The sequence below is a fragment of the Mustela erminea genome, chromosome 16, assembly GCF_009829155.1.
Source record: "Mustela erminea isolate mMusErm1 chromosome 16, mMusErm1.Pri, whole genome shotgun sequence".
Taxonomy (NCBI): Eukaryota; Metazoa; Chordata; class Mammalia; order Carnivora; family Mustelidae; genus Mustela; species Mustela erminea.
The window spans coordinates 39439654-39547656 of NC_045629.1; the positions used below are offsets into that span (position 1 = coordinate 39439654).

General features: G+C 37.7%; 1 protein-coding gene and 1 long non-coding RNA gene across 10 annotated transcripts; both read left to right on the top strand.

Moving 5' to 3' along the window:
• Positions 1–3590: 3590 nt before the first annotated feature.
• On the top strand, positions 3591–55723 carry RIPK2 (receptor interacting serine/threonine kinase 2). Of its 7 annotated transcripts, none has more exons than XR_004279505.1 (15): positions 3591–4057; positions 7786–7939; positions 10172–10327; positions 17420–17577; positions 18471–18520; positions 19354–19515; positions 24802–24887; positions 29743–29826; positions 30694–30787; positions 32410–32565; positions 33140–33602; positions 42074–42180; positions 43248–43464; positions 54227–54327; positions 55637–55723. XR_004279505.1 is itself a non-coding variant. In XM_032315646.1 (11 exons), exons 1-11 carry the CDS (start codon positions 3885–3887, stop codon positions 33475–33477), a joined length of 1611 nt encoding a protein of 536 aa, XP_032171537.1. In that variant the 5' UTR covers positions 3591–3884; the 3' UTR covers positions 33478–36280. The 7 variants fall into 7 exon arrangements, 1 of the variants encoding a protein (XP_032171537.1); XR_004279504.1 differs by having other exon boundaries at positions 43368–43464; XR_004279508.1 differs by lacking the exon at positions 3591–4057 and adding an exon at positions 8568–8641 and having other exon boundaries at positions 7853–7939; positions 43368–43464.
• A 344-nt stretch (positions 55724–56067) lies between these two features.
• On the top strand, positions 56068–94147 carry LOC116574824. Of its 3 annotated transcripts, XR_004279511.1 has the most exons (6): positions 56068–56214; positions 56889–57023; positions 57485–57621; positions 58709–58762; positions 84861–84968; positions 93794–94147. It is a non-coding gene; the product is annotated as an uncharacterized LOC116574824 (long non-coding RNA). The 3 variants fall into 3 exon arrangements; XR_004279512.1 differs by lacking the exons at positions 84861–84968; positions 93794–94147 and adding an exon at positions 65862–65945; XR_004279510.1 differs by lacking the exons at positions 84861–84968; positions 93794–94147 and adding an exon at positions 60387–60421.
• The last annotated feature ends 13856 nt before the right edge of the window (positions 94148–108003 follow it).

Here is a 108003-nt window from a genome sequence, read left to right on the forward strand (position 1 = left end):
GAAATTCCCTCTTGCTACTAAATTTCTCTCCTGAAACATTATATAAACTGAAACTGAAAATGGAATACTCTACTAAACAGTCAGTTCCCGGAAAGACTGCAGACTCTGACTCAGATTTGCTCAGGAAATCCTGTCACAGTAATTCACAAAGTCAGTGACTCTGGGCAATTCATCTAACATCTTTTTCATTAAGTTACCATGCATTCTTCTCTCCTCTATTACCTGAGAATACCTTGGATATTCTACCTCGTGGAACAAGATAGCAAGGGACTGAGGCATGATATATCTACTCCTCAGTCCCTTGTCCAAATGCTATGAAATAGCACCAAAATCCCTAACTCCACCCACTAGCAATTTGCGCTTTTTGGCAGACAAGTTTCCCTGCATGGAATACTTCCAAAGATTTTGGTTGCTGATCAACTTACTCTGAATGATCACAATAAATCCTTCAGTCTTTCTAAAGGACTTCTGTTTCTTTAGCCACATAACTCAGATCATGCTGATATGGAAAAATCTGAGTCAGATTTAACATACTAACTGAATGTTTTCTGCCAAATTATGCTTTATTTGCACTTTTAATTTTTTTTAAGATTTTATTTATTTATTTGACAAATAGAGAGTACAAGTAGGCAGAGCGAGAGGGAGAACCAGACTCCCAGCTGAGCAGGGAGTCCAATGGGGTCTCGATCCCAGGACACTGGGATCATGGCCCAAGCCGAAGGCAGCAGTTTAACACACTGAGCCACCCAGGCGCCCCTATTTGCACTTTTAAAAACTTAACAAAAAGGGGCACTTGAGTGGCTCAGTCAGTTAAGCATCTGCCTTGGGCTCAGGTCATGCTCTCAAGGTCCTGGGATGGAGCCCTGCCTTAGTCTCGCTGCTCAGCGGGGAGTCTGCTTCTTTCTCTGCTCCTACCCACTGCCCCCCACTTCATATTGCCTCTCTCAAATAAATAAAATATTTTAAAAATAAATAAAATAAATAACTTAACAAAAAATAAAATAAATCTTACTAATATGATTTGTTTCAATGAGCAAATAAAAAAAGCTATAATCGAGGCTATAATCTAAAATGTAAAAATAAATAAATAAATAAAAATTCCTAAAGCTTTACAATCTAAGTGAAAAACATTTTCTATGTAGTAATTTATTTGGTTAATGAATGAAGAGGGGCTTCTAGTAGTTACCTCTAGATTCTGAACTTGATTTGTTCTGGTCCACATTTTGTTGAATTGAAAAGACAGAGGGGAATGAAAATAGCATTTGTTGAGGGTATGCCACATACTAACCAGTTTATATTCATTATATTATTTCATATTTATAAAATTTGTTAAAGCAATAATTGCACAAAGGGAGAGAAGAAGCCTTAAATAATTTAAACGTAACTGCCCAAAGTTATGCAGTTCATAAACAAAGAAGCAGAAAACTGAAGTTGGATATGTGTAATTCCAAACATCTCACATAGATAGTTAGAGAAAAAAAAGCAAGGTGAACAGAGTATAGTGTGAAATTAATTACATAAAGTGAGAAACATAATACACATCCACATATATATTTTATATTTAAACCTATTAGCTTTTTACTGAAGTATACCAATATACAGAAAAGTGCATGTTAAGTGTAACCTCAAAGACTATATATGAAGTGAACATACCCATGTAACTGGCACCTAGAGTCTAGGTTCTAGATCAAGAAACAGAACATTACTATCACCCCAAGTCTCCTCATGCCACTTCCTCATCACTACCCTTCTCCCTACAATAGAAGACAGTATCCTGATTTCTAAAAGCATAGATTAGTTTTATTTTTGTACTTAATAGAAATAGACTCATAAAAATATATACTGTTTTGTCTGATTTTTCCATCCAACATTATATTTGTGTGATTCATCAATATTGTTGTACATTGTCTAATCTCATGGCTGTGTGGTGTTACTTTGTATAAATGTGCCACAATTTATTTACCCAATTCTAGAGTTGATGGGTATTTGGATAATTTCCAGTTTGCAGCTATTATAGATAGCATGGCTATGAACACTCTAACATTTGCATATACATGTTCACATGCCTAGAGGAGGAACTGATGTGTTACAGAATCTGCCTAGCCACAATTTTAATAGAAACTGCTTTACAGTTTGCAAAATTGGTTCTACCAACTGACACTCCCACCAGCAGTGTAGGAGAGTTCCAATTGCTACAAATCCTCACCCACACTTGGTATAATCTGTCTTTTTAATTTTAAGTTAATATTTGTATAGTGGTTTCACACTGTGGTTTTAACTTGTAGTTCCCTGATAACTAACAGTGTTGAGCACTTTAACTCCTTCATTTGCTATTTTCTATTTAGATAGCCCCTTTTGTGAGGTATCTAGGTCTTCTGCCTAGTTCCCCATGGGATCATCTGTTTTATAGTTTTAAATGTTGAACCATGTGCATATACTACTTATTTTTTAAGCACTGTAATTAAAATATGACTTTTATAGAGTTCTATGCTTCATCCTCTTTCCTTCTTGGAAATTTATAATATACTAATATTACAAGAGCTCTGAAAAGTCACCTTTTTCACCGTCACCAGTTTGTAGAAATGTTGTTTCTGGTTTTGTATAATTTTTATTTCTGAAGAATTAATAATTGTTCTTCACTTAGATTTTTATAAGTTCTCTCTATAATTTTATCACGTATTTCATTAGATCTATCAAACATCAATATAATTTGCCCAAAAACTCAAAATTAGATAATCTATAAAATCAATTACTTTAACTAGTCTTTCCCTTGGAATCTGGCATCTCCCTGCTCCAATGAAAAAAGGTTGCTCTCCAATTCTGCCACTTCCTGGGGTTTACCTTCCCACACTCTGGTCCTGTTTTCTGGATCCCATGTATTTCTCTTTCTTGATTTATTCCCATGTTTTGTTGGAGCACATCCAACACAAAAGGGAAGAGCAGAGGAGCACGAACAGAAGCTAAACACCAACACTTCTTAACAGAGTCAGACTCTGACAGGGTTCATCACCCACCTCTCACTCCTACTCACCTGGCAGTGAGGGATGACTGAAGTCCAGGTAAGCAGGTTAATTTACACCCTACCTGACTCCCTAGGCACCTGGGTGCTGGGCTCTCAAAGTCACCACCACGCCCACCCCTCACAGGGCACCTCGCGCAGGCGCGGAGTCGGGAATCCCGAGCCCCCACCCACACCCCATACCCCCCCACCCCCCCACCCACAGCCCTCCATCTCCCGCTCTGGAGACTCCCCCACGGCTAGCGGCTCAGAGGAGATTCCTCTGTGGTGCGGGAACACGTTGACCAAAATCGGACAGCAGGCTGCTGACAGGATTTTTTTTTTCCCCCTCAGAGAAAACTTTTCCAAACCTGGAAGTTGGGGGGAAAGAAGAGAAAACAAGCGTCCCTGACTCCCTTCCCCATCCCTAAATCCCGCCTCAGCCCCGCGGGTGTCGCCCAGAGCGTGGGTGGTGCGCCGAGAGCCAGTGAGGAGGGCTGCCGGCCGGGGCCCCTCTCCCCGCCCCAGCGTCCGCCGCTTTCGTCGCCTGAGAAGTTTCGGGAGGGAGGAGCCCGGACCGTCCGGCTCGGGTGGGAGGGCCGGGTCTGGGGAGGAAGCTCCTCCTCTGCGCGTAGCCCGGGTAGAGTAAACTCCGGTCCCCAGAAAAGAAAAGTCCGCTCCGGCTCCAGAAAAGCAGCGGCTGGCGCGTGGCATGGGCTGCCTCGTGACCTAGTGTCCCGCCGCGAGAAGTGCCTGGCCGCTCCAGCTCCCGCACAGGGGGGCGGGTGCGGGCGCCCGAGCGCAGCCGACGAGCCCCGGAAACCGCCGAAGCGCCGGGCACACCCAGAGCGGGCCCGCGGCCTGAGCGCCCGCGCGGTTCGCGACCATGAACCGGGAGGGTATCTGCAGCGCCCTGCCTACCATTCCCTGCCACAAGCTCGCCGACCTGCGCTACCTGAGCCGCGGCGCCTCAGGCACCGTGTCGTCCGCCCGCCACGCAGACTGGCGCGTTCAGGTGGCCGTGAAGCAGCTGCACATCCACACCCCGCTGCTCGACAGGTAGGACACCCCCGCGAAGTCCCGAACATCAGCCCCGGGCCAGCGGGCTCTGGATCCCAAACGGCGGCCCCGCTCGGGGGTCGGCCCCGCCTCTCGTCACCTCTGGGCAGCCCTTCAAGCCTGGGGGCTTGCATGGTGGGGAGAACTGGCTTCTCTCAAGATGTACCTTTCGCATTCCTCTGCTCATCTCTTCTCTCCACTGCCCTCCCCTTCTTCGTCCCTCTTACTCCTGGGCTTCCTCTCTCCCGACACAGAAGTCAGGGTGTTTCGGTGTGGGCCTTTGGTTGTTTTTGTTTTGTTTGTGGTTTATTACGTATGGTCATGAAAGTGTAGATACCAGACTCCATTTGGTCCAGTTTCTCCTGCCTCTCTCCCAGCGAAGCCTGTCCCCAGAGAAGTGTATTATTTTGCGAACAATACACTGAATCAGAAGACAATTAAAAAATAAGACCAGAAATTTTTTAATGTCTCTCACATCCTGCACAATTTCCGTGCACTGTCTGGATTTTAAGGGAAAGTTAGTATTAGTTTCTGTTTCCAGAAAAACATTTCAATCCTGTACCATTGATTGACCTGTGATCGAATGTATCAGTCGGTGGGGCTAGTCATTAGTCTTGTGTATTTGCCTTCCAGTAGAGGTTTAACTAGGCCCTGCATTCAGTCCTTGGTGAGTTAACATCCATGATTGCAACACTCTCCTCTCCTCCCCCTATATCTAATGTCAGAATTCATCATGCTGGGTGCCTGATTGGTCAGAGGCTGTTAGTATCCAGTGTCAGATAAATCCCTCAGCTTCAGCCCTGCCAATGCTACTGGACTTTCATCTGCCTGTAGCTTTCCTTTACTGTCTTGCTATCAGGCTTGGGGGGGCCAGATCTCACAGTAAATTTGGGACACCCCTGGAGAGTGTTCCCATTTTTTGTATATCATAATCCAGATCTACTGATAGAGAAGATGTGGTGTCTGTTTCACATGGGCCTTGAGTTCTGTGGAGCAAGTGCTGGGCGAATGTGCACATGTATATGTAGTCAAGTTTGAAGGGTGGTGGTGAGTTAGAAAGGCTGAAAATATTTTAGCATCAGCTATGTAAATTTATGGATATCTAACCCTACTGGACCCTTTAGGTATTCTAAAGCAAGTTGATCTTCCCATTTTGGATGCTGCTCCTCTAACCCTTTCTGTTCTCATTAACAATATTCATAACCTAAAATTCTTAAGGAAATTGGTGGAAATTCTGTTGTCAGAGATGTCATAAGGACAAGCTAAACCCTCTGGCGTTACTGCATCAGGTTCTTTCTCCCACCTGTTACCTAAGATGTTAACATTAGCAGTATTCATGGAATCTGAACATAGAACTAGGCTATGCAGTTGACTCACAGGGTGTCCGTTTCCTCACTTATAAAGTGGGAATAATAAATGCATGCACATGGGCTCTGGTGTGGAAAAGGTTTGCATTGTTCTTTGACACCATCTGGATGAAAATAAGTTTATGTGCAGTTACACGTTCTTATTTTAGTGATCAGTGAGTCATTCCCTGTAATCTGACTTCTGCCCAATGAGTGGCCCTTCCCCAGCAGTCTCCACTTTACGTGTAGATGTGTCTGATTGGTTTTTCAAACACGGTGTGGATGACATAACTGTTTTGTGACTGAAATTTTGATTTGGGTATTTTGGTGTTATATCTGTGAAAGCTGTATTTAACTTCTTTGTTTTTAAAAATATAAAATACATTTTAGACCTATTTATTTTTGGCTTTTTCTGTTTTGCCACTCACTAAGTCCTCCTGAAATCTGAATTCAAGAAGTTTCCTTGATCCTTTCCTTTCTTTGATCAAGCAGTGGAAGGAAAAAACACAGGCTTTGGAGTGTCACAACTGCAATTCAAGTCTGACTCCAACCCAGCCGCTTAATGTTGGCCTATTAGAAATTTATCTGAGCCTCAGTGCCCTCATATAGAGTGCGTTAAGGTAACCAACTTTAGAGTGTTGGTCTTCGGATGATAGTACATATAAAATGGCTGACACATAATGGGATCACAGTAGAAGGAAGAATGCCTGATATTCTTAATGAGAGATAGCACAAGTATATTAAATATCACTGAGACTTCACCAGCATGCTCTCTCTATGGTTTTTGTTTTTTTTTCTTTCCAGTGTATCCAGAAATCTTTAAGTCCATTCTCTGTCTCCCTGTAAGTGCTAACAATAAGATGTAGTTCTTATTGACCTCCATCTCTTACTGTTTCAATTTAGGGAAGGTAAATTTAATTAAAACAGGTCTCATAAACTGAATAATAGGTGGCCTCACAGTTGAAGTATTAAGCGGCTGAAGAACAGGGAGAAGGAAAAAGGTGTTTACTTTATGTCCGCTTGTAACTCTTGAATTTCAGAAAAAATATATGATCTATTTAGAACATAAGTAAGATTTTTGCTTTATGTTGCCTTTCGTTTGCTTTTAGAGCAAACCTCATAGTCTGGTGTGGAATGTCTGTTGTTTTCCTATTTCAACAGACATTCATCCAGAGCTTGAGTGGTTTAAGCACCAACTAATCATCATTGTTTGCCCAATAAATATCATTGCTTACCAAATAAACTTTCTGTTCTGTTATTGCTGCTACCAACACATCTGTCCATGGTAAAAACCAGTGATATCTCCAATTCCGTTTCTTTTTTTTTTTTTTTTTTTTTTTTAATATGTCTATCTTAGTTACCACCACCTGGGCATTCTATTCAGCTAGTGTTTTTCTTTCCATTTTCACTGTGACCTTTATAGATTTAGACTCTCATTGCTTCACATCTTTAATTAGTATTGTAATATTCTAATTCCTGACTTTCAAACTCTGCCCATTTCTGCTGATCCAACATCCTTCTGCTAAGTTAATAATCCTAAAAGTTTGTTCTGCTCATATCATTACCCTTCTCAAAAACATACAATCACAATTTGGTAACTACCAAATAGAGTATAAATATCCTTAACTGACTTTAGGGCTCTGAGATGAGGCTCTAGCCTACCCTATTCACCTTCATTCCTTTCACATGCTCTGTTAGGTATCCTGACTCATATTAAACAATCTGCCGTTTTCCAAACACAACCTTCACTAGTAACTTCCTAGAATACATTTGATACATATCTATTAGATGTCTACCAGGTACTGGGTACTGTTTCAGGTCCTAAGGACATGCAGATGAGAGAGAAAGGTGAAGTCTTTTCCTGAGTTCCATTGTATAATTTCTAAGCATTTTTGACTCTTATGCAACTATTATCATATAGTCATTTAAATCTATAACATTTAAGTTTATTATTTAAATGTCTGGAAAAAATGCACAAGGTATGCAACCATGAAATTTAGTATAATACTCTAATCAAATATAATCTAGTACAACATAAACTGTAATTAATTCAAACAGCAATAATTCTATTATCAATGTACTTTATAAACTTACTCAAATATTGTGTTCTTTCTTATTCCCAGGAAAGTATAATAATAACCTGTGTATACAGCACTTTTTTCTGTCAGTGGCTCAGAGAAGTTATTATAGTCTCTAAACAGGCCTGTGGAATGTATATAGGGTGGATATTATCTACTTTAAATATGAAGATACTAAGGGACAGAGAAGTTGCATAATTTACATGAGGTCAATTAATGGGAAACAATCTAATCTTAATGTTATAGGCATGATCATTGTATATTTTTCATTACTTTGAAATAATTATACATTTTCTTTCTTTAGTGAAAGAAATGATGTTTTAAGAGAAGCTGAAATTTTACACAAAGCTAGATTTAGTTACATTCTTCCAATTTTGGGAATTTGCAATGAGCCTGAATTTTTGGGAATAGTTACGGAATATATGCCAAATGGATCATTGAATGAACTCCTCCATAGGGTAAGTATTGTGCATTTTTAGTAGCTATAATTCTGTTATTCAAGCTGTCTGGTGTTTTGGTTTTACATATGATCAGATTATTTGGAGAGATGTAGTTGAGTCAAAAGAAGAATAATGGAAAACAATTACAGTGATAAAGTTGGACCATAAATTGTCCAACTTTATCACTGTAATTGCCAAATGGATCATTAAATGAACTCCTCCATAGGGTAAGTATTGTGTATTGTAAGTATTGTAAGTATGGCTTCTTTTTTGTTGTTAGAAATACCAGGGATTCAGGCCCTGCATTCTGTAGGACTGGGGTTCTTTTGCTTAGGTTATTGATCCTGAGGTTTAAACTGAATTCCAGTAACTACATGTATATATACAGAGGTAGGGGAGGCAGAGAGAATAGACAAACTCTGTACACTACAGAGATAAACTCTGTACACTACAGAGATAAACTCTGTACACTGTCCTGTTAGTTAAGCTAGATTTTATGTTAAAAACAATTTAGGATTCAAATTAAATGTTTATAATACCAGTTCATAAAGTTCTGAATAGGTCAATTAAGTCTGTCTCTGAATACCAAATATATTGGTTTTTCCAATGATGGACAATGGAATGAGCCATTTACCTTTTTATCCAGGTACTAGTTATTCTGGCTTTGACTGTGAATCTCATCAGTGAGCAAACTGGAGGGATGGGCCCTCATTCTTATCAGTAAGCAAATTTGTGGATCCTTAGTCTCAAATTGTGTGTATTCATCATCTATTGTTGTTTGCTTGAGCTTATATTATTAATACTGTATGCAACCTGCAGTTTCTCCAGAAATCTTTTTTAAATCACTTGGTCTGTTTTGTGAGTGTTAGTTTAGTTAAAACCTGGTAACGTGATCTGTATAATCCAGTTAGTGGATGCTCCTAAATTCTGATACATCACAGTGTTCTGTAAGCAATAAGAGAGAATGGGTGCCACTGTCAGCCACTCATGTAGTGACTTCCTCTTTATTTCAAAGTATATCACTATTTATGATAGACCACCTGAGACAAGGAGAGATTATAGTAACTGATGTCTGTGTATAAGATTTGTATAACTAACACAACAATCAAGATACAAATATTCCTTAAGCAAAATTTCATTTTTTAAAAAATGAATATAAATAAAAATTCTGATATTTTCTTCTCACACCCCAGTACCTATTAGATACTCTGATGCCCAAAATTGGAGCCCATTAGAAATTAAAGAGCCTCCTTCAAGGGACTCCCAACCCCTAGAAGGAATCATAATATAGAGTGAGTGTTCTTCTACCTCTGTCTCCACAATCAAAAGCCTCCATGTGATACTATACTGCACAGAGGTCTTATGACTCTTTTGAACTACATAGTTTTCAGAAGAAATTGTTCTAAGTATGTTCATTCTCCTGGGAAGGTGCACTAACTTTTATGTTCAGATAGTTCAGATGAATATCACTTGTAAGTACCAGGATATGTAACACATTATATTTTAAATATATCTGTATTGTACACACTTAAAAATGAAGATGATCTTTTTCTCTTTCACAAAGGCAAAAGTCCCAAGGACTAATTTTTCAAACTAGAATATAAAAGTTATATGATAAGAAGTATAGGATATTCATGCTTAATAAATGAATGTAATATCATAATTTTAATTGATGTAATGATTATTATAGTAAGGTATGATTTTATATCAATAGGAAGCTTAAATTATGAATTTTTAATTGGTGGTTTGGTATGTACTAGAAAGAAATTTTCTGTGTGTGTGTGTGGGTGGGTGGGTGGGTGCAGGTAAGTTACTTCATATGAACCATAGAATAAGAGATAGGTGTGAATATAGACAAGTGTTTGGGTATTACACAGAAGAAGAAAAAAATTGAAAACTATGTTAAATGAAGAAAGAAGAGCCAATACCATGTAGTTGTATTACTAACATAAACTAAAAGAAAGTATCAGTACTGTAAAGTCATTATTATCTTTTCTAAAATTGAGCCATCTTCAGAGGCTTATTTATTCCTAGGTTCCAGAGATAGATAGAATTATGGTACAAAATACAAGATATACATGGATGTTAAATAATGTCAAATTGATACCATGATACTATGTAATAAAAATGAACATATGTCCTGACCTTTATTTATACTGTATTTCCACATGGAATATTTAATTTTCTAAGTGGAAATTTAGTGAATATGGTCACTTAATTTTCATTTTGTTTGTTTTCATGTATATGAAGAAAACGGAATATCCTGATGTTGCTTGGCCACTGAGATTTCGCATCCTGCATGAAATTGCACTGGGTGTAAACTACTTGCACAATATGAATCCTCCTCTACTTCATCATGACTTAAAGACTCAAAATATCTTATTGGATAATGAATTTCATGTTAAGGTAATTACTTAATGGTTTTAAAGACTTTTTGGTATTTTTTTTCTCTAACTAACCATTTAATATCCTGTTTTCCATAGCCTATAATTCTTTTCTTCATTGTCCTTTCGTCCATCTTCAGAGGCTTATTTATTCCTAGGTTCCAGAGATAGATAGAATTATGGTACAAAATACAAAGTCATTATGTCCTTAACTGAAATTATCAAATAAGCCTTTTTTTTCTTTTGATTTTGCAGTTACTATAGATTCACAGGAAGTTGTAGAGATAATACACAAGAAGGTTCATGAGCCTGTCGCTCAGTTTCTACCAGTAATTATATCACATGTACAATTTCAATTACACATACAATTACAATTCAATTACATGTATAATTACAATAACACAGTACAATTTCAAGTCCAGGAATTTGACATTGGTACAATGCATGTATATAGTTTCTGTGTTGCTTTAGCACATATGTGACCATCACAGCAAGCAAGATACAGCACTACTCTATCATCATAAATATATCACTTATACTACCCCTTTATATTCACACTCATCTCCTCCCTTTCCACTGTCCCTAACCAAAGACAACCACTGATATGTTCTCCATCTCTTTGATTCTGTCATTTGGAAAATGCTGTATAAGTGGAATCATACCATGTATGTGGTATTTTGAGATTAGCATTATCTACTTAGCATAATACCTTTGAGATCCATCCAAGTTGTTGCTTATATCAATAGTGGTTCTTTTCTATTGATAAATGGTATTTCATGGTATGTGTATACCAAAATTGTTTAATCATTGACCAACTGAAAGGTATTTGTATTTTTTTCCAGTCTTTGGCAGTTACAATAAAACTCCTACAGACAGTCCCATGCAGCTTCTTGAACGAACATAAGTTTTTGTTCCATTAGCTAAATGTCCAAGAGTGCAACTGCTGGATGAGGGTTTGTTTAGTTTTTTAGGAAACTGCCAAACTATTTTTGAGGGGCTATACCTTAGTACATCTTATCAGCAATGTATGATTGCCCTGTCTTTTCCATATCCTGACCAGCATTTGGTATTGTCACATTTTTTTATTTTAGCACTGTAATAGGTATATAGTGATAGCTCATAAAGTCTTAATTCCATTTCCTAATGGCTAATGATGTTGAACACTTTCTCATTTGCTACCTATATATCCTTTTCAGTGAAATGTCTCTTCATGTCTTAAAGCCCATTTCCTAATTGGACCCTTTGGATTTTTATTATTGGGTTTTTAAAGTTCTTTAAAATTTTTACATACGAGTTCTTCATCAGATATGTAGTTCACAAATATTTTTTCCCCCTTTGGTGGCTTGTTCTTTTCATCCTTTTAAAGGGATCTTTCACAAAGAAAAGTTTTAATTTTGATGAAGTGCAATTTATCAGGTTTTTTTTTCCTTTATGGTGATTCTTTGCTGTCATATCTAAGTAGCCTTCATCAAGCCATAGGCATTGAAGATTTTCTTGTGTTATCTTCTAAAAGTTTTAGATTTTTATGTTTTACATTTAAATCTAGGGTCCACTTTGAATTAACTTTTGTAGAAAGCATAAGATTTAGGTGCCTAAAGGCACCAGAGGTAGTAGTGATTTCATAGTTTACCCTGTATCTGATGACAGCAAATAAAAAGTAGTTGCTAAGTAACTAATACTAAATGTAACTCACTTTATTTTTATGTTATTTTGCTATACTTCTTATAATAATATGTGTAATTAGAGATTACTGTAAATGTCAAAAAATGTTCAAAGAAAAAATAACAGGGAAGTTAGAACAATAGAAAAATTAAACAAAAAATGTGAGAAAAGTTAAATAAAAAAAAAAACCTCTGTTAAAGGCACTTCATCTCCCTAGAATAAAATGGGAGGGGAAAGGGAAAAAAGCAAGCTGCCATCTCAATAATACTAAAAAAAGAAACTGATCAATGTATTATATCACCTATAACCACATAGGTGGAAGTGCCTTAATGGTCAGTAAGTCCCTGGATGCTCACTATAATAGTCCCTTGTCTCCCAAGGCAGTTAGTCTATGACAGGGGAGTCTTAATATCCATACTTAAATTATTGTGACATTTTCTTATATGATCAGTTGAAACGCCTTCCCTTTGTTTTCATCCATGGGTCCTAGTTCTATTCTTTGTGATAAACTGAATAAGTCCAATTCTACTTTCCATATGACGGTCCTGTCAGTGTTTGCAGATGGCTGTAATCTCCCTGTCCCTCACATACACTTGTGTTTTATCCTTCTCTCTCTTTTGAATATCCTTAGTTCTTCAGCCAGTTTCCTTATTACATTGGTTTTAATTGCAGGTGCTATCCAGATGCTTTAGTGTTAAACCTCTGTTCAATTTTTATCCTCACAATGAAAAAAAATACTCCTAATATGACCTTATGAATATAGACTTGAATGTAAGTGTCATTTCCCTGGTCCCTAAGCACTTTAATACTCAATGATTCATTGGCTTGCCGGGGGGTGGTGATCATACCACAACATTTAAATTCGGCTTAGCATCAACAAGCCCTGAGAGGTTCTTTTATTCAGGTATTATTACTTAAGCCACATCTCCTTATCATGTACTTTGCAGAATACTTTTTGAACATGATCAGATATTATTTTGTTAGATTTGAGTGATCACTTCAGCCTCTTAAAGATCTTTTTCAGAATTATTTCTGTAGATCAAGGTTTTAACTTGTCTCCCAGCTTTGTGTCATCCTTAGATTTAATTAGCTAGTTTTTGTATCTTTAAGTCATGATTAAATATTAACCAGTACTCGGATCAGAGCCACATAACATGGTGCTTAGAACCTCCCTCCAGGTCAATATCAATCCTTAATTAGCACTTTTAGAGAATAATCACTAATTTTGTGTGGAATACTTATGAAAGAACGGTTATACTGCCCGTATTTCTCCATTTTGTTCTTAAGAATATCATCAGAAAAAAGAAAAAAATGTAATCAGGAGACCTTGCTTGACTACTTTTCCAGTTCTCCTCCTGGCTTATTCCCTCATCTTCAGAGTGGATTTCTCTGATGATCTACCCAGTTCCTCTGTGTCTTTGTACCTTGATTTATGCTTCTTCATATTATTTTTCACCATCCATCATAATATTTTTATTAATGTGTTTATTGACTCTCTCCCCCATTAGAATATAAACTCCATGAAGACTGAAATTTAGTCTATTTTATTAACTGACACCTGCTCAGCACATGCCATACTGAAGCATTAACCAAGTATTTGTTGAATAAACAAATGAGTGAATTCCATATCTTCTATATATACCAGATAGGCCTGGTAATGTTATAGTCAAGCATGTTATTATAAAATAACAAAGTGTTTTATAACATGCAAACTGTTTTAATATTTAATTTTTGACAGTATTACTACTGTCAAAAAAGGAAATAAAATTGGTCACAATTTTAGTCAGTAAATATTGACTGACATTGTGCCAAGCTCTTGAGATATAGCACATGAGACCTGAAATTGACCACTGGTCTGGTATTATTTGTTTTTCATGAATTCTTGCTGGCATCCCTTATATTAAATTTTCTAAATTTTTTAAGCAGGGATTAAAGTGTCTACCAATAGTGTTTACCAATAAGTAGATATGCAAAATCAACATTTTTTTTCCTTTTTGAAAGTCAAAATGGCATTTACTCTTCTCATACCCTATAGTGCCCCTCCATTCTGTCCCACAAAGAACACTAATAGCACCATGGAGGTATTTCCAAGCATTCTCAATAACCTGAAATATATATAAAATAACCTGAGATTTGCACTTTTTAAACCTTTCAGTGTCCTTGGACTTGACTTTCTTCATCTCAGTCTGGAAACTATAGTTAACAGAGTAAACAGAGGCAAAGTAATAGGTAATGATTCCTACTTTCTTCTTTGCACTGACCAACAAGGTATCCTTGGTCTTTGATATGAACAGATTTTAGAATAGTTTGACTTTGTTTAGTTTTTGTAATTTTTATTAATTTTCATATATACAAAGCTGTGACCTTTCTAATACTATTCTTATAAATTAGCAACATTCTTCTACATGCATCTTATGTGTCTCTACTTTTTACTATAATTTATAAATGTCCCTTTAAAGTCAAAGTTTATCACCAACCATGAAAAAGTAATCGTTATTTAATCTACCTATCCTCTTGGAAAGCCCTTTAAATGAAGTGCAAAATATCTTTAAAAATACTTAACGTGGGGCTCCTGGGTTAAAGCCTCTGCCTTAGGCTCAGGTCAGGATCCTGGGTTCCTGGGATCGAGCCCCACATCGGGCTCCCTGCTCAGCGAGGAGCCTGCTTCCCCTCTCTCTCTACCTGCCTCTCTGCCTACGTGTGATCTCTGTCTGTCAAATAAATAAATAAAATCTTTAAATAAATAAAAATACTTAACAAAATTAAATGGAAGTTTATATCTTGCTACCATTTTCTGAAATAAGTTTTCTCACTGGAATGCTGAAGCATAGTATGCAGAAGCATAGTATCTGAAAGAAAAATATTTACTCTGATTAAGGTCAACTGAGATTTTTCTACTTTAAAAAGAATACATTCAGTTTGGTTATCTATCAAGTGTCCTTTAGTGCACCTTAGATACCAATGAACTAGTGATAGGCTTTTTTGGAATGAAAATATTTATATGTGCCATATTCACTTTCTCTGCTATTCTCAGGCCAGTGTGGGAACCAGAATACTTCAGGTTTATTCTTCATAACTTCTTACGTGATAACTTTATAGTTTTGTAGATAAGGATAGTATATGTAAATGATAATAGCTATTCTAATAGGGTGAGAGGATCATGGATGATTTTTATGAGTAGTGTGTTTTAATTTCCTCTGATTTTATAAAATCATCTTTTTAGTTAAAAAGAAAACCCTTAGCTTCAAAATGCATGTTAAGATCTTGTGTAGAATGGGAAAAATTCTTATTCTCTGTCTTCATGGCTGAATGATAAATTTATCAAGACCTTCAAGAAATCATGGAATTCTTTTTCCTTCCCTCACTTTATCCACTTTTATCCTTCTGTTGAAGATCCAGATTTAATAAGTCATGCCTTTTATAATGGTATTATTTATAACAGAGAAAGGGGAGAAATAGGGGTACCTGGGTGGCTCAGTGGCTTAAAGCCTCTGCCTTCAGCTCAGGCCATGATCCTCTGGGTCCTGGTATCAAGCCCCACATCTGGCTCTCTGCTCAGCGGAGAGCCTGCTTCCCCCTCTCTCTTTGCCTGCCTCTCTGCCTACTTGTGATCTCTGTCAGATAAATAAATAAAATCTTCAAAAAAAAGAAAAAGAAGAAGAAAGGGGAGAAATAAAGTACCATGTGAAAACCAAACAAAATCAACCCATAGATTTCTGATAAAGGTTTTTAAGTCAGGTTTGAAAATAAAGATGGAGTTGTTGGTGAAGGAGCACATAAGGAAATAAGCTCAGGAGCACTTTTTCTACAATACTGTATTTAAACCAACATTTAGCCCAGGAATTTGCAAATTATGGTTCAGGTATAAGGTGAGACCACATCTCAGTTTTTTGGTTTTTTTTTTTAAGCATTTTTCACTTGTGGCATAAAAATAAACTCTACTTATCATAATAATGCTTACTATTCTAGTAAATGTGCAGTTGGAGTTCTGGTTTTTGTTTTTAGAGGGTAGGTGGGAAGAACAGATAGTATTGAATAAGAGCAACTTGTATACAAAACATTAATAATATTAACACATATAGATCACTTATGTGATAATGTTCTGAATGTTTGCTTAGAATCAGTCATTTAATTTTCTCACTGCAACCCTGCAATATCGACAGTGTTATGATCCCCAGTTTGCAGGTGGGTGATCACACAGAGACACAGAAAAATTTAAAACTTCCTCAAGTTCACACACAGTTAATTAAGTGGTAGAATTGGAATATAAATAAAATACAACTTTAGGCTCTACAACCTGTGTTCTTAGCCATGTGGTGTATTGCCTTTGAGAATTCAGCTTAGCTTTTCATGTATTGGCACCATGTTTTCTCTTGGTCTTTTCTATTTTTTTCTTAGACTTACCCTTTTATTTTAATAATGTATGGAAAAACGTATATAGTCTGTCCCCTCCCTTAGAGTAATATTTTTAAATATCAAATTCATCTAAACACTAAACAAATTTTCTCCTATTAAAACTAGTAAAAATATGAGTTAAATAATTGAAACACAAATGGTGTGCTAAATAGAGTTTATTTCCCTCTGTTGACTCTAACTTATGCAGTGTGAAGATCGAAGTAATTTAAATTAAATCTTTTTAATTTAAAGATTTACTACACCCTTTTGTCCATTAAATACTATTTCTGTTCTTATATGTTGTCTTCCATTTTTTTAAAAATAAGGAACCTTTTAAATAGGGAGTTATAAGATGTTGTGTAACATCTACACAAAATTTACAAGTGAAGCAAAACTGTAAGCAATATATCAAAACTATGGAATGTCACCAATAATTCTTAGGCATTCCTTATCATGGACTTAAATATGCTTTATATGCTAAATAAACAATAGATATGATTCTTTTAGTAGTAGGCATAAATCATATAATAATGGCCTATACTATATTGGAATTTTACTTGCTTCAGAATTTAAGGTTGCTATTTTTAGGGCATTGTAAATAAGAACATATAAACCTGAATTTGCAAGCAATGCCCAGTTGCAATCATATTGGATACCAGTAGTTTCACACTTCTGTGGGGTGTAGGAGAATTTTGAAAGCACATGCTGTAAAACTACTTAGCTTAAAAAGTAATGTTTGACATATATGCTCATTCAGAATTTAAGACAAAAAATACTCCGGTTTAATTTTTCAAAACTCGGTCTCCATTTTAAAATTTGTGACATTATGCTGAACTTCAAGACAGTATGTGTTGCTTCAAGAGTTATTGGGTTCAGTACTCTAGAGTTTAATGTATTAAGAAACTGATAGAATATGTAGAAATTAAATATTTATATAGAACATTTCCTCTGGTCTCATACCTAAATATAATGAATATAAACAAAGACAGTTCTTGGTTGGTTTTGTTTTTTTAAGAAAAAATTTTAAAATTCAATTATTTACTCTTTTCCCTTACAGATTGCAGATTTTGGTTTATCAAAATGGCGTATGATGTCCCTCTCACAATCACGGACTAGTAAATCTTCACCAGAAGGAGGGACAATTATCTATATGCCACCTGAGAACTATGAACCTGGACAAAAATCAAGAGCCAGCGTCAAGCATGATATCTATAGGTATGATGTGTCACTTTTGCTCAGAGTTAACCTTGCCTAAAAACAAGATTAATTAGAATTTTGAAGCTTCATTTTATTTTCTTTTAAATTTTATTTATTTGAGATAGAGCACAAGTGCGAGGAGAGGCAGAGGGAGAAGGATAAGCAGAGCCCCTACTGAACAGGGTGTTGGATGTGGGGTTCCATCCCAGGACCCTGGGATCATGACCTGAGCTGCAAGCAGATGCTTAACTGACTAAGCCACACAGGTGCCCCAGAGCTACATTTTAATGTATAATTTTTAGTCTTCTCTCATAAGTGTAGTAAAATAAAGTAGAGACCACAGTGGTAAATATTTTTCAAATTAAAGATGCCTTGCTTTAAGCCACTCCTACATCCTTGTAAAAATTTGAAGCATATCTTACTGTCCTGTCAATTTATAATATAGGACTAAAAGGTTTTTATCTTATGTGACATTGATGGAGGAGGAAGGAAAATAGTGTGGTTAACATTTAACAATACCAAAGGAGACAATACTTAGACCAAAAAAAAAGTTAACAGAATAGGGGCTACATGAGACCATCTTTTTTATTGCTCTTTGTTTTGTATGAATCATAGAATCAAGGAATTAGAGGTCATTAAGAATCATCCACAGCAAGTTATCCTTGCCTATAACTTCAAATTTTTATTACAGTAATTTGCTAATTTTTCAAATTGAATTAGTTCCCTTTCAGAACAAAATTGTATATATACATTCATCACTTTGTCTATGGTGATTCTTTATATAGCATTTTGCTGCCTTATTACTTGCAAAAATGGTATCTCCACAGTCAGCTTTTAAAATCAGTGCTCGTTTAGTTTATTATGTATAGTTAGTTTATACTGTCCTGTATGTATATTTTTATCTTAAACAGCTTTGCAGTGATCATGTGGGAAGTCTTATCCAGAAAACAGCCTTTTGAAGGTAAATTTACTTTCACTTCCTTATTCTAGATGATACCATGTTGGTAGGCCATATCCAGAACTACCTAAATAAAGCCCATCTTGTTTTAAAAATGCCTACCGTGCATTTTGTGGAAAACACACTATAAAAACATAACAATTTATCAATTCTGAATCCACTGTATATTGGAAACTGTACTAGAATAAGGGTTAGAAAAATATAGATTCTAATTCTTGTTCTGACAGTAATTAGCACTGTGATCAAGCCACTAAATCTCTTGAGTCTTCATTTCTTTTTTATTTGCAAAATGAAAATTTTAAATTTTTCTTAGATTCATTCCAGCTATAAAACTCTTTATTTGAAAATTTAATGTTTCTTCTATAACAAACAATGAAGAATAATTTTTAAGTTCTCTGATAACACTGTCCATTTCTTTATTTTGAGGATTATATAAGTCACTTGCTGTGTAATAACCTCAGAAGCTCAGTAGCTTACAAAATAAACATATGTTTCTCATTCACATTAGATGTGAGTGGCCATTCTTGACTGTGCTGGGTTCCACTCAGTTCTGGTGAGCTGTGCTCTATTCATGTTTCACTGGCCAAATCAGATACATGACCAAGCTTAAAATTAATGAGGTGAGGTGAGGCTATAAACTCCACCACAGGAGGCATACAAGTCTGCTGGGTTATATATGTGTATATATATGTCTTTAACAAAAAGGGGGGTGGGTAATGCATTATTCCTAAGATTTTAAGTTTCCCTCATTTTCATTTGGTTGACTTTAGAATGTATTTAAGTAATGTATTACATCGTAATTATTTCTAATGAATGAAATATATTTGTTTTGACAGAAGTCACCAATCCTTTGCAGATCATGTATAGTGTATCACAAGGACATCGACCTAACACTAATGAAGAAAGTTTGCCACTTGATATACCTCATCGAACACTTATGATCTCTCTAATAGAAAGTGGATGGGCACAAAATCCAGATGAAAGACCATCTTTCTTAAGTGAGTGTACAGTTTTAGTCTGGACCTTTAGAATGACACAAAAAAGTGAATATACTGTGAATAAAATAGTCCTTGAAAAATTACACAAGTTAGATGGCAAGCTTAAAGTTTTTTTTTTTAATTAAGTTCCTGTTTTTATTTTATGAGATGAGATTGGAGAGATAAGGAGGGGCTGTTGGCTATCATAAGAAGGTTAGAAATTTATTCCAAGTATAGTGGAACATCATTAAAGTGTATTTCTATGGAAATGACATCTAATTTGTTTTGGAGAAATCACTCTTGTTGCTGTGTGGAAAATTGACTGGAGAAGGATAGGAGTGGAAGCAAAGAGACCACCTAGGAGACTCTAGCAAATGTTTACTAATTAAGGTATTAATCTGAGATAGAAAAATTAGATAGAATTAAGATCTCTTTCAGAGGTAGAACAGATCATCATCTAAATGTAAACACAGGAGAAAGTTTTTAAGACCTTGTGTTAATCAAAAACAAGATCCATGAAAAAAATGGCAATTGAGCTCTGAAAAAACTGAAAATTTTTGCACTTCAAAAGATTCTATGAAGAAAAAAATGAAAAGATAAGCCACAAACTGGGGAATTATCTTTCTAACTAAAAAAGCAATGAAATGTACATTTTATTCAAAATTTGTCCAATCCTCATTAGTTCTATATTTAAAAAAATCAAAAGGTGCTTATAATGGATTCACATTTTATTTCTTCTTTCTCAGAGCTATGTGGGAGGTTATCTATCTCCTTTGTACCTAGTGCCACTTCCAAATATTCATTTCTTTTCCATTCTCTAAAAATTCTAGCTTCCCTAAGATCATATTATTGGGCCATACTTACTTTTCTACAGACTTCCAGGTTTTTCCCTATTGTTTTTTTTTTCTTTTCTCTTTTTAATTGACATTTAATATATTATTTGTTTCAGGGGTACAGGCCTGTGATTCATCAGTCCTACACAATTCACAGCGCTCACCATAGCACATACCCTCCCCAATTCCATCCCCCAGCCACCCTATCCCTCCCACACCCCTCCCCTCCAGCAACCCTCAGTTTGTTTCCTGAGATTAAGAATCTCTCATGGTTTGTCTCACTCTTTTGTCTTGTTTCATTTTTCCCTTCCTTCCCCTATGATCTTCTGTCATGTTTTTCAAATTGCTCATATCAGTGAGATCATATGATAATTGTCTTTCTCTAATTGACTTATTTCACTTAGCATAATACCCTCTACTTCCATCCACATCATTGCAAGATTTCGGGGGTTTTGATGGCTGCATAGTATTCCATTGTATATATATACCACATTTTCTTTATCCATTCATCTGTTGATGGACATCTAGGTTCTTTCCTTAGTTTGGCTATTGTGGAAATTGCTGCTATAACCATTCAGGTGCACAAGACCCTTGGGATAATTACATTTGTATTTTTAGGGTGAATACCCAGTAGTACAATTGCTGGGTTGTAGGGTAACTCCATTTTCAACTTTTTGAGGAGTCTCCATAGTGTTTTCCAGAGTGGCTGCACCATGCACCAGTGGCTGCATTCTCACCAACAATGAGGAGGGTTCCCCTTTCTCTACATCCTCGCCAACACCTGTCATTTCTTGACTGGTTAATTTTAGCCATTCTGACTGGTGTGAGGTGGTATCTCACTGTGGTTTTGATTAAGACTTTGACTTTTGGCTTTCTGACTTTACACTGCCTTGACCACTAAATACTTAAAAGAGGCCTTCTGCAGATCACAGAGCTCTCTGTCTGTATACGACTCCCCTCTCTGATACTGCCCTATGAACTCTGTCTGCCTTGGTCTACCAAGCCCCATCTCTTCAGTCAAGTTTCCACTCACTTGAGAAGTGAGGCTCCACCTCACTTCCCTCTTAAGCTGCAGCTAGAAACTCTCAACACAGTAAGTGTGGGCAGTCATAGGGCTCACCTGATTTGTTTCCCATCTCTCAGTGATCATTGTCCTTTGTTGCCTGGTATCTTGTATTTCGAAGACCACTGTTTCATGTATTTTGTCTGACTTTTTTGGTTGTTTTAGGCAGAGTGGCAAATCAAACCCTGTTGCTACATCTTGGCCAGAAGTGGGAGTTATTTATTGGTTTCTCTTTAAACTAATGGCCATGGTGCCTAGGTGGCTCAGTGGGTTAAGCATTAAGTATCTGCCTTTGGCTCAGGTCATGATCCAGAGTCCTGGGATCAAGCCTGGTGCACACAGACTCCCAGATCAGTGGCGAGTCTGCTTCTCCCTCTGGCCCTCCCTGTACTCCTGCATGTTCTCTTTATCAAATAAATAAAAACTTTAAAATAAATAAATAAATAAATAATGGCCAGAACTGGACACTAAACACTACTTAGCAATTCTGTTATGCTTCTCAAATGCCTACTATTCCATTTTTATATATCAGCTGTTCTGAAGGTATGGTTTAAGGACCTCTGGGGTGATTGATCCCTGTGACTTCAGAAGAATTCACAAAATCAAAAACTCTTCAAAATAATAAATAGTAAGATTATTTTTTTAAATTCTCATTCTCTCATGAGTCCGTAGTGGATTTTTCCAAAGACTAAATGAGGTATAATGGTTTCATCGCTTCAACAAATAATGGAATGTGTTCTCATGTTCTCATTCTGATGTTTTAAATTTTTCTCAGTTTTAATTTGTAATATAGTAAGTGTCAGTAGATATGACATACACATACCAAAGCTATTTGGGATAGTCAGTAATTTCAGAAAATCCTGAGACCTAAAAGTTTGAGAATTGCTTCCTTGTGTCAGTGATCATTTTGTACTATTGTAGGAGATACCTAAGGCCCATTCTTTATGGTCCCAAAGTAAAGATGAAATTCCATTTCAGTCCCCAAGAAGGAAACTATAGGAAGAACATTTCCAGCTTCTATGTGCCCTTCAGCACTCTTCCTCAGACCTACCACATTTGTTAATTTTGGAGAAAAACTGAGCATGCTTATCTGGTCCCCCTTCTCAGTTTTTTCCTTCTTTTAGAAATCAGCCTGTCTAAAAGGATGCATATTTTCTGCTCCCCCATGTGGAAGTAGATGAGGCCTGTGGCTGAGTAAAGCTGTGAACTCTTTCCAAGCCAATTGGCTACAGATCTAATGGTAAATTAACATTATCATTATCAGTAATAAATGTTGGTACTTTGATCATTATTTATCATTATGGCTTTTGATAGATTCTAAGCTTAGGAAAAGAAGACAGGGGTAATAACTTACCCTCCCTTCTTAAACCTGCTGCACCTTACGCTTAATCTTTCCTTTGAGCTGATCACTGTTTTCACACTACATTAAGAAAATAGAAAACGTGAGAGAGTACTGCTATCTCATAGATCCACCACCAGATCTATAATCTTAGTTGTACTTGTAACCATCTTTCCTGCCTTATCTCATTTACAGAGGAAAAAAGTGTCCATATATTTACATAAATGTAAACATACTACTTGTGCTCTGAATCCCATTCCCAAACCCTCTCCAGCTTCTGTTCCTTTGTATTTCTCTACTCTTATAGTACCAGTCTCAGCCTGTCTACTGGATTATTCAGCTATCATACAGATGTATTTCATTATTATTCCCTATCTTTATATGGGGCAGTGGGGAGAGACATGACTTCATATGTTGACTTTAGGTTCCACCTCATTTTTAAGCTCCCATTCAAATCTAAACACCCTATAGGAATTGTCCATACTTCTTGTCTCTGCTGCTTTCCCTCTAATTCAGGTTTTAACAGACTTTTATCAGTCTTCTGTTCTCATATCTCCACTAAAGCTACATTGTTGGGATTACCAAGGATGACAATATTCCTATACTCCCCTTCTTGAGGACTGAAATGGAATTTCATCTTTACTTTGGGACCATAAAGAATGAGCCTCCTTATCTTACTTGGCTTCTCAAAAGATTAGACATGACTAATGATTCCTTCCTTGAAATTTTCTTTCTGGTGGCTTCAAGATACAAGAGGCTACACGATTTAGTATTCTCTCTTCCTCAATCTCTTTCTCTTCCTCTACTCAATTTTGAACTGTTGGAGTGCATTAGAGCCCTAACATGGACCTTTTACTCTCTGTATCCTATCTTTATTCACCCCCTAGATAATCCAGTCCAGACCATAGCTTTATATACCATCCATATGTTAGTCATGCTCATTTTTATATACGGAACCCTAACCTCTCCTTTCAGCAGTAAGTTCATAGATTATTATAGTAGTTGTAGTAGTAATTATGATTATTTTTATTTGTTGACTATAATGAATAATGCTGCTCTGGCTATTCATATGCAAGTCTTTGTGTGAACATGTTTTTATTTCTCTCAGATTGCTACCAATGAGTTGAATTGCTGGGTTGTATGGTAAATTTATCTTTTTTTTTTTAATTATACCTATTTTTTTTTAAGATTTTATTTATTTACTTGACAGAGAGAGAGCGAGATCACAAGTAGGCAGAGAGGCAGGCAGCGAGAGGGGGGAAGCAGGCTCCCTGCTGAGCAGAGAGCCCTATGCAGGGCTCGATCCCAGGACCCTGATATCATGACCTGAGCTGAAGGCAGAGGCTTAACCCACTAAGCCACCCAGGCGCCCTTATCTTTCATTTTTGAGAAACTCTCAAATGTTTTCCAAAATGGCTACATCATATTACATTCCCATTCTTAAATTTGGTTGTCTAATTATTCTTTATATATTGTAGATACAAGTCCTTTAGCAGATACATGATATGAAAAGTGTCCTCACAGTCTGGGGCTTGTCTTTTCATTTTTCTTGGTAGCAGCTTTTTGAAGTGTAAGAGTTTTCAGTTTTTTTGAAGTGCATTTTCAGACTTCTTTGTGGATCCTGTTTTTCATGTCATATCTAAAAATTCTTTACCTAACCCAAGGCCATGAATATTTTCTCCTATATTTACATTTCATTGATGATCCATTTCAAGGTAATTCAATGGATGGTATTAGGTAAGAGTCTAAGTTTGTCTTTTTTTTATTGGATACCTAGCTGTCCTAGCACAATTTGTTGAAAAGATGATCCTTTTCCTATTGAATTGCCTCAGCAACTTCTTTCAAAAAGTAATTGACCATAACTATAAGGGTTTATTTTTAGACTCTCAAGTATATTCCATGATGTATATTTCTATTTTTATTCATATAATAAAGGCTCCTAAGAGGGTTGAATGTTATCAGTTTGGGGGACAATTGACCAAGGGCCTTATCAGGGAACTCTTAGCACTTATATTTTGCAATTTAATGATTAGAGTGATCCAAACTCAAAGAACTATTTTTTTCTTATTTAGAATGTTTAATAGAACTTGAACCAGTTCTGAGGACATTTGAAGAGATAACTTTTCTTGAAGCTGTTATTCATCTAAAGAAAACAAAGGTAAATTGCTAACTGAAATAGTAGAAATTGAATTTAAAACGATCGTTTTTATTCATGGAGATTTTCGGCATAGTTTAATTTAGTTTTTATCTAAATATTTTTATATATTTATCTAAATATTTTTCACACATACAGAGTGATAGAATTTAACAGAGTCTATGAATACTATTTTCTCTGTCACCAAAGAGCTTTTCCATTTCATTCCGATGGCCACTTCTAGATTTCAGAGGCATTTCCAGAACTGCCGTATGTTAAATATAAGTTTAAAATGTGTAATGAATGCCCATTATGTACGATGAATGCCCTAAATCACTAGGGTTTTTTAACCTATATTTCTTAACCTAAAGTTTTCATATATACAGAGTAATAGAAGTCTGGGTTCTTACACTTCTTTTTATTCAGTGTTCTTGGGGTTTTTTAAGATTTATTACCAAGTTAAGCTGTCGAATTGTATTAACAATTGAGGCCAAGATGTATAGTTCTAATGCTTTATTTTATCTTGTTTTATTTTCCCACTCAAAAACTCTCTATGTTACAATTAAATCAAAGTTAACAGTTTATGTGAATTACTTAGAACAATTGTCTTATTTACTCGTTCTGGCTTTTGTAGATTAGAACAATTGAAGGGACCTATTACTGCAAGGTTTTTCTTAATATTATCAAAAATTTGTTTAAAAAGCAACTACTGTCCCTTAGGGACAAAGTAAGCATAGTTGAACACTTGCTGAGTTTCATTAAATTACATCTGAGATATAATAATAAAAATAACCACTGATTAACCAAAGTCTTAAGTTGTGAACAAGCATAGTCTACAATTTATGTATCATTAAATGGCTTTGATTGCATCTTGCAGTGTAATAGATCTTTTGACATGACCATAGTTTAAAAGGGAAATGCATGAAGAAACAACCACACATAGCCAAACTAAAAATTGATGGTGTCAGTATTAGTGCCTATTTTTTAAGAACTAGAGAAGTGTTTTAATTCTTTTGATAACTTTTCACTGCCCTCCCTGCTTCTGAGTAGGTAGTCTTTTCTAGAACATCAAGCTCTCCAATTCTTAGTAGCTACAAACTTCGGTTATATATATATATACACACACACATATATATATATGTATACATATAGATATGGTTGTTTTTGTTTTTGTTTTGCTTTACCTTTCAGTTCTCTCTTCTCTCCTTAACAACTATCTCTTCTTCTGCCAAGACAAAGGTGGATAGAAGAATTTGTTTTCTTGGTTATAAATAGAAGAGAACCATTCCAGTTCCTTATTTTTTTTTTTTGTCCCCCAAAAACTTTTAACACTAGGATCTATTTTTTTTTTATTGTTTTAAAAGATTTTATTTATTTATTTGACAGAGAGAGACAGTGAGAGAGGGAACACAAGCAGGAGGAGTGGCAGAGAGAAAAGCCGGCTTCCCACTGAGCCGGGAGCCTGACGTGGGTCTGGATCCCAGGACCCTGGGATCATGACCTGAGCCGAAGGCAGATGCTTAAGGACTGAGTCACCCAGCTGCCCCAGTTTTTTAAATTTTAATTCAATTAATTAACATATAGTTTATTATTGGTTTCAGAGGGGCAGGTCTGTGATTCATCAGTCTTATATAATACCCAGTGCTCATTATATCACATGTCTTCCTTGATGTCCATCATCCAGTTACCCCATTCCCTCACCCCTCTCCCTTCCAGCAACCCTCAGTTGGTTTCCTATAACTAAGAGTCTCTTGTAGTTTATCTCCCTCCCTGGTTTCATCTTGTTTTATTTTTATCTCTCTTCTGCTATGGTCTTCTGCCTTGTTTCTCAAATTCCCCCATCAGTAAAATCATATGATAATTGTCTTTCTCTAATTGACTTATTTTGCTTAACATAATACCTTCTTGTTCTATCCACATCATTGCAAAAAACTAGGATCTATATTTAAAATTGTTAATTTGGGGGGCGCCTGGGTGGCTCAGTGGGTTAAAGCCTCTGCCTTCAGCTCGGGTCGTGATCCCAGGGTCCTGGTATCGAGCCCCGCATTGGGCTCTCTGCTCAGTGGGGAGCCTGATTCCTTTTCTCTCTGACTGCCTCTCTGCCTACTTGTAATCTCTGTCTGTCAAATAAATAAATAAAAATTTTTTAAAAAAATTGTTAATTTGGGGGCGCCTGGGTGGCTCAGTGGGTTAAGCCTCTGCCTTCAGCTCAGGTCATGATCTCAGGGTCCTCAGATGGAGCCCCGCATAGGGCTCTCTGCTCAGCAGGGAGCCTGCTTCCCCCTCTCTCTCTGCCTGCCTCTCTGCCTACTTGTAATCTCTCTCTCTATCAAATAAACAAAATCTTTTAATAAATAAATAAATAAAACTTGTTTTTTTTAGGAGAAATTTAGGCTGCTTCTTTTATCTTTTTTTTTGTGGTAGAATTTTATTTTTTTAATTTTATTTTATTATGTTATGTTTGTCACCATACAGTACATCATTAGTTTTCGATGTAGAGTTCCATGATTTATTGATTGCATATAACACCCAGTGCTTTTTAAATAAAATAGTTTAAAGTACATATTTTCAAATTCCTGAATACCATTTAATAATAGCATTGCTAAATTACTAAAAAAAAAAATTACTTTCTTTGTTGTTCTTAAGTAGCTGCATTGTTTTTACTCAGAATTTTAATCTTTTTTCTATTAAAAAAATTCCTTATCAATTCTGTGAAACTGGTAGGGAAGAATATCATCTCTATTTATAAACAAGACAGCTGAGGTATAGGAAAGTTACATAACACTCTACACAGCTAGCTAATGGCAGGGCCAAGAGTAGAATACAAATATAATAAGATTTTTCATCAAGAAGGCTCTGGGGGCACCTAACTCTTAATTTTGGCTCAGGTCATGATCTCAGGGTCATGAGATCAAGCCCCACATTGGGCTCTGCACTCATTGCAGAGTCTGCTCCAGGTTCTCTCTCTTTCTCTCTCTTTCAAATAAATAAATAAAATCTTTAAAAAAAAAAAAAAGGAGGGGGAAAGAAATGTCCAAAAACCCAGGGCTCCTGGGTGGTTCAGCCAGTTAACCGAAGTGCCTTCAGTTAAGCGTCATCTTCAGCTCAGATCATGATCCCAGGGTCCTGAGATGGAGATGGCCTCAGGCCCTCTGCCTAGTAGGGAGCTTGCTTCTCCTCCCTTTACTGTTACTGCCCCTCACCCCTGCTCCTGCTCTCTGTCAAATAAATAGATAAAAGCTTTTAAAAAAAGAAAGGGAGGGAGGATAGAGGGAGGGAGGGAAGAAAGAAGGAATTTCTGAAAACAGATCACCGGTTAGGGTGACTTGTTTTGTTTGAGGTTCCTACATTTTTTTCAGTTCTTTGAACCAGGTCCCATAATTCATGTTCTCACAGATAGCGTTTCCTGTATCTTAAAAAGTAAAACCTGAAGCAAAAGTTTTTCCTTAATCTTCTTTCTAGGGGCTGATTTACTAGTTCATAAATAATTTCAGTTATCATAACTTCAGTTATAAAAACGATGTTACTTATTCAAGGATATCGCATTATCAGAAATGTTTCAATAAATTTAAAAGCACAGAAAAACTGTATCTAACAGATCTGAAGAATAATTCTAAAGATTCACATAAAAATGTATTTAACAAATGCTTATTGGACAGCTTTGTGCAAAGTACTGTGCTAGGTGGATTATATATACAGATGAATAGTGGTTTTTTTCTTCTAAAATTCCTTACCCATGTAATGGAGTATGAGTATGAATAATGGAGGGCTGGGTGTAGCACCTACCAGTTTCTAAAGTTCTGTAAACTGGATGACATGTTGGTTTGGAGACAAAAAGCATACTGACAGGTTTGTTTTTTAAATCACTCACTAGTGATGGCAACTTAATCTGACTGGTTTATAGAGATGGGAGTGTATCACTAAATGATTTTAATAGAGGTATAGCATATAAATAAATTATCTGCTTTAATAGCTAGCATTTATTGAATGCTTACTAAGTGATCTTACGACTTTTTTGTTTATAATTCTCCTTACAGTGATCCTGAAAAATAGGTATTCTTATCTCCAGTTTACAAATTAGTAAACTGAGAGTAAGTCTTATGCCTAAAATCCAATAGTTAGGTATCCTGGGATTCTAAACCAGACCTGATTGGCTACATGATCCCCATCATTCCATAAAGGCACTCTGTATCCTTTATTTTAGCTTTATTTTATTTTATTTTATTTTAGTTTCTTATCTATAAAATGAAATAATACCTCTACTTACCAGCTCAGTGCCCAAAATATAGTAAATACTTAAAAATTAGGAGAGACACATATACTTACACAAATTGAAATTTATTAAGTACTTAGTTTGTACCAGACACAGTATATTTATTATCTCACTTAATCCCTAAAACAGTCCTGCATGTCCATCTTTTTTTTTTTTTTTTAACTTTATTTATTTATTTGAGAGCAAGAGAGAGAACAGGAGCTGGGGGCAGGGGGTGCCAGAGGAAGAAAGAGGAATAGACTGCCAGCTGGGCAGGGAGCTCAACGAAGGACTCGATCCCAGAACTCTGGGATTGTGACCTGTGCCGAAGGCAGATGCTTAACCAGCTGAGCCACCAGGCATCCCAGTATTAGTCCATCTTTAAAGATAAATTTGTTCAAGGTAACCAATTAAGAGGAGGCAGGATTCAAAGTTGATTTCTCTAAAGTTATTACCCCTGTTGTATACTGTTTCTACCTTTAGGTTATATATTATATTCTCAAATGATTTAACTTTTCATTGATTTTATATAAACATGTAAAGTATGTTAAGCAGGTTGTATTTTACTCACATAATTTCCTAATCACCCCCAACTAAAGGACTTAAATGTATTAATTCCAGTTACAGAGTACTTTGAGCACTATTCACTTATGTGACAAGAAGAAAATGGACTCATCTCTGAACACACCTATAACTCATGGACCACAGGAGGTAAAAAAATTATGTTGACAAACTCAAAATGTGAGAAGAAAATGAAAAATAATTTAGTCTTAATTCCTTCCTTTACATGTGGAAGCTAAAGCCCCAGGAGATTTTAGGATTTATTAGGTGGCCAATAGCAATCTGCATTTCAAAATACAACACTCCTCTAATTTTCACACCACTGTTCATCTCATTGAATCATACATAGTCCGTGCTCTTTTGTTTGTCATTAACTTTAGTCCCTGTCAATATTTCATATAATGAGTGGTGTTCCAGTGTGGTTCTTAGGCAAATCACTGATTACATTTTTACCATTATATGTATGTCTTCTTACCCAAATGAGAACTAGTTATAGTACTGCTTTGTCCTTCCTCTGAATAATGATTAATGAAAGGAAAATGCCATTTCCATGGCTATCTAAAAAGAAAGATTTCTTTAGTAGCATTCTTTCATATTTAAATTAATAATTTCTTCTAAGAATATATAAGACTTGCTATGTTATATATGTTTCTTTAATTTTGTAAGGTATAAGTTATAACCATTTTTATTCTTTTTTATAGTAAACCAAAATCAAGAAGCATTTAGAAATTGGGGTGCCTGGGTGGCTCAGTGGGTTAAAGCCTCTGTCTCGGCTCAAGTCATGATCTCAGGGTCCCGGGATTGAGCCCCACATCAGGCCCTCTGCTCAGCAAGGAGCCTGATTCCCGCCCCCCTCGTCTGCCTCTCTGCCTACTTGTGATCTCTGTCAAATAAATAACTAAAATATTTAAAAAAAAATACAGAGGAAAAAAAAAAGAGCTATTTAGAAATTAATGCTATATAACTTTGTGAATGATTTTCTGTTAACCTAAATCATTTATCTTCTATTTACTTTAGGAATCATGTGGATCCTCTCAGCTCCATGAAAGTAGTGATTCTACTATAGCCTCAAAGTCCCTGACAGCTCCTCAAGAAAATGATTTTTTATCTAGTATGTAAATTTTTCAGTCAGTATTGCTTGCAAGTTTTCCCCTTTTTGAAGACTGTATTATGGATAAGCAGTCATGGTTTGTTTGGAACATGTCGTTGATCTGCAGCCATAATTCATTTTTTAAAAGTGTTAGAATCTTAACTTGTGAAAATAGTAGTGGGATGTTCTACAAATACATTAAAATATTGAAGGCATTGTGTTAGACTCTGTGAAAAGATATTTAAAAAAATACCTAAGAGAAGAGAAATGTTTCTAAGTATCCGTAGTATAAGATAGAAGTGATATATTATAGAAGAGATGGATGTAGAGCTATGGTAATACACTTGGAAAAGTAACATTTTTTACAAAGCATTTCACAACAACCTTGTGAGGGAGATATTCCTCATTTTACAGATTTTTAAGATCAAGACTTCCTGGATCACATAGTTAGTAGCTGTCAAACCCAAGACTCGAAGCCAGGTCTTTTGATAAATATTTTCATGTCACTCCACTACACCATGTTGTCATCATGAAGAAATTGTTTCTGACTGAAGGTTGGACCTATAGTTATAAAGATGGGCATTCCAGGCAAAAGGAACAACATAGAGGCACAGAAGCAAGAAAACACAGAGAACAGTGAGTAGTTGGGTTTAGCTGGTAAAGAGGATGAATGAAAGGAGATAAAAGGTCAATACCATCACAAATTCTAACACTTGGCTGAACTATTCGGGCTGCTCACTTGTGTAGGGAGCAACTGTTGCAAATTATTTGAGCAAGGGTGTGACATGATAAAAATTTTTTGCTTTAGGAAGATTCGTCCTGGCTAGAATATGTAGACTATTTTGGAAGGAAAAGGAGAATGGAGGTGGGAAAACCAATGAGTAGACTCTTAGTCTGTTCCTATAATATACATGAGAGGTTATGAGACCTGATCCTGAGTGCCAGAAGGGAGAAATGATGAGAGAGATGTAATGGAGGACACGCTGAAGGAATGTATAGCATTCTACCTGGAGGAAGAAAGAGGGAAAAAAGGAGCTAAACAAATTGTCAAGCTTGGTGATTGGGAGAACATTGGTGCTGTTAACAGAAATAGTTGAAATAGGTTTTAGAGTTAGGTGAATAATTGAGTTTTTAATTTTTTTTTTCAAATTTGAGGTGCTTAGCAGCACATATGAGGTTGATGTCTAGTGGACTGTTGAAAATGTAAGACGAAAGCTCAATGAAGACAGGAAGTTTAATTACATAGATTTGGGAAGAGAGGTGACAGTTGAGGCCCTGAGATTGAATAGGATTACCAATGAAGAGTGTGGAAAGACACATCATAAATAGATTTAGAAGACACATTTAAAGTACAGAAGGAGGAAGAAGACACAGAAGAAATACAGGATTATGTGAAGAAGTAAAATTTCACAATTTATAATATACATAAAACAGACAAGCACAGACAGAAGTATGGTAAAAACGTTCATTATAATGCATTTTTATTCTAAAATATATTGTGGAATTAGATTTATGAACCAGCTTTAATAACAATGAAAATTTAAAGACAATACTGTCCTCTGTGTGGTCCAGATATTGATATTTTAGCTAATAGGAATAGCTAAGGACTGTTCTACCCCTAATGAAGATACTGTGTTTTATAGGAAAAACTCAAGACTTTTCTACACTGTGTCACTATCCAGTAAATCACAGTTGCACTAGTAACATTTCTGCAGTTCAGAAGAGGACATTTTGTGATCACAAGACCACCCCAGGCTCTTCAGCAGTGATAACTCCACTCTCAGCTGAGGGAAATTCAGGTAAATACTTAACACTTTGTAAATGATGCTGTTTATCTCGCAACTATATGTTCAGTAGATTTGCCATGCAATAAGTTTTGTTTTTATTTCTTCAACATGATAAATATATACCTTCTTAAGAAGGAAAGCACTTCCAGTCCTAGGAGAGTTGAGGGCTGACATGCGATAGAAGGTCCACATGGTATTCCATCAACATCTATCTAGGGAGGGAATGTTAAAAGGAGGTATGACTTAATATTTTACTAAAGGTGAAGTTATGTTTATTTAAAAATTATGCAGGTATCCTTTATATTAAAAAATATATATTTATAACATAGATTGGGTTTTGCCCCTGTGGATTTATAGCATATAAAAGGGATTTTTCTGGGAAGGAAACTGAAGGGAAAAGAAGAGATAACCCAAATATCTGAATGTTTCCTGAATATTAACAGCATCCCCCAAAATACTTGCATTCCATATTGCACAATCATAGAAAATTAAGGGTTTTATTCCTTATTATTTCTTTGTTCATCCAATTTTACTCATAGCTATATATCTGTCCTCAACTGATTTGTCATGCCTTGCTCTTCTGCAGAGCGATTACAGCCTGGCATAGCCCAACAGTGGATCCAGAGTAAAAGGGAAGACATTGTGAGCCAAATGACAGAAGCCTGCCTTAACCAGACACTAGACGCTCTTCTGTCCAGGGACTTGCTCATGAAGGAGGACTATGAACTCATTAGTACCAAACCTACAAGGACTTCAAAAGTCAGACAGTTACTGGACACCACTGACATCCAAGGAGAAGAATTTGCCAAAGTTATAGTACAAAAGTTGAAAGATAACAAGCAAATGGGTCTTCAACCTTACCCGGAAATACTTGTGGTTTCTCGATCACAATCTTTATATTTATTTCAAAATAAAAGCTCATAAGTGACTCTTTTTCAAGAAGAAAAATCATTCTATAAAAGGGTATTTTTTATTTCTGTTGCCTTTATCATGTTGTTTTTATAAAATCCACATGAGTATTAGAAGTTTTAATGAAGTTTCTTCTTCAGGTAAATATTACTCTTCTTCCATGACATTGTAGTATTTTTTTTAATTAATATATTGGAAAGTCTGCATTTTGCTACAAGAGTTCAATTGTTTATCTCTGGTTAATTGATATTATTTTTTAACTGTAATAATTATATTCTTGTATATAACAATGTCTTAAGGTGTCATGCATTTCTCATGGAAGCCATTTTCATATTCACTTTCTTATGAGTTATTTATTACTTGTCTAAGATGCAGTTGGGCTTTTGGAATGTAGCCTTTATATTTAAATTAGAGCTAGTACAGCATTTCTAACCAATACTGCTAGTTCAGATCCTCTCCAAAAGGTTGTTCATTAAACTTTGTTATCTAGATTACATTTTTAAATCTTATTCACTGAATTCTTCTTTAAAAAAAATGTTTTGAGAGTAAAATGATGCAAAGTATATGAAGAAAAAATTAATCTTTCAATATATGTTTCTACCTCATTTCTTACCTCAACTAGCAACCACAGTAACCAAAAGTTAACAGCACAGTGTTTATCTTTCTATATCCTTCTTCCTGCTCATATGTATACACTCATGTGGGAGAAGGTCTTTCATTAATATTACTATAATACATCATACTACAACCTAATTTTTGCACTGAGTATTACATCATGTGCAGCCTTCCAGATCATGTATAAATCTAATTCACTCTTTTTAATTGCCGCATAATATCAAGGCTGTTTTTTTTAATTTTTTTAATTTGTTCACCAAGTTTAGCCAAAGCAAAATAGCATGAGTTATTTTTTGCTTAACAGCTTGTCACTAAATGAAAACTTACAAGGCATAATTCCTCTTCTGAAAATGTTTATTAGTAATGTCAGCAGTAAGTGTGATGCAGGATAAATTCTAAACAGACTTTCAAGAAGCACCAGATTCATAGTATGAAAAAAGGAGATTGGAGCAATTAAATATTTTATTAAAATTATAAAATAAGTATTTTAATCTTCACTTGGAGCTTGACAGTAACCTTTGGAACCTCATTACCATGTCTCTGAGAAATAATGGAAATTAGTAGGGAAAAATGGAAACCAATTAAATATATGAGTTATCTATTATATCTCTTATTTTTAAAGTGTTAGAATAAAGATTTAATTTGGGAAATAAGTTGAGAAGTTGGGTTTGTTTTTAGGTAGTGCATAGACACAGCACTAAGTAACATTTAAGTCAAATACTCAGGAAGTTCTTTTCAGTTCTTCCTTGAACCTTCTAATTAAGTAAAGGAGAATGTCACAGTTGTGCTGTCATCTTTTAATCCCTCTTATTAAGAAAAAGAATAGGCTTCAGAACTTCAGAGACAATATTTAGCAAGAATTTTATTGTTTTTTAAATTGCATTTTATTTGAAAATAGCCTACATATGACAAGTGGCACTAATTTTGTATTTATAATGTTTTATATTATAATATTCAAATAAAAAGACAATCAGAAATACTAAATTGTAATATAGGTAGTACATGAGTGTGACAGCAATCATAGAAGTAGTAGAAGGATGACATTAAGATTGTCACTCAAGGAAGAAACCTAATAACCTATAGTTATTGGGGTTTTTTTAACTAGATAGTACTGGATAATCTGAAAATGGCATTCTTTGCAGTGTTGTTTTTTTTTTTTTAATTCAACAAAGTTTAATTCATAGGAATTTACAGGGTTCAAAATAAACACAAAAAAAATCAGTCATGTTTCTGTATCCCAGCAGTGGACAATCTGAAAAGGAAATTAACACAATGGTTTAATTTACAGTAGGATCCAAAAGAATGAAATACATAGAATCTTACCCATAAGTGTAGGCCAGAGAGCAGCTGCATTAGCATCACCTGGAGCTTGTGAGAAATGCAGATTCATGGCCCCTATCTCAAACCTGAATCAAAGGGAGTAAGGTTCAGAAATCTGTTTTAACAAACCATCCAGGCCATTATATATGCTAAAGTTTGAGACTCTTTGTTTTAAAAAATGCAATAGAATTATGCATAAAATAATTTCCCTCTAGGTTCACACTGTTTTCCTTATGTCCATTTGCTACATTTGTCTTCAGGATGTATAGTTCAGAATTGAGGTTTGATTAGGAAATTTAACTTTTCTTTCTTTTGTACTTACTTGAGTTTCCAAAACAATTATGGACATGTTTTACAATTTGGAAAGATTATTTAGGCATGATAATCAGATCAGTAGATTGAATCTACCACTCAGCATTTTAAAGAAGTACTTAAGAAAGGGACAAACACTCGAATTATGACAGCAGAAGAGCAGAGCTGATGTGGGACAAGACAAAAAATAAGACTGAATTTGCTGAAAGTTACACTGAAGAAATAGGCATCACTATGAAAGACTGGGGAGTTGACAGTGGCAGTATCCAGCAGTAGGAGCTGGTTTTTATCTTTTTCATCTGTCATTAATCCTCCGCTCACCCTCCCCCACCCTAAATACTTAATTTCCTAATTTGTGAAGAAAAATTATGATCAATTAGAATAACAGGAGAATCAGTAATCTTTCGCGTTAAGCCATCCTCACAAACATGTCATTGGTTTTAGAAATGTTTCTTCTCTATAGTCTCAATTCCATTTCTCAGAGCCCAGTTACCAATCTCCTCTTTTCTACTCCTTCCCTAGACCCTTTTTATTTTTCCCCAATTGCAAACACCCAGATTTCTTTTAAAAACGAAATTCCTTTGCTTGACTTGTCTGTCCCTTCTTATCCTTTTCCTCTAAAATTGTGCTGCCTTTACTCTTGTTACCAATTTCATTCTTAATCTTTTAAAATTTTTAAAGGGACAGTTGGGTGACTCAGTCAGTTAAGCATCCGACTCTTGATTTCTTCTCAGGTCATGACCTCGTGATCTTGGAATTGAATTGAGCTCTTCATCAAGCTTGGTGGGGTGTCTACTTGAGGAATCTCTCTTTCCCTCTCCCTCTGCCTCCACCCTCCCTAAAATAAATAAGTAAATTTTTAGATACAGAAAGCACAATCAGGGGAGAAGCAGAGGGAGAAAGTGCCCAAGCAGACTCTCTGCCAAGCTCAGAGTCTAATGCAGGGCTCGATTCCAGGACCCTGAGATCATCACCTGGGCCAAAATCAAGATTTGGTTGCTTAACCAACTGAACCACCCAGGTGTCCCTAATCTTTAAAATGTTTTTTAAGGTTTTATTTTTATTTTTGCAAGAGAGAAAGAGAGCATGTGTGCACGTGAGCTGGGGAGAGGGACAGACTGCCCACGGAGCAGGGAGCCGCATGCAAGACTCCATCCCAGGACTCTGGGATCACGACCTGAGCCGAAGGCAGACACTCAACCAACGGAACCACCCAGGCAACCCCCCCTTTTAAAATTTGATGTCACAGAATTAATGAATCTCTGATCTCTAAGTTGCAAGGAGTAATTATGCATGGTTATGCCTCAAACTCCTTAAAGACATTAGATAGACAAGTATCTCATGATCAAAAACTTCTCTTGATATTAGAGGAGCCTATTACCTATTCAGGCAGTGTTCTTCATGTCTAGACAATTCTGCCAGGTTTTCCTACGTTGCTTTAAAAATCTATTTCCCTATTGTATGTATCTATTGGTCCTTGATCCAAACATTGGGATAGTCTGTAAAGTACATCTATTCCCTCCCTCACAAGACAACTCTTCTATTCCTGATGGCATTTTTTTTTCTTTTTTTTTACTTTGAAATAATCCCTTCTTCCCTCAATTGCTATTTATAGGTATGGTCTGTATTTCTTTCAAAGTATGGTACCCATAACTGCATGTTATACTTCTAATCCATTTAGGTCTTATCAGCACACTTGGGATACTTCCTCCCTTGTAAGTAATATATTAAAGGCCTATTTTTTAACAATTACATGACATTACGTAGTTGTTATTTAACTAAAGTGAGCTAAAAATCCTCTCTCTTGTTAACTCTGCTGTTTTGCCTTATCTCTCCTTTGTTATACTTGAAGCTGAGTTGGGTTTTTGGTCCATATATAACACTACTTCTTTATCCCTCTTAATTTTTTGAAATTCATTCTAGTTCCAACCACTCAGTTTAGTTTTGATTGCTAAATCTGGAATTTCCCAGCTTGTCGTCCACAAACTTGACAAAGTTTCTTTTTGTAATTTCATCCAAGTTACTAATTAAAAATGTTGAATGGTACCAGGCCAAGGAAAAGTCTACAGAATGCAACAGGCTTCCTCCCTTCAACTTGACAAAGCTCAGCTAATCATCACTATTTATATAGAACCATGCCCCTAGTCACTGATGAATATAGTTGAAATATTTTTAAAGTGTTATACAATATTGCAAAAGACTATGTAATCTATAAGTTGCACCAAATAATTTCTATTTCCAGGTCAATTTTTAAAGCATTGACTTATTTCTTCATCTAAAATGTGTGTTTCAATGTAAGCACAGTTTTTGGGGGGGATTTGGGAGGTGAGTACATTAAAATATTAAAAAGGAACATGTCCCCTGTCCTTAAGTAGAAATAATATGGTATTGCTCAGGATCTGCTTATGAAGTCTAGATGCAAGGCACTGTGTCCACCAAAATGTTATGATTTAAGGATACCAGCTGTATAAAGAATCCCCAAATTCAACATCTGAAGACAAAAACTAAGAAAATTAAAGATTAAACAGAAAACAACTTTAAAATAAGCATAAGTAATCTCAGAGAGATTTGAGTAGATAAATCTTTAAAATTATAAGTTGCTATGAAATAGAAACAAAAATTTGGACAAAATTCAAACTATGATCCTCAAAAATAGTAACCCAGAAGCTGTTTATTCATTTTATTTCCAATATTTATTTATTTATTTATTTGAGAGAAAGAGCATGTATACATAAGCTAGGCAGGGGGTGGAGGGGTGAGGGGGAGAGGGAGAAGCAGATTTCCCACTGAGCAGAGAGCTGGGTACAGGGCTCTATTCCAGGACCCTAGGTCATGACCTGAGCTGAAGGCAGATGCTTAACTGACAGGACCACGCAAGCGCCCCCAAAAACTGCCCATTCTTAAAAATGGCCGTATTTCTCACTCTACTACTGACCTAGGGAGTTTGTTATGGTAGATAGTCCAAAGCTTCAACATCCAGACTCTATGCTTAATAGCTTTATGAGGATATTTGGAGACCCTGAACAAATGGAGAAGTACCAACAAAATAGTGCAAGTGCTTTTCATTTCCAGTTTGAAGTCTCTTCCCTTCATTAAGAATACAAAGAAGAAAAAAGTAATTGGTTCTTTATTGATTTATGTAGTTAAGTGAGATTGTGACTTAAATGACCAGATACTGTGCTTGTTCAAAAAGGACATAAAGAGACTGGATGGAATGTGATTTACTTTCTGAGCTTTTACCAATGAGAAATTAAGTTTCACCCTGGGGACCTTACATTCTTATATAATTTATTAAGATAAAATCATGCTCTGGATTGTTCTGTTGTACCACAGGGAGAAACTACTTTGCATAGGCTGTCAAACTTTAATTTTTCTCTTTACTTTTTTTTTTTTTTTTGGTGAGAAAATTTAAGTTCTAGCCTCTTAGCATATTTCAGTCAAACAATACAGTCATGCCAGTTATAATCACCATGTTTAACATTAGATCCTCAGACCTTACTCATGTTATAGCTGGAAGTTTGTACCCTCTTGCCAGCATTTTCCTATTTCTCCTACTCTGCAGTCCCTGGCAACAACTTTTCTACTTTCTTTCTGTGAGTGTAACTTATTTTTTCTTTTTTTGCTTCCACACGTAAGTAATATTTTGCAGCATTTATCTTTCTCTATCTGGCTTATTTAACTTAGCATAATGCCCTCAAAATCCATCCATATTGTTGCAAATGGCAGGATTTCCTTCTTTTTCATGGCTGAGTAATACTCGTGTGTGTGTGTGTGTGTGTGTGTGTGTGACATCTTTTTTATCTACTCATCCCTTGAGGGACATTTAAGTTTTTTCTATATCTTGGCTATTGTAGATAAAATATTTCTTTTAAAAAAGAATAAAAATGATGTCATTTTCTGTACAATTTCTTTTGTGACTTGTTACTCATTACTACTGTGATTTGCTTCCCATTAACCTGATGTTTGATGAGTTCTCAGTGATTCATATGTCATGTCTGGTCTGGACAAAATCATTTTAGAGGCTAATAAATAGAGACTGTTTTCAGAGACTCAGAGAAAAACTTTTGTATGTTTCCTTCTAGGCAAACTCAGGTTTTGGCATAAGTGTTCTTCAGTTTGGTGACACGTATACAAAAAATGTTTCCTTAAATATTCTTTAAACTTCAGAAATAATTAAATATTTAGTGTGTTAGAATGGAATGGAATAATGCATTATAGAATGCATAATAGAATAGAAAATGCAATACTGATGGGTAAATTGTAGTGGACAAAGTATTTCTTAAGGAGAAATTTCCTCTTAGTAGCCACAAAAAGCCCTTTAATCTCTACTAAAAGCCCCAATCTACTTTTGAGATTATAAAAGGTTTTCACTGGAAAACATTGCAGAAATTCCCAGTGGGCTAACAGAGAAAGAAAAGATTTAAAAGTAGCAGCTAAGCTGACACCCTGGGCCATTCTGCTAAGGTAGGAAAAAAAAAAAGGCACAATTGCCTCGGACAGCATCATCCACAGTAGTGGAATTCTTGACTTCTTGCTGATATATCCTCTCCCTGACAAGGAATGTAACAATGAAATTTACTATTCATTCATTCTCAAAATCACTAGTGAATACTGATCATGTGTCAGGTAGTGGAGATGCAATGAAAAAAGTAAAAAGCCTGTCCTCAAGGGATTTTATATTCCAGTGGGAGGGGAAGACAATAAACAAACAAGAATTGGACAAATTTATGTAAGTGAATATCAAATAACAGTTAGTGTTGTAAAGAAAGCAAAAAATAGTGGGTTTCAGAAGGATTAGAGGAGAAGGACCCACCTTAGATTTAAAAAAAAAAAAAATGATTAGCATACTTTTTTAAAAAGCTAGGTCTGACGATTTCCCCCAATGAAGAGGGCGAGCCTGCCAGGTGAAGATTAGGAGGATGAGTGAGACCAATGCTACTGGTGACTAAGGACAAGGGAGCTGTGAGCTGAAGCCACAGTAGTAAGAAGAGGCCAGAATTACATAGGACTTTAGGGAAGAGTCTGAATGTCACGATAGTGTAAGGGAAGCCAGTGGATACATTCAAGCAGAGAAATGATACGATGTCCTATAGTTTATATGTTTGAAGATTACTTAGGTTGACAGCAGAGGGGCTAGAACAGCAAGAGCTGTTTAAGAGACTGTTCTATAAGATGATGCCTGGATGGCAGTGGGTAGAAATGAGATTTCAAAATTGAGTTGTTGGGACTTAATACATTTTTTAAAAAATTACTATAAAGGAATACCTAGTTAGTCAATGCCAGACTTCTTTTTAAAATAGAATGTATTATGCCACATCTGTTTAATCTTCAAAGGTCCCCAAACATCCACAAGGTAAAGGCCAATCTCCTTATACAAGAAACCCTTTAAGTTAACAGCTACATAGCTTTTCAGGCTCTGCTCCTAACATCACCTTCTACACTTCAGCTACACCAAACTACTCAGCTTTTCTTTTGTCATTGCATTGCACATGCGGTGAACACCACCTGGAATGCCACTTACTCTCTCATGCAACCCAAGAACTCTGAGTCATCATTCCCAACCCTCAGGACACTCTCATAATCCCAGAGACAAGTTAGTTGCTGCTTCTCCATGAGATCATTGCAGCCCAAGTGTCTTTTAATTTTGTTTTAAATTTCTGCAGCAGACTGAGATCCCTGAGGGCAAGGACTATGCTTTGTTATTTGTATTCCTGGAACCTATCTCTCCTGAGTTTTTTTAACTGCTTTGGAAATGAATAAATAAATGGGTGGAAACTTTCCACCCATTGAATGTTTTCCACCCCATAAATGTTACTGAAATGCTGTTGAAAATTGACAGCATTTCAGTAACATTCTTCACATTATTATTAGTTTGAAAGTTGGCAAAAGTTATTTTTGCCATTGTCTTACACCATCATGAATAGCATCTCTTTTTCTTCCTATCACCTCACAGATGTGCTTCTAGCACAAAGTGACTGGACATTTTTCTATGTGCTGTGGTAAATGTGTCACACTCAGTAAGGGAAAACCAGCAGAAGACAAGCAAGACAAGGACCAAGAAGAAAAAGTCCAAATGAAGCACAACATCCCTGTACTAAACAGCATCTGTCTCACCGTGGGGCATATGAGGCTCAGGCACACTCTTATCACCCAAGAAGTGTCTTAGAATAGAGCCTCCTTTAGGCTTTTCCTGATTGTTTGGACTACCATTGGACTTTTTTCACTGTTGGGACTTTATGTTATGCAGAGCTGGGAATGTCCATCAGGTAGTCAGGGACAAGCTGTGCATACATCTTGGAAGCATTTCATACATTTACTACTGTCTTCCCCTGATTTTAATCATCTTTACTCATTGATCCAATAGGACAGATCATAAAGCAACCACATTTATGAAGTTCGTTATCACACCTGTTTGGACAAACTATGATACCCAATATGAGGCTGGGAAATGGATCGTGACTGCCTGCATATGTGAGTATAGTACTTTGCCCTTCAGGCTCTTAGAATCTTACCCGAATCAAGGAGACTTCATAGGCTATTTTTAAAGCCCTATCAACCTAATATTTCAAATTTAGCTAAGGGCCAGTCTATTTGTGGAAAGTAGTCATTTGTATTTCTAATAATACTAAATGTTTAAACTTAGGGCCTTCATGTCCCTGAAAGTTACATTCATATATTTCATCTTGATTTTTACTTACAAATTTTATGTAAAATAACTGGAAACTTCAGGTTCATTACCGCCTAATAATTTATGAACCTGGACTAAGAGTCTAAGTCCCAAGTTTAATTCTGTTCCATTCTATTCACTTATGAATCTTCTGTATGTTAAAAATGATGGAGACATTGAAATAAGGTCTTCCACAATTAGCATATATTCTATTGAGAGTGTAAGACATATATAAAGACTAGCATAAGCAAAAATATTTCAAATGTGAAATAATTCACATTTGCACTGGGGATCAGAAGTTTCTTAGAGAAGATGACTATCAAGATAGACTTTGAAAGACTGAATTTTGATGCAGGACATATGCAGTAGAGCATTCCATGTGCAGAAAACAGGACAAGCAAAGGTATGAGGACAGGAAAATAAGAGAAGCATTCTTTGTGAATGTCCTCCCTGAAATGGTGTATGTAACAGGTGCATTCAATTTTCCCCATGTAGACGGAAGAGAAACCTGGTGAGATGCAGTGAGGTGTTGAGACAAAATTCTACTTTAGGATCATTTTTCCAAATTCATCAGCCACTTTAGTTAATTAATTAATTTATTTATTTACTTATAGTAGACTCCACAGCCAGCATGGAGCCCAATGTAGGGCTTGAACTCACAACCCTGAGATCAAGACCTGGGGCAATATCAAGAGTCAGACACTAAACTGAACCATCCAGGTGCCCTAAGCCACTTTAGTCATGGGTTGTAGAAGGGTAGGAAAAACAAAAGTAGATAAAATCTTAAAACTACTATGTAAAACTATTTCTTTATCAAATGGGAAGTGTAGGATTTTTGTTTTCTTAAACAATGGGCTTTTCTGCTATTCAGAGCCCTTCCTGAGTATTGATTCTTATGAGAAGCTGTGCCTGTGACATAAGCAGCATAAGGCTGTGTTTCACTTACTGCACTCCTTCTTTCTATTGGAACCATAATATTTATGCACTGCAGGAATGTGAACTAGGAAAGCAAAGTGCAGGATACCTTCATGGATGCAAAGATCTTGATGCTCATCCTATATCTAGGAATGACTACTTTGTTTTTAAAGGTAAGTCTAAAAACTAGGCTTATGCTAAGTAAATAAATAAACAAAAAAATACCCATGAAGTAGTTAAGTAAATATGAACGACTCTATTACATGAATATCGATATAGTTCTCAGAGACTAAGATAGACTGTTTAGTAGGTTCCAATTTGCGTCACCAAGCCTCAAATGCAGCCAGTATTAAGTGCTCTGACCATAAAAAAGTAAATCTGTCCAGCTTTTACATTTTCAATAGCTTTTCAGCATATCTCATTTAATCATCAAAACCAACCTATGTTACCTAATGACCATTTAAGGAAATCCAAATATTGTTTATTCATAAAAGGCATCTTAACAGGTTTTTTTGGTTTTGTTGTTTTTTGTTTTTAATTTTGACACTAGGATGTGAATTTCGGAGAGGCAAAAACAAGAATATTTTTTAAGAAGACAAAATATAAGTCATAAGTGCCTAAAGATAAGAAATATTTATAGGCAACATTATCATAATACACAGCAATAAACAATGGTTATCAGAAATAATTGGTTTTTTAGAAATATTTTTTTAAAAAGCAAGGGATCTTTGAAAACATGATTTGAGAGAATATCAAAAAGCACTAACATTTGTTTGTGATTAAAAGGAATTTCTACTATTCCAGACATAAAATAACTCAGTCATTTTATAGAAAAGAAAAAAAGATCCAAGCTCTAATTGTAATCCTTTATCCTTTTGTTCGTTCATGTAACAATTTACAGTAAAAGATTTAACAATACACTTTTTTATGTTTGTATTTAGCTAATACAGGTTTATAAATACACAATAATCGATACATATAAAGCTTTAAAATATTAACAATATATCAAATAAAAGCACATGTATCTTTTTCCAGTTATATAGATATATCTTTTTCAAAATGGTAATTATGCATATCATAGTAAAGTTACCATTTTGGAAAACTATAAAAATTTTCTTAACAAGCAAACAAATATATACTTCATAAACATCCTATAGCATAAATAAGGTGAGTTTTATGCCCACTTTACGGATCAGGAAGTGAGACTTGGGAAGATTAAGTGATTTCCCAAGGTTACCCAGAAAGGACATTCATGAAACCTTTCATTTGACAAATGCTGGCTCTGGCCCTGCTACATGCTAAGCATTAGCTAAACAAAGACCAACTAGGCATACCCTTGTCCTTGAGGAGCCACACCCCATCTTGAATGCAAATCTTCAAAATCTTAGATAGGTATTAAAACAAACAAATAAAATAACCATAGTAATAGACTAAGGAAAAGGCACTTGAATATCAAGTTGGATTTAGGTTCCAATTCTACTGTAGCAGTGTGGAGCCATTTGAGAAAATTACTGAAATATGCCAACTTTCATTTTCTGAGGCATTAAATAAGTGGCTCTCAGGTGAAATTCATAAGGACTTATCAATACTGAAAATTCAACGAAGTGTAGAGCATTTTGAATTGGTACTTATAGGTCTAAAGTCAACATTAATGAGCTTGCTATTTTTGTAAGATATGTACTTTTTAAAAACCTTCTGGCTATAGTGTTTGTTTTACATATTACTAATGTACTTTTAAGCCATGAAAATTAGCTCTATCTGAAGAAGCACCAGTAACGCCTCAAATTAAGTCAAAACCTTCACAAAATTATCTTTCAACAAGCATGTATTTTCCTCTCAGAGAGAAAAAAAAGTGGCAGGGGGAAGCATTTTTGCCCGTAAGGAGATCTTATTAGGGATAAAGGAGAAAACCAAAACCAAAACAACTATCTAAAATATACATGTCTACCAAAAATAGTCAGGCCTTAGGAGCTGGAAAATCTGTTCCAAACATGATGTGGAAATTAGAAAGAAACAGACACAAGTTGAACTGACAGGATAGCCAGGAGAAGGCCAGTTGGCTGTTTCCCAAGATACATGGCAGATGTTCTGGCATTCCCTTACCTAAATTCAGGTTCTGCCTTCAGATATATAAAATCAGAGATGGGCCTTGGCATTAAGCTGAGAGTGGATCCCTCCATCAAAGTGATACACACAGATTCTAAGACTGATAAATAAAATCAGAATGCAGTACCATGTTATTCTCTAAGGAGGAGATATAGAACTGTTGTTGTTGGGCTTCCATGATTTTGTGAAAAATGTGTTTTCTTCCACTAGTGAGATCTGCACTGAAACATAAATGGTAAACAAAAGAAGACAGAATAAGGGGTATCTGGTTATTTCCCCAACAGAGATACCATAATCAAGGCTTTAGACCTGAATACTCTTCCACCCAAGAAATGCCTCCGTGGACCTGACAAGGACCACTTCTCTCACCTTCTGCCACTTCTTCCAGTTGGTCATTCCTTAGATATGTTAGTTCCTCCCAGAAAACTTGCCGCTTTTCAAATCCATGAAATATCTCAAATGTATAGAATATAACAAGGACTCCATATCCCACACATTCTAGGTGCTATCTTTGTTTCAGACTTCTTTTTAAAGAAATAAAACAGTATAAAATGAACTAAAGCTTCATTCTTCCATCTTACTCTCATCACCTTTTTCTTCCCAGAATAAATAACTGTCCTGATATAAACATGAATTGCCTCATGCATATTTTAAGAAAATTCTACAACATATGAATATTTCCACAGTTGTGTCATTTCATAAATAGTACTACCTTATACATATCTATTTGAAGTTCCTGGTTGTCTGTCAACATACTTTTTAAAAGATAAGACCACGTTGATATATTTGGCATAGCACACTATGGCAGAAAATAGACTTTATGATTTTATGTGTGGATATATTTTATGTTTATGTGTAAGACACCTGATACAGAGCTCACAGGGCTAAAATCTAGATGTAGGCAGGGCTGCATTCCTTTTTAGAGACTCTAGAAGCAAATCCATTTCCTTGCTCAAATAGGTTATTGCCAGAATTCTCTTCCTTGCAGTAGTATGTCTGAAGTCCCCATTTCATGCTGCTGTCCTCTGAGAGTTGTTTTCACCTTTTTCTTCTTCTTTTTCTTTCTTTTTTTTTTTTTAAGATTTTATTTATTCATCTAAGAGAGAGAGCGCGCGCAAGCAGAGGGAGGAACAGAGGGAGAGGGATAAGCAGACTCCAAGCTGAGCACAGAGCCCGATCCCAGGACCCTGAGATCAAAAGGGAGACTGACCCAGGTGGTCTGGCTTAATGAGGTGAACCCTTTAAAAAAAGGTCTAGAAGAAAGAGGCTGTCTCCTCCACCAGCCTTGAAGAAGCTTCTATGGCAACTTATTGTGGACCCACAAAAACAGGCATGGGATCTCCCTGCCAAATCTGCTTGTAGCCAAGGTAGTCACCAGAGCTGAGACAGGAATTTTCCAGCCATGGTTACGTCACCATTTTGGTGACCTGAATGGTTTCCAAGGGCCTGAGTTAAATTATCCAATTCCCTGCCCAAAGAGCTAAGACTGCATCTATATCAAATTCATGTGAGGAGGTTGGCTGCTAAGACTTGTATGCGGAATTGATTTTGTCTACAATAACTAACATACAGTCTTGTTTCACTATTTTTATTTTTTAACCTTTTATTTCTACCTTTGAAAAAACTCTAGTTTAGATACCCCTAAATCTGATTCCCAAACTGCTGCATTTTTATAGATATCCCAATTTCCTATAAAATCTAGAAAAAAATAGAGAAGAAAATTATGAGGACCCACGTGAGAGTAGAGTTTGGCCTAGTATGCCTTTATCAATTCAGCACTAGATAATTGTGGGGAGCAGAATCTAGAGAAATGTTTGTAAACATGTATGATGTGGATACTCTTTTTCTTTTAGTTTTTTTTTTTTTTTTTTTTTTCAATCTATATGCTATTTTTTTTTTATTTTATTTCCAGCATAACAGTATTCATTATTTTTGCACCACACCCCGTGCTCCATGCAATCCGTGCCCTCTATAATACCCACCACCTGGTACCCCAACCTCCCACCCCCCGTCCCTTCAAAACCCTCAGATTGTTTTTCAGAGTCCATAGTCTCTCATGGTTCACCTCCCCTTCCAATTTCCCCCAACTCCCTTCTCCACTCTAAGTCCCCATGTCCTCCATGCTATTTGTTATGCTCCACAAATAAGTGAAACCATATGATAATTGACTCTCTCTGCTTGACTTATTTCACTCAGCATAATCTCTTCCAGTCCCGTCCATGTTGCTACAAAAGTTGGGTATTCATCCTTTCTGATGGAGGCATAATACTCTATCCCCAGGGGTACAGGTCTGTGAATCACCAGGTTTACACACTTCACAGCACTCACCAAAGCACATACCCTCCCCAATGTCCATAATCCCACCCCCTTCTCCCAAACCCCCTCCCCCCAGCAACCCTCAGTTTGTTTTGTGAGATTAAAAGTCACTTATGGTTTGTCTCCCTCCCAATCCCATCTTGTTTCATTTATTCTTCTCCTACCCACTTAAGCCCCCATGTTGCATCACCACTTCCTCATATCAAGGAGATCATATGATAGTTGTCTTTCTCTGCTTGACTTATTTCGCTAAGCATGATACGCTCTAGTTCCATCCATGTTGTCGCAAATGGCAAGATTTCATTTCTTTTGATGGCTGCATAGTATTCCATTGTGTATATATACCACATCTTCTTGATCCATTCATCTGTTGATGGACATCTAGGTTCTTTCCATAGTTTGGCTATTGTGGACATTGCTGCTATAAACATTCGGGTGCATGTGCCCCTTTGGATCACTACGTTTGTATCCTTAGGGTAAATACCCAATAGTGCAATTGCTGGGTCATAGGGCAGTTCTATTTTCAACATTTTGAGGAACCTCCATGCTGTTTTCCAGAGTGGCTGCACCAGCTTGCATTCCCACCAACAGTGTAGGAGGGTTCCCCTTTCTCCGCATCCTCGCCAGCATCTGTCATTTCCTGACTTGCTGATTTTAGCCATTCTGACTGGTGTGAGGTGATATCTCATCGTGGTTTTGATTTGTATTTCCCTGATGCCGAGTGATATGGAGCACTTTTTCATGTGTCTGTTGGCCATCTGGATGTCTTCTTTGCAGAAATGTCTGTTCATGTCCTCTGCCCATTTCTTGATTGGATTATTTGTTCTTTGGGTGTTGAGTTTGCTAAGTTCTTTATAGATTCTGGACACTAGTTCTTTATCTGATATGTCATTTGCAAATATCTTCTCCCATTCTGTCAGTTGTCTTTTGATTTTGTTAACTGTTTCCTTTGCTGTGCAAAAGCTTTTGATCTTGATGAAATCCCAATAGTTCATTTTTGCCCTTGCTTCCCTTGCCTTTTGCGTTGTTCCTAGGAAGATGTTGCTGCGGTTGAGGTCAAAGAGGTTGCTGCCTGTGTTCTCCTCAAGGACTTTGATGGATTCCTTTCGCACATTGAGGTCCTTCATCCATTTTGAGTCTATTTTTGTGTGTGGTGTAAGGAAATGGTCCAATTTCATTTTTCTGCATGTGGCTGTCCAATTTTCCCAGCACCATTTATTGAAGAGGCTGTCTTTTTGCCATTGGACATTCTTTCCTGCTTTGTCGAAGATTAGTTGACCATAGAGTTGAGGGTCTATTTCTGGGCTCTCTATTCTGTTCCATTGATCTGTGTGTCTGTTTCTGTGCCAGTACCATGCTGTCTTGATGACGACAGCTTTGTAATAGAGCTTGAAGTCCGGAATTGTGATGCCACCAACGTTGGCTTTCTTTTTCAATATCCCTTTGGCTATTCGAGGTCTTTCCTGGTTCCATATAAATTTTAGCATTATTTGTTCCATTTCTTTGAAAAAGATGGATGGTACTTTGATAGGAATTGCATTAAATGTGTAGATTGCTTTAGGTAGCATAGACATTTTCACAATATTTATTCTTCCAATCCAGGAGCATGGAACATTTTTCCATTTCTTTGTGTCTTCCTCAATTTCTTTCATGAGTACTTTATAGTTTTCTGAGTATAGATTCTGTGTCTCTTTGGTTAGGTTTATTCCTAGGTATCTTATGGTTTTGGGTGCAATTGTAAATGGGATGGACTCCTTAATTTCTCTTTCTTCTGTCTTGCTGTTGGTGTAGAGAAATGCAACTGATTTCTGTGCATTGATTTTATATCCTGACACTTTACTGAATTCCTGTATAAGTTCTAGCAGTTTTGGAGTGGAGTCTTTTGGGTTTTCCACATATAGTATCATATCATCTGCGAAGAGTGATAATTTGACTTCTTCTTTGCCGATTTGGATGCCTTTAATTTCCTTTTGTTGTCTGATTGCTGAGGCTAGGACCTCTAGTACTATGTTGAATAGCAGTGGTGATAATGGACATCCCTGCCGTGTTCCTGACCTTAGCAGAAAAGCTTTCAGTTTTTCTCCATTGAGAATGATATTTGCGGTGGGTTTTGCATAGATGGCTTTGATGATATTGAGGTATGTGCCCTCTATCCCTACACTTTGAAGAGTTTTGATCAGGAAGGGATGCTGTACTTTGTCAAATGCTTTTTCAGCATCTATTGAGAGTATCATATGGTTCTTGTTCTTTCTTTTATTGATGTGTTGTATCACATTGACTGATTTGCGGATGTTGAACCAACCTTGCAGCCCTGGAATAAATCCCACTTGGTCGTGGTGAATAATCTTTTTAATGTACTGTTGAATCCTATTGGCTAGTATTTTGTTGAGTATTTTCGCGTCTGTGTTCATCAAGGATATCGGTCTATAGCTCTCTTTTTTTGGTGGGATCCTTGTCTGGTTTTAGGATCAAGGTGATGCTGGCCTCATAAAATGAGTTTGGAAGTTTTCCTTCCATTTCTATTTTTTGGAACAGTTTCAGGAGAGTAGGAATTAGTTCTTCTTTAAATGTTTGGTAGAATTCCCCCGGGAAGCCGTCTGGCCCTGGGCTTTTGTTTGTTTGGAGATTTTTAATGACTGTTTCAATCTCCTTACTGGTTATGGGTCTGTTCAGGCTTTCTATTTCTTCTTGGTTCAGTTGTGGTAGTTTATATGTTTCTAGGAATGCATCCATTTCTTCCAGATTGTCAAATTTATTGGCGTAGAGTTGCTCATAGTATGTTCTTATAATAGTTTGTATTTCTTTGGTGTTAGTTGTGATCTCTCCTCTTTCATTCATGATTTTATTTATTTGGGTCCTTTCTCTTTTCTTTTTGATAAGTCGGGCCAGGGGTTTATCAATTTTATTAATTCTTTCAAAGAACCAGCTCCTAGTTTCGTTGATTTGTTCTATTGTTTTTTTGGTTTCTATTTCATTGATTTCTGCTCTGATCTTTATGATTTCTCTTCTCCTGCTGGGCTTAGGGTTTCTTTCTTGTTCTTTCTCCAGCTCCTTTAGGTGTAGGGTTAGGTTGTGTACCTGAGACCTTTCTTGTTTCTTGAGAAAGGCTTGTACCGCTATATATTTTCCTCTCAGGACTGCCTTTGTTGTGTCCCACAGATTTTGAACCGTTGTATTTTCATTATCATTTGTTTCCATGATTTTTTTCAATTCTTCTTTAATTTCCCGGTTGACCCATTCATTCTTTAGAAGGATGCTGTTTAGTCTCCATGTATTTGGGTTCTTTCCAAACTTCCTTTTGTGGTTGAGTTCTAGCTTTAGAGCATTGTGGTCTGAAAATATGCAGGGAATGATCCCAATCTTTTGATACCGGTTGAGTCCTGATTTAGGACCGAGGATGTGATCTATTCTGGAGAATGTTCCATGTGCACTAGAGAAGAATGTGTATTCTGTTGCTTTGGGATGAAATATTCTGAATATATCTGTGATGTCCATCTGGTCCAGTGTGTCGTTTAAGGCCTTTATTTCCTTGCTGATCTTTTGCTTGGATGATCTGTCCATTTCAGTGAGGGGAGTGTTAAAGTCCCCTACTATTATTGTATTATTGTTGATGTGTTTCTTTGATTTTGTTATTAATTGGTTTATATAGTTGGCTGCTCCCACGTTGGGGGCATAGATATTTAAAATTGTTAAATCTTCTTGTTGGACAGACCCTTTGAGTATGATATAGTGTCCTTCCTCATCTCTTATTATAGTCTTTGGCTTAAAATCTAATTGATCTGATATAAGGATTGCCACTCCTGCTTTCTTCTGATGTCCATTAGCATGGTAAATTCTTTTCCACCCCCTCACTTTAAATCTGGAGGTGTCTTCGGGCTTAAAATGAGTTTCTTGGAGGCAACATATAGATGGGTTTTGTTTTTTTATCCATTCTGATACCCTGTGTCTTTTGACAGGGGCATTTAGCCCATTAACATTCAGGGTAACTATTGAGAGATATGAATTTAGTGCCATTGTATTGCCTGTAAGTTGACTGTTACTGTATATGGTCTCTGTTCCTTTCTGATCTGCCACTTGTAGGCTCTCTCTTTGCTTAGAGGACCCCTTTCAATATTTCCTGTAGAGCTGGTTGGTATTTGCAAATTCTTTCAGTTTTTGTTTGTCCTGGAAGCTTTTAATCTCTCCTTCTATTTTCAATGATAGCCTAGCTGGATATAGTATTCTTGGCTGCATGTTTTTCTCGTTTAGTGCTCTGAAAATATCATGCCAGCTCTTTCTGGCCTGCCAGGTCTCTGTGGATAAGTCAGCTGCCAATCTAATATTTTTACCATTGTATGTTACAGACTTCTTTTCCCGGGCTGCTTTCAGGATTTTCTCTTTGTCACTGAGACTTGTAAATTTTACTATTAGGTGACGGGGTGTGGGCCTATTCCTATTGATTTTGAGGGGCGTTCTCTGAACCTCCTGAATTTTGATGCTCATTCCCTTTGCCATATTGGGGAAATTCTCCCCAATAATTCTCTCCAGTATACCTTCTGCTCCCCTCTCTCTTTCTTCTTCTTCTGGAATCCCAATTATTCTAATGTTGTTTCGTCTTATGGTGTCACTTATCTCTCGAATTCTCCCCTCGTGGTCCAGTAGCTGTTTGTCCCTCTTTTGCTCAGCTTCTTTATTCTCTGTCATTTGGTCTTCTATATCACTAATTCTTTCTTCTGCCTCATTTATCCTAGCAGTGAGAGCCTCCGTTTTTGATTGCACTTCATTAATAGCTTTTTTTATTTCAACTTGGTTAGATTTTAGTTCTTTTATTTCTCCAGAAAGGGCTTTTATATCTCTCGAGAGGGTTTCTCTAATATCTTCCATGCCTTTTTCGAGCCCGGCTAGAACCTTGAGAATTGTCATTCTGAACTCTAGATCTGACATATTACCAATGTCTGTATTGATTAGGTCCCTAGCCTTCGGTACTGCCTCTTGTTCTTTTTTTTGTGTTGAATTTTTCCGTCTTGTCATTTTGTCCAGATAAGAGTATATGAAGGGGCAAGTAAAATACTAAAAGGGTGACAACAACCCCAGGAAAAAATGCTTTAACCAAATTAGAAGAGATCCAAAATCGTGAGGGGGGAGAAAGGGGATAAAAAGAGGTTCAAAAAGGAAGAAAGAAAAAAAAAGAAAAAAAAAAAAAAAAAAAGAAAAAAGAAAAGAAAAGTATTAAAAAAAAAAAAGGAAAACACCTAAGAAAAATGTAAAAAAGAAAAAATATATATATTAGATAAACTAGTAAAAAATCGTTAAAAAAGAAAAAGGTAACAGTTAAAAAAAAAAAAAATTTTACCCGAAGGCGAGAAAGAAAAAAAAAATGAAAAAGAAAAAAATTAAATTAACTGCAAGACTAAAAAAAAATCACAGGGAAAAAGCCATGAGTTCCATGCTTGGCTTTCTCCTCCTCTGGAATTCTGCTGCTCTCCTTGGTATTGAAACCGCACTCCTTGGTAGGTGAACTTGGTCTCGGCTGGATTTCTTGTTGATCTTCTGGGGGAGGGGCCTGTTGTAGTGATTCTCAAGTGTCTTTGCCCCAGGCGGAATTGCACCGCCCTTACCCGGGGCCGGGGTGAGTAATCCGCTCGGGTTTGCTTTCAGGAGCTTTTGTTCCCTGAGCGCTTTCCGTAGAGTTCCGGAGGACGGGAATACAAATGGCGGCCTCCTGGTCTCCGGCCCGGAGGAGCCCAGAGCCCAGGGCCGCACTCCTCAGTGCGCCCTCAGAGAACAGCGCCCAGTCACTCCCGTCTGCCTGACCTCCGGCCGCGCTCCGAGCTCACCGAGCCTGCGACCAGTTCAAGGTCACACCGAGCTGCGAGCTTACTGTCGGCTCTGTCTCTGTAGCCGGCTTTCCCGTTCCAATACCCGCAAGGTCTGCGACACTCAGACACCCCTGATCCTTCTGTGACCCTGCGGGACCTGAGGCCACGCTGAACCCGCGTGGGCTTCGCCCCGGTTTCGCCTCTGGAGCGATGTCCCTCAGCGGAACAGACTTTTAAAAGTCCTGATTTTGTGCTCCGTTGCTCCGCCGCTTGCCGGGAGCCGGGCCCTCCCCCCAGGGTCTATCTTCCCGTCGCTTTGGATTCACTTCTCCGCCGGTCCTACCTTTCAGAAAGTGGTTGTTTTTCTGTTTCCAGAATTGCTGTTCTTCTTCTCTTTGATCTGCCGATGGATTTTCAGGTGTTTGCAATCTTTAGATAAGCTATCTAGCTGATCTCCGGCTAGCTGAAGCAGTCTCAGCCTGCTACTTCTCCGCCATCTTGACTCCTCCCTTTCTTTTAGGTTTTAACTGGCTAACTTACAGTTCCCTGATACTTCTCTACATGAACAATAGGGATCATCAGTTTATTTAGTATCGGGTCTATTTCATTCCAAATCTCTATATCCTGAGATCAGCACTAAAAATGAACTAGATTCTCAATAATGAGTTTTCTTTTACTAATAACTTTCTTTTCTTATTCCCTCCCTGCCTCCCAGACATATTTGGTAATAAGGCCCTAAGCCACATTCAGAGACTCCTATTACAGTTGTCATGCTTGCGTCAGTGAACTGAACTCATCAATCATTATAGCATCCAGGTAAGAAAATCAAATGCACGGTGGGTTATTTGTGTTTTCAAAGCTCAGCTAAGGAAAATCAATAACTTCTTGTGTTTTGTGTCACTAATGAACAATAGCCAAGCCTTTTGATTATCTCTTAGTCTTGTTTTTACCATAAATCTATTTCAGGGATTTCAAATGTTAAAATAGAGATTCTGTTTGGTCATGTTTGTCTTTCTCTAGTTAATGCATAAATGTGGCCCATTTTAAATGGACTCTGAAAGAGTCAATCTTTTCCAGGATGTGGGAAAGCAGGGTTTGCATGAAAACTGTTTAGTAACATCACATACTGCAAATAGTTGTCAGTCAGGATAATTGCAAAACAAAGTGAAAATGTGGAAAACTGCTGAGTGAATGAATCCACAGGGAGAAGAGCCAACTGATGAACACAGCAAAACAAGCTGTGAAAAATCAATGCTAATACACACCACCTACCCAGTGTCCTTAAAATCAGATGCCTTATTTGGCCACCTTGCTTGGCCACCCCACAGCTGGCTAGAATAATGATGGGCCCTCACAAAGCTGCTCAGCAAAGTAATTGCAAAGAGAAAAGAGGAGATTAGGCCTGAGCTGTGCTGGAAGGAGATTTTGGGAAAATGTTTCTAATTTAGATGATTAGGAAGGATGGAGCAGTTCCCACCATCATTTGAGTCTTGGGTATTTTTATTAAAATGATAATAACAAATTCGTTTTCCTAATCTTACCTCATTTTCTATAACAAACTTGTGAAATTGTTGCTATCAAGGGTAACATTATCCTTATCTTCAGATTGAGTAAACCAGCACATTCAAAGTGACCTAACAGATTTATCCAAGGTCATATGAGTAAACAGTCGAGCTCAGGACTGACTATCAGACTCCAGTCTTAATGTCTTTTCCACCTTGCCATACTTCCTCTAGCTAGTAATGACTGAGCTCTGCTTCTGTCCATGCAAGATAGGATATGGCTTCCATTTTTCATTTTCTCTTGGTTGTCTTATTGAGTGGTTGCATTAAATCTCAGTAAACAGTACTTGTCCTATCTGCTCTTTTCCATCCTTTTTCTTACTCCTAATCAGCAACTTGGAAAGAAAAAAAAAAGGTAAATACAAGGGGATTTCCAGTTCTACTGTCTGGTTCCTGTGTGGTCTTTGATTTTTCAGAAGAAAAAAAAGTACCTCAATATGTGTGCCATCTGAATATCTCTCTTTTTCTTGTCTTACATATTTACATAAGAAATATCAGTTGTTGTGTTTGCAGAGCATCTGATGACAGCTAACACCTCTCATTCTTCACATCCATTTTTTCAGGCTCTTGTATGTGGGCCCAATCGAAGGGCACCTTCCCTGCCGTTTAAGCAGGATCCAGATGGAGTGTTCATACTGTTCCCTGCTCTTTTCTTCAAAGTAAGTAAATCTGATGTGCATCTTATAGAAACTGTTACTGTCAAGAATTCTTTGCTTGTCCCACTCATTTTCTATATTCATTTACATGAGAATGCTGAGATCTCCACCCAGCTTTAAGATAAGGAATGCAGGGGCGCCTGGGTGGCTCAGTGGGTTAAGCTGCTGCCTTCGGCTCAGGTCATGATCCCAGGGTCCTGGGATCAAGCCCCGCATCGGGCTCTCTGCTCAGCAGGGAGCCTGCTTCCTCCTCTCTCTCTGCCTGCCTCTCTGCCTGCTTGTGATCTCTCTCTCTGTCCAATAAATAAATAAAATCTTTAAAAAAAAAAAAAAAGATAAGGAATGCAGGGGCCCATGTTTTGCTGAGTCCCAAAGAACAACAGCACCTTAGGAAGATTCCTGTTCTTACCTAAGTAAGAGCCTGGGCCAGAGACTGAGCAGAGATAAAGATGTCGAGTCTGAAGATAGGAAGGCTCCCAGAAACAGTAAGTAATGCTTTAACTGAGTTGTCATGAATTGGAAATTTCCCTGTGGTTAGGGAAACAGGAGAAAAAGGGATAGTCAAAAAAGAGATTATATAAGAAGAAGATACTGAACATAAAATGGATAACTTGCACTTAGTTTTTCAGTGCTTACTGTGTGCTACACACTAGATGTCTTCACAAGATGGGGTAGAGATTGGCTTGAAACAAGACATTGGGCAGCCAGATGGTCTTTTAAAACAATGAAACACATCATTTGGTTCTCCTTCAAAGGCAGGTTCCCCTTGTAAACAAAATAAAATCCAAATTCCTTAGTGTGACCTACAATGCCCAATGGGATCAGCCCTGAGAATTTCTACAAGCGCATTTCCTGCCACATCCAATATATTTCAGTCCCTCTGGCTTTTTTTTTCTGTTTTACTGGGCAAATCTTTTTGCTTCTCCAGGGCATTTGTATTTATTGTTTCCTGACCTGCTTATCCCTTAACTTTCAGGTCTTACCTCAAATACTTTGAGAAGTCTTTCATTAGCATCTTGAGATAGAAGCCATCTTTCCCCAACTCATTGCCCAAGACTATCTCTGTCCCATCTCCCTGTTTTACATATAATCCCATAGTATTGAATAAACCTAAAATGTCTGTTTGCTTTATATTATCTGCTTTCTCCAACAATTATAGAATTGTTATAGAAGAAGAAATCTTATAGAAGCTCTGTGGAAAGTGAAACCTTTCTGTCTCTTAGTACTCTATCCTCAGCATCTAGAAGACTTGGCAATCATCTGTTGAATAAAGGAATGAATCACTGTCACGAGGGTGAGTAAGCTGAGGAGTACTCATGATCAAAAGAAATGATATTATTTTAAAGGGTTTTTCTGGGTAGGGTTTTCCAGAGAGAAAACTTTAAAGGCTGGGGGTGACTGGGTGGCTCACTTAGTTAAGCATTTGACTCTTGGTTTCGGGTCAGGTCATGATCTCAGGGTTGTGAGATCAAGCCCCGCATGTGGCTCTGCACTAGGCATGGAGCCTGCTTAAGATTCTCTTTCTTTCTCTTCCTCTGCCCCTCCCCTCATGCTTCCTTCTCTAAAACAAAAAAGAAAAAGAAAACTTAAAGTCCGAGTTGATAAGACATAAATAATAATCCATGAGTAACTACCTTATAAAAGTTTCTTAAGAAAGGATCTTAATATAGCAAGCATGACTATATTCATTGCGAATATATACTAATGAATTCAAATTTTATCTGTATAACACTACTCATTCTTTGTGTTGGTAAGGCATGGTAGCTATGATGTATCTTCTGGTGGAAGACATTTTCCAACTCATCATCATTCCTTCAGCTACTGGCTCTATGTCAGACTCTCAGTTATAGGATTAATGTATGTAACAGCTTGAAAGACCAAGGCCAATCAGAGTGAGTAAAATATATACTATCTAGGAATGCCTTACTAAATTTCTTGAGAATTTTTAACTAGTATATATTAATGCATTATTTATATGATTTCTTATTAAATTTTTAAAATAAACCCCAGAAAAGCAGAGAGAATCTTTGAAAAAAAAAAAAAACTTTTTTCTTAATTTTTTGAAGTAGACTCCATGCCCAACATGGGCCTCAAACTCATGACCCTGAGATCAAGAGCCACAAGCTCTATCAACTAAGCCATGCAGGCGCCCCTTGAAAAAAAATCATTCTTTACCCAATATCTATATATCTAGGAATTTATTCTAAGATTAAAATTTAACAAAAATGAAAATATATGTGTGACAATGTCAACTATATCTTTATCTGCAAGACCAAAAACATACAAGAGAAAATATCCATTAACTTGGTGGACAACTCTATGGATAACAAAAATGATATCTATATAAAACCGAGAAATATTTGTATAACAAAATATTTAAATGAAAATAACATAATAAAATATAACATTAGGGGCGCCTGGGTGGCTCAGGGGATTAAGGCCTCTGCCTCAGCTCAGGTCATGATCCCAGGGTGTTGTGATCGAGCTCCGCATCGGGCTTTCTGCTCAGCAGGGAGCCTGCTTCCCCCTCTCTCTCTGCCTGCTTCTCTGCCTACTTGTGATCTCTGTCTGTCAAATTAATTAATTAATTAATAATCTTTTTTAAAAAATAGCATTAGTAGTATGATATGTTGGACTTTGGAATATGACATCCTTATTAATATAGCCAAATCACATGTAGTTGCTTATAAACCATATGAGCTTTGGTATATCCATTAACTTTACTAAACTTCTGTTTTCTCATTTATTAACTAGAAATATCAATAGCACCATTTCTATGTCATAGGAGCAATTTTTTGTTAACTGAAATTCATTTCTAAAAATTTTATTGAAATGCCTCATTAAAAATATTCATGTGAAAGTCATTGACTCTCAAAAACTATTACCTTCTTTGCAAAACATATTACTTTTTTTTAAGATTTTATTTATTTATTACATTACATTTTAGATTTAACTTTTTGTATCTCCTCATTGAAACAGAACCTGCTGCTGTGTTATAAAGTGCTTTGCCAGGCTTACTATACAATCTTGCTGGTGAGTATTACATAAAAATTAAGAACTAAAACTAAACAATAAGAAATAAAGTACTAATCACTTAGCAAAGCTGTGGTTTTCATGAATTACATTCTTTTTTTAAGATTATTTATTTATTTATTTGACACACAGAGAGAGAGAGATCACAAGTAGGCAAAGAGGCAGGCAGAGAGAGAAAGGAAGCAGGCTCCCTGCTGAGCAGAGAGCCCAAAGTGGGGCTCGATCCCAGGACCCTGAGATCATGACCTGAGCTGAAGGCAGAGGCTTAACCCGCTGAGCCACCCAGGCACCCCTTGAATTATATTCTTATTTACCATCATAAGCCACTTTTTCTTCAGAAGAGAGGTAATGAAGTTTTATTCAGGGACAATTAAGATATGTTGAACTATTGGGGTGCCTGGGTGGGTCTGTAGGTTAAGCATCCAACTTGGTTTTAGCTTAGGTCGTAATCTCAGGGTCGTGATATTGGCTGCCAGTCACGCTTTGCTCCTGGCATGGAGTCTGCTTAAGACTCTCTCCCTCTACCCCACCCCACCTCTTCAAATAACTTACTAAGAAAGTAAGTGAATAAATAAATAAATCTTTTTAAAGAGATGTTGAACTATTGATAGAGATGAAAGAAGAAAATAATCAGAAGAAAAGAAAGCAAAAGGAGTAAAAGAACTCTGATAAAGAGAACAGACGCGATGGGTTGTTGAAATGCAGCAATAAATCTGGGTAGGCTTTTCACAGATGGCTGTGATTCCAAATGATGAGATAGGATATCTATGAGCTGCATTTTACTCGATAGTTTGATTTCAATGCAGCTATTCTAAAATTTAGAAAAGTTGAGGTATATGGCATACTGTTCCTGGCTCATGAACTTACGCTCAAGGCTGTGATACAAAATACATTACTGAGTGTACTACAATGCCCCCACGCATTAGTGATACAGGCTGTGGTGATCACATTTGGCTAAAAAACTAGCTAGCTTATTGATTCCTGTAATGTTGGCAGCACTCAATGAATATTATAAATACCAAGAGATATTTTTATCTCTTCTTTCATAAGTTTATTAGAAGATTCGTGCTTTTTTACCTAAAGATGTTTTTGTTTATGATGGTATTACCAATTTGAAATAGTGCAGTAATACATCCCGAAGCATTTTAATCCAGAAAATCAGCATTGAGAGTTAATGTGTTTCTTAAATGTAAGGCACAGATAAAATAATTTTAGTTTTCCATTCTCTTGATGCTTTTCATGACCAAATGAAGGTTGGGTTAAAATGTTAGAGATTACCATGGGCAATCAAGAGTCATGTATTCCTGTGACTCAAATTTCTTGTGTTCAGGGTCATCTCTAATGTCAAAGATGGCTCTGAATTTGTCACTATGTTAGCAAAATTAATACTATAATTCTTGACCCACTGTTTTTATTTCTAACATGAGGTGCAGCCATGGGGTAGAGTAGAATATGGGAGACAACATGGCAACAGATGTAGGCAACTTACACCAGGAAAATAGGACTGGTGAAATTAAAAGGAAGTGTTAGAGAGGATAGGCAAATTGGTAGTTCCTATATTTATATACTCATATATTTTTGTTTATATTTTATAACATATATTTTTGTTTTCTTTTATCTGTAGTTAAGAGTCTTCCTCCCTGGGTACCTGGGTGGCTCAGTTGGTTAAGCACCTGCCTTCAGCTCATGTCATGATCCCAGAGCCCTAGGATTGACTCCCATGCAGTCTCCCTGCTCAGTGAGGACCCTGCTTCTTTCCTTCTGTCCCTCCCCCAACTTGTGGGCTCTCTCTCTCTCAAAAATAAATAAATAAATAAAATTTAAAAAAAAAAAAAAAAAGACTTCTTTCCTGTAGTTTATTGCTTGTGTACACTCTTCCTGGAAATATTCCCTCTCTAGGGGATAAAATCAACTCCTTAATTGGAATTGGAATTTATCTTGAATTCCTACATATTTCTTGAGAATACATTTAATAGTAAAAAATGGTCTTCAAATTTACAAAGGCTATAGTAAAAAATACAAACTCAACACTCTTTCCATTGCATCCTGTGACTTGTAATGACACCCATGCAAATGAAATAAAAGTTTGTATGTGTAAAATGCTAGGACTTCCCTTTTTCACTTCCCTCCAAAATACACTCACATGTATGCATCTAAAAGCATTTAGCAGTGTCTAGCACAAATCAGGCACTTAATAAATATTACTTTCCCTTTCCTTTGTGTAGAACTGTGTTCATCACCAAGAATTGCCTTGGGGAATAATGGATAAGGCAAAAAGCAGGGAGTAACTCAGCTGTTAGAAATGTGAGCTTCAGGGGCACCTGGGTGGCTCAGTGGGTTAAAGCCTCTGCCTTCGGCTCAGGTCATGATCTCAGGGTCCGGGGATTGAGCCCCACATCAGGCTCTCTGTTCTGCAGGGAGCCTGCTTCCCCCTCTCTCTCTCTCTGCCTGCCTCTCTGCCTGCTTGTGATCTCTCTCTCTGTCAAGTAAATAAATAAAATCTTTAAAAATAATAATAATTTCCTTTGCTGTACAGAGCCTTAACAACAACAACAAAAAAAAGATAGAAATGTGAGCTTCAGTATCAGACCTGGTTTTGAATACTGACTTCACCATTTAGCAGTTCTCTGTCCTTAGGAAAATTAGTCAAACTCCGATTCTTAGTTCCCTCATACACAAAGTAAGGATACCACTAGGCCATAGGATGGTTGTTAAAAGTGATGAGCTATTGTATGCAAAGCATTTAACAGCATACCAAGCACATAGTATGTACTTAATTATAAAAACAAAACATTTTAAATTTAAAAAAAAGTAGTGCATACTTACATATTATTAGAGAAATGGAAAACAAATCACAATGAGCCATTAGGATAGCCACTATCAAAAAAATAAATAAATAGAAAATAGCAAGTATTGACAAAGGAGGGTCCTCAAAAAACGAAATATTAGAATTGTCATATGATCTAGCAATCCTACTTCTAGATATGTATCTAAAAGAACTTAAAACTGGATGCAAAAGTGATATTTACATACCCATATTCATTGCATTCACAATAGCCAAGAGGTGGAAGGAGCCAAATGCCCATTGATAGATGAATAAAGAAAATGTAAATATATACAATGGAATACTATAGCCTTTAGAAAGAAGGAAATTCTATCACATGCTGTGACACGGATGAACCCTGAGGTTCATCCAGTCACCAAAAAAAAAACCCTTAATTTTGTATGATCACACATATATGAGATGTCTAGAGTAGTCAAAATTATGAAAACAGAAAGTAGAAGGGTAGTTTCCAGGGACTGGGGTGGGAGGGTGAAATGGGGAGTTATTCAATGGGTCTAGGGCTTCAGGTTTGTAAGATAAAACTCTTAGAGATCCGTTACACAACAATGTGAACATAGTAAAGATACTGTATACTTAAAAATGATTAAGAAGGTGAATTTTATATCATGTGCTTTTTACGATCAATTTGTTTAAAAAAGTCATACTAAAAAAAAAAAAACAAAAAAACAAAAGAGTGTGTCTGTAAGGATATGCTCTCCAGTGTTTCTCCAATGCCAGAAGAGACCATAGGAAGTAGGAAGGAGAAACAGAAGTGAAGAAAAGAATGACCTTCAGTGCTATAAATATGTTTGTGGGCTTACTTAAGGTTAAAGGGAGAGGAAAGGCCATGTAACATAGAAAAGGTTGATCAGAAGCAACATTTTCCTTCAGCTTTGGGGATACTCAAAAGAAGACATTGAAAATGACCCATTATGGGTAAGCAAGTGTCTGTGAATGTATTTGTGTAAGTGCTTTGGCTCAGAACTGGAAGTAAGAAGTGTTGTGAGGAAGGACACAAAGCTTTGAAAAGGAGAGAAGGAAGAAAGCATTGCAGAAAAAGCCTGTAGAAAAGTGGTGTCAGGATGATGAGTTTGAATCCTCTTTCCACTGCTTGCTTATCCTCCCAGGGAATGACTTCATTCATCATTAAAATGGGGATGATCTTGCTTTTCTAACAGAAGTATTGGGAGAGTTAACCCATGACAGTGTGCCTGAAACATTCTTTTTATCACATGAAACAGAATACACATTTTAGTTGTGATTTTTTCAGGTAAGCAAACTTTGGCTATGGGGAAAAACAATAAATAATTTCCACATGCCTAACTCACAGGACTAATCACTTATTATTTTGTATGTACTATTAGTCTTGTTTACAGATGTCAATATTGATACAGGAGGGAAGTGTGGGCTGCTTCTTATAGTCAAAGTGACAGTGTAACAAGTTGCTCATGTGCTTCACAAGTTCCTGTTAAAACAAGGATGCCTACCTATATCAAGGATATAACTATTGATCTTAAGGAGTTCATTAAAAGAACGTTAATAGGGCACCTGGGTGGCTCAGTGGGTTAAGCCACTGCCTTCAGCTCAGGTCATGATCTCAGGGTCCTGAGATCGAGTCCCGTATCGGGCACTCTGCTCAGCAGGGAGCCTGCTTCCTCCTCTCTCTCTGCCTGCCTCTATGCCTACTTGTGATCTCTCTCTGTCAAATAAATAAATAAAATCTTCAAAAAAAAAAAGAACGTTAATAAGCAATTTTATAATCATAAAGTAAAGTTAACAGAAGTCCAGTGGCCACAAAAATATTGCTTATTCTGTAGCTCACAGTTTAGTCCACAGGGTCAGGTATTTTTTTTTTTTTTTGCCGATATTTCCTGAATATAAACAATAATAACACTGTTCCACTGGTTTCCACTTCAATGATCTATTCTTGATTTATATAAATTTTGAAATTTCCACTTAGGTATCTCTTTGAACTTGCTCTCAACTTTTCCTCTTTCTGTACAGACAGTAGGAAGAGAAAAACCTGCATGTATATATGAGCAGAAAGAGAAAGATGACGAAATAAAAAGGCTATGAGGAAAAGTAGAAATTTTTATGACAATTCCAGTGCATTTTAAAAAATCATTCTAAACAACCTTCATGAGTCATCCAACCTGAGGGTTAGCTGTTATACAGCAAATTCTTTAAGATGAGGAACTTGAACACTTAAACAGAAATGAATGACAGATGCTTTGTCACATTTCCTTACTTTTCTAAGTAAACCAAGAGTACGTCATGGAGATTTTTCTTCAATGTATATTACATCCCCATGATTTATTTATTTTATGACTGTAAGTTTGTATATCTTGACCCCATAATGCTATTTTATTCATCACATTAATTAACTGTAAAACAAAAACTTTTATCTATAACAAGCAAAGAATTTCAGGATTTATATTCATATAGCCTATTAAGTTATACAGTTTGAAAGTAGTTTTTCATTAGGAAGAACTCAAGTTTCTTGTATAGCTAATGTAATTAGAAAAATGTGCAAATGTTCTTGAAAAAAATGGGTTCAATGTCTTGGCACAAATATCTTCTTCTCATAAATGAAACAAGATGGGATCAGGAGGGAGACAAACCATAATTGACTCTTAATCTCACAAAACAAACTGAGGATTGCGGGGGCGGGGTGGTTGGGAGAGGCGGGTGGGGTTATGGACATGGGAGAGGCAGGTGGGGTTATGGACATTGGAGAGGGTATGTGCTATGGTGAGTGCTGTGTTGTGCGTAAACCTGGCGATTCACAGACCTGTACCCCTGGGGATAAAAATACATTATATGTTTATAAAAAAATTTTTAAAAAATCTTCTCTATGAGGCTTAACCTATCTTTTTTGTTTAATTAACATATAATATATTATTTGTTTCAGGGGTACAGGTCTGTGAATCATCAGTCTTACACAATTCATAGCACTCACGATAGCACATGCCCTCCCCAATGTCCATACCCCAGCAACCCTGTTCCTCCCCTGCCTCACCCCCCCAGCAACCCAGAGTTTGTTTCCTGAGATTAAGAGTCTCTTATGGCTTGTCTAAATCCGTATCCCCATCTTGTTTCATTTTACCCTCCCTTTCATTTTACCCTCCTTTCCCCTATGACTCCCTGCCCTCACTTTCAAATTCCTCATATCAGAGAGATCATATGATAATTGTCTTTCTCCAATTAACTTATTTTGCTTAGCATAATACCTTCCAGTTCCATCCACATTGTTGCAAATGGCAAGATTTTGGGCTTTTGATGGCTGCATAGTATTCCACTGTGTATGTGTGTATGTATGTATGTATATACATACAGATGTATACACACACACACACACACATATATATATATTCTTTATCCACTCATCTGTTGATGGACCTCTAGGTTTTTTCCATAGTTTGGCTATGTGTACATTGTGCTATAAACATTCAGGTCACATGCCCCTTCATATCACTACATTGGTATCTTTAGGGTAAATACCTAATAGTGCAATTGCTGGGTCATAGGGTAGCTCTATATTCAACTTTTTTGAGGAACTTCTATGCTGTTTTCCAGAGTGGCTACACCAGCTTGCATTCCCACCCACAGTGTGGAAGGGTTCCCCTTTCTCCACAACCTTGCCAACATCTGTTGTTTCCTGACCGGTTAATTATAGCCATTCTGACTGGTGTGAGGTAGTATCACACTGTGGTTTTAATTTGTATTTCCCTGATGCCAGGTGATATTGAACACTTTTTCATGTGTCTGGTGGCCATTTTATGTCTTCTTTGCAGAAATGTCTGTTCATGTCTTCTGTCCATTTCTTGATTAGACTATTTGTTCTTTGGGTGTTGAGTTTGATAAGTTCTTTTTTTTTTTTTTTTTTTTTTTTTTTAAAGATTTTATTTATTTATTTGACAGAGAGAGATCACCAGTAGGCAGAGAGGCAGGAAAGAGAGAGGAGGAAGCAGGGTCCCTGCTGAGCAGAGAGCCCGATGTGGGACTCGATCCCAGGACCCTGAGATCATGACCTGAGCCGAAGGCAGCGGCTTAACCCACTGAGCCACCCAGGCGCCCCGAGTTTGATAAGTTCTTATAGATTTTGGATACTAGCCCTTTATCTGGTATGTCATTTGCAAATATCTTCTCCCATTGTGTCAGTTGCCTTTTGGTTTTGTTGACTGTTTCCTTTGTTGTGCAAAAGCTTTTGATCTTGATGAAGTTCCAATAGTTCATTTTTTCCCTTGCTTCCCTTGCCTTTGGTGATATTTCTAGGAAGAAGTTGCTGAAGCTGAGGTCCAAGAGATTGCTCCCTGTGTTCTTCTCAAGGATTTTGATGGATTCCTGTCACACATTGAGGTATTTAATCCATTTTGAACACATTTTTGTATATGGTATAAGGAAGTGATCCAGTGTCATTCTTCTGTATGTGGCTGTCCAATTTTCCCAACACCACTTGTTGAACAGACTCTTTTTCCCACTGGACATCTTTCCTACTTTGTCAAAGATTACTTGACCATAGAGTTGAGGGTCTATTTTGGGGTTCTCTATTCTCTTCCATTGATCTATGTGTCTGTTTTTGTGCCAGTACCATACTGTTTTGATGATGACAGCTTTGTAATAAAGCTTCAAGTCTGGAATTGTGATGCCGCCAACTTTGGTTTTCTTTTTCAACATTCCTCTGGCTATTTGGAGTCTTTTCTGGTTCCATATAAATTTTAGGATTATTTGTCCCATTTTTAAAAAAAAAAATGGTATTTTGATAGGGAGTGCATTAAATGTGTCGTTTGCTTTAGGTAGCATAGACATTTTCACAATATTTGTTCTTCCAATCCATGAGCATTAAACGTTTTTTCATTTCTTTGTGTCTTCCTGAATTGCTTTCATGAGTACTTTATAGTTTTCTGAGTACAGATTCTTTGCCTCTTTGCTTAGGTTTCTTCCTAGGTATCTTATGGTTTTGGGTGCAATTATAAATGGGAATGGCCCTTTAATTCCACTTTCTTCTGTCTTGCTGTTGGTATATAGAAGTGAAACGGATTTCAGTGCATTGATTTTATATCCCACCACTTTACTGAATTCCTGTATGAGTTCTAACAGTTTTGGAGTGGAGTCTTTTGGGTTTTCCACATAAAGTATCATTTCATCTGCAAAGAGTGAGAGTTTGACTTCTTTGCCAATTCAGATGCCTTTTATTTCTTTTTGTTGTCAGATTGCTGAGGCTAGGACTTCTAGAACTATGTTGAATAACAGTAGTGATACTGAACAGCCCTGCCACGTTCCTGACTTTAGAGGGAAAGCTCTCATTTTTTCCCTATCGAGAATGATATTCCCTGTGGGTTTTTCATGATGGCTTTTGTGATATTGAGGTATGTACCCTTTATCCCTACACTATGAAGAGTTTTGATCAAGAAAGGATGCTGGACTTTGCCAAATGCTTTTTCAGCATCTATTGTATCATATGGTTCCTATTCTTTTTTTCTATTAATGTATTGTATCACATTGGTTGATTTGTGGATGTTGAACCAAACTTGCAGCCCAGGAATAAATCCCACTTGGTCGTGGTGAATAATTCTTTTAATGTACTGTTGGATCACATTGTCTAGTATTTTGGTGAGAATTTTTGCATTCATGTTCATCAAGGATATTGTCAGTAATTCTCCTTTATGGTGGGGTCCTTGTCTGGTTTTGCAATCAAGGTAATGCCTGACTCATAAAATGAGTTTGGCAGTTTTCCTTCCATTTCTATTTTTTGGGAAAGTTTCAGGAGAATAGGTATTATTTTTTAAATGTTTGGTAGAATTCCCCTGGGAAGGCTTCTGGCCCTGAGTTCTAGTTTTTTGGGAGATTTTTGATGACTGCTTCAATTTCCTTATGGGTTATGGGGCTGTTCAGGTTTTCTATTTCTTCCTGGTCTGGTTTTGGTAGTTTATATGTCTCTAGGAATGAATCCATTCTTCCAGATTGTCTAATTTGCTGGCATATAGTTGTTCATAATATGTTCTTATAATTGTTTGCATGTCTTTGGTGTTGGTTGTGATCTCTCCTCTTTCATTCATGATTTTATTGGTTTGGGTCCTTTCTCTTTTCTTTTTGATAAGTCTGGCCAGGGGTTTATCAATCTTAGTAATTCTTTCAAAGAACCCATCTCCTAATTTCATTGATATATTCTGCTGTTCTTTTGGTGTCTATTTCATTGATTTCTGCTCTGATCACTACTATTTCTCTTCTCCTGCGGGGTTTAGGCTTTCTTTGCTGTTGTTTCTCTAGCTCCTTTAGGTGTAGGGTTAGGTTGTGTATTTGAGACCTTTCTTGTTTATTGAGAAAGTCTTGTATTGCTATATACTTTCATTTTAGGACCACTTTTGCTGTGTCCCAAAGGTTTTGAAGAGTTGTGTTTTCATTTTCTTTTGTTTCCATGAATTTTTTAATTTTTCTTTAACTTCCTGGTTACCCATTCATTCTTTAGTAGGATGCTCTTTAGCCTCCATGTATTTGAGTTCTTTCCAACTTTCCTCTGGTGGTTGAGTTCTAGTTTCAAAGCATTGTGATCTAAAAACATGCACAGAATGATCCCAATCTTTTGGTACCAATTGAGACCTGATTTGTGACCCAGGATGTGATCTATTCTGGAGAATGTTCCATGTGCACTAGAGAAGAATGTGTATTTTGTTGCTTTGGAATGGAATGTTCTGAATTGTTCTGTGATGTCCATCTGGTCCAGTGTGTCATTTATTTTTTTTTAAGAATTTATTTATTTGAAAGACAGAGATCACAAGTAGGCAGAGAGAGAGGGGGGAGGAAGCAGGCTCCCTGCTGAGCAGAGAACCCAATGTGGGGCTCGATACCAGGATGCTGGGATCATGTCCTGAGCTGAAGGCAGAGGCTTTAACCCACTGAGCCACTCAGGCACCCCTAGTATATCATTTAAAGCCTTTATTTCCTTGTTGATCTTTTGCTTAGATGATCTATCCATTTCAGTGAGGGACGTGCTAAAGCACCCTATTATTATTGTATTATTGTCAATGTGTTTCTATGATTTCATTACTAATTGGCTTATATAATTGGCTGCTCCCATTTTTGGGGCATAGATATTTAAAATTGTTAGATCTTCTTGTTGGACAGACCTTGAAGTATGATATAGTGTCCTTCCTCATCTCTTATTATTCTCTGGATTAAAATCTAATTTATCTGATATAAGGATTGCCATCCCAGCTTTCTTTTGATGTCCATTAGCATGGTAAATTGTTTTCCACCCCCTCACTTTCAATCTGGTAGTATCTTTGGGTCTAAAATGAGTTTCTTGCAGACAGTATATCAATGAGTCTTGTTTTGTTGGTTTTTCTTTTTTTTTTGGCTTTTTTTTTAAAGATTTTAATTTGACAGACAGAGATCACAAGTAGGTGGAGAGGCAGACAGAGAGAAAGGAGGAGGATGCAGGCTCCCTGAAGAGCAGAGAGCCCAATGCGAGGCTCGATCATGACCTGAGCCGAAAGCAGAGGCTTTAACCCACTGAGCCACCCAGGCACCACTGAGTCTGAGTCTTGTGGTTTTTGTTTTGTTTTGTTTTTGTTTTTTTCCATTCTGATACCTTGTGTCTTTTGATTGGGGCATTTGGCCTATTTACATTCAGGGTAACTATTGAAAGATATGAATTCAGTGCCATTGTATTGCCTGTAAGGTGACTGTTACTGTATATTGTCTCTGTTCCTTTCTGGTCTATATTACTTTTAGGCACTCCCTTTTCTTAAAGGACCCCTTTCAATATTTCCTGTAGGGCTGGTTTGGTGTTTGCAGATTCTTTTAGTTTTGTTTGTCCTGGAAGCTTTTCCCTCTGCTTCAATTTTCAATGACAGCATAGCTGGATATGGTATTCTTGGTTGTGTATTCTTCTCATTTAGTTCTCTGAATATATCATACCAGTTCTTTCTGGCTGGCCAGGTCTCTGTGGATAGGTCTGCTGCCAATCTAATAGTTCTACCTTTGTGTTTTACAGACCTCTTACTCCGAGCTACTTTCAGGATTTTCTCTTTATCACTGAGACTTGTATTAGATATGCGGTGTGGACCTATTTTTATTGATTTTGAGGGGCGTTCTCTGTGCCTCCTGGATTTTGATGCTTGTTCCCTTTGCCATATTAGGGAAATTCTCTACTATAATGTGCTCCAATAAACCTTCTGCCCCTTTCTCTCCTTCTTCTTCTGTGATCCCAATTGTTCTAATTTTGTTTCATCTTATAGTGTCACTTATCTCTCAAATTCTCCCTCATGGTCCAGTAGTTTTTTGTCTCCCTTTTGCTCAGCTTCTTTAATCTCTGTCATTTGGTTTTCTATATCAATAATTCTCTATTCTGCCTCATTTATATTAGCAGTAAGATTCTCCATTTTTTATTGCACCTCATTAATAGCTTTTTTGATTGCAAGTTGGTTAGATTTTAGTTCTTTTATTTCTCCAGAAAGGGATTTTATTTCTCCAGAAAGGGATTCTCTAGTATCTTCCATGTTTTTTTCAAGCCTAGCTAGCACCTTAATAATCATCATTCTGAACTCTAGCTCTGACATCTTACTAATGTCTGTATTGATTAGGTTCCTAGCCATCGGTACTGTCCCTTGTCTTTTTTTTTTTTTTTGAGGTGTGTTTTTCCACCTTGTCATTTTATCCAGATAAGAGTAGATTAATGAGAGAACAAAATACTAAAAGGGTAGCAACAACCCCAGAAATATATACACTAACCAAATCTGAAGAGATCCAAAACTGTGGGGATAGAAGAAAGGAGGGGGGGAAGGAAAAAAAAAATAGATATATGTGTGTGTGTGTGTGTGTATATATATATATATATATTAGACTGGTGAATAGAATAGAGCCACACACTTGATTTGGGTGTATTTTGGTCTGTTAGAAGAGACTATCTCCCAAAATTTTGAAGTAAGAAAAACATATATATATATATATATATATATATATGTAGGTAGGTATATATATACACACACACACAAATAAGGGTAAAAACGATGAAGGGATAGAATATGACTGTAAAGATGAAAATTAAAAAAGATTCTAGGGCGCCTGGGTGGCTCAATGGGTTGGGCCTCTGTCTTTGGCTGAGGTCATGATCTCAGGGTCCTGGGATCAAGTCCCACATTGGGCTCTCTGCTTGGCAGGGAGCCTGCTTCTTCCCTCTCTCTGCCTTTCTGCCTACTTGTGATCTCTCTCTTTCTCTCTGTCAAATAAATAAATAAAATCTTTTTTAAAAGATTCTAAAAAAGGAATTGATAAGACAAGAAATTGATTGAAAAAGGAAAGAAAAAAAAGAGGAAAAGTGGTCAGCTTTCTGTTCCTAGAATTCCTGCTCTTCTTCTCTTCGATTTTCTATTGAGTTTGTAGGTGTTCAGAATGGTTTGATAACTATCTATCTGAATTCCTGGGACCAGGCAAAATTTAGGCCTCCTACTCCTCCACCCTCTTGCTCCTCCTAACCCATCTTTTTTAACCAGACTTCCTCTCTTTGTCAAATTCTTTTTTTTTTTAAGATTTTACTTATTTATTTGACAGAGAGAGATCACAAGTAGGCAGAGAGGCAGACAGAGAGAGGAAGGGAAGCAGGCTCCCTGCTGAGCAGAGAGCCCGATGCGGGACTCGATCCCAGGACCCTGAGATCATGACCTGAGCCGAAGGCAGCAGCTTAACCCACTGAGCCACCCAGGCGCCCCTCTTTGTCAAATTCTTAATCCCCTTTATCCTCTTCTTTACTGTTTTTCCACAGCACTTATCATTTTACAGCATTTGGCACAATTTACTTACGTTTACTGTCTACCTCCCTCACTGCAGAGTTAGCTGCAGGAAAGCAAGTCTTTTTCAGGTTTGTCCATTGAAGTGTCTCAAGTACCGAGAACAGTATATACCCCATAATAAATATTCAAAAATATTTGCTGAATGCATGAAAGTGAGAAGGGAAAGGACTCACTACCAAGGACAGATACAAGTTTTGCTATAAAATTTGGGAGGGCTGTCTTTAAAAAAAAAAAAATTAATATCTTACTTCTGCAAATTTTACAAAAGCATGTTATGATTGTGTGGACACAGTTGTAGCCTGTGCCAGTGTGTATAAACGGCCTTGAAAGTTAAGTTTTATTAGTTCCATGGTAATGAAACTAGAGTTTTGAGGATTACCAATTTTATGTTTTAGATATTGATAGGTTTAGATTCAGATTTAAATACTCTTATCAAAGGATAGTAACAGTACTTCTCTGTGAAAGAAATAAGTTACAAATGGGATGTATACTATGATACCATTTGGTACAAAATGAATGGAAGAATATACAAAGTATATCTCTGGGTAGTAGGATCATAGGTGTGATTTCTTCCATGCTTGTCTGTATTTTCTAAATTAAATGAATATGGACTGCTTTCATTATGAGAAAAAAATTATAATTTTTAATTCTAAAAACAGACTAAATTACAATTAGAAGGATGTGTTCTAATTCTTTTTAAAGTATTCATGTGGTGTTCCCTAAATTATTTATACTGTTTTCCTTTTTCCTGATGAAAAAATAACATACTTTTTTAAAAGAACTGATCAAGATTTGAGAACACTTCTTGGTTGTAGCTACAACTTCTGCCTGCCCAAGCCTTCCCCCCACCTCCTCCCATATTGTTCCTATCTCTCATGCCCCCACATACTCTAAAAAGTTAACCCACTAGCTAAGTGGCCCATTGGAAGATAAATAATAACATTCATTTCAAATGAAATTAAAAAGTGTTTATATATATATGGATATTAGATCTCCCAGATCTGTCCCCTTTTTGTCAGTAATAACATGGACAAACAGACTTGGCAGGGAGATAATGGTCTACTTTTTACACATACCCAAGTAGTTCTTAGCATTTCCAATTAGACTTCCTAGTTTTATCTACAAATGGTTATTATTATACTGAATTGTATCCACTAATTTAATGTAGCAAAAATTTTTTAAATACAATTAGAAATAGGTTTAAGCAGATTTTAAATGAATTAGTAAATGCAGAGTTTTTCTGCCATTTGAGGGACTCATATTCAGAGGGACTATCTCAGCACATTTTTAACCTACCAGGCTTTTGGTTGCTTTTCTTTTCTTTCCAATTTCAACTTTTATGTCGAAAAACCTAAAAGTAAAATGTTTCTCACATGGCAAAAATAACATTCTGAGTTAAATAAGTTACATAAAAAATATCATTTTGGATGTTTCAAGCTTTTGCCTTTTCAAAAGAATTACAAGTTTTAATGCATGAAAGGAAGTAGAACCAGCAAAGGAGACAGAAGGACTAGAAAGGTAAGAGGAAAATCAGGAGAGTATTAGATTAATGAAGCTAAGGAAAAACTTTCAAAGAGAGGAAGAAGGGGTCATAGAAAAAGAGCCTGGGAAAGAGGGTGCTTACTCCAGTTTCCCAGCACCTTCTTCTGTGCCTAAAAATAGCCAGTTCCTCCCCTGGCTACTAACTTCCTCCTTCCTTTCAAAGAGTTGTTGTGAGAATGGCAAGGAAATTGAGGTACAATAGCATGCATGAAAGAGCTTTGTAACCTGCAAACACTGTGTGCATAATTGAGTGAAAAGTCTGCTGGTCTAGATGATTCAGACATGTCTTCTTATGGAAAACCGTTATTACAACACAGGTCTGAGACTGATGGGAAGGAGCTGTTATATGGGAGATATTTCTGTGGCAAGGAGCTGTTATATGGGAGATATTTCACCAAGTTCTTCAGAATTCACTATTCATACTGCCTCTGTTTCATCACCAATGATTCACTCCTTATTCTCTTATGTTTAGTTTCTCCCTTGACCTTGATGCCCCTGAGCTACTAACATTGTGCTTAGAGTTCTTCCAAACACTCAGGCTTCAAAAGGACAGGTACAAAAAACAGCAGCAGAGGTATGCAATCAAAAGCAAATTCTGAGTTGTGGTCAGACTTCTGTGAATAATGCCAGAAATGCTGAACCTTTAAATGAGGTTAGACTTGAGAAGAGAAAAAAAAGAAAGAAAAGAAAAGAAAACAAAGAAAGGTCACAGATAGTAAAGACAAAAGGGATTCCTTTTCCCTACTGATGGTGATGCAATGTTTAACAGGTTAAAAAAAAAAAAAAGTAGAATACATAACTTTCATCTGACTCTCTTCTTTCCTATCAAGAAAAAGATACTCAATGAAAAGTTTCAAATCCTTGAAAGGATAAACCAAACACATTTAACAGGGAACTGAGGTGTATCTGATAGGAGAGAAATGATAAGACCATTTAGCTATTTTCAATATTCAAGTGAAATAGTTTCCAAAGCACTGAAAGGAGTTGTCAGTGTCAGCAAAGGACTGCTGTCAGTAATCTTTGAAAAATGGCAAAAAATGGTTGAGATGCAAGAGAGCTGGATATAGATATGCCCTAATTTAAGAACAAAGAAAAAAATTCTCTCTTCTTAGAAACCACATGCAGGGTGAGTTTGCTGTGATTCCCAGTAGAACTTTCTAAGGATCTAAGGGCGGGGTTGGGGGTGGGGTGCAGCAGCTTCCTGCCAAAGCTGGATGACTATACACATGCATTTACCTCTGTTCCCAAATCCCAAAGAAATGTCAGAAGAGTAAAGTTAAATCAAAATATTTCTAAATAAGTTTTAGAAAATTGAGAAGCGGGTGACTAATAGTCCATCAGAACATAAGAAATTTCTGGAATATATAGATGCTGAAATGAAACAGAGCTGGTCATCCACAAATCGAGACCATTAAACTTTAAAAAAACAAGTTTTCCCTTGAAGACCTAAGTGTGACACCTGAAACCATAAAAATCCTAGAAGAGAACACGGGCTGTAATATCTGTGGCATTGAACACAGCAAAAAAAATTTTTTTAAAGATATGTCTCCTGAGATAAGGGAAATAGAGGCAAAAATAAATTATTGGGGCTACATCAAGATAAAAAGCTTCTGCACAGCAAAGGAAAAAATCAACAAAATTAAAGGCAGGCTACTGAATGAAAGAAGGTATTTTCAAACAACATATCTAAGAAAGGGTTAGCATCCAAAACCTACAAAGAGTCCAACACCCAAATGTATATACAACTCAACACCCCCCAAAAACAAATAATCCAATTAAAAAATGGGCAGAAGACAGGAACAGATATTTCTCCAAAGAGACATGGAGGTGGTCAACAGACACATGAAAAGATGTTCAACATTAATGAGCAACAAGGAAATGCAAATCAAACCTACAACTCAATATCACCTCATGCCTGTCAGAATGGCTAAAATCAAAACCACAAGAATCAACAAGTGTTGGCAAGGATGTGGAGAAAAGGGAACCCTCAGGTGAGAATGCAAATTGGTGTAATCACTGTGGAAAACAGTATGGAGTTTCCTCAGAAAGTTAGAAATAGAACTACTGGGGCGCCTGGGTGGCTCAGTCATTAAACAGCTGCCTTCGACTCAGGTCATTATCCCAGAGTCCTGGGATGGAGCCCTGCACTGGACTCGCTGCTTGGTGGGAAGCCTGCTTCACCCTCTCCTACTCCCCTTGCTTGTGTTCCCTCTCTTGCTGTCTCTCTCTGTCAAATAAATAAATAAAATCTTAAAAAAAAAAAAATGGAATAGAACTACCCCATGATCCAGGAATCATACTACTAAGTATTAACCCCCAAATACAAAAACACTAACTCAAAGGGAGACATGCACTCCTATGTTTATTGCAGCATTATTTACAATAGCCAAATTATGGAAGCATCCCAAGCGTCCAACAAAGGACAAATGGATAAAGAAGAAGTGTTATATATGTACAAGGGAATACGATGTAGCAATAAAAAAGAGTAAAATCTTGCCATTTGCAACAACATGGATGGAGCTAGAGTACAACGCTAAGCAAAATAAGTCAGAGAAAGAGAAATACAATGATTTCACTCATATGTGGAATTTAAGAAACAAAACAAACCACCCAACAAAGTGGGGGGAAAAAGGAAGTGAGACAAACCAAGAAACAGACTCTTAACTTTGGAGAGCAAACTGATGGTTACCAGAAGGGAAGTGGTTAGGGGGATGGGTGAAATGGGTGATAAGGATTGACAAGCACACTTTTCTTGATGAGCACTGAGTAACGTATAGAATTGTTGAATCACTCTTTTGTATACCTGAGACTAACATAATAACATATGTTAACTACACCAGAATTAAAATTAAAAACTTAATAAAAAAAAGTTTTCCCACAAGAATTCTGCCTTACAATGACAATAAGCAGAAGCTAGCTGGAAGAAGTGAGCCCTGGCCTGGGGGAGGGCTTAACTTAACTAGTTAAGGCAGAGCTGGTCCTTGTGCCACCTAATGCTGATTCTGAGATCTGCCCCAGGCTGTACATAGTCACTTTTCAGGTGAAATTCTCTCCAAATGAACATCAACTCCAGGGAATTAGGACCTTGCAGCAAAGGAGAGCTGCATATTCTTTTTTCTTTTAGCATTTATTTATTTGAGAGAGAGAGAGAGTGAGACAGAGGTGGGGGAGGGGAAGAGGGAGAGAGACTCTCAAGCAGTCTCCCCATTGAGCACAGAGCTGGATATGAGGCTTGGACCCATACCCTGAGATCATGACCTGAGCTGGTATCCTGAGCCAGTCACTTAACTGCCTGAGCCACCCAGGTGCCCCAAGCTGCATATCCTTAAAACAGACCACACTCACATCTTATTGGAAAACCCACCACCGCTGAGTCAGAGCTGATTTTACTTTAAACTTGAGCTTCCGGCCAGGCAAACAAGAATTCTTACTGACTCCAGCCACCAATAATGTTCAAATTGAGATCTCATTTACAAATATGACCCAAACAACTAAGAATCATCAACCAACCAAGAATATGAGAAGAAAAGCCCTGAACCCAATGAGCAAAAATAACCTCTGGGAAAACACAATATAGAACACAGAATAAAATGCTAAAATAAACATGTTTGAGATCTTCAGAGACATTCTGGAGGCTTCTGATCTATAAAAAGAAATTAAATACAGAGAGTTACTAAACATTTAGGAAGATGTTTGAGATCATTCAAATATTTAAAATAAGAAAATAAAGAGAAAAAAGGAAGCAGTGATCACTCCAAGTCAGCATGAACTCATGAAGCACAAGTTATCTCAATTGCTTCATTTCCTTCTTTTCGAGGTCATCAGACTGGTAGATCGGGGAATACCAGTGGCATGGTGTGTCTGTTTGGAATCTAGCAGGCCATTAAATTGTTTCATGACACAATACCCTGAAAATAAATTGTATTCTATCAGTGACTGACAATTCAACAAGCTAATAGAAGTTTGTATCACCTATTTTTAAAATCCCTAACTTACTTGTATTTCCCTAGATTGCAAATTTTTCTTTTTTTTTTTTTTTTTTTTGAAGATTTATTTATTTATTTGACAGAGATGACAAGTAGGCAGAGAGGCAGGCAGAGAGAGAGGAGGAAGCAGGCTCCCCGCTGAGCAGAAAGCCCAATGTGAGGCTCAATCCCAGGACCCTGGGACCATGACCCAAGCCAAAGGCAGAGGCTTTAACCCCCTGCGCCACCCAGGCTCCCCTGCGAATTTCTTAAGAAACATTTTTTCTTTATTGCATTCACCCTCTCCCTATTGTCTATGGGATATTTAGTGAATGAAAGATTCTCAATAAATACTTAGGGAATGATAATTCAATTTAATATTGATTAACACAGAGCCTCTGTTTAAAAGTACGTGTGAGATGAAAGGGGAATGGCTAGCTTCTCTGAAACAATGCAGGGGTTTTACCTGATTGCTGACTTAATGTTGTCAACATTGTGGCATGGCTGACGAGAGAACCATAAATAAAAGTCTGTAGTAACAGACAAATAGGAACAGAGGTGTTGTGGTAGATTGTATTTGGCAAAGATAGCCATAACAACATCTCTTACCCCACATGGTCTATTTACAATGTGGCTTTGACTTTTGACACTCCACCCATTGAGTGTTTATATTCCCTCCTCTGGAATCTGAGTGGATGTCACCCTAGGACTTTCTAGGCTAGGTCTTAAAAGACAACATAGCTTCTGCCTGGTCCTCTTGGGACACTTGCTCTTAAAAGCCACGGTGTTACTTGGAGAGCTCCAGCTGAGGTAGCTGAGGTCTCAGTAGACAGCCAGACATGAGTGAACAAGCTTTCCAATGATTCTAGTCATAAGCATCAAGTCAGCCCAGCCTTCTCATATTCACAGCTGAGGTCTCACACATCGTGAAGAAGAGATAAGCCATCTGTTTAGGAAAAAGTCAGTTTTCCTCCTTCTGCGTAGGGTAAAACCAAGCTCTTTCCTATGCTGTGTTTCTTCCCTGTATCTCTCCTTTAACACAGAGAACACTTCACTTATGGTCACCAAATATGTGGAGGTTTTTCCTTACACCAAGCAATTCTCTGTGACACCAGCTGGGTGTCTTATAATTTAATCCAATTCTGACTCTGTCTACTTGGAGAGAGTGGTGGCTTCCACAGGTTAAAGTCTCAGTCCCACAAACTGTCTCCCCGACCCTCCCCCGCCCCGATACCAGCTATAAGCCCAGGTTATCACCTGTCCTTCCAACCAACAAGCCATAGATCAGAGGTTCCAACAACCCCCTTCTTGGGGTCATTTAATTTGCTAGAGCAGCTCACAGAATGCAGGAAAACACTTATATTTACCAGTTTTTCAAAGGATATGATAAAGGATACAGATGAACAGCCAGATGAAGAGTTGTACAGGGACAGTTCTGAGAGGGTCCTGAGCACGGGGGCTTCTGTCTCCATGGAGTTGGGACTGCATCACCCTCCTAGTGTGGATGTGTTCACCAACCTGGAAGCTCCCTGAATCCCTTCCTATTGGGATTTTATCAGGTTTATCAGGTTTCCTCATGTAGGTGTGATCAATTATAAATCGCAAATCCACTCCCTTTCTCTTTTCTGGAGAATGGGGGACAGGGCTGAAAATGCCAAGGTTTTAATGATGGCTTGACCTTCCTGGTGACCAGCCCCCATTCAGGCGTCTACCTAGAGCAGCCTCATTAGAGCAAAAGATGTTCCCTGTGTTCTTATCACTTAGGAATTTACAGGATTTTAGAAGCCCTGTCAGACACGGTGAAAGATAACTATGAGAACAAGAAATGTTCCGAGGGCTGTTATCACTGAAGGAATTACAAGGGTTTTAGGAGCTCTATGCCAGGAACTGGGAATAGAGGCGTTTTTTTTTCCTATTATCCCACATCATCTTTCCGGTATCTGTTTCAAAAATCTGTGGGCATAACAAAGTAGTTTTCTATACCACTAAATTTGGGATGGTTTGTTATGCTGCTACCAATAACTGGAAAGATAAGAAAATGGATGTGCAATTTGTAATCTTTTTACTCGATGGACTACTATGCTGCTACAGTAAGGAGCCTTTCCTATTGAAATACAAGTAGAACGTATATTATTATTCATTTATTCATTCAAGAGATATTTTTGAGCTTATTATGTCCTAAGAGCTGTTCTGAGAATACAACACTAAACAAAACAAAGTCCCTATTCAAAGTCCTCTGTCTGGCCTGCGCATTTTGGTGTCTCCATTGTTCAGTCCCTAATTCTCTTGGCTTTAACCTCTGATGATATGCAGAATTCTATCTTCGGCTCTGATTTCTATCTTGAGCTCCATATTTATGTATTTGAATACTTACCTGTTCTTTTCAATTGTATATCCCACAGGCTACCCAAATTGCTCGTCAATGGTGCTAATACCTACACATCCAATCCAGAACCAACAACCTAGATATCAATAGAGACTTCTCTCTCACTCCTCACCTCCCACCATGGGACAGCCCTTACCTCCATAGCCAGAGAGGCCATTGAGCCCACCTCCTGTAACTTGAGTTCATCCTTTGTTTCTGTCTTACCACCATTGCCTGGTTCCTGTCAGCATTTCTTCCTTGGGTTCCTTGATCTTCCTGCCACCCTATTACCTCAAGTTTACACTGTACTATGTTGTTGTGTTCTTTCACAATATAAAAATATGATTATGTTACCCTCTTGTTGAAATTCCTTCACTTATTCTCTTCAGAAAAAGGCCCAAGATTCTTATCATTGCCATGTAATGGTGGGAAGTCACAAAACAACATGCATGATATGATCCCACTTATATGTTTACACACATATAACCATATGTTTATATACATATAAAAAGATACTGGATGTTCAATAAAATGTCAATAGTTGTACTCTCTGAGTGGAGAAAGTGCAGGTGGTGTTTACTTTTTTCTTTGTACTTTTATGTATTGTTATAATACATATAATATCAGCATTTTTTTTCAAAAAATAAACACATTTCACTTTCACAGAAATAACAGAACATTAAAGATATTAAATACAGAGACTTCATTATTTTGTTTTGAGTTATTCAGCTTTCTCACTTCTCTCTTCTCCTAGTCCATACCCGAGCTCCTGCTTCATATATATTGTTTACTTCTGTTCACTCAGCAAACCATGTTTTTTTAAGTGTTCACACATCCAGTTTCTTCTGCCCAGAAGGCACTTTCCTCACTCTGTCTTTGCCAGTCTGATCTCTACTCTACTAGTTTATCAGGTTCAGACCCTTCCGGGAGGATTTTCCTAACCAATCTCTTCTCTGAGTTCCCATCTGACTTCTACTAACACTCCCCACACTGCCTCATAACTATCTTTGGCCTCTGTCTTTGTGGTGAATCAGACTCCAGGTATCCACAGATCCTGTACAAGGCTGACACACTGAAATTATTCCATACAATTCTTCCCAAGGAAATCCATGAAGCACTCTTTGGGAAGATAAGAGCTCAAGGGCAAAGTTTTAGTATTTCACTCCCTGGATTCAAATTTCTAGTTTTGTCACTTGCCAGCTGTGGAGATCTAGACAAGTTACTTAACATTTCTGTGCCTTAGTCGCCAATATCCATGAAGTAAAAATAATACTAACCATATCAACAGATTGTTGTGAAGATTAAGAAATATCAAGTGTAAATAAGTTTCACATAGACTGGGCATTTAATAAATGGTTATTATAGTTATTATTATTTACTGCCCCTCATTGACCTGTCATCCCCTTGAGAACAGGGTTGTGTCATTCATAACCATATCCCCTTGGATAGAATAGATGTTTCATGGTTTGACGAACAGCTATATGAACTCATATATTCTTAAAAATCCTGAAAAATGTTTCCCCTTTATTTAAAAATTACTTCACAAAAGAAAAGATTAAAAAAATAAAAATAAAAATTGCTTCACATTATTTTCTGCCTGGAATCAGTCCTCCACTAAGAGCAGCAGGAGAGAGCCTACAGAAATGGGAAACCCTCATCTCTTTCCCAAAGGATTCTGAAAGCCCAGAAAACCACACCCAGCTTTAAGGGCTGATTGTGCCCATTTCTTTCCTTCAGAATGTTCTGTGCTCTCACCCCTTCTGAAGTGTATTATATTATCCTGAATCTGGACATTCTTTCTTGGTTCTTCTGTCTTTCCTCCTCTGTCCATACTCCTCATCTTTGATGAGAGGTGTTGAAAAATTGCAAAAAGTTACATAGGAAGGTGCAGAGACGTCTGAGCCAACCCTGGGTTTCTGGAATAAGATTTGCCTCAGACCATTCAAAGGAAATAGTGATTCACATAGAGTCCTCATGAAAGGATTCCATTCAGTGGCTCACCAGGACCTTCAGAAAGGAGTTAAATATGCTTCTCCAATGCTCTCCCTGGTCCCTTAAAGCCCATTTGAAAAACAATTTTTGTGAATTTGTAGAAAAGATGAAATCAGATGACAACTGTGAAAGGGCCTTTAAAAGTTTAAGGTATTAATTTTTTTTTTAAAGATTTTTACTTATTTATTGGACAGACAGAGATCACAAGTAGGCAGAGAGGCAGGCAGAGAGAGAGGAGGAAGCAGGCTATCCGCTGAGTGGAAAGCCCAATGTGGGGCTTGATCCCAGGACCCTGGGATCATGACCTGAGCCGAAGGCAGAGGCTTTAACCAACTGAGCCGCCCAGGCACCCCTTAGTGTATTAATTCCTGTATTAAATTCTGAGGATAAGTTATCCTGTTTGCATCTTCAGGTAATCAAAATTGGTGATTTTTACCAATCTTAATCTTAAATGCCAAATTTTCCTAAATTAAACATAAGAAATTCTGAGAATAAGTTTCTTTGTGTCATATTCCTACAAGTGTCAGGGCCTATTAATTTTGGCAAAATCAGAGACTTGGGAAATATTTTGATGGTAACCAGTAACCTCTGGTGAACAGTGAGTCTGGTGTCCTTTCCCATAACAGGAATAACCATAATGGTGAAAGCGCTGGAATCTTCCCATTCTCCATTAAGGGGCAAGCTCGTAAGTGTGCTCTGCCTGAAATGCCCCAATGTCACACAAGTGTCTTACAATATTAATAAGTTAATTACCGAGGGATGCAGATAGGGTACTTTATACTCCACAATAATTTTCCTGAGTTAAATGTCTTCATCCTTAATGAAGGATGGTGACAGAGAGGATTGGGGTGCATGTTAACCTAGGAAGGAAGAAAAGGAAGATAGAAGGAAAGAGAAGGGGAGAGAAAGGGAGAAGAAAGGAATGGAGAAGAGATAAGGGTATGTCTGAAGACAGTGACTAAATCAATTTGAAACGGTAAAGAATTTATATTCAAAATAGTGGGCTGTTAGGTTTGTTAAAGGGAGTCTGAGAAAAACTGCTCAGAAATTTTAGCCATGTGCACAAGAGTTTGACTCCATCGAGTCAATAGTCTGTGGAAAGAACAAACATGGCGTTTGTTTTGTTATTGAGGAGACTATAACAAACCTCATTTTTCACATAGAAAAGTCCTATTTGAGAAAGACTGGTGATGAGAGACCTAGATAAAATAACCAGCACAGGAACGGGCCTCTGCCTTCTTCATCAGACAGTGTATCATACTGCTTGGGCTGTATGTCAGGGGCTTATCTAGTCCCATGAAATAGGCTCTGTTATTATTTATCCTCATTTGGCAGACACAGTTAACTGGCTTGCCGGAGATCACCCAGCTTGCGGGGGTCAGAGCCAGAGCATGAACCTCACGGTGTGAATCCGGGTCCCCAACTCCTCTCACCGCACTGCCTCCTACTTCAGGCCCTGTAAGTAGGGCAGTAACAGGAGAAGGTGGGGCTTTTGAAATGTCATTCTGGTGCTAAGTTAGGGGGAAAGAGCAAGTGTCCAATAGTTGTTTCTCTTCTAGTAATTATTTTAGCTTGCAATTTTCTGATACTTAACTATGAATACACATTTTGAGAATAGTTGATATGTAAGATGAATTGTTTTGGTCTAGAAAATCAAAACTCACAACCAGTACCACATTGGGCTCTTTGGACTTTTTAAAATACATTAAAACTGCATGAGGATGGGGCGCCTGGGTGGCTCAATGGGTTAAGGCCTCTGCCTTCGGCTTGGGTCGTGATCTCAGGGTCCTGGGATCGAGCCCCACATCGGGCTCTCTGCTCAGCGGGGAGTCTGCTTCCTCCTCTCTCTCTGCCTGCCTCTCTGCCTGCTTGTGATCCCTCTCTGTCAGGTAAATAAATAAAATCTTAAAAAAAAAAAAAAAAAAAACTGCATGAGGGGCGCCTGGGTGGCTCAGTGGGTTAAGCCTCTGCCTTCAGCTCAGGTCATGATCTCAGGGTCCTGGGATTGAGTCCCCCATTGAGCTCTCTGCTCAGCATGGAGCCTGCTTCCCTCTCTCTCTCTCTCTCTCTGTCTTCCTCCTTGCGTACTTGTGATCTCTCTCTTTCTCTGTCTTGCAAATAAATAAATAAAATCTTAAAAACAACAACAACAACAAAAAAAAAAAAAACGTTATGAACAGGCAGATAGTCTCGCCTTTGCTATCCTGCCTGCTGCTCCCTTGCAATATGTTCAATAAACATCTCTATCTCCTTTACTCTGCCTTGGGTGAATTCTTTCACCACTGTGTGCTGGCCTCCACCCAAGCAGGTTGCCCCACACTGGGCGGCCTTCACAGGGAATTTCTGCTGGCCTGGGGCTTACCCCGGATGCTCCAGGAATTTCTTGGGACTTTCCCTCAATGGACAGACTCCTGCACTCCTTGAGGAACAGATAACCTCTGTTTGAGGTTACTCCTTGGTGAGGACCTGGACCCCAGAGGAAATCAGCTGGGCCACCCTTTCCTAAAAGAGTGAGGGATTTCCCCTCTTGCCCTTCAGAGAGATCCTTCCCTCCCTCTCCTTTTTCTTTTTGGCCCTTCAGCCCTCTAACCCTAGTACTCCTCAAACAATGGAGGTTTCTAGCCACGACGACGACTCCCCCCATGTGGTCTCAAGGTCTGAGGGCTAACAGGCTGGACTGCCTGCACCTGTGAGGGTGAAGGGCCCTTTCTCTCTCCTCCCCCTCTCCATCTGCAGTTTGTCCAAGGCAAACCTGTACACCTTAGGGACCGGCTTGGGATCTTTTTCTAATGCTGGCTGACACTCAGCCATCTTGCTTCTCTCAGGCCTCTCTTTTCGTTCTGTCCTGCGAATCCAGCCGCCATCTTGATCTGCAAACACGTTCCTATGCATCTGGGTGAATCCAACTCCATACAGGAATGATGATTCAACAAGGATTCCAGTCCATACTGGAGAGAGGGTTCTCTCACCCTACATCCCATGGACCTAGCCACCAGGGGATTTCACTCAAATCGCCTATCAGCACGTTAATATAATACCATGCTCTGCTCTAAAACTGGACAGAATCCCTGATGGACTGACAAGTTTAGGTAGGGATAGCATGCTCTACCCCCTCCCCAGTGCCCTCACCCTCCACCAAGAAGCAGCTACTGAAGATGAGACCCCCAAATGCCAAGTATCTGTCATTGTTGATTGGGGGTGGGGGTTAATACAGAGGCCAATTTTAGGCAATGGGTTTGAGCAATGGAAACCTGAGTAATGGAAAAGGGCTCATAGTGACCATCAGGCTGAATGCAAACAGATTCATTAGGTGACCCACCTCAAAATAACCATTAAACTCTAGCTGACCAGTGGGCTACTTATAACTAAGCACAGGTAGCAAAAAGGAAATTCAATAGGTTCCCATGCCTCCCTAGTCTCCCCCTTAACTACAACCCCACCCCTTCTGATAGTCTCTCCTTTATTGTCCTGCCCACTGCTCCCTTGCTGTGTATTCAATCAACTTCTATCTCCTTTTAATAATAATTTTTAAAGTGGAAGAAGAAAAAGGCATGAACATAGCCCTACTGGTGTATCAATAAGACATGCTTACGTGATCTCTGTTTTATTTTTCCTGTAGTGGTAAGAGTTATTCCCGCCATATCCGTGGAGCAGTCCTTAACTTATTCTCAGCGTGCAAATGAAGGAGACCCCTGTCCCACAAATAGGGAAGGTGTTGGACATCAAGGTGAGTGTACTGGAATAGAGCTGGTGTGTGTGTGTGTGTGTGTGTGTGCTGTAGGGACATTGTTTATACACATTGTTTATACAAACAAGGTGAACTGGAGTATTGTCTTTTTTACGCTATGCTAGAATCACACAAAACATTTTCCCTTATTATAATTTCCATTTTTAGTGATCTGTTCAAATTATAGTTTTACTAACTGTTTCTCAATAACATTTCTGGCTCAAGAAATAGCTGTTGTGTAAAAATTAAGTGGAGTGAAAAGTAACAGAATTTAATGGAATTAAAGATAATTGAATCAAATTGTAAACTATGTACACTACTGAGGTTCTTAAATGCATCTCTCTTATGTCACTAGAGGGAGCTCAGCACTTAATTTGTATTCTGAAAGAGTCTTCCCCTCTCTCCAACCCCCCCATAACCCCTACCCTCACTGGCAATCACACCGCCTGGGCAGACTGCCGTTCTGTTGGGTTGTGTGTGAAGGCACGTCTAAACAAACCAATGCCATTCTGTTTCTTAGAAAATGAGAGTGATTGAAAGCATTAGCTCTCATGGTTTTCATGGTATCCTGGGCAAGTAGAAATGCCTGGGTCTGTGTGGCGCCACTGTGAGAACAACACATCCACTTCTTGGAATGCCCCTCTGAAACGCCTCCTGCTCTTTGCCACAGTCCAAAATGCAATGGCTGAGGAAAGAGTGGCACATCGTGCGTGAAAAGTGCCTCATCCTCCTGTCTCCGGAGGAAGGTCTCTGCGGGGCGGTCAGTGCAATGCCCACGGGAACAAGGTCTCGCCCTCGGATGACGCTCCACCTTTAAATCTTATTATATATATTATCATAATGTGTGAACTGCTCATAAATATTCCTCTTATGAGAGATGCATTTTTTTAAAAGATTCTATTTATTTATTTGACAGAGAGAAATCACAAGTAGGCAGAGAGGCAGGCAGAGAGAGAGAGAGGGAGGCAGGCTCTCTGCTGAGCAGAGAGCCAGATGAGGGACTGGATCCCAGGACCCTTGGATCATGACCTGAGCCGAAGGCAGTCGCTTAACCCACTGAGCCACCCAGGCGCCCCGAGAGATGCATTTTAAAAAATTTTAAAAAGGGACGCCTGGGTGGCTCAGTCAGTTGAGCCGCTGCGTTCAGCTCAGGTTACGAACCCGGGTCTTGGGATCGAGTCCCGCATCGGGCTCCTTGCTCGGCAGGGAGCCTGCTTCTCTCTCTGCCTCTGCCTGCTTGTGTGCTCTCTCTCTCTCTCTGAAAATAAATAAAATCTTAAAAATAATAATAAAAAAATTTAAAAAGAGGGATACCTCAATTTCATCACCATTATTTATGGCCAAAAGCCACTAAACTTTGTACTCAAACTATTTAAAAAAAAAAAAAAAGATTAGAGGAGACTCTTAGAAGACAGTAAGCATTCACCAACTCCTGCAGCTGAGGGATTTTGAACAAAAATAAAAGACAGTTCCAGGCCTCACAGAAATAGCTGGATGAGGCTTGTAAATAAGAATGAAAAGAATATTAACATCAAATGTATGTTTTCACAAGCTGAAGTTGTAGTGAAGAAATAAAACATAATGGGAGTAGGAGTTCTAGGTATTCTTTTCTACGTTCTGGCAGGAGCCCCCAAGTCTCTCAGGACACGGTTACTTGCACGTCCTAGGAGAAAGGCTGAAGTTCATACAATCCCAGACTCTTCAAATTGGAAGGAACCCAGGAGCCTCTATCTACCCCTCACACACAACAGACGTCCTTCTGCTGCCTCGAGGCCTTTTGGGGCTCAGGTGCAAGGAGGAGATCCTCCCAGCCCACGAAGGCCGACTTAATCTCTTACTGGACGGCCCTGAGTCTGCAAAATAAACTCTTCTATCTTCAGAACTTCATTTTTCTGCTGTATAACATTATACTTTTATTCTGCTTCTGCCCTTTGGCTGAAGGTAAAAAGCCTTTTTTCTTGCTCTCAGGAAAGGCATTGAATCCGAACGTGGACGTTACGTCCTTTCTTCTTTCCCATGGCCACGCTCTCCCACCACAACTTCTTATATCCAGCCAAAATAGTACAAGCTTGTTTGCAACATTTGTTATTAAAATACATTTTTATCATTCTTCCCTTGGGATGAAACTCTGTAGAAGAGTTGGAAAATTCAGACATGCCAAACAAAGAAAAATAACCTTACTGCTCAGAATCTGCTTTTCTATGTCAATATATACCTCTTTATTAAATATGTTCACAAAGACAGGCTATCAACCATTTTGGTCCACAATCTTCTTTTTTTCCATGTAACCAATGAATAAATCATCCACAACATTTTGAAAGTTGAATAGTACTTCATTGTGTGCTCGTAGCATCTTTATTTTTCTTTAAAGATTTTATTTATTTATTTGACAGACAGAGATCACAAGTAGGCAGAGAGGCAGGCAGAGAGAGAGAGGGGGAAGTGGGCTCCCTGAGGAGCAGAGAGTCCGATGCGGGGCCCAATCCCAGGACCCTGGGATCATGACCTGAGCTGAAGGCAGGGGCTTTAACCCACTGAACCACACAGGCGCCCCTGTAGCATCTTTAAATAATTCACCACTGTTAGATCTTTAGCAGCCTTGCATGTTGGCTATTAGAATAGTCACTAAAAAATTCTCACCGACACATTTTTTGCAGAACACTTGTGTAATTTTCTTATGTTTTAGTTTCTTATTTTTTAGAAATTAAGATCTCTTTTCGAAAATAATTGTTTCAAAAGTAAAATATGTTTACTTCCTCAATAACTTCTTATGAAGCATTGTCCAAATCTGTCATCATCTTCACCAATCTTAAAATTGAGGAGTTTATTTCTGTCTGAATGCTTTTTCTGAAAAGCCATATACCCTTCCAACCAATGCCAATCTTTTCAGTTTCCTGAGTTCTTAGTCTAGGTTAGGTCTCTGTCATAATGTCTCATGATACTTTTTATTAGTGCTTCATGGTAATTTTCATGATTGTAATTACAAGGTTCACTGTGTGACGATTGATTTAACTCTGTTGGTCCACTAAAATCACAAGGACAGAAATTGTGTTTGCGAATTCAGCACAGTGTCTACAGTGACTAACGCAGTGCCGAGCAAAAAACATGTACTCAAAACCCTTCTTGAATAAATGGAAAGATTCATAGATTTTAAGTGGCGGTGGACTAACAGTTCACCTCTCAAGTAGACGAGAAATATGATTTAAGATTCTATATTCTGAGTCCTTATTCTACAGGGCTGTCAGAAAATTCACTGCAGCACATTGAAGGGTTTCTATATCTTGCCTACCTCCCCCGTCTCCTGAACCATGGTTACTGGATCCCACACAGGGCAAAGGCATTGAGAGAGGAAATGGTTGGTCATCAGTCCTCTGTTCCTTTCTTCATGGTCTCATCAGGTGTCAAGCTCATTCCAGGTCTGGGACATGTGAACCTTCTCATAAGGCTGCCCGCACAACTGTCTGCATTCCCAAAATCAATTTCTCAAACTCCATGTACATAAGAATCATTCAAGGGCCATTATGAAAATGCAGCTCCCAGGACTCCACTCTTGGACATTCTAATACAGTGCAAGGAGGTACACTGAGGTACAGTGCAAGGAGCTGTCCTTTTCACAAGTACCACGTGCCCAAGGTGACCATAAGTTAGGTAGATCACAAGTTGAGAAACATCATTAAGGGATGTTTTAAAAAAATATTTGCAGACATATCATTTCATCCCCTCAGTTACATTTTAAAGTAAGGAGGACCAAGAGTGTCTTCATTTTATAGACAAAGAACCTGGGTCTCCAGAAGATGCAGGAGCAGCCCAGATCTCTCCTCCAGGATGGCCCTGTAATGACCAGAGAGACTGAGCTTACCTTAGACCTAAAATATATATGTGTTTACTCACCAAACTATGTATTCCTTGAGGACAGCGAGTCTTACTCATTTTCATATTTCCAGTACTTAACAAAGCACAGTAAATATTTAATGAAAGAGCTGATTTCTGAATAATAATTCAAACAGTTTTTCTCAATTAACAAAAGTTCTGTAAAACAAAAACCAAAACCTTCAAGCTACAGTTTTCAGAAAATATAAACCTTTCTTTGTTCCTTAATAGCTGAGCTGAAAGTCACTTTCTCACAGTTGGGGAAGGATCATGAGGTCACCCAATTCCACCCTGGAATGGAATGCCCACTTGTTGCTTGTTCACGGAACTGATGATGCCAACAATCCTTTGTCTTTGGTATAATCAGACTCTGAGGTCCGTCCAGGCCTCTAGGTCCAGGCTGCCAATGCCAGCAGCCTCTCTTCCAGATAACCGACCTCAGTTCTGCTGATTCAGAGAGTTAACTCCCAGAGTCACACAAGGCTCCTATTCAGATGGGACCAGTTTCTTAACCTTTTTTTGCGGGGGAAGGGAAGACACGAAACCTCCTGAAATAAAAGGGGATTCCTATGAGTCCTGCCACGTATGTCAATGAACACCTCTAATGAGATTGTAAAACTATTTCGCAAAACCGAATATTCTAGGATTACCCTCATCAAATATTTTCTACAGGAAATAATCTGTCATGGTGAGGGTACAGCTTTAAGTGGCTTATCTAGTAAACGGAGAGACAACAGAGTGATTGTTGTTGTGCATTATGACCCCAAATAGAGTTTGTCCAGCAGCAGCTCGTTCAAGGCTGTGGTTCAAGGCCGTAGAACATTTGCAGAGAGCTTGTATTCCCATCAAAGGTAAACATAGTTTAAAATGGAAGGAAATTTGGTCAGGGAGGTTGTATAATGATAGTACTTATTGCAAAGCAAACTGCTCAATATAATTCTATTTTCAGTGGTGGAGCCCGGCAATATTTCACAAATTTAATACCTGAAGTTTAATGTGTAAAAAATGTTAGTTATCAAGGGGTACAATCTCTTCTCACACATTTAAAGGTAACAATACATACTGAACCATGGACTGAGAGCAGCTAGAGCTCTGCTCCTGGAGTCAAGACAATGCCCGGCCCAGTGTTTCTGACTTTACAGCATCTGCCACTACAAATAGCACAGAGAGTTCTCAAGCACCTTCTTGGCAAAACCAGTTTGGAAACTTTTATCTTACTGGTAAGGCATGTTTCTCTTTTGTAATTCAGAGCCCTGTGATGATTCACAAAGGCCAGGAAGAATTGTACCCTATATGGAATTTCTAGGTCAGAGGTAGAACAACAAAGGACTATCAACTGATAAGACTATAAAGATGTTTTATGAAGCTGTTGTTGAGTCAAGTTGTAGTGATCCAACCAAAAGCCTGCTGCGTCCTTTGATAAATCTCACCATTTTATCTAGTTTATACCCAGGGAAACAAAGCTTTGGAGAATTCAAATAACCTCCCCCATATCTCCCAGCCAGCCGCGAGGAAACAGATTCTGCCGTATGATCCCAGATCCTAATACCACACTGACTCCAACACACTTTCTTTAACTGAACATATGTGAAAAATATTATTGTTTAGCTTATTCAGATACTATGGCCAGCAGCATTAGTGTGAATAATACAGAGAATAAAAGACAAATTTTTTTAAACTTTGGAATGCATTTCTATACCTGTGTTTGGATATGGGTGTCGCTAATATTCTGAAAATGGGTAAAACTGTCTTGTTCCCCAAAGCCAGGAGAAGTCATTTGCTATCTTGATTTTGAAGCAAACCTCATATCCCCTTCCCGTTCAATAACTTTTGGATTGGCATCGCACAAAGTGAGAGGAGTGTAGTCATGGGGATAAAAGAACAGACTCAAAATCAGGATTATCTGAAATACCTGGTTGTTTTTTTTATAACATATTACTTAGAATTACTAGCAGGAAAGGTGATCATGTTAACAGGGGAACTGTTTAAACTGAGCAGATGAAAATGTCCTAGGAAAGTTAAAGGCAGATATATTTGGTAGAAGTCTGCAATGTTCATGCAGTCACAGGACCAGGCAGGTGATAAGTTAGCAGCAACGTGCCTTGCTATTTCGAGATCACCGAGGAGACAGAAAAATGCTTGGAATGAAAAAGGCAGCTGAACTAATTAATTTGCAGTGGTGGTTTCAGACTGAAATGTTATAGTCTAAGTTTCTGAAAGAATGATACTTTGTGGTCAGCTGAAGATTTTGGAAGGAAATAGACATATTAAACATTCTGACAAATACTTTCCTATTTACAGGGTTTTTAAATCACTAAAATGCCTGCAGCGTGTGATAACAAGGAAAATCTAAACAGTGCAAATTGTTTTATACAATATGGGTTTGTGATTTTCATTAAATTATAATAAAATGGGGCGCCTGGGTGGCTCAGTCTGTGAAGTGGCTCAGGTCATGATCCCAGGGTCCTGGGATGGAGTCCCACATCGGGGATCCCTGCTCAGCTGGGAGCCTGCTTCTCCCTCTCTCTCTCTCTCTCTCTCTCTGCCTGCTGCTCCCCCTCTTGTGCTCTCTCTCTCTCTCTCTCTCTCTGTAAATAAATAAATAAATAAAATCTTTGAAGAAATAAATAATAAAACAGTATATAATATTAAATCAACAATAAAAGTAGTTTATACTTTTAGCAAATTCAAAAAGAAATTTTAAAAAGAAAATTTAAAAATTCAATATACTGAGAAGCAGAGACAAATCCCAAACCATCTAAAAATAGAAATAATGATAACTTTTGTAAATTTTTTTTATTTGAGGGGTACATGGCTGGTTCAGTTTGTTAAGCCTAAAAGGCTTAAGGTAAGGGTTAGTTTAACAAGGTTTGTTTGTACAAATTATTGGCTCCCAATTCCCCATCTCTGATAATGTTTTCTTTCTTTCTGTTATAAGGAGGGTACTTATCACATGGGAATTTTATCTCCTGCTTTCAGGGAGAATAAGGAGGGTTGGGGTGTCTTTCTTGTACCTGCTATTCCTTAAGTGTCTATAACTTTAAAATATTCAATATGCCAAAGTGACATATTCTGGGGTGAGAGATTCTGGTTTCCTTTACCAGGGAAGTGTAGGAGCATAAATACAAATGGTCAATGAACATAGTTTAAAATACTTAACCTCACTAATGAATGGGGGCATGAAAATGTAAGATATTACTTTTATTTATCAGGCAAAAATTCAAAACATTACAGTGGAGAAAAGGATACTCATATACTATTTTTAGGTGTAAAATAATAGTACCTATCAAAAAAGTAAAAATACACATATCCATTGCCTCAGTAAATCCATTTCTTAGTATCTCTCAAGCAGAAATATTCATATAAAATAGGCAAGGATAGTTGCTCAAGACTATTCTTAGTAGCATTTTTTAAATTGTTAAGAATTAGAACAAATTTAAAGTAAATCAGCTGAGGACTGGTTTTAAAAGTTGTGGCACATTCTTTCACTAGAATAAAATTTAGGCTTAAAATAATGAGTAGATGTATAAGCAGTAGAAAGATACACATGATATGTCACTGAATAAAAAAGCAAGTTTCAGAATAATATGTTAGTCATGATACAATTTGGTTAAAAAAAAAGATATGTATATCTGAATTTGCATAAAGAAAGGTGTAATAGGATAAAAACTGAAATTGTTAAAAATGGTTACATCTAAGAGGAGAAAGTTGTAGGGAAAAGTAGCTATGGAAGAAACATTAAATTCTGTCAGATTTGATCATATTTAATCATTTCCAACTTTTTAAATGAAAATACGTCATAAGTCAAAGGGGTAAATATTTTAAGAACTGAGAGCAGAACATTCTTCAAGAAGTTTTCCATGGGCAGAAACTGAGAAGAAAATCTCAACGAGCAGGTCAAACTCAAGCAGAGCTGGAAACCACTCAGTCCAATTGTTTCTCAACTGAAAATTTTTCTTCCCACCCTAAAAACCTAAAGGTGCAACATTCTGTTTGCTTGATTTTTTTCATTTGAATTATTAAGGTACAATTTATATACCATAAAATTGAGCCAGTTTTAAGGACACAATAAATTTTGACAAGTAGAAGAAGCACCATACATTTTGTTTTAAGGCTCTTTATTTCGGGGGTTTCTGGGTGGCTCAGTCAGTTAACTGTCTGCTTCTGATTTCAGGGTCCTGTGATTGAGTCCCACGTGGGTGCCTTGCTCAGTAAGAAGCCTGCTTCTCCTTCTGCTGCCACTCCCCCTGCTTGTGCTCATTCTCGCTTTCTTTCTGACAAATAAATAAATACAATTTTTTTTAAAAGTTCCTCATTTCAGGGTCCTGTGATTGAGTCCCACGTGGGTGCCTTGCTCAGTAAGAAGCCTGCTTCTCCTCCTGCTGCCACTCCCCCTGCTTGTGCTCATTCTCGCTTTCTTTCTGACAAATAAATAAATACAATTTTTTTTAAAAGTTCCTCATTTCACTCTAGCTAAGGACTGATGATTCATCCTTCCAGGCACATTTACACTTTAACAGAAAACTATTCAAGATGCTTTAATCTAAGGTGCTAAAATTCTTATTAGAATTCTGCTTCTGTCAAAATTCATTAAACTATCAACAGAAACCATCAAAAGACATAATAAATCCTGTTATTTTAAGCCAAAAAAAATAATTCATTAAACCAGGACAAATTACTCTTCGCTGTGCCCCAAGCCATTCATGAAAGCAAGATATAAATAAACATTTGTGAGATACCTAGAGTTTAGAAAGTACTCAGATTCTAGAAGACAGACCACTCACTGGAATTCCAATTCATATCTTCCGTATTTGTTCCCACATGGATTATGTCTGTTCCTTCTCTGTGCCCCAGATGATTGATTCAGTAGCCTCGGTTTGATAATGCACTTTCGACTCTTTGATTTTGGTTAATCTCTAACTCTTCACCCATTTGTTGTTTTTATCTTGGCACAGATCTACAGTACTTAGCTAAACTCAATTCATGAGCATTTGCATCTTCTACTCCAACCTAGCCTTTTGGAATAAACTGTCTCACTCCCCACCATGGAAACTTGGAATTCAGCAGAAATTTAAAAGAAGAAAAATATTTACTGTGAAGAACTCTTTTCTTTTGCCCATGGTTAGCTTTGGTCCTCTGTTCTTCCTCTCATCTCAGATTTCATAGAAGGTTTGCCTGTTAATTTTGAGTAGGCCTTTTCCCCAGTTTCCAGTCAAGCATTTAAACTTGAACTCACATACAAGGGTGAGAAATAACATTATAAACATTAACATAAACATCTAATTCATTTGACCATTTTTTTCCCTCAACCAACCTATATTACTTTTTATGACTTCTTAAATTCAAAAATAATTTTAAGTCAAAAAGTGAGGTAAGACGATGTGGCTATTTTAAGGGAATTATTCATCAAATCTTTATCTTCATTCTTTCCCAAGAGGTCTTGATAATGGCTCATCTCCTTTTTTTACAAAAGTCTATCATGCTTCAGGTATGAACAATTCTAAGGTGGCAAAGCAAACCTTTGTATTAAAGTTAGTGCTGAGAAAGTGAATTATTCTAATGACTGGGTAGTGCTAATTTTTGAGATGTTTTCTAATAATTTGCTTGCATCAGAAGAGAAGGAAAGCCTAATCTAACTTGTCAGCTAATAGAACTTAAAATAACTTCTAATAATAGGTCTATTTTAATAATAGCTTATTGTGGAGTTTTTATGTATATATGATGTGAAAGACTTCAAAATGACATTGCTACTACAAATTTTTCACATTTCTATCTTTTCACTAATATAAATAGTTTCTCAGCACTAAATATATAAATATTAAAAGGAGGGATATTTCAAAATACTCGATATTCCTAAAAATGGGAATAGAACTGATGAAACTAGAACCTTATCTCATTCTTTAATTAATAATATCCTTCTCATAGAGATACACTAATTTTAAAAAATTAAAATGCAGATCCATCTCTCCTGAAAAAGTGTAAGTTCAAAAAATTGTAGCTTTTATTTATCAAAACAGCATACATCTTATGTAATATATTTATTTTACGTACAAATTATGATTGTATTAAAAGCTCAATTGGGGAGACATTTGTAGTACTGAGAGCTTTAGGATCTTAGAAAATAACTTCTCAAATTTCATTTTCTATGACTATTGTTGCAGAGAAGTATGAGAGTGTGATCAAGATTTTCAAGCTTAAAAATCACATTAAGATAAAAGTATGTAGGAACTGTGGAATCGCAATGCAAATTCAGAGAAAAGAGAATTACACAGTATCTAGAAGTGCTGGGAAGCCTGGGTGGCTCAGTCTGTTAAGCATCTGCCTTAGGCTCAGGTCATGATCCCGGGGTCCTGAGATCAAATTCTACATCAGTCTCCTTGCTCAGTGGGGAGCCTGCTTCTCCCTCTGCCTGCTGCTCCCACTGCTTGTGCTCTCTCTCTTTCTCTGACAAATAAATAAAATTAAAAAAAAATATTTAAGAGTGCTAAAGGAGAACTTGTTCTTCTGTACTAAAACAATAAGAGCAAAACTTTTCATTATGTAAATGTTCAAACATATCCCCAAATAGAATGATTTACTGAACCTTCATTATCCAGATTGAACAATTACTAATATTTTGCCAATCTTATTTCATTTAGACACCCACTTCTTTTTTTTGTTTGTTAACATTTTTATGCCAAATCTCAGATATATTATTTAGTAATAAATTGTGTATTTATAAGGTGGGTAACAGTAGGTATTAGTCCAGTATTTTACTTGGAGTGCATTAACATTGTTAAAAAGCAGTATCACAGCTCTATATCAAATATCAATATTTACAGCTCTATTTCAAATGTCAATATTTACAAAATACAAGATATCCTTGCATTTCTTTATTCTAAGATATTTCGACATATCTGAAGTTGGATGAAAAAATAAATTTGACATTTATTTCTTTCCTCTTGGAATGAATTTGCACTAAAAAAAGCCCTAGTAACTTTAAAAATATGTGTTTTATTTTGGACAGAACATCGCTTATAACTACAGAAAAATATAATATTTTGCCTTGTGGCATCCTTATAGGTCTATTGTCCCCTCAATTACAAAACACAAAAATTCTGAAGACTAAATGCTTTTCTTTAATTTTGGTATAAACTCATCAGACAGCAAAACCCGCCTGAAATGATGTGAGGTTATTCATAGTCTTTATTTATGTCACATAGTGTGAATATTATGTATTTTGTTGTAAACATATTAATGAGTTTGATTATAGGGTGCTTTCTCAGACCCCTGATAAGGTTATAATGTACATGATGAAAGGCAGATGTTTAATTTTTTTAAGTTTTTTAAATTCATTTCACAGAGAGAGAGAGAAAGAGGCAGGCAGAGGTGGAGGAAGAAAAAGACTCCCTGTTGAGCAGGAACCCTGATCTGAGATTCAATCCCAGGACTCCAGGATCATGACCTGAGCTAAAGGCAGATGCTTAACCAACAGAGCCACTCCGGCACCCAAAAGGCATATATTTAAAAAAAGAGTTTGAAACACATATGAACCCAAGAGTTTCATATAAGAGATGGTGAACCTGTATTATATACTTTATTTGATTTAGCTGCAGACCACTTACCTTCTGTCTTTTTAACCCATTTATTACATTATTGACCTTGCATCTAGTGGTCTTCTCTCTGCACAACATATTCCTATGGCGGAGGACCACAGAGGCAGAGAGAACGGTGTTTATAATTAAAAATACCAGGATCTTTAAATAGAACTCAGCTAACACATGACGAGTTTTTTCCTTTAGAATTAAACTTGTTTTTTTTCCAAAATAGAATCAAATGCTAAAAGCTTGCATATATTATTAGAGCCATTTATGTTACCTCCCAAACTCGCCCTGATTTCACATCCCTCACACTCCCAGAGGCCCACAGTCCCTGCCCCAAATAGTATAATTGGGATGATTATGGATAAGTAAACAATGAAGTATATTTTGTCTTTTAGAAAAAAAGAAACCCGACCAATTCTACAGGAATTCTACAAGATAGAAACAGTATGTCTTCCTCACATTTGACTGATGCAAATGTTTTATTTTTACATTCTGAAAAAAGACTCAATTGTCCAATGCAATCTCAGTGCACAGGAACCAAAACCATAGTGAACATCAAAAATAATCACAGCAGGGGCGCCTGGGTGGCTCAGTGGGTTGAGCCTTCTGCTCAGGTCATGATCTCAGGGTCCTGGGATCGAGTCCCACATTAGGTCCTCTGCTCAGCAGGGAGCCTGCTTCCTCCTCTCTCTCTGCCTGCCTCTCTGCCTACTTGTGATCTTTGTCAAATAAATAAAATCTTAAAAAAAAAAATAATAATCACAGCAGTAAGCATGTGAATCATAGAAGAATCAAATCATTTAAAATTTGTTTAATAAGGGGCTCCCGGGTGGCTCAGTGGGTTAAAGCCTCTGCCTTTGGCTCAGGTCCTGATACCAGCGTCCTGGGATTGAGCCCCACATGGGGCTCTCTGCTCAATGGGGAGCCTGCTTCCCTTCCTTTCTCTCTGCCTGCCTCTCTGCCTACCTGTGATCTTTGTCAAATAAATAATTAAAATCTTTTAAAAAAATTGTTTAATAAAATATAACACTAAAAATAACAAAAATTAAAGAATAACTGTCTATGTCAGAATATTTGGTTTTTGCTTTTTCCCAATGTTCAAAAAGCAACTTAAGAATTGTATGTTATAGGGACGCCTGGGTGGCTCAGTTGGTTAAGCAGCTGCCTTCAGCTCAGGTCATGATCCCAGCGTCCTGGGATCGAGTCCCACATCCGGCTCCTTGCTCCGCAGGGAGCCCGCTTCTCCCTCTGACTCTTCCTTCCACTCTGTCTGCCTGTGCTCGCTCTCACTCGCTCTCTCTCTGACAAATAAATAAATAAAATCTTTATTAAAAAAAAAAAAAAGAATTGTATGTTATAGTTTTATTTATGAAACTACCTAGAAAATAGATAATCTCATCATCTGACTGTTAATCAAAAGTTTTAAATTCTAAGAACAACAAAAACTGCAAATCTAAGGTTTTATCTTTTCCTTTGGCTGGTAGGAGGTCTGGGCATTATTTTAAGATAATTTACTTCCTCTCTCAGAACTGTTACAGTAACAGACAAGGCATGTGACCAGGAAGAGGGTAGGATTAGCTTCCCCTCTTTTTCCATCTAGGCTAATATTCTGGTTTAAACATGCATTCTTTAATTTTTATCTTCTGTGTTATACCAATTGTTAAACAATTTTTTTTCTTATGTTAAACAATTTTTAAGTGAGTTTTCTGTGATTCACATGCTTTCTGCTGTGATTTTGCTTTTGACTGAGTAAGTGAGTAAACCACAGCCAAGAGCGGAAGTTATATCTATGCTGTTTCTAGATTATTCCTTCCCAGCGTACTTCCCCTCCCCCACCATCCGCACAACTGAACCATCTCTCCCCACATTTCTAACTTTTCATCACATGTGGCACAGCAGAGTCGAGCAAAGACAGAGTCCATGGCAGTCCTGAATTAAGTCAGGACAGATGCAGTAGCAGCCACCTATGAGATGCTGGGGCGCCTGGGTGACCCAGTGGGTTGTGTGGCCAACTCTTGATTTGGCTCAGGTCATGATCTCCAGGTGGTGAGATCCAGCTCCACCCAGGGCTTCCGCTCAGTGCCCAGTCGCTTGAGATTCTGTCTCCCTCTCCCTCTCTCTGTCTATGCCAACGGCCTCTCCTCCATCCCCCCACCCTCCACCTTGTGCACTGTTGCCCATGCTCTCTCTCCTTCTGTCTCCTTCCCCACTCTCATAAATAAATAAATAGATAAATAAATAAATAAAATCTTTAAAAAATAAATAAAAAGAACCAGGAGATGAAGAGTACAGCCTAGGGAATATGGTCAGTAATATTATAATAACGTTCTTGGGGCACCTGGGTGGCTCAGTAGGTTAAGCCGTTACCTTCGGCTCAGGTCATGATCTCAGGGTCCTGGGATCGAGTCCCGCATCCGGCTCTCTGCTCAGCAGGGAGTCGGCTTCCTCCTCTCTCTCTCTGCCTGCCTCTCTGCCTACTTGTGATCTCTCTCTGTCAAATAAATAAATAAAATCTTATAATAATGTTCTTTGTTGACAGACGGTAGCTGCAGGTAAGGTGGTGAGCGTTTTGTACTATATATGCTTGTCAAAGCATGTTGTACACCTTAAACTCATATTGTGTGTCAACTATACTTCAATTAAAACAAGAATTAAAAACAAATGAATTAAAATCAAAAGAATCGGGAGAAGGAGAGCGTAGAACAGTACTAAGCCGACCAGCAAAGGCCTAACCGCACTCTGGGGGCCATTGACCCCACCGAGGTTCACCTCACTTGGTGCTGCACCTTCAGTAGATCAGTGCTGGGAGGGATCTCCAGCCCAGGGCTCAGCGCCCCCCCCCCACCGCCCCCACGCCGGCTCATCAGGACGCAGACACCGAAGCCGGCTGCAGAGTCCTCTCCGAGGTTCCACCACCAATAGAAGGCAGTCCCGATATAATGTTAGCTTTAAAGAGAAATCGCACTACTGCTAGAGCTTCACGCTTAAAACGATGAGAAACATCTCTTAGTGTCATATACACAGTCACACATGTTACATCAGTTTCTCTCTCAACTTACTAAGGTGGGTAAATTAAGGAAAAGAAAACAGAGAAATTGAGAACCGCAGTGGCATGTTCACATCTGGGTGAGCAGAGAACTGATGTTCTCAGCAAACAGTGATTCAAGGAGTGGGTTGGAAAGCCAGACTTGGAAGGCTTTCAACTTCAACACGTCTGAGCTGTGTGGTCTTGGACAAAGTAGTTAACCTCTCTGTGCTGTGTGTGAGGATTTTCACAGCCTGTGCTGTGGAATCCGTGTGTTGATCTATGTAAAGCATTCTGGAAGGCTCTGTTGGTGTTTGCTTTTATTCACTTCCCATGCAATAGCATTCTCTAATCTCTTGATATGTTTGTAAGTAAAACTCAGCATTTTTGCTTCTAGTTGATAGCACTTAATGTAAACTTTCAGCCAGTAGCCAGTGACATTCTAGAGGAGGGAAACAGCCTGGGAAAAGCAGCTGTGTTAGGAAGGCACTACATGTAGAGGATAAAAAAGTAATCACTTGGGGCGCCTGGGTGGCTCGGTTAAGACTCTACCTTCAGCTCAGGTCGTGATCTCAGGGTCCTGGAATTGAGCCCCACATAAGGTTCTCTGCTCAGTGGAGAGCCTGCTTCCTCCTCTCTCTCTCTCTCTGCCTGCCTCTCTTTCTTGTGATCTCTCTCTGTCAAGTAAATAAAATCTTTAAAAAAAAAAAACAGTAATAACTCACTTGGCACAAACCAAAACCCATCCACACTCAGAATGTCAGTGAGCAGCCTAGTAACTTAGAGCTAGCTATTCAGGCCTCCTTCCCCTCTAAGCAGTTACCTATCCACCCTTCTTAAACTACTTTTACACGCTTCCCAATTCAAGATGCAACTGGATGCAACTCAAGAATTAGGTCTTCCTCTGCTTCACTCATGTCAACTGACTGATAAGCAAAAATGACTTAGTATAATGTAATAAAAAATGAAATCTATTTTGTAATTGAATAATTTCCTGCATATTGTTATGTAGTTTAAATGCATTAGTATGTATAATGCTCTTAGAAGTGCCTGACAAGCATTCTGTGTTAATTATCTTGTGCTCCCCTTCCCTATTCTCACCTGCTGATCCCTTAGAATCATGCCAGTCATACATTCTGCATCCTGGCTTATAACTGTTTTCACCAAATTAACGTAATATCTAAGGGGTGGCACCAGAAGTCCACCGATGGCTGAACTGATAAAGAAGATGTGGTATATATCTACAATGACATATTACTCAGCCATCAAAAAGAATGAAATCTTTTTGCAGTGATGTGGTTGGAACTAGAATGTATTATGCTAAGTGAAATAAGTCAAAAGACAATTATATGATTTTCACTCATATGTGGAATTTAAGAAACAAAATAGAGGATCATAGGGGAAGGGAAGGAAAAATAAAATAATATAGTATCAGAGGAGGAGACAATGCATGACAGACTCTTAATTATAGGGGACAAAGTGAGGCTTGCTGGAGGGGAGGGGGGTGGGGAGATGGGATCACTGGGCGATGGGCATTAAGGAGGGTACCTGAAGTCATAAGCACAGGGTGTTATATGCAATGATGAATCACTAAACTAATAATGTACTGCATGTTACCTAACTTGAATTTAAATAAAATATAATAAAAAACAAGTCCAAAAAATATCTAAGGGGTAACAGCATCCTAAGATGTGGCTCATTTTCACATTAAAGGCTCATATGAAGAAGAAGTCTGAGAAAGAATCACAGCTCTGCACTCTCTGGGCCTGGTGAGGGACATTTGAATTAATTGGAAGTGGCTGTAGGTTCATGGTGTGAACCCAGTCTTTATCCTAACGGTAGAGGCCTCGTCCAGTTTCTCTGAGGAATGAAGAAGACAGCTGTGGGCTGTGGGCAAGGGGAGGCATGAGCCTTCCCTCAGTCCTGGTTCCCAGCCCACCCAGCCCTCTGTGTTCCTGTTACCAACTGCATTGCTAACTTTTCTTCCTGCCTTTTTCCTTCCCTCCCTCTCTTTCTTTCTTCCTTTCTTTTAGGATTTTATTTATTTATTTGACAGAGACAGACACAGTGAGAGAGGGAACACAAGCAGGGGGAGCATGAGAGGGAGAAGCAAGCTTCCTACCCAGCAGGGAGCCCGACAAGGGGCTCTATCCAATCACCCTGGGATCGTGACCCAAACCAAAGGCAGCCACTTAATGACTGAGCCACCCAGGTGCACTGCAGGTGCCCTGCATTTCTAATTTTTCATTAAGATTGTTATATTGTGGGGCACCTGGGTGGCTCAGTGGGTTAATGCCTCTGCCTTCTGCTCGGGTCCCCTATCCAGCTCTCTGCTCAGCGGGGAGCCTGCTTCCCCCTGCCTCTCTGCCTGCCTTTCTGCCTGCTTGTGATCTCTGTCCATCAAATAAAATCTTAAAAAAAAATTGTTTTATATATATGTAAATATATATATTTATATAAATATAAATTATATTTACAGTTATCAGGTTGGTTTTTCCTGAAACATAAGGTACATATGACCCTTGAGTTTTTTCCTTTACAATTGTATCCAGCTGATGTTTCTGAGTCTATATTTTCAGATCAAATCCGTTTTTCTTAAAATATCTTCTGTAGAAAGTACAACTTTGTCCCTTTAGCTTCTTTCATTCATTTCAAGATTGTTTGAGTCCAGATAAAGAACTCTGGTAAAGAATTACCTTTACCAGAACTTATCTTACGTCCTTACCTAAAAGAACCTCCTTCTTATACCTAATACAGTCTGGGAGTGTGTGGCATCCTTTAGAACACAGCATGGTTTGCTTTCTCCTCTTGCTTTGGAAGAATTCCCTGTCCTATCCTGGCCATATATGGTGAGGAGGAAGAGGACCTTGATAGATAGGGCCACAGTGCCCTAGCTGTCTGCAAACAATTGGATTTGATACGAAAAGACCTCAAGGCTCTCAGCCAACCCAAACTTACATTGCACTGGGGAATTAAAAAACACACAAAAGAACTCAGAATGGTACTTCCCTGGTTTAGATAATTAAGTCAGTCCCATTTTTTTATGACCAATTATTCAGCGAGAGGGAATACTATTAAACATGTTAGATATAAAATATAGAGTGTACCATTCAGAAAGTATTACCATATGATTTTCAAAAAAATATCTAATGAAAGCAAGATCCCCATTTTAACCCACTGAGCCACTCAGGCGCCCCAGCAAGATCCCCATTTTAAAAGTGTATATATGTATGTATATATTATGTATTTATATGGGTATATGTATTTATATGTCTGTATATTGTATGTATCTTGCAGAAGGGAATGTCCAAAAATATTAACAGTGTTTACATTTAGTGGTATGATTCTTATAATTCTTATTTTCTTCTTTTTATAGAAATGTTTATTCTTTTCTTAACTTTATGTAATGACCAGGTATTACGTCTAAAGTAGAAATTTAAGGGGCACCTGGCTGGCTCAGTGGGTTAAAGCCTCTGCCTTCAGCTCAGGTCATGATCCCAGGGTCCTGGGATTGAGCCCCACATCAGGCTCTCTGCTCTGCAGGGAGCCTGCTTCCTCCTCTCTCTCTCTCCCTCTCTGTCTGCCTCTCTGCTTACTTGTGACCTCTGTGAAATAAATAAAACCTTTTAAAAGAAAAAGTAGAAATTTAAATATATATTTTTAAAGGAAGAAGTTTATTAGCTTTAACATATTTGAAAAATTTTTAAAATGTAAATGCTTTTAAAACATTCCAGATAATTTGATAAGCCCCCAAACATCTATTCCCAAAATGTTAATTTAATTTTTTTATTTATTTAATTTTTTAAAAAGATTTTATTTATGTATTGGCTGAGAGAGAGACAGCAAGAGGGGTAGCACAAGCAGGGGAAGCAGGGAGGAGAAGCAGGCTTCCCTCTGAGCAAGGAGCTCCGTGTGGGAGTTGATCCCAGGATTCTGGGATCATGACCTGAGCCAAAGGCAGCTCCTTAATGATTGAGCCACCCAAGCACCCCACAATGTTAACTTTGATAAATTTACTAAACTTCATGTATCTGAAATATTCTATTTGCCCCCCTTAATATTTGTCCATGTCTTTGGGCACAATATAAATTTATACTTTAACAAATTCATTCTTGTTATAACTTATATCAGTCATTTAGCTTATGCATTTATTTTTTGCTTGTTGACTGATTTACTCAGATATAGCTCCTATCAGCCTAGGAACTTTATGAAAAATACCAGTGACCCTGGAAATTGTTGCTCCCAAGTATTGCAAAATGTGAGCTCTGTGTCCCCAAATTATATCCATGCCTTATCTTTAACAAGGATCAACTTCAGCTCAGTGTTCCTAAAAGCGACTGAAGTTGAATCCCACTTGCTATTCACTAATAGTGTTTCGAAGGAGGTGGTAGAAATTCAATGAACAGCTTTCACAATTAGAGTACTTAAAATATCTCACTACCTCTTATTTTATACTGTGTCCCTGCTTCCTCTGGTACTGACTGTAGCATTTTGCCAAAGGACCAGAAAAAGCATACAGTGATTGACAATAACGTAGATACAGAGGCTTAGACTTAGAAAGAACATTAAAGACCAGATGGTCGAAGTTCTGTCCAACAGATTCCTTTCTACAACATGCTAAGGGCTGGTTGTCCAGCCTCTGCTGGAATATTACCTCAGGAGGCAGGAAGCACCCTTCTTCCTGAGGCAGCACGCTGAATACTGACCAGTGCTACGGTCTACACCTATTTTTAATTTCTATCATTACTTCTTCTGCAGTGGGTCTTATTACCAATACTGTTGCAGTTGTACAGACCTTCCACATATTATCACCTTTACAAAAGTCCTTTGAAGAGAGATACCAACAATTATCCCTGTTTTATACATTAAGAAACAGAATGTGAGAGTTGAGGTGACTCGTCTAGGATTGCATAGTTAGCAAATGCCAGCCCACAACTGAACTAAAATCCCCCAGCTCCTTCCTTCTACATGAACTATTTTACTCTTAGAAAGTTTCCCTGTTCTGAACCAAAATTTTCTTCCTTGTAATTCTTCCCCCACATTAATGTAAATCACGTTCCCCACCACCTAGAGCCCCACTAATGTTTCAAGTCGAACTCCTTTGATTTTGATATCAACTATTAGAAGGAAATGAATTAACCGAATTCTTTAGGAGGTTAAGAAGAAATAGGCCAGATACTATGATGTAGTCCATTTGGATTGGTATCTAGTTCAGCTACTAGACAGAGAAATCCAAAGTAACTGTGGCTTAACTTATTCTCTCTCATGAGATGTGGAGATAAGCCATCTAGGCTTGATAGCATGATTTCCCAAGCAATTGCCCATCTTTATTGTCCCAGGGAATACTGACAAGAATTCCTATTGCCGGAATCTAGTTGAGTGGAACCTTATATAGAGAACCTCTATGGAAAGAACTTGTATTCAGAATCTAAGTGAGCATATGAAAAGATGCTCAACAGTATTAATCATTCATGAAAAGCAAATTACAACCCAAATGAGGTCCTACTTTATATACTACCAGAATATCTAAAACTAAAAAGACTGACAACGCCAAGTATTGTCAAGGGTATTGAGCAACTGAAACTGTCATGCACTGTTGGCAAATAGGTCTGAATTTGTTTCTAAAGGTAAGGACACGCTACCCTACGACTCAGCAATCCCACTCCTAGGTCTTTCCCAAATGAAATGAAAACACACATAGACATGCTTGCAAGTGTTTCCAACAGCTTTATTTTTAAATTTTTGATCCATCATAACTGCAAACTGGAAAAAACTACAATGTCCCTCAACTGGCAAATTGTTATAGTCATTTCCATAATCGAATACCATATAATGGAATACTACTCAGTAATTTCTTTAAAGAAAAGATCATTCCAGTGAAAAAAGAAAGCTGGTACAAAGACTCATGGCAAGAAATATCTTGGTGTATTTCTATAACTACTAGGATTTGGAGATCACCAGAAAGTTAAGGGTAAGACGTTAAACAGCAGTTAAAATAGACCATGTACCTTAAATGCTCTATGAAGGCTTAATTTAAGATTCATATTTTTGGTGAAGGGATGACTTTTACAATACGATTTGGACAGGAAAAGGAAAGCAGGTATTGAGAGAAAATAAATAGAAACTATTTGTTCAACGGAGCATGAATTGATTTATTGTCAAGGAATCCTAACCTGTGCAGGTAGGCTAGGGAATCAAAGACAGGAAAGAGAACAATGGCACCCATTGGAGTTTTCCAGAGTGTATGATTGAAATATGTCAGGGAGGTGAGATCCACAAGTGTGTTTCCATGTCATTTCTGTGTGTTTGCTTTAGATGTACAGTTCCTCTTTCAATGTTCCGGTTAATATATTATGAAACTCAGAGAAGCAGTAACTGTATTGCCACAATTGCAAATATGATGTATTTTCCTTTATTTGAAAGACAGAGAGAAAGAGCATGAGTGGGGGAAGGAGCAGCAGGAGAGAGTATCCAAGCAGACTTCTGCCGAGTGGGGAGACCAACTCGGGGCTCAATCCCAGGAGCTATGAGAACAGGACCTGGGCCAAATTCAAGTAGCTGACACTTAACTGACTGAGCCACTCAGGTGCCCCAGAAATATGATACTTTTTTAAGTAATCAAAATACTATAGATGGAAAAAGAAGATAATATTGCCTTCTGTCAATAGAGTAAATAAAGCTTTAGCTGTTTTATTTCAGGTCTTGGCTCTAAATGATACCTTCACAAGATGAAGCCGAGAAGAGTAACACATCCATGAATGAAATCCATGGGGTTTGGGCCATTCCACAATGTAAGGAAGTAAAGAGCTTTGTTGAACAAAACCCGTCAGGATGGGTTGACGGTAGGAGCTCCCAGACAGATACATAAATCTGGAAGAAAAGCTGGATTATGGTCAGTAGAGAAAAACTGGAAGAGAAGAAGTGGGAGAGGTAGAGAAGGCAGTTACCAGAGTTGTAATAAAGTCAAGCTGTATTAATGGAGGCTCATTGCCAACTGCTGCCTTTGCAACAGGTTTGTTCTTGCCAGTCCTGAGTACTGTGTCTGGGCCTGGAGAGTCTTCAGAGGATAACAGATGGTCAGGTTGGAAGGAAGGAATGAACAATAAATAGGGGAATGAAGAGGCAGTGGAACACAATGAACACACTCCAGTAGCCTCTTCCTGAGAGCTTATGACCCACTTGGCCTCACTTCATTTGTGTCTGTGCCATGAATGTCTAAGCTCAGCTCACGTGTGACTCTGCCTGACGTGTGCAGCTCATCCACCTCAGGACCCAGTTCTGGTCACTAGATTCCTATTGCCGGCCAAAACCCTCCTGCCCATTTTGACTTCATTCAGATTGAAAAACTGGTCTGCTTTGTTTGCATGTGTGGGTGTCATTTTCTGTTAGTTTTCCTGTACTTCAGTCTACTCAGGACTTTCTTGGCTTTTGCTTGTCCCTCTGCCGTAGAATGGAATCCTGACTCTGAGTACTGAGCAATTAGGTGTGAAATTCTACTGCCAAAGTAGTTCTATTTGCTGTAATTAGATGTCAAATAACAATAAAGTATTATTCAGCATTGTACATTTTGGTAAATTCAAGTTAAATTCAAGTTCAAAGTACTAGTTCGATTCTTTTGAAAGAAATAAAAGAACTATATTAATTTATCCTAGGAATGATGAACATTCAGAAACCATATAATATTTGACAAAATTCAGTCAATTATTTCAAGGGAGATGAAGGGTAAAATTATTTACCATCTTTGTATCCAGGATTCCCGTAAATGTGATTATGATAATAGGGAAATAGCTAACAGACTCAGCTGGATCCCACAAGGGCCAGGGAGACTTGTATATATTAAAGAAATTAATAAATTTTCAGAATAAGTTGATATTGGAAGAACCCCTTGCCCCTAATACAGACACACGGATCAACTCTAACAATGGAAGATTGGGATGCACTATCAGTTTAGAAATTGACAGGAAAATCTCCACACTGTAGAAGTAAAGAAATGGAAAATGTGAGGCAATGAGTAGTGAGCAGGAGCAGAAGCCAATACCTCAGAGTGACTATGGGTTTACCACACACAAACTAGTTTGCTAAGGACTCGTTTGCTTTGTACCTGCTGCTTCAATAATTCAAACAATGTCCCCTTCTTATTCTCAAAGTGCCCTGATTTGGATGCTAAGTTATAAGGTCCTCCCAGCTAATGGATATGTTGAAACTAGACATTATGCTTGAGACGAGGGTACTGGGATTCTGAGAAACATGAATGAAGCATGTCATAGCCAAAAGACCTACCTGTAAACTTCCTGCATATAACCAGGAGTCATAAGGAGCAGACCTTTCCACGAAACGGAAAAACTATAGCTACTGATCCTCCTTCGGAGACTGCAGGGAAGCTGGGTGGTAAAGGAGTCACCCAAGGAATCTAGCACCTCAGCCTGTGGGGAGCAGTCGAGTCAAACTTCATTCTGTTTGGCTCAAATGATCCCCAACCAAGATATTTGCACTAAAACTCATCTAGATATGGTAGACCTCCATCCAGTCTTCTAAGCAGAAGCAAATGTGAAACTGG

What these genes read in the sequence shown, in the direction of transcription:
- RIPK2 (XM_032315646.1), top strand. Translation starts at nt 3,885, where the DNA reads ATGAACCGGGAGGGTATCTGCAGCGCCCTGCCTACCATTCCCTGCCAC. An exon ending in CACACCCCGCTGCTCGACAG is followed by an intron (nt 4,058 to 7,785) that starts GTAGGACACCCC and finishes TTCTTTCTTTAG; the next exon opens with TGAAAGAAATGATGTTTTAA. An exon ending in CTCAGCTGAGGGAAATTCAG is followed by an intron (nt 32,566 to 33,139) that starts GTAAATACTTAA and finishes GCTCTTCTGCAG; the next exon opens with AGCGATTACAGCCTGGCATA.